The 144,179-nt window shown below is 42.0% G+C and overlaps 5 protein-coding genes and 1 pseudogene across 7 annotated transcripts in view; 3 read left to right on the forward strand and 3 right to left on the reverse strand.

Annotated features, from left to right (window-relative positions):
• Positions 1-15,074: 15,074 nt before the first annotated feature.
• On the reverse strand, positions 15,075-20,732 carry LOC139383388 (glutaminyl-tRNA amidotransferase subunit QRSL1). Its single transcript, XM_071127913.1, has 10 exons — positions 20,619-20,732; positions 20,094-20,253; positions 19,882-19,980; positions 19,693-19,789; positions 19,408-19,569; positions 19,007-19,298; positions 18,704-18,896; positions 16,432-16,549; positions 16,036-16,241; positions 15,075-15,740 (listed from the first exon to the last, which is right to left on the reverse strand). Exons 1-10 carry the CDS (start codon positions 20,640-20,642, stop codon positions 15,523-15,525), a joined length of 1,569 nt encoding a protein of 522 aa, XP_070984014.1. The 5' UTR covers positions 20,643-20,732; the 3' UTR covers positions 15,075-15,522.
• Positions 20,733-20,778: 46 nt separating this feature from the next.
• Positions 20,779-47,578, forward strand: LOC139384093 (reticulon-4-interacting protein 1 homolog, mitochondrial-like). Its single transcript, XM_071128738.1, has 9 exons — positions 20,779-21,313; positions 22,062-22,219; positions 24,868-24,936; positions 27,698-27,822; positions 28,684-28,732; positions 29,233-29,369; positions 29,877-30,060; positions 34,099-34,191; positions 47,345-47,578. Exons 1-9 carry the CDS (start codon positions 21,034-21,036, stop codon positions 47,471-47,473), a joined length of 1,224 nt encoding a protein of 407 aa, XP_070984839.1. The 5' UTR covers positions 20,779-21,033; the 3' UTR covers positions 47,474-47,578.
• Positions 46,757-100,445, reverse strand: LOC139384091 (beta/gamma crystallin domain-containing protein 1-like). Of its 3 annotated transcripts, XM_071128736.1 has the most exons (23): positions 99,821-100,445; positions 76,485-76,623; positions 72,084-73,471; positions 68,663-69,822; positions 65,808-68,398; positions 63,528-63,566; positions 62,332-62,450; positions 61,788-62,102; positions 59,243-59,369; positions 57,471-57,506; positions 56,466-56,647; positions 56,146-56,272; positions 55,853-55,998; positions 52,845-52,971; positions 52,645-52,674; positions 50,983-51,095; positions 50,668-50,800; positions 50,355-50,494; positions 49,804-49,927; positions 49,357-49,515; positions 48,935-49,100; positions 48,402-48,522; positions 47,647-48,341 (listed from the first exon to the last, which is right to left on the reverse strand). In XM_071128736.1, exons 1-22 carry the CDS (start codon positions 100,156-100,158, stop codon positions 48,434-48,436), a joined length of 7,788 nt encoding a protein of 2,595 aa, XP_070984837.1. In that variant the 5' UTR covers positions 100,159-100,445; the 3' UTR covers positions 47,647-48,341; positions 48,402-48,433. The 3 variants fall into 3 exon arrangements, with proteins under 3 accessions (XP_070984836.1, XP_070984838.1, XP_070984837.1); XM_071128735.1 differs by having other exon boundaries at positions 46,757-48,522; XM_071128737.1 differs by lacking the exons at positions 76,485-76,623; positions 99,821-100,445 and adding an exon at positions 74,284-74,671 and having other exon boundaries at positions 46,757-48,522.
• Positions 100,446-110,371: 9,926 nt separating this feature from the next.
• Positions 110,372-111,741, forward strand: LOC139383563 (C-C chemokine receptor type 6-like). The gene is made up of 3 exons (XM_071128150.1): positions 110,372-110,716; positions 110,841-111,251; positions 111,367-111,741. The coding sequence occupies exons 1-3, from the start codon at positions 110,372-110,374 to the stop codon at positions 111,739-111,741; spliced, it is 1,131 nt and encodes a 376-aa protein (XP_070984251.1).
• A 9,438-nt stretch (positions 111,742-121,179) lies between these two features.
• Positions 121,180-124,239, forward strand: LOC139383565 (C-C chemokine receptor type 6-like; annotated as a pseudogene).
• Positions 124,240-142,906: 18,667 nt separating this feature from the next.
• Positions 142,907-144,179, reverse strand: part of LOC139383680 (peroxidasin) — an 88,739-nt gene continuing 87,466 nt past the window's right edge. Inside the window, exon 23 of the mRNA XM_071128222.1 lies at positions 142,907-144,179. This exon is cut by the window's right edge and continues 1,700 nt beyond it. The gene's annotated coding sequence lies outside the window, so the exon portion shown is untranslated.

The following is a 144,179-nucleotide window of genomic DNA, read 5'->3' on the forward strand; positions in this document are numbered from 1 at the left end:
ACAGGCCCCCATTAACATCGACGGGGCTGTAGTGGTGCGGTTCGAGAGTTTCAAGTTCCTTGGTGTCCACATCACCAACGAACTATCATGGTCCAAATATACCAAGACAGTCGTAAAGAAGGCACGACAAAACCTTTTCCCCCTTAGGAGACTGAAAAGATTTGGTATGGGTCCCCAGATCCTCAAATGGTTCTACAGCTGCACCGGTTGCATCACCGCCTGGTATGGCAACTGCTCGGCATCTGACCATAAGGCGCTACATAGGGTAGTGCCGAACGACCAAGTAAATCACTGGGGCCAAGCTTTCTGCCATCCAGGACCTATTTAATAGGCGGTGTCAGAGGAAAGCCCAGAAAATGATCAGAGACACCAGTCACCTGAGTCATAGACTGTTTTCTCTGCTACCGCACGACAAGCGGTCCCAGAGCGCCAAGTATAGGACCAAAAGGCTCCTCAATCGCTTCTACCCCCGAGCCATTAGACTGATGAACAATTCATAAAAATCATCACCGGACAATTTACATTGATCCCCCTTGTACACTGCTGCTACTCCTGTTTGTTTGTTACCACTGCATAGTCACTTTGCCCACACTTACATGTACAGATTACCTCAACTATCCTGTACCCCTGCACACTGACTCGGTACAGGTGCCCCCTTTATATAGCCTCGTTATTGTTATTCTTATTGTGTTACTTTTTATTATAACTTTTTATTTTAGCCTACTTAGTAAATGTTTTCTTATTGAACTGCACTGTTAAGGGCTTGTAGGTAAGCATTTCATGGTAAAGTCTACACTTGTTGTATTCGGCACATGTGGCAAATAAAGTTTGATTTGATTTGACTTGGTGCTGCACATGCAGTCTTTAGCCTGTTCTAGAGAGAACCATAATCGAATATTGTAAGAACTTTCATTGTCTGCTTATATTCCCCCTTTATTTATCCCACGGTTCTGACTTGGTGTACTGGGAGAATACTGTAAGAACAACCCATGTTCTGAATTCTGTCGCTGCACATTTAAAAAGTGCTGAACAAATAGTTATATTGACAACTTCCGTCTTAGGTTGCTCATTAATGTCTTATTTGAAATGATGGATTGCCTCTTATCCGCTTGTCGTCCCCTTATGCCATAGTTTGTACATCTCAATTATCATTAGAAACCACATTTGTTTAAGCAAGTCAGCCATATAAAGGCAGTAAATGAGGCAGAAGCACTGTTTTGCTGCCAGGCAAGGTTCCACTGCTAGCCAGGTGTAGCAGTGGTAAGGTGTTGGGACTACTGTTCGGACTCTGCTGTTGGGACAGCTTTATGTAGGCCCTAACAGTTTTACATGCTTAACTCTCCACTGGTCATTATTAAATCAGGCAAAAAACATTTTAGAGCTTTAAACACATACTTTAGGCACAACGTCAGTGTGTTGCTGTGCACGGAGACCGCTCAGAGCCAATGTCAGCTGTTTTTCCCTTATGTTTTCCTGTTCTCATTCAATCCAGCTTCTACAAGGACAGAGGTGACATTGAGGAGAGTTTTTAACTGATCAATGAGTGTTTAGGCCAATAACATGAAGGCCAGTGACATACAATACCTGTCAAGCAAAAGGGAGAGGTCATTTGTTTCTCAAATGCGCAGAGAATAGGGGTGTGGATATTCCCTTCTTAATAATTAACATCTCAATTAATTTTACATGATAGAATAACTAAACGATACACAGTAGGCATGTATTAGTCTGAATACAATCTGTGCCTTATCTTCTCCCAGTGTTCATTGTGTGTTTACTCATTAAACAGAGAGACAGCCGAAACTGAGATCAATCCTCCTAGAGACCACTTGTTGCTGGAGAGAGAGGGATGGGGGAGGGACAGCAGAGGAGAAAGGGAGAGAGAGAGAGATCAGAGAGTTTGAGAGAGAGATCGGAGGGGAGTATTCAAGGGGAACACCAGAACAATAGAGGCTTGTTATAGCTGAGCTGAAGTGGGCATTGACTAGAGTCAGCATACCTGAGCCACCTTGTTGATATTTTGTACGTGGGACCATACAGTTGGCCTTCTCACAGAGAGAGAGGTATCTGGTTTCAAAGCTTGCTGAGAGCTCCTCATGGCAGCATCAGAGCAAAAGGAACAGGGACATTATTCAAAGAGTATCCAAAGGTGTACTTTGTACTTGTTTTAAGCAGGTGTGGAATCCACATCAGTGGTGGATCAGGAATAGGAGAGCTTGGGTGCAGTCAAGTGATTTAGGGTGTATGCATAGATGTGTGCTTTATGAATGCCATCTGTTGTTGTGTGTATACTTTTCCTTTTATGATAGTGATTAGCAAGTTTATGATGTCTCTACTTTCGTTGATCTACTGCTTTCAGAAATGAACATAAGTATGTTGGCATACAGTACATTGAGTTTGAATAACACATTGACCTAAGGTATTTTTATGGTATTAAAATAGCATGTTTGCATGCATAGGTTATGTAATTATGGTGACATCTCTCCATGCATCACTGTGGAGAGATGATGCATGGAGAGATGTCAGCTGAGAACACATGATGTTTGTCATGCATGACATAACAAAAGTGTCCCATGTGAGATTTCCTATTCTTCCTCTTGAGTATGTTTCATATGATGTACTGTATGCACAGTACTCGTTCTTAACCCAGTGGTGGTTCTGCACCACTTTCTATTTAACACTCAGGATCCAAAGCGCGCAAGGGGTCAAATCAAGTCTTCCACTTTTGATTGGGTTCCCTGCTGGTAATTTCAGGGAAATAATCCAATCGTCTGTACCTGAGCCTGTTTGTCAATGGCAACCTTCTATGAGTCACCAAGGTGATCTAATAACGTCAGACATACCAGCCCTTTCTGTAATCCATCTATCTGACACAGTGGGCCTACTGCATCTCACCCTGATACGGGAAGGCGATAGTCTCAGAATTGCCAGACTGATTACCCCTGCGCTATCATACGATATCCGTGCAGCGGACATTCATGTAAACTCACGAGATCAGGCAGCTTGCGAGGCTAGGAAGGAGATAGGATAATGTTATTGGATAATGATATGGCCATGTTACGTGTAGAATGACTATCAGGCACAGGTAAAGTTGTGTGTGTTCCAAGTCTGTCTTGAAAGAGGACAGCGCCTATAAACGAAGCTCCTCCCCACGTTGTGTGTACAATCTCAGACACAGGCAATCGGAATCCATCTCGAAATGGGAAACTAAACCACCTCTTACCATACCATAGCAAAGCAGATACACTGCCTTCAGAAAGGATTATGTCACGTTGTTTGTTGATCATTGCTAGACAGCCATTTTCAAGTCTTGACATTAGATTTAAGTCGATTTAAGTCAAAAATGTAACTAGGCCACTCATTCAACATTCAATGTAATGTTGGTGAGCAACTCAACTCCAGTGTAGATTTGGCCTTGTGTTTTTAGGTTATTGTCCTGCTGAAAGGTGAATTTGTCTCCCAGTGTCTGTTGGAAAGCAGACTGAGGCAGGTTTTTCTCTAGGATTTTGCCTGTGCTTAGCTCTAAAAAAAAAAAAAAAATCCCCAGTCCTTGCCGATGACTAGCATGACTAATGTACCCATCTACAAATAGGTGCCCTTCTTTGCGAGGCATTGGAAAACCTCTCTGGTCTTTGTGCTTGAATCTGTGTTTGAAATTCACTGCTTGACTGAGGAACCTTACAGATAATTGTATGTGTGGGGTACAGAGATGAGTTAGTCATTCCAAAAATCAAGTTAAACACTATTATTGCACAGTTACTCCATGCAACTTTTATGTGACTTATTATGTGAAACATTTTTACTCCTGAAGTTATTTAGGCTTGCCATAACAAATGGGTTGAATACTTATTGACACAAGACATTTCAGCTTTCATTTTTAATGAATGTGTAAAAAAAACAAAAAAAAACAGGCTGTAACACAACAAAATGTGGAAAAAGACAAGGCAGCGAATACTTTCTGAAGGCACGGTATACAGAAAATCCCTCGGGACAATGGAGAGATCAAATGTCTGTCCAGCTATTGGCCAATTGCTGTAAGATAACCCAGCCTGCGCCCTTGCCATTTCTTGGCAAGGCTGTGTTGCATCACCACCACTCTAATAACACACACTATGTTGGTGTGTGTGTCCGTGTTTGTTTGTATGTACAGTACCAGTCAAAAGTTTGGACACACCTACTCATTCAAGGGTTTTTCTATATTTTTCCTATTTTCTACATTGTAGAATAATAGTGAAGACATCAAAACTATAAAATAACACATATGGAATCATGTAGTAACCAAAACAGTGTTAAACAAATCAAAATATATTTGATATTCTGCAAAGTAGCCAACCTATGCCTTGATGACAGCTTTGCACACTCTTGGCATTCTCTCAACCAGCTTAACCTGGAATGCTTTTCCAACAGTCTTGAAGGAGTTCCCACATATGGTGAGCACCTGTTGGTTGCTTTTCCTTCACTCTGCGGTCCAAAGCATCCCAAACCATCTCAATTGGGTTGAGGTCGGGTGATTGTGGAGGTCAGGTCATCTGATGCAGCACTCCATCACTCTCCTTGGTCAAATAGTAAAAATAAAGAAAAACCCTTGAATGAGTAGGTGTGTCCAAACTTTTGACTGGTACTGGTACTATGATAACATGGTTAAAATTGCAACAACTAAATTAATTTGCATTTGGGGAGCATCAGATATGCTCCTTGGAGATAGGTCTAACTGTATGTTTGTATTAAGAGTAGGACAACCACATTCAGCATCCCATCACGTGGACAGTGCCCCACTGTGTCACCAATCCCCAGTTTAAACAGGACAACACACACACACACACACACACACACACACACACACACACTTCCCTGTTCTGGTAATCATCCTAACTTGTTTTCCACTTGGATGAGCAGGAAGGAGACAAGTTCATCAGTTATTTTTGCAATGTAAAGTCCCCAACTTCACCATGCAGAGAGTAAGATTTGTTATATACATATGGGACTAAGTGGTCATTGTTTTTTGTCTCTCCGTTCTCCTCGCAGTAAAAGTAGTCACCTCCCAGAACAGTCTAATGGCTATTATCTCATTTACCCATACAATCAGGAATGTAATACTGTCAATAATGTTTTGTGGACAATGTAGACTCATTTATTGTGGTGTGTGGTCAATGATTCTAACATTAACAATCAAGTATCTTGCATGTGTGAGACTGAATGGGATTAGATTGTCCATGTGGGCTTTGAATCATGAGTGTGAGTGCTGTCAATCAAAAGACCACATCTGAGAATGAAGTATGTATGTCAGAGAATGAAGTATGCGTGTCAGAAGGACCATTGTATGGTGACTGCATACACGTAATTGGAATTCTGCGTTGAGCCAATGGTCACCCATTCTAATCTTTGGACAAGTGCAGAGTGGAGACTGCTCATTCGCAGCAGTTGTTGAAGAGGGCCCCTTGCTTGCTTGTCCCTCTCCCACCAGACCAGTAATGTCTGCCTTGCACACTTCCGCCTTATTGTATCAGCTTACTGTGAGTTACGTAAGTCCATTCTTCTCTTTCCCACAAAATTGTGCCATTTCCTCTCACCTTTTGGAAATTACTTTGTTCATCAATATCTAATTTGTGAGAATTCAAGACTTGGTTTCATTGTAGGATATAAAGTGAAAGCTGTTTTCTATCTATTCAAGTACATTGTGTCATAAACTCAGCAAAATAAGAAAGGTCCTCTCACTGTCAACTGCGTTTATTGTACCGATCCTGTGCAGGTGTTGTTACACGTGGTCAGCCACTGCGAAGATGATCAGCTGTCCATCCTGTCTCCCTGTAGCGCTGACTTAGACATCTCACAGTACGGATATTGCAATTTATTGCCCTGGCCACATCTGCAGTCCTCATGCTTCCTTGCAGCATGCCTAATGCACGTTCACGCAGATGAGCAGGGACCCTGGGCATCTTTCTTTTGGTGTTTTTCAGAGTCAGTAGAAAGGCCTCTTTAGTGTCCTAAGTTTTCATAACTGTGACCTTAATTGCCTACAGTCTGTAAGCTGTTAGTGTCTTAACGACCGTTCCGCAGGTGCATGTTCATTAATTGTTTATGGTTCATTGAACAAGCATGGGAAACATTGTTTTACCCTTTACAATGAAGATCTGTGAAGTTATTTGGATTTTTACGAATTATCTTTAAAAGACAGGGTCCTGAAAAAGGGCCGTTTCTTTTTTTGCTGAGTTTATATTGTCTGTCATAGCATGCAAATCACATGGACAGGAGTGTTGGCAGGTCATTTGCACATGTAAAGTACATGATATTGAACAATCACTGTGGAAACAAGCCATAACATTGTGTCAACTGTTACGCAGAATAAATGTACCTATACAAACAGAACTTACAAACAGATATAATTAAATGATATGTCTTTGGGTTGTCCTGGTGTACAAAGATGAGGGGATGTGATGGGGGAGTAGGTGTAGCCGTCATTGTAAATAAGAATGTGTTCTTAACTGACTTGCCAAGTTAAATAAAGGTTAAATAAAAAAATATAATAATAATTATTAAAAAGGTGGATGTGTGTGTGTATTCATGTGTTTGTGCCTGTCCTGAGGTTTGGTGTGGGAGGTTTGTAGCGGTATTATTTTGTGTGTGTGTGTGTGTGTGTGTGTGTGTGTGTGTGTGTGTGAGAGAGAGAGATGGTATGTGCAGAAGAAGAGTCCTAGCTTTGTTGATATTTTGTCAGCCTGTCACTGCGGCAGAGTGCGAGTGACATTTGTGTAACGAGTAGTTATCCTCCCTAGTGGCACAACGGTCTAAGGCAATGCATCTCAGCTCTAGAGGCATCACTACAGACCCTGGTTCGATTCCAGGCTGTATCACAACCAGCCGTGATTTGGAGTCCCGTAGTGCGGCGCACAATAGGCCCAGTGTTGTTAGGGTTTGGCCGGGGAAGGCCGTCATTGTAAATAAGAATTTGTTCTTAACTGACTTGTCTAGTTAAATAAAGGTTAAATAAAAATAATAAATCCTCGTGTGTGTTATTATGTGGATGTCGATTAAGGCCGCCCTCTGCACCTCTCTGATTCAGAGGGGTTGGGTTAAATGCTGAAGACACATTTCACTTGAATGCATTCAGTTGTACAACTGACTAGGTATCCATCCCCCTTTCCCTTTTCTTTATGTGTCAGTGTGTGTGTGGGTGTCCTGTGCAAAAACATCTACACAGTGAAATGAGACTCTGCATTCATGTCACTAGTGATTTGACACTACAGCTCTGTAACTTCGAAGACATGGGGGGAAATTCCGACCTCAATTATGTAATTCCCTTTTCATGCACTTTTCTCTTCATGTGTATTCTGACTGTGAATTTGTGCATGAGAATAGCATGCTATTCACCCGTTTTCTTTTGGTTTGAAGAAATAAGGTGTGTGGTGGAGGTGTGTCTACAGATACACCGTACTCTGAATTCCCTCATAATTTCACAACCTTTACGAGCAATGAAACAATGAATAAGGTCGAGCAAGCTGTGGAACAATATCTACTTTATTTTTTCCAATATAAATAAATAACACCATTCTTTGATTTTTTTTTAACCTCTTTTTCTCCCCAATTTTGTGGTATCCAATTGGTAGTTAGTCTTGTCCCAATGCTGCAACTTCCGTACAGACTCGGGAGAAGCCACTGGCCTGCACAGAGTCCTGGCGTTAAACCCCGTCAAACACCTTTGGGATGAATTGGAACACCAAATGCGAGCCAGGCCTAACCACCCTATATTAGTGCCCAACCTCACTAATGTTCTTGTGGCTGAATGGAAGCAAGTCCCTGCAGCAGTGTTTCAACATCTAGTGGACAGCATTCCCAGAATTGGGGAGGCTAATATAGCAGCAAAGGGGGGTCAAACTCCATATTAATGCCCATGATTTTGGAATGAGATGTTCAACGAGTATGTGTCCACATACCTTTGATAATGTAGTGTATCACCTTTTCCACAGTGAAGTTTATTAAATGCAGGCCTTAGAATTTGGGATGAAATTTGGAGGCCCAAGCTACAGTATAGGCTTCTCTAGCCATACGCAAATGACAGTATAGCGCCAAACCTACAGAGTTAGGATTTATATAATGTTTTAATCATTTCCCAGTATTTTTTAAACTATTTGTATTTTGTTAAGCATGAGCCACTATCGGTATCTAGGTCAGTTAAACCCACATACATTTAAAACTGCCACTGACTTTGTTTCCTTATATTTTGCATCATTCCGTTACGTCGCAGGTTTACCTTACCTCTGTCACGTTCGTGTGGTTGTTCCTGAGGATCGCTAGCCATAGTGGATCATATTATGCTAACGTATTACAAATTGTGCAATAATTTGGGACATGTAGCCGCATGGACCATTGTTGAGTAAAACTCAATCCAAGGATCAGGGAGAGCTCATTATCCAGTTAATAATAGTTTATTCAAGAATTCCAAGGAAGATCACATTCAAGATGAATCTGAGAGCAAACAAAACATTTCAGAGTCACACACAGTCATTATAAGGAGGCAATTTTACATGAGAGAGAAGGGGTATTTGGCTGCACTTCTGTAAAAAGCATTGTACACCAGTCCTCACAGCCCACATGTCTAAGAGAGGGGAGTGGTGAGTTCTTTAAAGCCTATGCAGCTGCAAGAAGATTTCAACCTTGAGCTAGGCCTCTGGTGCCCAGAGTGATAAGGAGTCAGCAGCACATCACTCCTTTGTGCGCTATGAGAAGAGGAACACAAGACAGTAATGGACAATTACCGGTTTGATGGCACTATACAACTAAAGCATATTCATAGCATTTTAGACTGTAACAAAACATTTTTTTTCACCCACACCATACATAGCAGTTTAAACCTGTAGCCTGGCAAAGGTTTCACAACGACTGGACTGTTGTCATCACAGTTCCATGATTAGTGAGGATTATTAGGATAGATTTAGAGGACTATTGTTCAACCCCTATTGTACACTTTTCTCACCTTCCAATATTTCATGGATTGAAGAATGGAATACGCCAACTTTCAGGATGACTAAAACCAACCACTGTATTTTTTATTTACCAATATATTTTGTGCGTAAAGGCTCTCCAAACCTGTTTTTTTATGATTCATAAATACTTTCCTAACCCTAAAATAATATACAGGATCAGAGTATTTTTACATTTACCAATTGGTGCTGAAAGTGAGAGGGATATGCGTGTATTTAGACCTGTGTGGCTTTCTTTCATTGAGCCCATATATTCAGAACTGCTCTCTCCATATATTCAGAACTGCTCTCTCCATTTATTCAGAACTGCTCTCCCCCATATATTCAGAACTGCTCTCCCCATTTATTCAGAACTTCTCTCCCCATATATTCAGAACTTCTCTCCCCATATATTCAGAACTTCTCTCCCCATATATTCAGAACTTCTCTCCCCATATATTCAGAACTTCTCTCCCCATATATTCAGAACTTCTCTCTCTATATATTCAGAACTTCTCTCCCCACATATTCAGAACTGCTCTCCCCATATATTCAGAACTGCTCTCCCCATATATTCAGAACTGCTCTCCCTATATATTCAGAACTTCTCTCTATATATATATTCAGAACTGCTCTCCCCCATACATTCAGAACTGCTCTCCCCATATATTCAGAACTGCTCTCCCCCATATATTCAGAACTGCTCTCCCCCATATATTCAGAACTGCTCTCCCCCATATATTCAGAACTGCTCTCCCCCATATATTCAGAACTGCTCTCCACCATATATTCAGAACTGCTCTCCACCATATATTCAGAACTGCTCTCCACCATATATTCAGAACTGCTCTCACCCATATATTCAGAACTGCTCTCCCCGTATATTCAGAACTGCTCTCCCCCATACATTCAGAACTGCTCTCTCCATATATTCTAGTGAGTCTGTCCAGAGAAAACATATACTAAAGGGATGGCTTTCGAGAAATCTTCTGAAAACGCTATTGAATGAAAACTCCAAGAAAAACTGTTGGCCAGCAAGTGGGAGGGTTTTCAGTCGTTGAAGAACATGAATTCAGTGCGCAAGCAAGCCACGCATGCAAAGCCCATTACACACCTGCATAAGGTAAGTCTAAATACCAACTACTGAGAAGTGCGTAGGAAGGGTGTGGGTAAGAAAGGGTACATTTCTTAAGTCTGATAGAGGCCGATTCAGACTTCGGAAATCTATTTCATTTTTGCAGGTTTTGATTTAAGGACTTCTGAATAGTTGGTATTCAGATTTACAGTACGCAGGGCGGCAGGGTAGCCTAGTGGTTAGAGCGTTGGACTAGGAACCGGAAGGTTGCAAGTTCAAACCCCCAATCTGTCGTTCTGCCCCTGAACAGGCAGTTAACCCACTGTTCCTAGGCCGTCATTGAAAATAAGAATTTGTTCTTAACTGACTTGCCTAGTTAAATAAAGGTTAAATAAAAAAATAAATAAAAGGTTCGTAACGGGATTTACAGTTGTAAAAATCCATTGGTTTGAGTCATCCTGAAAGTTGTCATATTCAATTCATGAAATATTGTAAGGTGAGAAAAGTGTACAATAGGGGTTGAATTATAGCCCTTCAAATCTATGCTAATCTTCACTAATTACATAACTTGTCATGAACCATGCCCAGGCTCCAGGTGTAAACTGCTACGTATGGTCTGCTTTCCATAATGATTCAAATAGGCCACATGTTTGAAAATATTGCATAACTTGTAATACGTTAGCCTAATATGATCCACTATTGCTAGAGATCCTCAGGAACAACCACACGGATGTGACAGAAAGGTAAATCAAATCAAATTTTATTTGTCACGTACACATGGTTAGCAGATGTTAATGCGAGTGTAGCGAAATGCTTGTGCTTCTAGTTCCGACAATGCAGTAATAACCAACGAGTAATCTAACCTAACAATTCCACAACTACTACCTTATACACACAAGTGTAAAGGGATAAAGAATATGTACATAAAGATATATGAATGAGTGACGGTACAGACCAAGATGCAGTAGATGGTATCGAGTATAGTATATACATATGAGATGAGTAATGTAGGGAATGTAAACATTATATTAAGTGGCATTGTTTAAAGTGGCTAGTGATACATTTATTTACATCAATTTCCATTATTGAATTGAGCTGGAGTTGAGTCAGTCTGCACTTGACATCATCTAATTGACATCATTTGAGTCAACTGGAGGTGTACCTGTGGATGTATTTCAAACTCAGTCCCTCTTTGCTTGACATCATGGGAAAATCAAAAGAAATCAGCCAAGACATCAGAAAAAATATTGTAGACCTCCACAAGTCTGGTTCATCCTTGGGAGCAATTCCCAAATGCCTGAAGGTACCACGTTCATCTGTTCAAACAATAGTACTCAAGTATAAACACCATGGGACCACGCAGCCGTCATACTGCTCAGGAAGGAGACGCGTTCTGTCTCCTAGAGATGAACGTACTTTGGTGCGAAAAGTGCAAATCAATCCCAGAACAACAGCAAAGGACCTTGTGAAGATGCTGGAGGAAACAGGTACAAAAGTATCTATATCCACAGTAAACAAGTCCTATATCGACAAAACCTGAAAGGCCGCTCAGCAAGGAAAAAGCCACCGCTCCAAAACTGCCATAAAAAAGCCAGACTACGGTTTGCAACTGCACATGGGGACAAAGATCGTACTTTTTGTAGAAATGTCCTCTGGTCTGATGAAACAAAAATAGAACTGTTTGTCCATAATGACCTTCATCATGTTTGGAGGAAAGAAGGGGATGCTTGCAAGCCGAAGAACACCATCCCAACCGTGAAGCACAGGGGTGGCAGCATCATGTTGTGGGGGTGCTTTGCTGCAGGAGTGACTGGTGCACTTCACAAAATAGATGGGATCATGAGGTAGGAAAAGTATGTGGATATATTGAAGAAACATCTGAAGACATCAGACAGGGAGTCAAAGCTTGGTCACAAATGGGTCTTCCAAAAGGACAATGACCCCAATCATACTTCCAAAGTTGTGGCAAAATGGCTTAAGGACAACAAAGTCAAGGTATTGGAGTGGCCATCACAAAGCCCTGACCTCAATCCTATAGAAAATGTGTGGGCAGAACTGAAAAAGTGTGAGCAAGCAAGGAGGCCTACAAACCCGACTTACACCAGCTTTTGTCAGGAGGAATGGGCCAAAATTCACCCAACTTATTGTGGGAAGCTTGTGAAAGACTGCCCAAAACGTTTGACCCAAGTTAAACAATTTTACCAAATTAGAGGTCGACCAACTATGATTGTTCAACGCCGATACCGATTAATTGCCCTATTTTTGTATTTTTAATTTATGTATTTGTAATAATGACAATTACAACAATACTGAAGAAACACTTATTTTAACTTAATATAATACATCAATCAAATCAATTTAGCCTCAAATAAATAATGAAACATGTTCAATTTGGTTTAAATAATACAAAAACAAAGTGTTGGAGAAGAAAGTAAAAGTGCAATATGTGCCATGTAAAAAAGCTAACGTTTAAGTTCCTTGCTCAAAACATCAGAACTTATGAAAGCTGGCTGTTCCTTTTAACATGAGTCTTCAATATTCCCAGGTAAGAAGTTTTAGGTTGAGGTTATTATAGGAATTGTAGGACTATTTCTCTCTATACCATTTGTATTTCATATACCTTTGACTATTGGATGTTCTTATAGGCACTTTAGTATTGCCAGTGTAACAGTATAGCTTCCGTCCCTCTCCTCGCCCTTACCTGGGCTCGAACCAGGTACACATCGACAACAGCCACCCTCGAAGCATCGTTACCCATGTAGAGCAAGGGGAACAACTACTCCAAGTCTCAGAGCGAGTGACGTTTGAAACGCTATAAGCGTGCACCCCGCTAACTAGCTAGTCATTTCACATTGGTTACACCAGCCTCATCTCAGTTGATAGGCTTAAACAGTGTTTACGACTTCAGTTGAAGTCATAAACAGCTCAATGCCTGAAGCATTGCGAAGAGCTGCTGGCAAACGCATGAAATTGCTGTTTGAAGGAATACTTACGAGCCTGCTGCTGCCTACCACCGCTCAGTCAGACTTCTCTATCAAATATCAAATCATAGACTTAATTATAACATAATAACACACAGAAATATGAGCCGTAGGTCATTAATATGGTCAAATGCGGAAACTATCATTTCAAAAACAAAACGTTTATTCTTTCAGTGAAATACGGAACCGTTCCTTATTTTATCTAACGGGTGGCATCCCTAAGTCTAAATATTCCTGTTACATTGCACAACCTTCAATGTTATGTCATAATTATGTAAAATTCTGGCAAATTAGTTTGCAACGAGCCAGGCGGCCCAAACTGTTGCATATACCCTGACTCTGCCTGCAATTAACGCAAGAGAAGTGACAATTTCCCTAGTTAAATATTGCCTGCTAACATTAATTTATTTTAACTAAGTATGCAGGTTTAAAAATATATACTTCTGTGTATTGATTTTAAGAAAGGCATTGATGTTTATGGTTAGGTACATACTTGCAACGATTATGATTTTTTTTCGCAAATGCGTTTTTGTTAAATCATCCCCCGTTTGGCGAAGTTGGCTGTCTTTGTTAGGAAGAAATAGTCTTCACAGTTCGCAACGAGCCAGGCGGCCCAAACTGCTGTATACACTGACTCTGTTGCACAGAACGCAAGAGAAGTGACAATTTCCCTAGTTAAAACAAATTCATGTTAGCAGGCAATTTTAACTAAATATGCAGGTTTAAAAATATATACTTGTGTATTGATTTTAAGAAAGGCGTTGATGCTTATGGTTAGGTACACATTGGTGCAACGACAGTGCTTTTTTCGCGAATGCTCTTGTTAAATCAACCGTTTGCCGAAGTAGGCTATGATTCAACAATAAATTAACAGGAACCGCATCGATTATATGCAACGCAGGACAAGCTAGATAAACTAGTAATATCATCAACCATGTGTAGTTTTAACTAGTGATTATATTAAGATTGTTTTTATAAGATATGTTTAATGCTAGCTAGCACCTTACCTTGGCTCCTTGCTGCACTCGCATAATAGGTAGTCAGCCTGCCACGCAGTCTCCTCGTGGAGTGCAATGTAATCGGCCATGATCGGTGTCCAAAATGCTGATTGTTACGAAAACTTGAAATCGGCCCTAATTAAATCGCCCATTCCGATTAATCGGTCGACCTCTATACCAAATACTAATTAAGTGTATGTAAACTTCTGATGCACTGGGAATGTGATGAAAGAAATAAAAGCTGAAATAAATAGTTCTCTACTATTATTCTGACATTTCACATTATTAAAATAAAGTGGTGATCCTACTGACCTAAGACAGGGAATTTTTACTAGGTTTAAATTTCAGGAATTGTGAAAAACTGAGTTTAAATGTATTTGGCTAAGGTGCATGTAAACTTCCGACTTCAACTGTTCCTACTCATCAATTAGTTAATTACAGTGCATGGAGAATTGTGTTATTTAAATGTTTTTCCACTAGAACGTAAAGGTGGTGGAATTATGAGGGAATTAAGTCAAGGTCAGAATTCAGAGTATCTGTAGACACATCTCCAAACGCAAACCTTGCTGCCACTGGCTTTTCCCCAAGCGTACATTCAAGGCCAGATACACTTAAAGAAAAGTGCATAAATAGGAATACAGTTCAGGTCTGAATTCCCCCCTAAAGATCTAATAGGCAAAACCAATCCTATATCATCACTCCTACACTGAGACTTGGTGAATACGGGCATAGATGATCCTACACCCAATCCTAAACGTAACCTTTAGGGGATGAAATTAGCTATACCAGACGTTCTACTCCGTGTTTGTTGTGCCATGTGACTCACCGTGCCTCAGGGTATGGTAATCTAACCTAAGGCAAACTAGTCTCCTCACAACCCTCCCATGAGGGTTGCTTGGAACTGCACACATTAACAACCATTCTCAAAGTTATCAAAACATATTCTGATAAGGTAAACATTAGTATATAAGATTAAATTGCCTTGTAAAGTTTTATTATCTGCACTGTGTATGGAAAGTGGTTTGTGTTCTTTTGTTCCAAGTACAAATATTGACAAAAGCCTGAAAACTCTGCAGACACACAGTAGTTGCTTTTAAGTACACATTTCACAAGATAAAGTCTCATTTATAATGGCCATTATGATCAGACAGACGTGTAAACATGCTCCTAATGCAACGTGTGAAAGGGTTCTCTGTACAAATCAAATACTACTGAAACAGTTTATCTTCAAACACAAGGGAGCAACATTTGAAGGTGTTCCTTTACTAACATTACAAATTGAACTGTACTGTACATGATGCAATGGATAGATTTTCCTTCAGGCTCGTAAGCGCTTTTGAAAAACTACTGGCTGAAATTATACAAAAGTTCTGGAGCATCACTTTAAGTGGGTTAATTCGGTGGTAGTACCCTGGAAAAGTACCCAGAAAAGGCCTTTTTCTGTGTATGTCCTTTCCTTGACCATCATACATCTGAGTAGCTCTGTATCATTAGTTTAGTGTCCATGTTTCTCCTCATACAACGGAGGTCTGCTCTCTCTCACGGACCTCCTCACCCATCTCCCCCTCTCCGGCATCTCCATGGTAACGGATGGGGGGAAAGCCCACCTTCTGCTCTATCCACTGGGCTACCGTCAGCAGCTTCCTGTCCTGGAGGGCGGGGCCTATCAGCTGCAGGCCAATGGGAAGGCCTCTGTTTGATAATGCTGTTGGCACGGAAACAGCAGGGAGCCCTGGGGAAGAAATAGAGAGTTGAAGGGGTAAATGTGAGAAGGGAGAAAGGTTTGGAGGGTAAGGTTGTCTGAAGATCAGTGGCTGCGGGTATAAAAGACGGGTGAAACTTTAACTGTCCTCAAAGTGATCGGTTTCCTTTTGGAGATGAACTGTTTGAGATAGACATTAATCTGATATTGAAATCAATGGGTTGACCGAACTATGAATTCCAACCCAATTCCTTTGAAAAGGGAGAGTTAAAAGATTAACATTATTTCCCTTGAAGTGTCGGGGGAGTGTGTGTTTCCTCAGTACCTGCCATATTGACAGGCTGTGTAAAAATGTCCTCCTGGGCACTGCGTGTGCGGTTGTCTTCCTGCATGAAGTCCGTGTATCGCATGGCGTCACTCAGTGTGGTGGGCGTGAGCAGCACATCAACACCAGAGCTGAACACTCGCTTGAAGTCCTCCGCTATTAGCCGCCGCACCTGCTGGGCCTTCACAAAGTAGTGCTCGTAGTTCCTGAGGGAGGCAACCTGTGAGAGATCTTAACTTTTGTCCAAAAACTCTAATTTCTGCTTCCATCTCCAACATGATCACCGATCTTACAGTAGTAAAAATGTGAAGTATTTATTTTGAAATTAGCTATAAATAAGCTATTGAAATTAAAATGTGTTTTTTTTTGTTACTGAAAATGTGTGATGTATCTTACTGTCTGAGCAGGAAGTAGTTCCCGGAGAGGATTCTTCCTCGTACAACATCATTGAATCCCTCGTGGCGAGTGGTGCTATACATTGCCTCTGTTGAACTGTCGATCCCACTACGGTGGCCTGTGGAGAACAATTCACAAATAATATCATATCAATCTTGCTTTACAATGACAAATCCCTTGTAAATAAATATTATGTTGTTGTTTTTTGTATAGGTTTTATTGTCACATATGCCGGATAGGTGCAATGAAATGTGTTGTTTTATAGGGTCAGCCATAGTGGTACGTCCTTTCTGTGCAAATTAGGGTCAAGTGCATTGCTAAAGGGCCCATCAACCGATGTTTCACCTTGTCGTCTCAGGTATTCGATCCAGCAAGCTATTGGTTACTGCCCAAACGCTGTAACAGCTAGGCTACCTGCCTCCCTACACACACAGCAATAATGAAAATAAACAGAGGTGGCCATCATGGGCTTTGCTGGCTATAAGGCATTTACATTGGGGCAAAAAAGTATTTAGTCAGCCACCAATTGTGCAAGTTCTCCCACTTAAAAAGATGAGAGAGCCCTGTAATTTTCATCATAGGTACACTTCAACTATGACAGACAAAATGAGAAAAAAAATCCAGAAAATCACATTGTAGGATTTTTAATGAATTTATTTGCAAATGATGGTGGAAAATAAGTATTTGGTCAATAACAAAAGTTTATCTCAATACTTTGTTATATACCCTTTGTTGGCAATGACAGAGGTCAAACGTTTTCTGTAAGTCTTCACACACTGTTGCTGGTATTTTGGCCCATTCCTCCATGCAGATCTCCTCTAGAGCAGTGATGTTTTGGGGCTGTTGCTGGGTAACTTTCAACTCCCTCCAAAGATTTTCTATGGGGTTGAGATCTGGAGACTGGCTAGGCCACTCCAGGACCTTGAAATGCTTCTTACGAAGCCACTCCTTCGTTGCCTGGGCGGTGTGTTTGGGATCATTGTCATGCTGAAAGACCCAGCCACGTTTCATCTTCAATGCCCTTGCTGATGGGAGGAGGTTTTCACTCAAAATCTCACGATACATGGCCCCATTCATTTTTTCCTTTACACGGATCAGTCGTCCTGGTCCCTTTGCAGAAAAACAGCCCCAAAGCATGATGTTTCCACCCCCATGCTTCACAGTAGGTATGGTGTTATTTGGATGCAACTCAGCATTCTTTGTCCCCCAAACACGACGAGTTGAGTTTTTACCAAAAAGTTATATTTTGGTTTCATCTGACCATATGACATTCTCCCAATCTTCTTCTGGATCATCCAAATGCTCTCTAGCAGACTTCAGACGGGCCTGGACATGTACTGGCTTAAGCAGGGGGACACGTCTGGCACTGCAGGATTTGAGTCCCTGGCGGCGTAGTGTGTTACTGATGGTAGGCTTTGTTACTTTGGTCCCAGCTCTTTGCAGGTCATTCACTGTGGTTCTGGGATTTTTGCTCACCGTTCTTGTGATTATTTTGACCCCACGGGGTGAGATCTTGCGTGGAGCCCCAGATCGAGGAAGATTATCAGTGGTCTTGTATGTCTTCCATTTCCTAATAATTGCTCCCACAGTTGATTTCTTCAAACCAAGCTGCTTACCTATTGCAGATTCAGTCTTCCCAGCCGGGTGCAGGTCTACAATTTTGTTTCTGGTGTCCTTTGACAGCTCTTTGGTCTTGGCCATAGTGGAGTTTGGAGTGTAACGGTTTGAGGTTGTGGACAGGTGTCTTTTATACTGATAACAAGTTCAAACAGGTGCTATTAATACAGGTAACGAGTGGAGGACAGAGGAGCCTCTTAAAGAAGAAGTTACAGGTCTTTGAGAGCCAGAAATCTTGCTTGTTTGTAGGTGAATTCATAAAAAATCCTACAATGTGATTTTCTGGATTTTTTCCCCTCATTTTTTCTGTCATAGTTGAAGTGTACCCTATGATGAAAATTACAGGCCTCTCTCATCTTTTTAAGTAGGAGAACTTGCAGAATTGGTGGCTGACTAAATACTTTCTTGCCCCACTGTACAATAAATGTAACGTTAAGGAAAACTTCACTTTGTTGGGATTTCAAATCAAATTACCTTCGTCTTGCATTTACTGAGCTATATAAATTAACACCATAGATCATCAAACAATGGCATAGCCAGACAGACAAATAGTCAGATAGATCAAACCACTCAATTCAATACAACTTAATCCATAAGTGGCAATTAGAAAAACATTTTCAGCACAGGGCATTAAATATTGAAACCTGGTTTGTACCATATTCCAGGCCGTCAAAGCGTGCCATGTTGGATGCCACCTCAGTGTGGCATAGGACGTGGTAGCAGACGATGGAGTGCTGGGTGTGGGGGAGGGACACCTGCTCCACCCGTGCCCCCGCCTGCTCAAACATGTCCGCCACACGGTTCCACTGGGCCAGGGTTTCCTGGGACAGACCTGGGGCGTGGTACTCCTGACGATGAGGGAAAGGACACACAACACAACCAGAACAACAATCTCCACGTTAAACCACTGGGATGAGCGGAGAAGCCTCATCCTACTGGGAGAATAAGGAAAGCTCACCTTGGGAATGCCAACACAGATGTTCCTGACATCAAAGTCATCGAATAGGTGTGTCAGTGTGGAGGGGTTATGGGTTATGGTAGTAGAGTCTTTGACATCATGTCCTTGAAGAATATCCAGGACTGTAGCTGCGTCATAGACACTCCTGGTTATGATGCCTGGGACGTCCATGGAGTTGACCAGGGGGATGAGGCCATGTCTGGACACTAGGCCGTAGGTGGGCTTCAGGGCCACAACACCACACAATGCCCCTGGGTTACGGGTGGAGCCACCTGTATCCGATCCTAAAGAGCTGCAAGTACCAGAACAAGGAAACAATAAATAATTTGTGTGTTTAAATTGTCATTTCAGTTTGGAACAGTCCAAAGCTCTTGAACGCAGCCCTGGGTCTGCAGACTCACAGGAAGCTGGTGAGAGAGGCCACGGCTGCAGCACTTCCTCCAGAACTGCCTCCAGTGATGACCCAGTCAGAGTCCGGGTCAGCCCCAGTCTGCTCTCTGTAAGGGGCGGCGTAGCTCCAGGGGTTCCGGACAGGTCCAAAAGCACTGTCAGTACTGCCTGCACTGGAGAAGGATGGAGGGAGGGATGTAAATGAAGGCCAGAAGATGATAATACTCTAGTAATTCTGCAAATAAATATAGTTCTTAGTGTGTGTATAGTTCTTGAAATGTGTTTAAGAGGCTTACCCCATTGCAAACTCATCCAGGTTAGTTTTCCCCATGAGAACAGCACCCTGATCAAGGAGCTTCTGAACCACTGTAGCACTGTATGGAGGAATGTAGTCTACAAAACAGAGAGCAGGGGATTAGGATTATCAATGCACCCAACTCAAATGAGGAGCAATGAATCCCTGTTTTAGATATTAGGGGACATACCTTTCAGCATTTTGGAGGCACAAGTGGTCTTGATGTTCTCTGTGCAGAAGTTGTCCTTCACAGCAAAAGGGATCCCATCCAGTGGACCTTTGGGTGCACCTGTAGGAAAGAAAGATAATAAGGCAAGACCTGATCATAATCTGCACTGTACAAAACATGCATACAGCACACAGAAACAAACAGATACAGACAGAGAGACAGGAAACACACACCTTTGAGGAGCCTACTCTCAGCCTCCTGTGCCTGTTTCAATGCAAGCTCCTCTGTCACAGTGATGTAAGCATTGAGATAGTGAGTTTTCTTGATGCGGTCCAGGCATTTTCGACACAGTTCCGTGGGGGAGATCCTACCTTCCCGCAGAGCCAAGGACACCTGTCAAATAATGTGAAATGTGTATGATTCTATAATAATCACAATAATTTCCATTTTGTGAACATGGTTGCTGAATCAACATGACCAATTTGTACACTGCTGAAATGGTTGGAAATCTGTGCCATTCAACTTTAACCATGTCTCTGTGGGGATGTGGGCTAATACATTGATGTTTTAGATGTGATACTGTAGCTAGCCAACTAACTCCCAGAGTTTAAGGCTTTGCATCAGTTGATATGTGTAACTAGGTAGCTAACGTTAGCTAGCTACATTACAGTGCAACTAGCAGACTAATCGTTATTGCCAATAAAGTACGCCAAATACAAACTAGCTCATGTTACTGGTAACGAGTTTATTACACGTACCTCTCTTATAGACAAGCTCAGCATACTTTCTATGTCATTAGCCAAATCAACCTGGGAAATTTTCAGCAACCTTCAGCGACTGGAGGCTGCCATGTTTGTTTCGCGTCTGGAATCCCAACATCCTGCTCTGTGATTGGATGTGGGATGAGTAAGCCGCACTACCATTGGTTGAGTAGAAGCTGTCAGACGCTGGCAGCAGTAGACGAGGAAGCAGTATTAAGTGCAGAGCTAAGTGAACACTGTCTTTCCAGACTGTAAAAACTATAGTATCTGCAACTTTTCCCATTGTATTGTCTAATGAATGGAAAGATTAGATATCAGTCATTGAGCTAATTGTAGTCGCGTCCATGGCTTGATAAATAATGTGCAGAGTTTGAAGAGCAAGTGTATTGACAATTGATATCTGGAGATAATCATGCTTCCTTTGAGACAGTTTGCTTGCAGTTGGTGGTCGTGTCTCCTTAACAGTAGAGCACCATGTGTGAAAACATTGGTCCACGGAGATCAGAGGAGACTGTTCAACACCTCGAACAGCCGTATGACAATAATGCCTGCTTGGGTTATCGATAGATACGGCAGCAATGATGTCCTACGGTTCACTAAAAACGCCGGCTTCCCAATCATCAACTATCCGAATGAAGTCGTCGTTCAAGTCCATGCCGCAGGTCTAAACCCCATTGACGTCAGCATGAGAGGTTGGTGATTGATAAAGATGTTTGGTACCCGTGATAGGATACCTCTTCATTGTTCATGTCAGTGGTTTTCCTATAACCTTCAGTTCTCAGAGAACATAGACTATCAGATATTTTACATATAGTCTGTGCTTGACTTGGGCAGGAGTACCGGCACCTCAAATGTTCTACTGTTGAGCTCCTGTTCCTCTTATAGAATATAAGCTCAACCGTATTGTGGAGCTCCTGCACCTATATGAAGACAGATGCAAGACATTTTCACATTTGTGCACACACCACTAGTGAAAAGGAAATTCAACATCCCTCAGTCTAAACTGCTCTCATTCAGAGTTGACTGAGCATCTGTTTTTTTTGCCATTCAAATATGGCCTGTGTGAGAGAGAGAGCTGTGTGGGCATAATGGATCACACCAGGTAACGAGTAAAGCTCTTCTGACGCAAAGGGAAAGTAGACTGACGAAACGTGTGGTTTGGGTGTTGAATTGTGAATCATCAAACTCCTTACCCACTCCCACCTCTCAACAACTGGTAAACCACAGCTAGGCCTATATGTGCTCTTTGAGGAGGTAGGGTGCCTGGAGTTCTTCATGGTTACCTCTCGGCATATTCAGTGATGATCTTCCCAGTTAATCTGTGTACTCATCATTGTGGTCTCTGTTCGTACCTGAATCCACATGTCTCCACGTGGACTGTTTATGTGGTTATTTCTAATTTGGTTCGGCCTCATTTCTGTGTTGTTTCTGCCCTCTCAGGTGGGTATGGGGCTGCCACTATGGCCATGAAGAGAGACCCCCTGAACATCAACCAGTCGGGCAGTGAGTTCCCCCTCATTCTGGGCCGAGATATGTCCGGAGTCATCATGGAGTGTGGTCTGGATGTGGCACCAGCCTACTTTAAAGAGGGGGATGAGGTAACACAAACACAGGCCCCAGGATGGAGTAGAATAGGGTGACACTTTCTCGTGTGTGTGTGTGTGTGTGTGTGTGTGTGTGTGTGTGTGTGTGTGTATTTATACTATAAGCCTATGTGGCTCCACATTGCCTCATGAAGTCATGTCATTGTGGCATGTTATGACAATGATGGTCTGTCTGTTTTTTGGCTCTTCTGTTAGTGCTTTGTTTACTTAATCCAAGTGCAGCTGAGATGGGTAGTACCTCATTGTACAATGTTACATTTAATTGCACCACCTTGGGGCAGTAGTGTAGCCATTAATTGGTTGATGGGTGCATCAAAAAATATACATTTAACTTCCTGCAATTCTACACATTTTTATATGAGGCTGAGAGAAAATGTTACTGTTTTAAAGCTAATTTCCTTCAATTCTACAGATTTTGCCTTGGGGCAGAGAGGAACATGTGCAGTTTCATAGCTAATCTCATGCTATTCTACAAAGTTTGGCTGAGTGAAAATGATGCGTTTTTAAAGCTAATTAAAGCTAAACTATAAGTGTGTTGACTCATAAAAGCACTGGATTATGAGCTGTCTTGTTTGCTAAATTAATAAATGAAGTAGTCAGTGGCATGGTGCATATAGCCATAGAATCACAGTGACATACTGTATGCATCAATACAGTCATATTTGTGGTTTAATGGGGTTGTGGCTTACAGTTAGTTATTTTCGGCCACCCATCCTGAGAGAGTGAATGTTATTCCAGTGCACTGCACTGCTTGCTATGAATTCTATCTGATGGTGTTTGCATGTTTAGGTAAAAAGACAAATAATGTCCTGTTTGGAACACTGGGCGGATTCGATTATGCTGAGTACCGGTATATGGCCCGTGACGTGAATGAGCAAAAGCCGTGACGGAGGACTGCCCTTCTCAAATGGAACAGTAATCTGCACCGCTCGGTCATGTTGTCAACAAGGTAGCATGGTGTTTCGTTTCAAACTAGTTTTCATTGTTAAGGCAGATAAACCGTTTTTATCCAAAGCAATCACTTTTGCATGTGAAAACACAGAATGCTACTCATTACTCCTCGTGCTTGATGACGTCACTTTGGTTTTGAGCCAACTTCGCCATGGGCAATCATCTGTCACTTGGTGCAAAACATACCTACCTGGGCACCCGGGCCAGATTAATAGAATCCCCGCACTGACAAGTAGAGCATCATTTTACAATAAAATAAAAAAATCGGATTGGGTGGGCCTGGTTCCCCAGTAGGTGGGCCTGTGGCTTGCAGTGAAACACTATCCCATAAAATGGATGTAAACATAACATACACTACATGACCGAGAGTATGTGCACACCTGCTCGTTGAACATCTAATTCCAAAATCATAGGCATTGATATGGAGTTGGTCCTCCCTTTGCTGCTATAACAGCCTCCACTCTTCTGGGAAGGCTGTCCACTAGATGTTGGCACATCGCTGCGGGGAGTTGCTTCCATTCAGCCGCAAGCTTTAGTGAGGTTGGGCACTGATGTTGGGCGATTAGACCTGGCTCGCAGTCAGCTTTCCAATTAATCTCAAAGGTGTTCGATGGGGTTGAGGTCAGGGCTCTGTGCAGGTCAGTCAAGTTCTTCCACACCGATCTCAACAAACCATTTCTGTATGGACCTTGCTTTGTGCACAGGGGCATTGTCATGATGACACAGGAAAGGGCCTTCCCCAAACTGTTGCCACAAAGTTGGAAGCACAGAATCGTCTAGAATGTTATTGTATTCTGTAGCGTTAATATTTTCTTCCACTGGAACAAAGTGGCCTAGCCTGAACCATGAAAAATAGCCCCAGACCATTATTCCTCCTCCACCAAACTTTACAGTTGGCACTCTGCATTGGGGCAGGTAGCGTTCTCCTGGGCATCCGCCAGAACCAGATTAGTCCGTCGGACTGCCAGATGGTGAAGCGTGATTCAACACTCCAGAGAATGCTTTCCACTGCTTCAGAATCCAATGGTGGTGAGCATTACACCACTCCAGCCGAGGCTTGGCATTGCTTATGGTGATCTTAGGCTTGTGTGTGGCTGCTCAGCGATGGAAACCCTTTTGATTAAGCTCCCGACGAACAGTTCTTGTGCTGACGTTGCTTCCAGAGGCAGTTTGGAAATCTGTAGTGTGTGTCGCAACCGAGGACAGATGATTTTTACGCACTAAGCGCTTCAGCACTCGGTGGTCCCATTCTGTGAGCTTGTGTGGCCTACCACTTCGCGGCTGAGCTGTTATTGCTTCTAAATGTTTCCAATTCACAATAACAACACTTACAGTTGACCGGGGCAGCTCTCGCAGGGCAGAAATTTGACGAACTGACTTGTTAGAAAATTGGCATCCTATGATGGTGCCATGTTGAAAGTCACTGAGTTCTTAAGTAAGGCCATTCTACTGCCAATGTTTGTCTATGGAGATTGTTTGGCTATGTGCTCGATTTTAAACAACTGTCAGCAACGGGTGTGGCTGAAATAGGCGAAACCACTAATTTGAAGGGGTGTCCACATACGTTTGTGTATATAGTGTATATCCAAACAGAGAATAAAAAAATGTCACAATATTTGTATCTGTGCCACCCATGCAGGGTCATTCTAGTGCATGGTTGGTTAAGCCATTGTTGTTGTTTTTATTCTCAGGTGTGGGCGGCCATTCCCCCATGGAAACAAGGCAGCCTGGCTGAGTTTGTGGTGTTGAGTGCAAATGAGGTACTGTTTTGTGTCCGACCCGTTTATGTTTTATGTTGTAGTTTTGTTTGTTTTCCAAAACCACTGTTTGCTTATTTCTACATTGTGCATGCAAATATGTGCACGAGTAGTTAACATTTCAGTTGAACTACTATATGTTTTTTAAAATCTCACTTTCTTTACCACTACCAGGGATACTCTGCTTTCTCTAGCATGTTCAAGAGACAATGCACAGTAGCGTTGGGATACCTTGGTATAGGCAATACTAGGTATCTCTTGTGAGCTAAATGATGTTGCTAGGCTGGAATGGACTTTTGGGATAGACTACAATTGGTCTCAGATTTGAGAAGGAAAGCTGCAGGCAGTGTGGCTCCATGCTGCTGCTCAGTGAGGCATGGTCATTAATGGCTTCAGTGTTTACCCTTTGATTAGCGTGGGTGTGGCCAATGGAGTGGTTTTAGAGGCCCTCTTTACATTTCAAAATGATAAAGCTATTTTCCTGCAATTCTAAACATTTTTCCATGGGGCAGAGACAGCATTTCACAGTTTCAAAGATAGTTTCCTGAAATTCTATGCATTTATTTATGGGGCTGAGAGAAAATGTGCAGTTTTAAAGCTAATTTCATGCAGTTCAACACATTTTCCCCATGGCTTATTCCGTGTTCTTATGCTATCTAAGTGAGTCAAACATGACATTTTATATTCTCCCTGACTGTCTAGTTTTTACTAGGTGATTGCTAGTTCTCAACGATTCTCTTATTTAAAAAAAATATTGCTCCATTATCTTTTCTACATGCTTTGTATCTGGTTTTAGTCGTTTAAGTTTACACTGAAAACGTTTTACCATCCCCAAAAATGATATACAGTACCAGTCAAAAGTTTGGACACACCTACTCAGGGTTTTTCTTTATTTTTACTATTTTCTACATTGTAGAATAACAGTGAAGACGTCAAAACTATGGAGTCATGTAGTAACCAAAAGCGTGAAACAAATCAAAATATATTTAAGATTCTTCAAAGTAGCCACCCTTTGCCTTGATGACAGCTTTGCACACTCTTGGCATTCTCTCCACCAGCTTCATGAGGTAGTCACCTGGAATGCATTTCAATTAACAGGTGTGCCTTGTTAAAAGTTAATTTGTGTAATTTCTTTCCTTCTTAATGTTTTTGAGCCAATCAGCTGTGTAATGGTGGTTTAGAGAATAAGAAGTCCATAAGAACAGCTCAAATAAGCAAAGAGAAATGACAGTCCATCATTACTTTAAGACATGAAGGTCAGTCAATACGGAACATTTCAATCACAAAGACATTTCTATCATTTCAATCACAAAAACCATCAAGCACTATGATGAAACTGGCCCTCATGAGGACCGCCACAAGAAAGGAAGACCCAGAGTTGCGTCTACTGCAGAGGATAAGTTCATTAGACTTTCCAGCCTCAGAAATTGCAGCCCAAATAAATGCTTCACAGAGTTCAAGTAACAGACACATCTCAACATCAACTGTTCAGAGGAGAATGCATGAATTTGATTTTATTTGATCTTTATTTAACTAGCCAGTTAAGAACAAATTCTTATTTTCAATGACGGCCTAGGAACAGTGGGTTAACTGCCTTGTTCAGGGGCAGAACGGCCGATTTGTACCTTGTCAGCTCGGGGATTCAAACTTGCAACCTTTCGGTTACTAGCCCAATGCTCTAACCACTAGGCTACCCTGCCGCCCCATGGTCAAATTGCTGCAAAGCAACCACTACTAAAGGACACCAATAATAAGAAGAGACTTGCTTGGGCCAAGAAACACAAGCAATGGACATTACAGGTGGAAATCTGTCCTTTGGTCTGATGAGCCCAAATGTGAGATTATTGGTTCCAAACGCTGTGTCTTTGTGAGACACAGAGTAGGTGAACGGATGATCTCCGCATGTGTGGTTCTCACCGTGAAGCATGGAGCAGGAGGTGTGATGGTGTTGGGGTGCTTTTCTGGTGACACTGTCAGTGATTTATTTAGATTTCAAGGCACACTTAAGCAGCATGGCTACAACAAGCCATTTGTTTTTCAACAATGACCCAACACACCTCCAGACTGTGTAAGGGCTATTTGACCAAGAAGGAGATTGATGGAGTGCTCAATCAGATGACCTGGCCTCTACAATCACCCGACCTCAACCCAATTTAATGGGAACTCCTTCAAGACTGTTGGAAAAGCATTCCAGGTGAAGTTGGTTGAGAGAATGCCAAGTGTGTGTAAAGCTTTCATCAAGGCAAAGGGTGGCTGTTTGAAGAAACTCAAATATCAATATATTTTCATTTGTTTAACACTTTTTTGGTTACTACATGATTCCATATATTTTATTTCATAGTTTTGATGTCTTCACTATTATTCTACAATGTAGAAAATAGTAAAAATAAAGAAAAACCCTTGAACGAGTACTGTAGGTGTGTCCAAACTTTTGACTGCTACTGTATGTATAAATAATGTGGCGGTGTGCCCCTGCTAAATGCATTTAGGGGAAACACTGACCTTTCTATGGGAACAGGGGGAGAAATTAGGACTGCAGACTGATTAGTCAGTTCTTACGTGGCATCATAAATGCATAACTTTTAATGGATGATTACTGATCCGTTTCAGATAGTGACAGGTTTGGTGGGAGTTTTGTCAGGCTCAAGGTGGAAGTTGATCTAGGATCAGATTCCTCTTTCCCCTAATCCTTACCTCAACCTTTTGACATATGGACAGATATTTGTGACCTACTTCTGAGTGCGCCATTTTGTGTCCGAGCCAGGTGTCCAAAAAGCCCAAATGTCTGAGTCACATAGAGGCGGCGGCTGTTCCTTACGTGGCTGCCACAGCCTGGTCTGCCCTAGTCAACACAGGAGGCCTCAACAAGGACAACTGTGCCAAGAAACGGTAAGTACACACATGCACACACTCTCTCTCTCACACACACACACACACACACACACACACACGTTTCCTGCCACTTTGAGTTCAAGTTGTCTCTTTCCCCTTCTAACCTATGCTGTTGTCCATATTCACCTAAAATACTTCTCGTGTCTTTGATCTAGTTGAGTATTCAACTTGGTTATTTCATAAAAATCCTGTCTCTGTGGGCAAAGTTGGTTCTTTGGAAATGGGCTTCATCAATAGCTGGCATGGCACTGGACTCTGAAGCACCTGATTCACATGCAACATATAGATCAATTGGACACATTTTTTGTGTATTACTCCATGACAGACTGGCCAGGTGAATCCAGGAGAACGCTATGATCCATTATTGATGTCAGTTGTTAAATCGACTTTAATCAGTATAGATGAAGGGGAGGAGACAGGTTAAAGAATGATTTCTAAGCCTTGAGACATGGATTGTGTATGTGTGACATTCAGAGGGTGAATGGGTTTTGTAAGGGTGCCTAGGGCACTGGTTGGAGTGTGTCAAGAACTGCAACATTGCCATGTTTTTCACAGTCAACTTGACAAAACTGTGAAGCATGGGCCAGCATCCCTGTGGAACACTTTCGACACCTTGTAGAGTCCATGCCTCGACGAATTGAAGCTGTTCTGAGGGCAAAAGGGGATGCAACTCAATATTAGGAAGGTGCTCCTAATGTTTTGTACACTCAGTTAAGTGTGTGTGTTTTGTACACACGTTAAATGTACATCAAAGTCAAACACAAAAACCTGGTTCAGTGAAGGACATACTTACGTCTCCATTATGACTCTGTGTTTACTTCTCTGTGTTTTAATCCGGTGTTTTCCATCCTCATACAGCATTCTGATCCTGGGAGGTTCAGGAGGAGTCGGAACATTTTCCATACAGGTGATCATGCTGCTGATGATAACCATGATGCCCTCATTCTGTACATTCATGACTTAATCTTCAATGTGACTCTGTTTACTTTCAATCTTAGGTATTCAAACCACATTGCAGTGACAATAGCTGCATGGTCCTAATACAAAACAATGATGGAAAAGAAAGATCCTTAATTATAAACAAACAATTATACTTTCTAAATCCTGTCAATTCTGTTCCATGGACAGCTGTTTATAATTATGTCAGTGATGTTATACACTCGTCTTGGATTGGGTGTCCTAGTGTGCCACTTCAGCCTTTTGCTGTGACCTCAGTCTGCACATGTATCTTACATCAGGGATTCAGTGCTGGTTCATCTGATCTCTCCTGTTATAAGAGATGATATGTGTACCGGCTGCACCCTCGCTCACTTCTATTACACAAGTCTTACTGATTTTATCAACATAATTCCAGGTACCCGCAAAGAGTGTGTTGATGATGATGTAGATCCCGTTTTCTCGTCTCAGATGCTCAAGGCCTGGGGAGCCCATGTTACAGTAACCTGCTCCCAGAATGCCGAGCGGCTGGTGAGGGGTCTAGGGGTGGATCACGTGGTGGACTACACAGCTGGGCCTGTTGAGGTGCCCCTGAGGGCACTGGAAAAGTGAGCACGCCCACAAACACACACACCTTTTCCCTTGTCACACAGAAGCACATGCAGACACACAGAAGCACATGCAGACACACAGAAGCACATGCAGACACACAGAAGCACATGCAGACACACAGAAGCACATGCAGACACACAGAAGCACATGCAGACACACAGAAGCACATGCAGACACACAGAAGCACATGCAGACACACAGAAGCACATGCAGACACACAGAAGCACATGCAGACACACAGAAGCACATGCAGACACACAGAAGCACATGCAGACACACAGAAGCACATGCAGACACACTTTAAAACCTCCATGGTGGCATTTATCTGAATAGGAGGAGGAGTGTTCCCCATTGGTCAGTTTGCTGTAATCAACGCTTAGGCACATCTCTCTCATAGCCACAGTCAACTCTCATTGGTGTGTGGGAGAATGACTCTCCATGTAACAAAATAAACTCTCTCTGTCTCTCTCCATCTCTCTCTACCTCTCCTCCCCCCGTCCTAGGTTTGATCTGGTTCTGGATAATGTGGGCGGGGAAACAGAGAGCTGGGCTCTGGGCCTGCTGAAGCCATGGTGCGGCGCCAAGTACGTAACACTGGTAACACCCTTCCTCCGTAACACTGACCGGCTGGGTATCGCTGATGGAATGCTCCAGACCGGGGTCACCGTGGCATCCAAGGCCCTCAAGGTAACTGTGGCAGCATTTCTGTATTTAATTTTCCATGTCCTTTATTTATACAGGTGATCACAGAACCATACAGTACCTGTCAAAAGTTTGGACACACCTACTCATTTAAGAGTTTTTCTTAATATATATTATATTTATATTAATATTTTATACATTGTAGTATAATAGTGAATACATCAAATATGAAATAACACATATGGAATCATGTAGTAACCAAAACGTTAAAAATATAATCAAAATATATTTTTGATTATAGATTCTTCAAAGTAGCCACCCTTTGCCCTGATGACAGCTGTGCACACTCTTGGCATTCTCTCAACCAGCTTCACCTGGAATGCTTTTCCAACAGTCTTGAAGGAGTTCCCACATATGCTGAGCACTTGTTGGCTGCTTTTCCTTCACTCTGCGGTCCAACTCATCCCAAACCATCTCAATCGGGTTGAGGTTAGATTGTGGAGGCCAGGTCATCTGATGCAGCACTCCATCACTCTCCTTCTTGGACAAATAGTCCTTACACAGCTTGGAATATCGCTGCAGAATTCTGTGGTAGCAAGTGTGCCTTGTCTAATAAATAAATCGCTGACAGTGTCATCAGCAAAGCACCATCACACCACCTCCATTCTTCACGGTGGGAACCACACATGTGGAGATTATCCATTCACCTACTCAGCATCTCATGGCAGTTGGAACCATAAATCCCACATTTGGGCTCATCAGACCAAAGGACAGATTTCCACCTGTGTAATGTCCATTGCTCGTGTTTCTTGGCCCAAGCAAGTCTCTTCTTATTATTGGTGTCCTTTAGTAGTGGTTTCTTTGCAGAAATTTGACAATGAAGGCCTGATTCACGCAGTCTCCTCTGAACAGTTGATATTGAGATGTGTCTGTTACTTGAACTCTGTGGAGCATTTATTTGGGCTGCAATTTCTGAGGCTGGAAATTAATGAACTTATCCTCATCATAGCGCTTGATGGTTTTTGCGACTGCACTTGAAGAAACTTTAAAAGTTCTTGAAATTGTTCCGTATTGACTGACCTTCATGTCATAAAGTAATGATGGACTGTTGTTTGTCTTTGCTTATTTGAGCTGTTCTTGCCATAATACGGACTTGGTCTTTTACCAAATAGGGCTATCTTCTCTATACCACCATTACCTTGTCACAACACAACTGATTGGCTCAAAAACATTAAGAAGGAAAAAAATTCCACAAATGAACTTTTAACAAGGCACACCTGTTAATTGAAATGCATTCCAGGTGACTACCTCATGAAGCTGGTGGAGAGAATGCCAAGAGTGTACAAAGCTGTCATCAAGGCAAAGGGTGGCTACTTTGAAGAATCTCAAATATAAAATATATTTTGACTAGTTTATTATCACCTTTTTGGTTACTACATGATTCCATATGTGTTATGTCATAGTTGTGATGTCTTCACTGTATTCTACAATGTAGAAAATAGTACAAATAAAGAAAAACCCTTGAATGAGTGTGTCGAATCTTTTGACTGGTACTGTATAAGACCTCTGCCTTGAACATGTGCAGTAAAGCACGTACAAGACATCTGCAGTGTCCCCTTATAAAGCAAAACCTCATCTCGCTCCATTTGCTTGTCATCTCACCCCAACAGAGTGCCACTGGCATCCTGTTGGCATTTTGTGGTGTACAGACCGCAATATGTGCAGTGCATTTGAGGCTTTGTGCGTGCCAAGTTTCTTCTTCTTACTCCCACTCACCACAGCACCAAGAACTACAGATAACTGTATGTTTAAGTGAGTCTTATCAGGGAGAACCAGAACTGTGATGTGCGTATTGCATTCATTGAGTACAGCACTGCTGGAATACTGTAGAACTTCTAGGCTGAAGTAGGACTTGGAACACATTGTGTTTCCAGTGCCATAAGGTTCTCACTTTATCAGTACTGCAATAGTATCTAGTAACAGAAATGGAAAAACATTGACTGTGGGAAATAGAAACTGAAGACAAGGTGGGTGAAGACATGGTTTGGGGGAACCCCATGGAAACATGCACCGTTTTTCTCCCCCACTATAGGTAGAGTGGCATGGTGGATTTGTATTATGGGGTTTGTCCCGGGACAGTGTTGACAGTAGAACGTGTCAGACCTAGGCTAGAATATAGAAGATATGGGGGAAGTTAAATCAACAAACCTTATCAACACCCCATACTGCCTATCACTTTTTGAACACCCACTGGTCTCCCCCTCTTTCTCCCCTCTATCCCTTAATATCCCTCTCCGCTCTCTACAACATATGATCTCTCATTTCCAAGACATAGCCTACAAAGTGTTTAATGGAGCATGGCCTCTAAGGTCTGGGGCCAACGATGGGAAAATATGGCCCCCAGGCTTTGGGGAAACAAAGCTGGATGCAATGATGTGGGAGTGTTGAGCTGATTTCGCGCCCAGCACCGCATTAGTGGGCCTTGGGTAGTTTGGGTAGAGAGAAGGCCTCTGTCCCCAAAGAAGGAGCATGTCACAACGGGGTACAATTTGCTCCTCAAACTACTAGCCTAGCGTCTCCATGGAAACAGCCCTCAGACAGGACTGAAAGAGACATACTTAACAGATTTGGTTCATGTTTAAATGTTTACCTTTGGTTTGGTGGTTAGATACTTTGGAGGCATATTTTGTTTGACTATTGCTAATACAGACAGTGTATGTTCACCTGGTTTGTTAGGTGTCAAAATGAGTTCCAAAGGAACCGAGGTGATCTTATTCACACACACACACAGTGGCTCTCTCTTTCTCCATCCAACCATTGCAACTCTGTTAACTGTGTGTGTCACAGGTTTGTATGTGGCCATGGGGCAGAAGATTTGGCATCGGTAGAATAAAGCACTGAATGCAAAAACTCTAAAGTGGAAAATAATTAATGACGGATGTAGTCTGTGGGTTAAGACAGGAAATAACCCAACCTCTCAGTTCCAACCTTTCTTTCTCCGCAAACTCTTAGTGCTCATTGTGCACGCACAGTGTAATCAGAAGTAAAGTGCAGACAACCGGTTTGCCAGTCGAAGTTGTCATTTAAAAACCCTATAATCTCCATAGATGCTTTATGTTGAGGAACCTTCCCCTGGACCTTGCCCCCCCCCTGAGACACCACCCACAAACCCTAGCACTCAGCCATCTCCTTTTTCCATTTGGAATGGAGCCGGGAATCCCATCTCGATGCTGGGAATAGATAATGGATAGGGAATGCCTTCATGAAAGAGGCGCGCTCCATGCCCTGATTGCCTGACATACTTCGACAATTAGACAGTCCTCTTTGGGTTAAAATGTTACCTCATAAAAATGAAGTGCTTTGTGTGTATGGTGTCTGGGATATGAGGCAGTTGACACAGCCAGGGATGCCGTTGTCTGTGTGGGTTGGTGTCTTGCCTTGTGTGTGCCAACACTGCCTCACAATGGTATAGTGAGTGATCGACGGCAGAATAATAAAACCAATGCATTTGTAATGAAGAGCATTATAAACCACGGATATACCACATGCAAAGAAGGCAAATGTAACCAGAGATTCAGACAAAGGTGCTCATCTACATATGCATGTTTCTGTTTTACAGGCCACTAGTTAGGAGTGATTTATAAACTGGTAATAATCTCAACCTAATTATGGACTGATAATTTTGTATGTGAAGTTTGTAGTTTGTATATGTTTAAGTTTGTTATATAGTACATCTGAGACATATATCTGTACGTAAACATCTGCATTTAAGTCTGTATGGGTGGACAACAACATCAACAGTCTGTGTATGGGTGGACAACAACACCAACAGTCTGTGTATGGGTGGACAACAACACCAACAGTCTGTGTATGGGTGGACAACACCACCAACAGTCTGTGTATGGGTGGACAACACCACCAACAGTCTGTGTATGGGTGGACAACACCACCAACAGTCTGTGTATGGGTGGACAACACCACCAACAGTCTGTGTATGGGTGGACAACACCAACATCAATGTCTTATTTTATTTGAGTGTACAAAACCTTGTTCATCTCCCTTTTTCTCCTTTGTCACTCCTAGCATTTATCCAAGGGAGTGCACTATCGCTGGGGGATGTTTGCACCCAACGGACTTGCCCTGGATGACATCAGCGAGATGGTGGATGCAGGAAAGGTAATGTTCAATCTTAGCGTTTCTTTCTCAGTTGAGCCACCAGCTGTTTTCCCTTTTATAATAGTAATCAAGCTGAATAACAGGTGCTGAAAGCATCCTGACTGAATGGTTATTGGTATAATAATAAACGATGCAACCGTCCAAGAAATGTTGAGTACTTACAAAGACTAACAGAGAATGTGACGGTTCATGGTCTTTGGATTTGATGAAAACCTCTGTTCCACTTGATTTGTAACCTGACTTTTGTAATCTGAATCAAACTAAGAGAAATTGAAATGTTGAAGGAATTAACAGAATTGAACCACGTTCTTTATATGCCAGTTTTGGCCTTGGCAAAACACTTACTGCCAAATACGGTCTCTCACAACAACAAGGAAGTTGATTTGTTAGAATGCTAATGACTAAACACAATTTGAAGTCAAATTCTCAAATTTTACTGTAGAATGTACATTATTTATAGTCCATGAAATCAAAGTCCAGTAGGCTGAGTTGGCTGCCAGAAACATATATTTTGATGACGACGCCCTTCTGTGGCTGAAGCTTCAGTGTTTCCATGGAGTTGGGGCCCAGGCAGTCCAAACTCGAGCTGGTCACAATCCAGGAAGTGGACACAGCCCCAGGAGCATAGGAATGCCAGGATGGGGGTGATGGCAGGGATGGGTAAAAGGTGGAGAAGGGGATGGAGGAAGTGTTGGAAGTTGAAGCTGCCAAAAAGGAGGGTTTCCTCTCTAGACCGGGAGTGACTGAGGGAGCAGAAGAGATCCAAGCTGGAGCTTTTGAGTTTCCCCTTTTCCCCCTGTGGATCCCCCTGTCCATTTGGTCTGGTCTGATCATGTGCCCTGCCCTCTACAGACATGCTCTGTGAATGGCTGAGTTCTTTGCTGTATTTGACAACAGGTGTCATCACCAGAAACATGAGCAGCCTCTGCAATGAATCACCACTACCCACCATCAGACTCTGCAAAATGTCTCCCTGGAGTGTTTGCATGTGTCTCCATGGCAGGAAGTGATTTGTGTGTGGTGGCAGTGACCTCACATCTAAATCCACCAATGAGATGTTGGGAGCCCCTCGGGGCAGGTAGAGACTCCTGTCTTTCTCTTCATCACTTTCCTGTCATCATCCTCTGAACTGAACTCCTAGACCACAACTCTCCAGAATCTGACCCCCCTACCCCAAGGGACTTCAGGTAGGGCATACTGATTGTTTTATTTAACCTTTATTTAGCTAGGCAAGTCAGTTAAGAACAAATTATTATTTACAATGACGGCCTACCCCGGCCAAACCTGGACGACGCTGGGCCAATTGTGCGCCACCCGGAAGGGGTGGATGTGATGCAGCCTGGATTCGAACCTCTTGCACTGAGATGCAGTGCCTTAGACCGCTGCGCCACTTGGGAGCCCCCTGGTCTGGCGCACTCTATGTCCATGAAGGAGACTGGCTGCAGGGCGGAAGAACAGTGTCCTCTGTCACCAAAGAAGATGTGGCAGAACTGGCCGAGGGCTCCTATGATGACTATAGTGGCGCTATAGTCTGGTTCGGGCTTCAGCATCAACAGTGGGTCTCAGAACCACCCAGACTGATTTAAGAGCCTGGGGCCTGCGCTTGCCGCCATGCTGCTGTAACCGGGATCACTATTCCCATACAAAGGCATTCTGAATGACGGATAGGTGAAGGCTATTGACTTGGTGAGGAGTGCAGCTATGTGTAACTCCGAATGAAGCAGTTTTCTCTCAGAGGGAAGGAAATTGATCTGTAAAACTGGCCCCGCTTCAGAACACTTATTTGTGTTATCGCACAGTGCCATATCATAGCCTGGCTCTATACTATTGTATTTAAAAAACAATCTTTAAATTTAACTTTAATTTAACTAGGCAAGTCAGTTAAGAACAAATTCTTATTTACAATGACGGCCCACACCGGCCAAACCCAGATGAAGCTGGGCCAATTGTGAGCCTCCCTATGGGACTACCAATCATGGCCAGTTGTGATACAACCCGGGATCGATCCAGGGATCAAGCCAGGGTCTGTAGTGACGACTCTAGCACTGAGATGCATTGCCTTAAACTGCTGCGCTATTCGGGAGCCCTCGTAGCAACAGTTTTACTGCACTTTTAGGCTTTAAAGTATGTCAGCTATACAATGAAAGTGGGACCAGTACTCCAGGTCAAGGCATAGCATCATATTGTAGGTCTATTTCATGTGCCGCAAGAAAGCATGTGTGAATACCTTTCAAATGTTGTTGTGATATAGTGTTGTGTAATTTGAAAATGGAACAAATAGTGTTTTCTCATTGCAATTTTATTCCGCAAAAGGGAAGTACAAATCATGACAAAAGGCTCAAACAGGAATAGTCAATTCAGTAGGAGTTGCCAGTTGGGCATCTGGCCAAGACATAGGGGTTAACACCCCCTAGTCCCTACTCTTGGTGAATGTTCCATGGGATCCTCAGTGGCCATTGTCAAGACTCTGGCCAGTATCATTTACAGCATCTGAAAGAGAAAGCATCCAATAGATTTGGTTTGGAAAAATACGCCAACATTTATAGCTGTATATAAAACATTGAATATTACCAACCTGGCCTCTGGAAATTCTAAAGATTTGGTACATAAATCTGTTACCCTCTATTTAGTATGATACATTACTTTACGACCAACTCAGTGGCCTTGTGTTTAGTGTCCGCCCTGAGATTGGAAGGTTGGGAGTTCGATGCCCGGCCGAGTCATACCAAAGACAGTAAAAATGTGAACCAATCCGTCTTTGCTTGGCACTCAGCGTTAAGGATATAGATTGGGGGAAAGGCCCTATGATAGACTAGTGTCCTGTAGGGGGCTGTACTTGTACTTCAAGCTACCTCACGCTACAGAATTAAAAGATGGGCTTCTCCTACGCTGCTGCTAAATTGATTATTGATTCGATTTATTACTACCACTATGCTGCTGTTCATTGATTATTGATTGCCATCAACATTAGTATCTATCGACACTGAACAAAAAATATAAACGCAACATGTAAAGTGTTGGTCCCATGTTTCATGAGCTGAAATGAAAGATCCAAGAAATGCTTTCAAATTGTGTGCACAAATTTGTTTAAATCCCTGTTAGTGAGCATTTCTCCTTTGCCAAGATAATCCATCTACCTGACAGGTGTGGCATATCAAGAAGCTGATTAAACGGCATGATCATTACACAGGTGCAGCTTGTGCTGGGGACAATAAAAGGCTACTCTAAAATGTGCAGTTTTGTCACACAACACAATGCCACAGATGTCTCAAGTTTTGAGGGAGCGTGCAATTGGCATGCTGACTGCAGGAATGTCCACCAGAGCTGTTGCCAGAGAATTTCATGTTCATTTCTCTACCGTAAGCCGTCCAACCAGCTTCACAAGACCTGGCATTGTGTGGGCGAGCGGTTTGCTGATGTCAACGTTGTGAACAGAGTGCCCCATGGTGGTGTTGGGGTTATGGTATGGGCACACATACAGTGGGGCAAAAAAGTATTTAGTCAGCCACCAATTGTGCAAGTTCTCCCACTTAAAAAGATGAGAGGCCTGTAATTTTCATCATAGGTACACTTCAACTATGACAGACAAAATGAGAAAAAATAAAAATCCAGAAAATCACATTATAGGATTTTTTATGAATTTATTTGCAAATTATGTTGGAAAATAAGTCAAATAAATTGGTCATAAAATTTCATTTGATCTTCATCTAAGTCACAACAATAGACAAACACGGTCTGCTTAAACTAACACTCAAACAATTATACGTTTTCATGTCTTTATTGAACACACAGTGTAAACATTCAAAGTGCAGGCTGTAAAAAGTATGTGAACCCTTGGATTTAATAACTGGTTGGACCTCCTTTGGCAGCAATAACCTCAACCAAAAGTTTTCTATAGTTGCGGATCAGAACTGCACAACGGTCAGGGGGGATTTTGGACTGTTCCTCTTTACAAATTTGTTTCAGCTCAGCAATATTCTTGGGATGTCTGGTGTGAACCGCTCTCGAGGTCATGTCACAGCATCTCAATCGGGTTGAGGTCAGGACTCCAGAAGACGTATTTTCTTCTGTTGAAGTCATTCTGTTGTTGATTTACTTCTGTGTTTTGGGTTGTCCTGTTGAGCTTCAACTGGTGGAAAGATAGGGAAGTCAGTTGTACAACTGAATGCATTCAACTGAAATGTGTCTTCCGCATTTAACCCAACCCCTCTGAATCAGAGAGGTGCAGAGGGCTGCCTTAAACGACATCCACGTCTTCGGCGCCCAGGGAACAATGGGTTAAATGTCTTGATCAGGGGAAGAACGACCAATTTTTTAGAAATTTACCTTGCCAGCTTGGGGATTCGATCCAGCAACCTTTCGGCTCAATTCACCATACTTTACAGTTGGGATGAGGTTTTGACGTTGGTGTGCTGTGCCTTTTTTTCCTCCACACGTAGTGTTGGGTGTTCCTTCCAAACAACTCAAATTTAGTTTAATCTGTCCAAATAATATTTTGCCAGTAGCCATGTGGAACATCCAGGTGCTCTTCTGTGAACTTCAGACGTGCAGCAATGTTTTTTTTGGACAGCAGTGGCTTCTTCCGTGTTGTCCTCCAATTTACACCATTCTTGTTTAGTGTTTACATATCGTAGACTCATCAACAGAGATGTTAGCATGTTCCAGAGATTTCTGTAAGTCTTTAGCTGACACTCTAGGATTCTTCTTAACCTCAATGAGCATTCTGCGTTGTGCTCTTGCAATCATCTTTGCAGGATGGCCACTCCTAGGGAGAGTAGCAACAGTGCTGAAATTTCTCTGTTTATAGACAATTTCTTACCGTGGACTGATGAACATCAAGGCTTTTAGAGATACTTTTCTAACCCTTTCCAGCTTTATGCAAGTCAACAATTCTTAATATTAAGGTCTTCTGAGATCTCTTTTGTTCGAGGCATGGTTCACATCAGGCAATGCTTCTTATGAATAGCAAACTCAAATTTTGTGAGTGTTTTGTATAGGGCTGGGCAGCTCTAGCCAACATCTCCAGTCTCGTCTCATTGATTGGACTCCAGGTTAGCTTTTGGAGAAGTCATTAGCCCAGGGGTTCACATACTTTTCCCAACCTACACTGTGAATGTTTAAATTATGTATTGAATATAGACAAGAAAAATACAATAATCTGTGTGTTATTAGTTTAAGTGTTTGTCTATTTTATGACCAATTTATGCAGAAATCCAGGTCATTCCAAATGGTTCACATACTGTTTATTGCCACTGTATATATTACCATTAGTATATTACCTTAAGTATTTATGTATTCCTGCTACTAGTCACTTTTCATCCATGTTTACATGTAAATCCGCCTATCACGCCTACACTGACACTCTTGCACAATACACACACCCACCACCTATGCTGCTGCCATAAAGTTTACTCTTATTATTATGATTTCTCCTGCTACCAGTTACTTTCTCCTACACTATATATCTACATATCTACACTATATACATGTACATATACATGTACATATACATGTACATATACATGTACATATACATGTACATATCTACACTATATACAAAAGTATGCGGACACCCCTTCAAATGAGTGGATTTGGCTATTTCAGCCACACCCGTTGCTGACAGGTGTATAAAATCAAGCACACACTCATGCAATCGCCATAGACAAACATTGGCAGTAGAATGGCCTTACTGAAGAGCTCAGTGACTTTCAACGTGGCACCGTCATAGGATGCCACCTTTCCAACAAGTGAGTTTGTCAAATGTCTGCCCTGCTAGAGCTGCCCCGGTCAACTGTAAGTGCTGTTATTTTGAAGTGGAAATGTCTAGGAGCAACAACGGCTCGGTAGGCCACACAAGCTCACAGAATGTGCATATCATGTAAAAATCGTCCAAGCTGCCCCTGGAAGGAACTAGAACTGTTTGTCGGGAGCTTCATGAAATGGTTCTCCATGGCCGAGCAGCCGCACACAAGCCTAAGATCACCATGCTCAATGCCAAGTGTCAGCTGGAGTGGTGTAAAGCTCGCCGCCGTTAGACTCTGGAGCAGTGGAAATGCGTTCTCTGGAGTGATGAATCACGCTTCACCCATCTGGCAGTCCGACGGACAAATCTGGGTTTGGCGGATGTCAGGAGAACACTACCAGCCCAAATGCATAGTGCCAACTGTAAAGTTTGGTGGAGGAGGAATAATGGTCTCTGGCTATTTTTCATGGTTTAGGGCTAGGCCCCTTAGTTCCAGTGAAGGGAAATCGCAACGCCACAACAATTACTTTACTTGTCTCATCGCGCTCTAGCGTCTCCTTGTGGCGGCCCTGGCGCCTGCAGGCTGACCTTGGTCGTCAGGTGAGCAGTGTTTCCTTTTACCCATTAGTGCCGCTGGCTTCCGGGTTAAGCAGGCGGGTGTTAAGAAGCGCGGTTTGGCGTGTCATGTTTTGGAGGACGCCTGACTCAACCTTTGCCTCCCGGGCCCGTTGGGGTTTGCAACGATGAGACAAGATCGAAATTGGGGAGAAAAGGGGGATAAAATACAACAAAAAATAAATGGTTTGTCGAGATCGGTGTGGAAGAACTTGACTGGCATGAACAGATCCCTGACCTCAAATCCATCTGACACCTTTGGAAAGAATTGGAATGCCGACTGCGAGGCAGGCCTAAAACTCAACATCAGTGACCGACCTCACCAATGTTCTTGTGGCTGAATGGAAGCAAGTCCCTGTTCCAACATCTAGTGGAAAGCCTTCCCAGAAGAGTAGAGGCTGTTATAGCAGCCAAGGGGGGACAAACTCCATATTAATGCCATGATTTTGGAATGAGATGTTCATTGAGCAGGTACTTTTGGTCTTGTACTGTACCTCAAATACACCAATCCCTTTTTATTTAACCTTTATTTAACTAGGCAAGTCGGTTAAGAACAAATTCTTATTTACAATGACGGCCTACTGGGGAACAGTGGGTTTAACTGCCTTGTTCAGGGGTAGAACAACATGTTTACCTTGTTGCTGGATTGAATCCCAGAGCTGACCTTTCGGTAACTGGCCCAACGCTCTAACCAACGCTCTAACCACCTGCCGTGCCAAATTTACCCTGAGCTTCCTCTCTTATTTCTTGTGTATTTGTCAGTGGATGAAAAAGTACCCAATTGTCGTACTTGAGTAAAAGTATAGATACCTTAATAGAAAATTACTCAAGTAAAAGTGAAAGTCACCCAGTAAAATACTACTTGAGTAACAGTCTAAAAGTATTTGGTTTTAAGTATACTTAAGTATCAAAAGTACAGGTATAAATAATTTAAAATTCCTTATATTAGCAGACAACACCATTTTCTTGTTTTTAGCCAGGGTCACACTCCAACTCAGACATTATTTACAAAATATTAAGGCCAGAGGCAATAGGCATGACCACGTGTTCTCTTGATAATTGCTTGAATTTGACAATTTTCCTGTCCTGCTAAGCATTCAAACTGTAAAAACTACTTTTGGTTGTCAGGGAAAATGTATGGAGTAAAAAAATCTAGGAATATACTACAGTATAAATAGTAAAGTACAGATACCCCAAAAAACTACATAAGTAGTACTTGAAAGTAATTTTTACTTAAGTAGTTATATTTTCCTCATTAGATATACTTTTAAAAATATTAAATACGGCACTGTTGGTTACTGCTTGCAAGTTAAGTATTTCACTGTACTTGAGCATGTGACAAATAAAACGTGCCCCTGTGAGATGTTCCGGCTTGCACAAACCACGGCTCGTGCAATGCTATTTACGTTACGTTACATTACGTTATGAATGGAATAGTGGTCAATGCAATATACAATAGCATACGAATTGGATGGTGTATCTTATCATACGTCTTGGGAGGACCAATAGCAATATCGCCAAGACCAAATTGCTGGTTGGGTCTAACAACAAAGAAGAATTACGGTGAGAATGTACGTAAAACGTTAGAATGAAAACGACAAAAGTTTAGAAGAATTTAAATAAAGGTGAATTGGGTCAAGGTTAGCTAAAATGCTACACTTGTCCCGGACGCACCTCGAACACGCAACCTTTGGGTTGCTACTCGGTCGCAGTATACGCCTGCCACCCCCACCAGTCATCCACCCCGACCAACCTCCACTAAGTAATCTTCTGTTTTTAGTTTTTAGTAACGATACAAAACGTTCCATATACTTATTTGAGGAGCAATATGTATGTAAAATAGCAAACGTGAGTCCCGTCTGATATTACTGCTATGGATACAGTAATTGGAATGTATTTGAAATTCATAATGGGACGCTGCATTTCTGATTTATCAAGTCAGTTTGGGTCATTGATAAACTTACACATTCGGCCATGTACATCCCATTTTTCCAATGTTAGTACCACCAGAAGCAAGGCACAAACGAAGGTTTCTGCACCCGCCCCCACTAATGAAACATAAGTGTAGAGATGCAGATGACTCTTGTATTCCACCTGGAATTACCAGAAAAATGTCAATCTCATTATTTCCTACCGTTATAGCACATTTTTATCAATTTTTAAAAATAGTTTTTACAGTTTATAGTTTTTACATTTGACAAAAACAGTTCAACACTTTATTTTGCTTTTCAACTGTATAAGCATAGCTGAGTCGGAGGAGCTGTTTCACATATACGGCCTTTTTAAGAATGAATTTGATTTGACTTACAAGCAATGACTAAAAGAGCCACTAGCATGAAGATCATCAGGCAGTTCATGGTCTTTGATTTGATGAATATGACCCTCCGTTTAGAAGAATGCAACGAAGCTGAATTGCAAATGTATTCTCCAATCTCTGTTGTCCTTTCATGACCTAATTTTAGTGCCATCCCTATTTAGGGGTGGAGATGAGTGTGGTCCAATTGAATGAAAGAGTCTTATCTGATCAGTCAATAAACAGTAGTTGTAATATTTAACATTTCTTTCATGTTAAATATTAGCCACTGTCAGTATCGACTATCAGTAGGCCTAATAACCACATATTCAACTCTCAATTGACTGTTTGTTTCCTTCAGTTGGTATAGCCTACATTATAATTCCATTTATTTCCATTGTTTAATTTACTTTCATTTGTGCTGCCTCTGTTAACATGTCACTGCTGTGTGGTTGTAGCTGAGGAGCATTATAAAAAATAAATAAATAATAAAATACATGTAGGCTAATTTTGATCTTAATGGAGCGGAGCCCAGACCAAGTCATAACTGTTTGAACCCCATGGTTAGTGCAGGCAATAGACAAGGTTATTCTACACTATTCTGCCTATTATAATTCTATGCTCACTAACCTTCCAACATTACCACGGGTTGAAGAACTGAATGTGGACATTTTCAGGGTGACAAATATTCATATTTAGATGGCTTTCTTTTATTCCCTAATATTCTGAACCATACATGTAGCGGCGGAAAGTAGGGGTGCCCTAAAAAAATTATTTACCAGAAACCCATGAGGGGAATGTCTATTAAAATACTTACACCTCATGGAAGACTATTAAAGGCCTAGTGCATTATTTTTTTCTCTCCAAAAAATTTAATTTATTTTTATATATAATATATATACAATATATATACTGCTCAAAAGAATAAAGGGAACACTTAAACAACACAATGTAACTCCAAGTCAATCACACTTCTGTGAAATCAAACTGTCCACTTAGGAAGCAACACTGATTGACAATAAATTTCACATGCTGTTGTGCAAATGGAATAGACAACAGGTGGAAATTATAGGCAATTAGCAAGACACCCCCAATAAAGGAGTGGTTCTGCAGGTGGTGACCACAGACCACCTCTCAGTTCCTATGCTTCCTGGCTGATGTTTTGGTCACTTTTGAATGCTGGCGGTGCTTTCACTCTAGTGGTAGCATGAGACGGAGTCTACAACCCACACAAGAGGCTCAGGTAGTGCAGCTCATCCAGGATGGCACATCAATGCGAGCTGTGGCAAGAAGGTTTGCTGTGTCTGTCAGCGTAGTGTCCAGAGCATGGAGGCGCTACCCGGAGACAGGCCAGTACATCAGGAGACGTGGAGGAGGCCGTAGGAGGGCAACAACCCAGCAGCAGGACCGCTACCTCCGCCTTTGTGCAAGGAGGAGCAGGAGGAGCACTGCCAGAGCCCTGCAAAATGACCTCCAGCAGGCCACAAATGGTCAGAAACAGACTCCATGAGGGTGGTATGAGGGCCCGATGTCCACAGGTGGGGGTTGTGCTTACAGCCCATAACCGTGCAGGACGTTTGGTATTTGCCAGAGAACACCAAGATTGGCAAATTCGCCACTGGCGCCCTGTGCTCTTCACAGATTAAAGCAGGTTCACACTGAGCACATGTGACAGAGTCTGGAGACGCCGTGGAGAACGTTCTGCTGCCTGCAACATCCTCCAGCATGACCGGTTTGGGGGTGGGTCAGTCATGGTGTGGGGTGGCATTTCTTTGGGGGGGGCCGCACAGCCCTCCATGTGCTCGCCAGAGGTAGCCTGACTGCCATTAGGTACCGAGATGAGATCCTCAGACCCCTTGTGAGACCATATGCTGGTGCGGTTGGCCCTAGGTTCCTCCTAATGCAAGACAATGCTAGACCTCATGTGGCTGGAGTGTTGTCAGCAGTTCCTGCAAGAGGAAGGCATTGATGTTATGGACTGGCCCGCCCGTTCCCCAGACCTGAATCCAATTGAGCTCATCTGGGACATCATGTCTCACTCCATCCACCAACGCCACGTTGTACCACAGACTGTCCAGAAGTTGGCGGATGCTTTAGTCCAGGTCTGGGAGGAGATCCCTCAGGAGACCATCCACCACCTCATCAGGAGCATGCCCAGGTGTTGTAGGGAGGTCATACAGGCACGTGGGGGCCACACACACTACTGAGCCTCATTTTGACTTGTTTTAAGGACATTACATAAAAGTTGGATCAGCCTGTAGTGTGGTTTTCCACTTTAATTTTGAGTGTGACTCCAAATTCAGACCTCCATGGGTTGATACATTTGATTTCCATTGCTAATTTTTGTGTGATTTTTGTTGTCAGCACATTCAACTATGTAAAGAAAAAAGTAATAAGAAATTTCATTTATTCAGATCTAGGATGTGTTGAGCAGTGTGTATATATATATATATATATATATATATATATAAATAAATAAATAAATAAATAATTTTTATGTAATTTTTCGAGAGAAAAAAATTATTCTCACAAAAGTAGTGCACTAGGCCTTTAATAGTCTTCCATGAGGGGTAAGTCTTTTAATAGACATTCCCCTCATGGGTTTCTGGTTGTGCCATTAAAATGGTATAGTAACAGAAGGGAATAGATAGTCAACAACATGCCATAATAGTGAGAGACTCAATTCGCGTAAATTCGTGAGTCTGACATTTCTTTGGGTTTATATGGCTTTTGTCTAAGTGTACTTAAAAAAAAAAAAAAAATTTAAAACACAGGCTGCCTTAGAAACCTCACCCTATTACTCTTGTGACCACAGAGAATTAGACACAGGTGAACGCTCGCTCACTCACTCTCTGAGACCGACAGTAGGTAACTAAGCCATAGTCTTATCTAGCACCTATAGTGGAACAGATGGTTGTGACTTGATCATCTCTGCCTGTGTTGACATAAAAGGGTGAGTGAGATGTACAAAAGACCTGGATGGGTCTTTGCCCAAAGGGGGGATATGACACACTTCACTGACTGTATGTGTGTCTCCCATGCCAGCGGGTCAGTGGGCACCCACTTCATCACTCTATACAGAGTTTTTGTAAAGCTGAAGACAGCCATTCAATTATTTCTAGCATGCTAGCAGATACCCATAGACTTTGTCATTACGCTAATGCTAGTTAGCGTTTTGTTCACAAAATACCTCTGCCTTCCTTAATACTTTACACAGAGACATGAAAATGGTTTCTACGATTTCATCTGACTCTGGGGAAGTAGATAATCCTGAAATATCCCTTTGATATGGTTAGCAAATATCATGTTAACCTTATTGATTCAAGGGTGAAATTATATTGGTCAATAGTGGCACCATTACATCTGAGTGACACATTATATTGGTCAATAGTGGGGTTTTTATGACCCCCTTGGCCAAGTGGAGGAACTAATCGGTACGCTTCAGCCATCAATTGGCTGAAGCCACACTACACACACCTCCCCTTCTCTTTTGTCAGACAGACAGTGAGGCAGGCTGGGTTTGGTATGGTCAGACCAGATAATCACCTGCTATGTCGGGGCTGTCCTGACCGGTCAAGATGGAATGCCAGTGTAATCTTGGTGCTAGGCCCTTAATCCGGGCCCTTTGTTAGCCCCCGAGCCCACTCCCCAGCCTGGAAGCGGAACAGATTCCTGTCTCTTCATGGCCTGCCTGGGTATTATGGAAGCGTTCCACCATGACATCACGGTTCCATTCTATTCTGATGAAACGGCTACGGCTAGTTTTAGCTTGGCCTGGTCACCAGATCCTCTACAGTTGGTTGTCCTACCATGCTGTTGGTATGTTTGTCATAACAACAAACACAACAGGATGCAAAGGTGTGTGTTGACTCATTACAATGTTAGGTTATCAACAGAATATGCGGTATACTGTGTCAATTATGTAATTTTTTCATTTTTTTAATACTAATTTTCAAATATACAATACATGATGAGAGCATCTTAGGCTGAACAGGGTGCTGTTGTGTACAGTGTTGGTGTACGTCGTAGTTTTGTGAAAGATGTCAGTACATCCTCACCACTTCAATTATAGGTTATCTTCAATCCACACAGAGGTAAGGATCAGGTCATTCTGTGTAGAAGAGGAACTCTCCATTTTTCAATGTAGGCTACTGTGCCGACAGATGCACCATATGACTCAACTTTCTCTGTTATTCATTTTCTTTTTTGGAAGATCAATTTGGCCGGGATTCATTCAAAGGCCCGTTGCAGAACTGTGCACTGCACAACCAACAATGCACCTTTTAAAGGCAATTTCTCAGATGTTTGTGGAGATCAATTCATGCTTCAGTTCTGCAGAGATTTTGGCTCAAGTATACATTTTATTTTAAAGCTAAGTGCAATGCACTTGTCGATAACAAGCCTTTGAGTGAATCCCGACCTTTGCCCCTTCACACATGTCTAAAGTCAGGTTTGTTTTTGATTTTTTTAACTTCATGTGACCACACTTCCTGTTCCTGCAGATCCGTGCGGTGGTGGAGGAGGAGTTTACCTTCTCCCAGGTGCCCCAGGCCATGCTGAAGGTAGAGAAGGGACACGCTCGGGGGAAGACTGTGGTCAAGATCAGCAGCGGAGAGGACTCATCCGATTAACCAGCGAAATGATCCTTTATGATCGTCTGTGCTATGGCTGTGTGTCTGTCTGAGAAGAGGCTGCCTGTTGTAGCTATGTGATAAGTAAAACGTATTCAAGTCCTTGACCTTGTGATCTTCATTGAAAGGGTAATTGAGATTCTTCGCCATAGTAACACCAATCAAGGAAACAATTTTTTGTTGTAGATGTAACAGCATTTTGTTGACATATTTACAAGTAAGACCGTGGTTAGTATGATATTGTAGCACAGTGTTGAAGTTGATATTTAGTCATTCAACAAAATCTATACACCTGCAGAAGCTAATGTACTGTGCAGTGATGTCTGTAGAAAAATATTAAGTTGACTTCAAAAGTCTTGAAAAAACATTTCCACAAAACATTATTTGGAGAATTTAAGGAGTGTTCATCTATGACATTATGTGACCATAGAACAATAAGTGCTAAAAAAGACATACATTTACAACATTGTTGTAAGAAAACAGATCTCAGTAATTGACTGGTAAAGTACCATAGAAAAGAGATTTGTGGATAAAATCAGCATTAACACAGGGCTTAAGTCATTGTAAATGATATGAATACAGGAGAGACACATTCCCATACAGTTATTCTTTGGTATGCTCAATGAGAGGTAAGTGAACAAATGAATTGTGGTATTTGTACAGCATCAGTCAAGTCCTCAAAGTAAAATGCTGTGCTCCTTGTTCTATAGCCGTGTGTAGTTTTGTCTTCAGAGTGTAGATCACTGGTTTACGGTTGTATTTCACAAAGACAGTTTGGAATTTCTGCTCTCAAGCTCAACAAATGTTGCAGAATGTTTGGAGGCCCACTGCAGACCAGCATCACAGGGCACTAAGGCCCATGGAGAAACTTCATCAAGAAGCAAGAGTATGGGCCCCACGGTGGAGCTGCATCACAGAGCTGAGCTGCTGTGGAAGGGCAAGGGCCAGATTGACATTCCATTACAGGATCTCCAAAGACCATCTTTGGTTGTGTTTTCTTTCATCAAATGTATTGAGAATCACTTGAGTTTTGTCATAACTTTGTCCACCTGTGAAAAGAATACAATACAGTTAAAGGTGTACTCCAGGATCTTAAGCACAACAAATTTGAAACATATTATATGAATTGCAAACAAAATTGGTCAGGATGTAAAATATCATATGAAATGGATGACGTAGTACACAAAACGGGAACCACTTTTGTCTCGTGAGCACCACTTTCAAAACTACTGGCTAAAATTATATACAAGTTTGAGAGTGTATCTAGGTTTGGTGGCGGCTACCTATTCAATAGCTTGAGGACGTGGCAACATATGGATAATACAAACAACTTCCTAAACCTACCACCAGATGGAGCCAGACTATAACTATGGGGACTGAGCTGAATGCCAGAGCTATCTTTGTAGCTCTTAGTTAATGATAGTAAGGCTAGCTGAGAGAGAGCAGAAGAACTGATCTGACCTTTAACCTCTAGCACCAGGTCAGGTTTGAGGTGGCATCGGACCAGGCCGTCTGGGGTAATGCTCCACAGCTGGTTGTCTATCCCTGGCTCCGGAGGAGACACACTCAGCCTGCTGCCCGCCATGATAATGCTCCCTGATGTCTGCAGGCAACAGTCCTCCACCAGCTATAGAGACAGAGAATATGGGTTCAGGTGTGGGTGGATTCTGTATGAATACAAACTGACAAGCATGGTACAGATAAAGTTTCATTTGATTTTATATGAGAGATAATTGACAATTGTACTGGGCGGGATATGCTCAACACGTGACATGAAACTATGTTGAAAGAACGAGGAAGCCAGTTCTGCAACACTTGAAGTTGGTGGCGATGGAATGAGTGGAAATGATGATTCAGTGCAAAAGCTTGAGCCCATGAAGTACCTTGCAGCGTAGGACTCCGTCATGGTAGATCCAGATCTGGTCCACTCCCCCTGACTCCTCCAGGGCCTGGACCCGCAAAAGCTTGATTTCATCCAGAGGCCCTGACAGGGACATCACATCGCCCGTCTCTCTGCTCCGCAAACGGAAGTACACCTGCTTCTGTAGAGGTCAATAGGCAAACAACACACTTAACATTAGCTTGACTAGGCAAGATAAGAGTTCTCACCCGACAGTGGTCATTATCCAAATCCTAACTTGAGGTGGCTGCATATTATTTGCATTATGGGGTAATTCATGCAGTGATGACAAAATGAGATTAGTGCAAAAGTTGAGTTGTGTACACAGATCTCATGTCAGTCCATTGACTGTTGTTTAGTTATAGGGAAAACTGTATTGGATAGACAGCAATATGTGAATCTAAAATGGAACCATTCCACGCTTCCATACCTGCAATAGTGGTCGCAGGGATCCGATTCGCGGCCAGCTGCTGAACTTACACCAATCATTCAGTTCGCTTGGCGGTAGCAGGATCTGACGGCCCCGGTGGTTACTATCCTCATACAACACCCAACTGTAGGGCAGGAGAAATCAATCCAACACAGTCAGTTGGTCTTCTTATACAAAATCTCTGACACACCTCAAATGTAAACAATCAACCCTCCTACACCGTTTCAGTTTACAATAGCCCAGCAAAACTATGGGCTCTATTCAATCCGTATCGCGGAAGTTCAGCTTTACAGCGCGATTGAAATTTAAAGGCAATGTTACCGCGTCAGCGGAGACTGCGTTCCGGAAATGACCTTTACATTTATATTGCGCAATCTGCATCGCTTCAGGGATACAGATTAAATAGAGGACTGGTTGATGGTTTATTAGTTGCTTAGACAGTGCTTCAACCAACCAAGATGAATTGTAAATGAAACTCTCTCTTTAAAATGTCAATGTTTGTTTTTAATCGCCTAATAAAAACGGTCAAATCCTATCCAGGTGTGACTTACATTCCTCCGTGGATCACCAGGGAGCGTATGCGTCTGTCAACCCCAGCCAGCTGCAGGTTCACCGCCTCTCCCGTCAGCACCACCCTACGGCCTCTACACCCAACCTTACTGAACAGCGTTATGGACGGGAGGGAGAACTCCTGGAGAGACAAGGGGGAAGGGGAGGGTGGGTAAAAACCTGAGATTATACATTATGGTATTGTAGGTACAGGACATCTCTAAGATATGCAGTCACTTTGCACAGACATGACTTAGGTTCACAAATACTGTACGCGTGCATCCCATGCCAACACACATAATCCACTCTACTCACATGGCTGATGGTTTGTATGGAGCGGATGGTAGAGTCAGGACCCAGACAGCCCATTGACTCAGTGTTAGGGTAATCTCCCTCCTCCAGGACAAACATGTGCTCTGTGAACTGGGATCCCTCATATGCCACCCAGCTGGAACATAACATAGAGGCACACAGTCAACATAGCGCTCTCCAGTACTAAGTCCCCTTTGAGTGTTCAGAGGGCTCTTGGACAACAGAAAAGGAAAGCCTACACTTTCAGTATTTTTTTCCTATCAAAAGGCACAGTATTGATGTTTACATGCTGCATTTAAAGCAGATTTTTTTGCTCACCTCCCAGCCAGTACTCTACAGGAGCGAGGGGAGAAGTCTTCCTCCAGGGATACCACACTGTCCTCCAGTACCACCACTCTGCCCTGGAACCCAGGCTCTGAGAACAGCTGGACCTACAGTACATACACAGGAGACTGACATGAGACAGGGCCGCCATAATGTACAGTGGATTACAGTGGTGGCTGGAGAAGTGGGTATACTCTAATTTTGCCCAAAATTTCCTCGGCTGCCCAACCGGCTAAGCAAAGGTGTCCTGTGTAAAGAATTCTATGAGAAACAGTGACATACAGTCTGAATGACCTAAAATGATAAATCCATATTGGTCTTTCACAGCTCAACCCAAGCTGTACTGTGCAGTAGTCTAATAGTAGGCCTACTATTTAAACAGATAAATTATGCTGTCAACTAAGCCTGAAATTCACAGGTTTAATAGTAAAACTACAAAATTGGATGTTCTAAGACCACAACAATGCTTAAACCACATCAATCAGCACACTACTTTTGAGGTCTGGGAAAAATAGAAGATTTTGTATTTATTTATTGTGTAGTTACCCTTTAATTCAAGTGCTCGGGCACCTAGCACTGTTGTTTGGTTAGTAGTGTTTTTTTGTAGCACATGAGATGGAGTTTGCAAAACAAATGTCCACAGGATTGACGCAAATAATATAATTCTGCCAGGTAGGCATAGGCTACTATGTAGCTAGTTAACATTTAATTGAGAAGATTTTTGGGGAAAGACTTTCCCATCTACCACAGGGGTGTCAAACTCATTCCATGGATGGCCTGAGTGTCTGTGGGTTTGTTTGTTTTTTCTTTCAATTAAGACCTAGACAGCCAGGTTAGGGAAGTTCCTTACTAATTAGTGACCTTAAATCATCAATCAAGTACAAGGGTGGAACAAAAACCCGCAGGCCCTCGGCCCCTGTGGAATGAGTTTGACACCTGATCTACCAGAAGACGGTTAGGCCTATCATTAGCATTGCTATATTTTTTCCATGTTCCTTAATTTTTTAAAACCTGGACGTTTTACTTCATATTATGAGGCATGCTTCAAGATAGCCTCTAGCTAAAATCCCACCATAGAAACTTGGAGGCAATTATTTTATAAAGACTTCCTCATATGCTTTCTCCTGTTCTATTGGTTTTCTTTCAACTTTATTTGATTGTTTAGCAGCTAAAGACATTAACCTAGTCATTTTAGTGACCCATGGTAGTTGTTGCATCTTTAGATCTCCCCTCTCTACGTTTCTAACAGATATTTCCAACTCTGTCCATGAAACCGCTCACACATGTGGTATGGATTTTAGAACAGTGTTTTCCCGCAAATTGCATTCTGGAACATTTGCACCGATCTAGGTCTACAGCCGTGTGCAAATTGCTGTGCTGAAAATGTGAAGAAGGACATTTTAAGCTAAACATTCTGATCTGGTCCACCAGCCGGGGTATATCTCCACTCCACTACTTTCATACGCATCATGGGAATTTAGAAGTGAGTATACGCAATGCCCACTGAAAAAGAAGTGGGTATATGGCGTAAACCTGCTTATACCCTCCACTACACGTAGGCTACTCTTCATGCAAACTGATGGTATAATCACTCCCATACATTATTGACTATGTTAAGATAGTTAGTACTATTTGTTTATCACTATCTGACTTTACCTTGAACTTGCTTGATCCACCCTGGTTATCCTGAAAGTAATAAAGAAGGAAATGATGGATTACATTCTTTATCGTCACTGGATAAACCATTTCAAAGTATCCTCACCAACCTCACAACTTATCACTGTCATGCAAGTAAAAACTTAGTATGATACTATAAAGGTGATACTACTGTGAGTATTATTTTACAACGGTTTTACCTGGAAAACGGGCTGCAGCGAGGAGATCTTGAGGTTCTGTCCTCCCCAGTCCTCTGGGCTTCCGTAGAGGCCTTTCTCTAGAACGTAGAGCTCTCCGGAGAACATTGGGTTCTCAAAGGCAACCCACCTGTTTAGAGCACACAACAGGTTGGAACTGGCAAATGAACACTTACAGTAGGACACCCCATAAAACGGTACAATTTTACAATATAACATGTTGTAAATAGTATCATTCCCTCCCGTGCTACATAAACTTTAAACAGGTGGTCTGAATATGATCATTATAGGCCTTATCATTTGACTGTAGTCTCAAGTCCTCTAACTTCACTGACATTTTCAACCTCTCCCTGACCGAGTCTGTAATAACTACATGTTTCAAGCAGACCACCATAGTCCCTGTACCCAAGGAAGCAAAGGTAACCTAAATGATTACCGCCCTGTAGTTGATCGTGGAGTACAGGATAGGGCGGGCCGAACAGGCCCCCAATAACATTGACGGGGCTGTAGTGAAGCGGTTCGGGAGTTTCAAATTATCATGGTCTAAACACACCAAGACGGTCATGAAGAGGGCACGACAAAACCTTTTTCCCCCCAGGAGACTGAAAAGATTTGGAATGGGTCCCCAGATCATAAAAAAGTTCTACAGCTGCATCATCAAAAGCATCCTGACCGGCTACATTACCGCCTGGTATTGCAACTGCTCGGCATATGACCATAAGGCGCTACAGAGGGTAGTGTGTACGGCCCAGTGCATCACTGGGGCCAAGCTTCCTGCCATCCAGGACCTATATAATAGGCGGTGTCAGAGGAAAGCCCATAAAATTGTCAGAGACTCCAGTCACCGAAGTCATAGACTGTTTTCTCTGCTACCACACGGCAAGCGGTACCGGAGCGCCAAGTCTTGGTCCAAAAGGCTCCTTAACAGCTTCTACCCCCAAGCCATATGAGTGCTGAACAATTAATAAAATGGTCACCGGACTATTTACATTAACCCCCCTCCATTTGTTTGTACACTGCTGCTACTCTCTGTTTATTATCTATACATAGTCACTTCACCACTACCTACATGTACAAATGATCTCGACTAACCTGTACCCCCACACACTGACATGGTACTGGTACCCCCTGTATATAGCGTCGTTATTGTTATTTTATTGTGTTACTTATTATTTTTACTTTAGTTTATTTGGTAAATATTTTCTTAACTCTTCTTGAACTGCACGGTTGGTTAAGGGCTTGTAAGTAAGCATTTCACGGTAAGGTGTATTCGGCGCATTAGATGTTTATAACTTAAATCACTAGCTGTAACTCCATTATATTACTACCAAACCAACAGCCCTAGCATTAGATGTTTATAGCTTAAATCACTAGCTGTAACTCCATTATATTACTACCAAACCAACAGCCCTAGCATTAGATGTTTATAACTTAAATCACTAGCTGTAACTCCATTATATTACTACCAAACCAACAGCCCTAGCATTAGATGTTTATAACTTAAATCACTAGCTGTAACTCCATTATATTACTACCAAACCAACAGCCCTAGCATTAGATGTTTATATCTTAAATCACTAGCTGTAACTCCATTATATTACTACCAAACCAACAGCCCTAGTATTAGATGTTTATAACTTAAATCAATAGCTGTAGCTCCATACTAGCCAAACAAATTAGCCGACATGTATTTTTTTAATCATCAACTGTTACTAACGATCCTCAGCAACAACCACACATCCGTAACGGCGTTTACAGAGGAAGCAAACTTAGGTAAATACAACAATGGAATTAAATAGAATGATAATGTAGGCTATACCAACTGAAGGGAACTAACAGTAAATTGGCAGTTAAATATGGGTGGTTATTAGTCCTACTGACGGTTGATAATGAAAGTGGCTAATATTTAACATGATAGAAATAGGAGACAGAGAAAGTCGAGGTAACCTATAATTAAGACATTCGAGAGTGCCCATCCCTGCATGTTAAAAGGCCGTACACAAAACATTCTGCATAATGGCACAGCATTTCATAAACTTTACTGTGGGATATGCTTGATATACTTCAGTTCGCTGCCATATGACTGGTTTCACATTAGTCTCCAGCAATTATAAAAGGTAAAATAGATCCAAAACAAGTGTTATTTAGGCCTATATTTACAATTTCCTTATCCAAACGGATTACTAATTTACCTGGCTCTTATTAATAGCTCTTATGAAGTTGCAAATTACAGTGCATGGAGAATGGTGGTGTAAATGTGGTAGAATTATTAGAGAATTAAGTAAAGTTCAGAATACACCTCTGCCACACCTTGATTCCTTAGATCTAACTATGTGAGAATAGCATGCCTTTCTCATGCTTAAGTTCAAGGTCAGAGTACGCATAAAAAGAAAAGTGCATAAAAAGGGAATTTTGTTCCATTTAGATGCACTTAACTCGGGTCAAAATCTGGCCCTACATAACTAAATAGTTTGGAAAGATGCATTCAAATGGAAGTGAAAGTTCTAATTTCATTCTAACATAGAGACATTTGTGATAGCTTATGAACCACTGCGACAACTGAATATACCATATACAAAAAAGCACGGCATCCATCCTGCTAATAGCCAATGAAGCTGAAGGTGATTCAATTCATGTCTGGAACATGGCCACTCCCTTTTCGAAAAACGTAATAATAATATTGACTCCAGCACTGTGCCTTTACACCCTAATCTCATCTTTTAGAATATGTAACCCTAGAGTGCGCTCTCATTCTTCCACCCATTGTCTAACCTTCAGTATTACTTTACTAAGCGTGACATTCACACACCTCTTTCATGTTTGTGCCCTACGGTGCTGTGTGTGTGAGTATGTGTTCATTAAAAGCTTGCAATAAGAGGAAAGAGGATAGGAGTGACCCACCTATATATATCTCTAGCACAGCAAGCCCAAGCCTTGGTGCAGTTATGACACACCGCGTTTCAGTGGATGCAAGGCCTGCTTACATAGGACTGTCAGATAATTTGACTTACACTCCACCCTGTACATTGATGGACTGCGTCTTGGGGCCGCAGCAGGTGTCCTCCATGTTAGTGACAGGCCCCAGCAGGTCCATGTGGACCCCTCTCTCCCCAAAGTCCCTCTCACTGAACAGCTTCACATGGGGAGACAGGAAGTCCTACAACACAGGGAATGTACACACAAACACCATTCAAATGGCCCCTCTGGATTAACAAGATCAAAGTAGACCCATCTTTTCAACTACCTGACCATTCATACTTCAAAACCCATCAAAGACAGGTCTGAATAGAGTTGCAATACTTACAGAGCATACACGGCGCAGTGACAGGAGCTGGTCTCCGTAGCCTCCCCACTCCCTCCAGTCAGGGTACTCCCCTTCCTCCAGGAGATACTGGTGACCCTCAAAGTCTGGCTCATCATAGCCCACCCAGCTACAGGGACAATCAGGAGGGTGATGTTCGAGTACATACAAGCCAATACAGTACAGAATTAATAGACCATTAATCTGTGTTATGATAGGTTAATATGGGCAGAAGGGGGTCATTACATAGATAAGATACACAATTCTACAATACTATCCCTTACTGTACAGTATGTCAGCTGAGATCAACCACAAGTACGTACAGTCCTCTAAGGATCTTGAGGGATCCCACAGAACACAATGTCTTCCTTTTGACTGGATTCTCTTCTTCCTCCTCCTCCTCCTCCTCCCCATCTTCCTCATCTCCTCCCTCTCTGAAGTCGTACACATCATCGTCAATCTCCACACACTTGCCCTCAAAGCACGGCCTCTCGAACACCAGAGCCTGAGGGGGAGAGAAGGGGTTCAAGTTTAGGCTGATGTGCTGAGGTGGGCAGTGTGTTCCATGCTGTCCCCATCCCCATGCCAGGGCTGCATGCTCCTCATACCACAGATTCCAGCTCCCTAGGCCCTGTGCCATCTGGCCAAAACATACTGTATTTCACCACTGCCTGTCTGTCAGTGTAATTTAAGCCCAGATGGCTACATGGTACTTTTTCCTAACCTATAAATCAATCATATACTTGAATGGATACACAAATGTTCAGCACATACTGGGCCAGACAACTACATTATCAGCCCCTTGAAAACGCATAAACTGTGCTTGCATATTTCTACATTTTAGATTGACTACTGAAATTGACCTAAACAAACAGCTCTACTGGTAACCACAGGCCTGTCTTCTGGGTTAGACAGCGAGAGTGAGAGCATGCAGAGACGGCACACTGGTGCCATGTGTCCATAGAGCTGCCAGTGCACACATAGTTCTCTCACTAGTCACTGGCCAATTCACCTGCAACAACAGGCCTGTCTGTCTGATTCACAACGGGCAGATTTGATAAGGCAGAGGATTTAGGATGGCAGCGGAGCTATAATAATATGCCATGTCATCAGATCACAGCTTGTCTTCAGCCATGTCACAAGAATAACATTTTACAAGCCTTTGGTTATTATGAGTTTTGTGATAAGAGGCTCTTGCAGTTGTTGAAACTTCCCGCTGTCATTCACTGACTGTATGTTTATTTTTTTCATCCTTAAACACTGATGTAAATATGAATGGCCATGGAAATAGCTATAAAAACAGAAGAATTCACAGAGGGGAGACGTACCTTTACTTCATTAGAATGCTCCACCTTTATCCCACCCTGTAAGACACGGAAAACCACACAGTAGGCTTTTAACATCATAGAGATAAAACAGTGGAAGCTATATGGGGAAAGTGATTGTCAGAAAATACAGTGACTTGCGAAAGTATTCGGCCCCCTTGAACTTTGCGACCTTTTGCCACATTTCAGGCTTCAAACATAAAGATATAAAACTGTATTTTTTTGTGAAGAATCAACAACAAGTGGGACACAATCATGAAGTGGAACGACATTTATTGGATGTTTCAAACTTTTTTAACAAATCAAAAACTGAAAAATTGGGCGTGCAAAATTATTCAGCCCCTTTACTTTCAGTGCAGCAAACTCTCTCCAGAAGTTCAGTGAGGATCTCTGAATGATCCAATGTTGACCTAAATGACTAATGATGATAAATACAATCCACCTGTGTGTAATCAAGTCTCCGTATAAATGCACCTGCACTGTGATAGTCTCAGAGGTCCGTTAAAAGCGCAGAGAGCATCATGAAGAACAAGGAACACACCAGGCAGGTCCGAGATATTGTTGTGAAGAAGTTTAAAGCCGGATTTGGATACAAAAAGATTTCCCAAGCTTTAAACATCCCAAGGAGCACTGTGCAAGCGATAATATTGAAATGGAAGTAGTATCAGACCACTGTAAATCTACCAAGACCTGGCCGTCCCTCTAAACTTTCAACTCATACAAGGAGAAGACTGATCAGAGATGCAGCCAAGAGGCCCATGATCACTCTGGATGAACTGCAGAGATCTACAGCTGAGGTGGGAAACTCTGTCCATAGGACAACAATCAGTCGTATATTGCACAAATCTGGCCTTTATGGAAGAGTGGCAAGAAGAAAGCCATTTCTTAAAGATATCCATAAAAAGTGTCGTTTAAAGTTTGCCACAAGCCACCTGGGAGACACACCAAACATGTGGAAGAAAGTGCTCTGGTCAGATGAAACCAAAATTGAACTTTTTGGCAACAATGCAAAACATTATGTTTGGCGTAAAAGCAACACAGCTGAACACACCATCCCCACTGTCAAACATGGTGGTGGCAGCATCATGGTTTGGGCCTGCTTTTCTTCAGCAGGGACAGGGAAGATGGTTAAAATTGATGGGAAGATGGATGGAGCCAAATACAGGACCATTCTGGAAGAAAACCTGATGGAGTCTGCAAAAGACCTGAGACTGGGACGAAGATTTGTCTTCCAACAAGACAATGATCCAAAACATAAAGCAAAATCTACAATGGAATGGTTCAAAAATAAACATATCCAGGTGTTAGAATGGCCAAGTCAAAGTCCAGACCTGAATCCAATCGAGAATCTGTGGAAAGAACTGAAAACTGCTGTTCACAAATGCTCTCCATCCAACCTCACTGAGCTCGAGCTGTTTTGCAAGGAGGAATGGGAAAAAATGTCAGTCTCTCGATGTGCAAAACTGATAGAGACATACCCCAAGCGACTTACAGCTGTAATCGCAGCAAAAGGTGGCGCTACAAAGTATTAACTTAAGGGGGCTGAATAATTTTGCACGCCCAATTTTTCAGTTTTTGATTTGTTAAAAAAGTTTGAAATATCCAATAAATGTCGTTCCACTTCATGATTGTGTCCCACTTGTTGTTGATTCTTCACAAAAAAATACAGTTTTATATCTTTATGTTTGAAGCCTGAAATGTGGCGAAAGGTCGCAAAGTTCAAGGGGGCCGAATACTTTCGCAAGGCACTGTAAGTAAGAATGCCATAATGATACCATTTTGAGGGGTTTCAGAGATCCGATGAACGGCTGAGGGAATCCCCAGGCCTCCGGACAGGGATACTCTCCCACCTCCAACACCGCTAGCAGACCCCCAAACCCTGGGTCACTATACACCAGCCAGCTACAGGACAGGGAAAAGGCCCACACACACACACACACCGCATACAAAGATTAGACACTAAGTGATGTACATCACACCTTTGTTTTTCAGCTCCCATGTAAATATTAATAATAAAGAAAATCCCAATACAATCTCAGGGTGTTAGCCCCGTGATTCTCCTTCACAAGACAGACATGAGTAGATATCCTAAACTATATCTAAAATGACGATATATGTGACTCGTTTCAGGAAACTAGACGTATATTGCACGTCAGTACTTCACAGGAGAGCCATTTGAACGTATATATATATTTTTTTATCAAAATGCGAACTTCATGTGTCTTAATAACAAACATGTATGTCATCTGTAAATATGAAGATTTAAAAAAAAAATTACGAGCCTAGTTGGTTTAACAACAGAAAAAGAAAGCAATGATTTGTTGAGATAGTGAGTTAGCTGGATATGCCAAGAGATTCGGATTGGTCTGCCATGTAGCACACTTCTGTCTATTTGAGCTGGTCAGTAACGTTATGTGTAGGTAATTCTGTCTAATACGGCTTTAAAATATATATATATATATATATTGCATAGTAGAAATGCATAAGTGTTGCGCTCCACTTTCTGGAGGACCGAGTTTTGAAATCAATGGAATTAGAGTATGATAACTAATGGAGAAAACACCTGTCTCCGGATTACATCTTCAAACTAAGGGCAACCATGGCATCCGTGAGAGAGGGAGAAGCGTCCATCCATACGGGTAAGATAGTCTAGCTAGCTCCATTTTCAGATATTACACATTTCACATTTTTGTCACAAAGTTGTTTTCAATTTCAAGTTAGTGTACTGTTAGCTAGCTAGCTAACGTTAGCTGACTGGCTCGCTAGCTGACGTGTTACGTGTATGATCTGTGTAGTAATATTATTCGTATCTCAGAGCCATTTGTTTTGCTAGTTATAGCCTAATGTTAGCACGCTAACATTGAACCTGGTTGGTTAGCTATCTGCAGAATCATGCAGGGTAGTAATGTTCATGAGTTGGGATTATGGTTCATTGTTTAGTTTGTTAGCTACATGTCTTAACAAAAGACTCCACTATGCAAGTATCCATTTCAAGTAAAATGGTCAGGGTGAGCTGTTCTCTCATTTGTGTCTGGAAGTAGCTAGCAAGCTAGCCAACATTAGTCAGTTACTTTGGGTGCCTGATTTCTGTTGTTAGGTCAGCTAACGTTACATGTATGATCTGTGTAGTAATATTATTTGTTTCTCAGAGCCATTTGCATTGCTAGTTATAGCCTAATGCTAGCTAACATTGAACCTGATTGGTTAGCTACCTGCAGATTCATGCAGGTTAGTAACGTAATAACTTGGGATTATGGTTCATTGTTTAGCTAGCTAGCTACATTTCTTAACAAAAGACTCCACTATGCAAGTAACAATTTCAATAGAATGGCAATGATGTCATTACAACAACTGTTGATAGATGTAGCTGGTAAATTCGCTCTGGCCAGAGTGTGCCAGAGCTCAGAATAACTGACAAATTTACAAACGCTCAACACTATGCTCTGGATAACATCAGCCTAACCAGCTCTGCTAGGATGAGTAAAATGGTCAGAGTAAGCTGTTCTCACACTTGTGTCTGGTAGTAGCTAGCAAGCTAACCAACGTTAGCCAGTTAGCTCGGGTGCTTGACTGCTGTTTTTAAGACAGAACTCTTGGATCAACTCTTAAAGAGATGGGTTGGGATAAAGCTTAAGAGGGTGTGAACTATGCTGAATGGGTGTAGACAAAGAGGTCTCCAGTAGGTGTACCAAAACATTCAAAGGCCATTTTCTCAAAAGTGAGGATACAAGTTTTTCAACTTTCAAAGCAGAATTACTTTCCCATTGTTCCTCAACTGTAGTGTATGAAATACCATTTTCTAGCTCGGAGTCTCTACTTTTTTCCAATGTAAAAAGCACCATTTTAAATTTTGCTACATAAGACCGAATCGAGCCGGTCGGTCACATATATAAAATCACCAAGGTAACTACTGTATATAGAAAACAACAACAGTTTGTGTGACTGAGTGAAAACATCTAACGGCAGGTTTAAGTCACTCCAACAAACAAACAGGCCAGCCTGCATTCCACTGAGGAAAGAGAAGATGCCAGACCAACACACTCTCAGGTCTTATTCTGTATTTCATATGACACGGTATATCTAATGCGAAGTAAGCTCTGTCTATGAGAAGAATTGCCAACAATAATGCATACGCAAAATCATGAATGAACATGCAAAATTATAGTTTGCAAACTGTTTCATCCATTTCAACACGCTTTTGAGCAATAGCAAGCCTGCTGGGGCGATGTAGTCCAGTATACTGGATTCAATTGAATATTATAGCAATATCTGGACTATGATTTGGACCTTCAACCGTGTTGGTATGAGGGTAGAACTTACACTCCAGAGTGGACCTTGATGGAGCCGGTGTTCTGTATGTTCCCATAGGAACAGATCTCAATGGAGTCGTCACAGAATGATGACATCCTCCCCAGACCATTCACCTCAGTGTACAGGTCAATCTGAGGTAAACTGTAGTCCCTCACTGCCAGGCGGATGGATCCGATGATCATGGGTGAAGTTGGGACAGGCTGATCCATCTGGTCCAGTGCCCCTGATGTCACCTCCTCTGCCCACACGTTGACCAGCTCCATGGGGCCCTCCTCCAAGGCGATGGTCCGCCCCTGGAACCCTGGCTTCTCATATAGCAGCCAGCTACACAGACAGGAAGTGATGACACACAGAGGCATGTTCATAACAGTGACAATATGTTTAGAGTTGCTGTCATGCCTCGTTAATATGAGACATTCATCAATTCATAAAGGATTGTGTCAAGTTAATAAGATTTTTATGTGTGTGAGATTTTTATTAATCTAAGCATTTATTGATGGAATAAAGAGTAAGGGAACGAGGGAAGAATGTTGTCCCCAACAAACGGTCTTACCATCCCCTGATGACCCTGACTGAGATGACAGGAGACAGCTTCATCATGGAGGCATCCTCCACGTCACCAAACACCTCGTAGGCCTCTCCTTCAAACTGAGCCTGCTCATGGAGCACTATCTACAACAGGAAGTAGAGATGGACAGTAAGTATATTTCATGGTCATTACATGTGACACTTGGTGGTTGTATCATGGCCACTTGTAACTTCTTAAACACACTTAGAAAAAAGGGTTCCTCAAGGGTTCTTTGGGAAGGGTGATTGTTCTATGTGGAACCATAATAACTCAAAGAACCCTTTGAGCCCTTCAATGTTTTTTTGCAGTTCAGAAAAGGTTTATTTCCTGTTTAAGTGATAATTAAAGTGTAGGGGCGGTGGCTCATTAGAATATTTTGGGGTGTGGTTTGCACCCATATCTTTTCGTGCAACCGTGAGTGAGTGTCATTCCAGTTGATCTAATCTGTTACATATTAAATATGACTATGGCCAGTGTTGGTGCCTTGTGAAAAACCCACGTATGGCCTTGAGTCTATTGAGAACTGTTGTCTAAATTAGTGGTTCTGAATTCTCTCCTCAGGGACACCCAGCCATTCCAGAGCTAGCACCTGATTCATCTTGTCATTAACACAATAAGGACACCTATGGGTTTTTTACAATATAATATGGCTAACCAGAATAAAAAAATCCTGATGGTTCTTCATTCAAAAGGTTTTGTAGATCATAACGATTCTATATAGCACCAAAAAGAGTTAATGATGATAGCGGAACCCTTTTTGGTGCTATATAGAACCTTTAGTTATTGGTTCTTTATAGAACCTTAGGAAATGGTTCTTTAAATCACCATAAAGGTTCCATTTAGAACATTATGAACATGGTTCCTTATAGAACCTTCAAAAAACGGTTCTATGTAACACCAAAATAGGATCCACTATCGTTACGAACCAAATAGCCCTTATTTGGCACTATATAGAACCATTTGTTTTTAGTGTGTAAAATATAATTGAATACTGCAGATGTTGTTTTATTAAATATCTATCAGGATTATCACCATGAAATATGAATAATTATATGAGAGTAAATCATTTAGAACTCTCCAAAACACCACGAGGTGTATACCTTGCATCATATTATAATATCAGTGTGTTACTGTAAAACACTGGATATTGGATAGTTAGTTTAATGTAAAGTCAACTGTACCTTCCCAGGCCGTTTATGAAACCCTCTCGCTTCTGGAATCTGCAAAGGAAAAGAGAGCATGCTGTCTTTCATTTTCTTCTGAGGGACTGGGGGGTGGAAAAGCAGAAGTATCCTGTGTATTTCCTGTACTCCCGACAAAACTATGGACCGCCTCCAGATAAAAATAACTCAAAAGACTAGCAGTTAAAAATTTGCCAGCTATAGTTAGTCATCTACATGGTATTTGGTGTGTAAGAAAAAAACGTTGTTGGTCTACACCCACTGCTTGCTGGGAAGGAAGTAAGATGGCAATCGTGGCATCTGGCTCATATAAACAGAACAGCACGAGAGAAGTCGGGCTATTCGCATGTTGATAAAAACTGGTGCACAAAATGAGGTCGTTCTGGACGTATATGAAACATTTATTGTGAAGAATGCCTTTTCTTCTCGTCTTTCCTTGTAAACAATGTATGGCTTGTTTCTAAGAGACATAAATTGTAAAGATCTACAACTTGTGAATGGATTTCAACATTCCAAAAGAAAAAGATGGACCTGAGGTGATTTAGTGATGTGTGGCCCTGGGGATAGATAATACTGTCACTGCCAGGACTTTGTTCAAGGTGAACCGTTTCTGAAGGACCTGCCCAGTCCATAAAATAATGCCTTGCAGGTCAAAACTCAACTCAGTTGTTAAAGTGATTTATCAGCTTGAAGCAGTAAAGCAGTGATGGTACTGAGCGAATATAATAGAAGCAGGTGGAGACAACCATAGCTATACTAAACGGTCAAAAGTTTTAGAACATCTACTCATTTTTCTTTATTTTTACTATTTTCTACATTGTAGAATAATAGTGAAAACATCAAAACTATGAAACAACACATATGGAATCATGTAGTAACCAAAATATATTTCATATTTGAGATTCTTCAAATAGCCACCCCTTGCCTTGATGACAGCTTTGCACACGCTTGGCATTCTCTCAACAAGCTTCACGAGGTAGTCCCCTGGAACGCATTTAAATTAACAGGTGTGCCTTGTTAAAAGTTAATTTTGTGGAAATTCTTCCCTTCTTAATCATTTGAGCCAATCAGTTGTGCTGTGACAAGGTAGGGGTGGTATACAGAAGATAACCCTATTTGGTAAAAGACCAAGTCCATATCATGGTAAGAACAGCTCAAATAAGCAAAGAGAAAGACGTCAGTCGTTTCGGAACATTTCAAGAACTTTGAAAGTTTCTTCAAGTGCAGTCGCAAAAACCATTAAGCGCTATGATGAAAATGGCTTTCATGAGGACCGCCACAGGAATGGAAGACCCAGAGTTACCTCTGCTGCAGAGGACAAGTTCATTAGAGTTACCAGCCTTTTTTGGTCCCAACCGCCGTGTCTTTGTGAGAAGCAGAGTGGGTGAAGGGATGAACTCCGCATGTGTATTTCCCGCCGTAAAGCATAGGTGTGGTGTTATGGTGTGGGGGTGCTTTGCTGGTGACACTGTCTGATTTATTTAGAATTCAAGGCACACTTAACCAGCATGGCTATCACAGCATTCTGCAGCAATACGCCATTCCATCTGGTTTGAGCTTAGTGGGACTATCATTTGTTTTTCAACAGGACAATGACTCAACACACCTCCAGGCTGTGTAAGGGCTATTTTACCAAGAAGGAGAGTGATGGAGTGCTGCATCAGATGACCTGGCTTCCACAATACCCTGACCTCAACCCAATTGAGATGGTTCGGGATGAGTCGGACCGCAGAGTGAAGGAAAAGCAGCCAACAATATTCCTAACAAAATTCAGCATTTTATGCCGTGAGAATAACATTTTGAGTACATTTGCGTGTGTATGCGCCCAACCACCCACTAAATAAGATGGCCCAACCACCCGCTAATTAAGATGGCCCAACCACCCGCGAAATAAGATGGCCTAACCACCCGCTAATTAAGATGGCCCAACCACCCGCTAATTAAGATGGCCCAACCACCCGCTAATTAAGATGCTAGTTACCACATGGCTTGACCTAGGAACTCCGAAATAAGAACTTTTCAACAAACATAACTGTTGGATACAGGATACGTGGATCTTTTTTAAATATTTATTTTTACCTATGAAGAAGAACACAAATTCCCGTCACTTCAATGTTTTGTCATCCTGTTATAAATTGACCAACCTGTGAGACAACCAACCCCGGTCTGCCCTACCTGGCTAAAGAGATTTTAGACAGATAAATAAAATAAGGTAGACACAGCAACAATGCAAAACCCCAAACTGTCAGTTGGTTTCATGCAGTCATCTGAGACTCTTACCTTTGTGTTGGCTGTAAGAAGACCATTCAGAGGGGCCTGTGGGAGATGGTTATCGGTTGAAAGATGTCGTAACGTTAGTCCCTTTACGCTCATATTTAGAGGAGGAAGTCCAGCACCCTGACCTAGGTCCATTACAGTACTAACCAAAGCACTCTGTGTAACATTACTCTGTGAAGCTCTTTTGTCTTCCCTGAGACATTTCTCCAGGTGATCTGGTAGCTTTAGCTCAGTGAATGAGGGCAAAGAAGGAGATGAAGAGGGACTGATTATTGACTCACAAGCTGCACCCACACCCACAAGCAGGCCTGGATCCATACCGCTCCCGCCCGCCCTTCCTGGCACTGTGCCCTGGGTTGTAAGAGAAGGAGGAGCTCCAATAGAGACTGAGGAGGAAGGATCCCCTTTGCCCTTTCCGGAAGTCTTGGGGGAACTCAACAATTTGGACAGTATGGACATCCTTCCAAGCCGCGACGAGAGCTGCCCGGTTTCTTCTCCTTTCCCTTGCTCCTCTTCCTTCTCTACCTCCCTCTTCACTTCTACCTTCACTTCCACCTCTCCATCTTTCCTGTCTGTTTGATACCCTGGTTTTCTCAGGGCTCTAGATGGAGACTGGAGAGCTTTGTAGAGAAGGCTACCCTCTGCTCTATTCTGTCTTGTCCGTGTCTTGTCCTCCCTGTGAGGCTGTTTCTTTATCAACATGGCCGGGGTTACTTTATCCTTCGTCCTCTTCTTCAGGCCAAACTGAAAGCCCTCAGCATCAAAGGGGTTCTCGAAGCGGTCCTCCTTGATGGCGGGCAGAGCAAAGGGGGGTGAGGGGGTCTTGGGATGACTGTGGTGCCTCTTGGAGGGCAGGGAAAAGGGGGTGCCCAGTTCCTTTATGTTCCTTATGAAGTCCTCCACATCGTCAGACTCAGCCAGACTCTCATCCTCGCTGGCTGAACAGTCCAGCCTCCTCTTGGTCTCCTTCTTCTGCTCCCGCTTGGATCTGTGCTCCACATCTAACCAGCTGGAGGGAGAGGCCTGTTTCAAAGGGAGAGGTTTAAAGGGAGAGGGGTGCTTCAGAGAAGTTGGCGGCTGAAGAGGTAGTTCAGTATTGGGGGTTGCTTTTTGAGTTTTAGGGGGTTCTTTGAGGACCAATACCTTCTCATCCTGAGATTTTGTGCTTATGGTTTTTGATTCCTGTTTTGTGTCTAATATCTTAAAGACTGTGTTTTTAGTCACTCCTTCACTTGGTCTATCTTCTTGTTTTGTCACCTTCTTCTTTTCCTTAGCCTTTGTGGTTATGGTCTTTGATTCCTGTTTTGCGTCCATCTTAGTTACGGTACTCTTATTGGCTGCCTCATGGGGTTTGTCCTCTTGTTTCTTTCCTTTGTGTGGCTGCCTATGTGCATTTGCCAAATTATGTGTCAGTGAAGGAACCTCTTTGTTCAGTTGGACCTCTCCATTTTCAACTGTTTTCTGAACAATCCCACCCTTTGTTAGAATGTCTGAGACCTTCACTGGCTCTCCCTCCTTCTGTACTTCACTCTCTTTCCTAAAAACTATGGATATATCAGAATCTATGACATTACCAATAGGTACTATATCTGGGGTTTGAACATTAGCTAGTGCCTTTGATTTTTCCTCCAAGCCAATCAGATTTGTCTGTGTTGCCATATTGAGACTATCTCCACTTTCAACCACAGTGGAGGCATTTTTATTGTCATTGCTCTCATTACTCTTCTGATTGGTTCGGGTGTCAGTGTCAGTATGAATGCGGTCAGTCAATGCAGGCTTGGTAGATGCATATATTACTTCCTCATGGGTAGGTGTGCCTGAGGCAGACACAATGGGGCTTGGTTCAGATGGGCGTTTCTCCACAACGACACCTGGCTCTACATTACCTGTCAGCAGCTGTGGTGTATCTGTTAAGGCTTCCACATAGTCGCGGTCAATCTCTGATGAGAGATCTGGGGGTGGTTTGGTTTGATGTTTCTGTGTAATAGAGGTAGTTCTGACTGACAGGGATTTTTCTTGTGCAATTTCCGATTTTGCATCCAGTTTTGTTTCAGGTGTACTACTACTGCTGTCCTTCAGTGATTCCTTCGTTCCAGTGATTGCTGGTTTATCTGTTTGATATTTTACAAGCTCAGTGCTACAGTCTGCTACTAGTGAGGAGCCTGTTGCTGGTTTGGTTTGTTGATCTTCTATCTGAGAGTTATCTGTGATCAGCGACACATGATATTGTACTGGTGTAGATTGTGTTTCAGATAGTGTTTCAGAGTTCACAGTTTGCTCAAATTTCTTAAGGGGTTTGCTGCGTTTTCCTTTAGGGGGGGTTTTCTGACGGAACATCGGAAGCTTGCTAGCCACAGTTACAGAATCACTTGGATCTTTCACTGGACTTTTCAAACTCCCAGCATCCTCAGCAGTCTTGTTCATGATGGGAGATGTGATGTTACTCTGCTTCTTCAGTCTAAGGAAGGCAGGTTTCTCTGACTTGGTTGGTACCAGTGCGGGAGAGGTGGGTGTGTCACCATCGTCATGTGGAGTGCTCTTATTGGAGAGCTGTTGGGGCAAGTTTGTTGGCAAAGGGCAAGGCAGCTTGCTTCCTGTTGGTGATACATTAGTTAGTCAGACAATTCTTATAACGGTGTGTTGGTTCGTTTTTAATCATACAATGCAAAATGAGAGCTATCCCTCTATAAAATATGTGAAATGTACAATACCTCAAGTCCATCAAAGCAATTAAACAATTCTGAAACATTACCACTACTAAACACACAGCTAAAGTGTGTTAGCTAGACAGATGCCATAAGCAAGCAGAGAATCTTATTAATACTGCATGTTTAAAATGCACGACACATTTGTCTTACCCTTCTCAGGTTCAGGGATCAGGGTCTCATCTGTGGGCCTTTCCTCTGGGCTGGGAAGCTCCTGCTGCTTTGGACTGGTTGGTGTGGAAGGCCTACTATTGACACCTGATGCTCTCTCAGTGGTTTTGGTCTTTTTACTGCCTGTGTCGATGGTTTGGGGTTTACCATTTTTCGCCTTTCTGACCGAAGAGTTGTCAGGGGCTTTGGGTAACCGACTCTTTGGTATCATGCTGCTGTTGTTGCTGTCTGGGTGTGTGGGAGTCTGTTTTTTCACATCTTTGGGTTCACTTGTTTTGGCAGTGGTAGTGTTGTCCTCTGGGTCTTTCTCCAGTCCATTGACCAGGTTAACCTTATCTGAAATATCTTTGCTCTTATCTTTGCTGAACTTCACAGGTGACATGAGTGGTACTTTAGTAGGTGAAACCTCTTCTGACTTAACAGGCCCAGAAGTTTGTTTTTCTTCTGAACCCACTCCCTTCATCTCCTCAACAATAGGCTTTGTGCCTGTTTTCATCATTAAATGTTTAGGTTCAGGAGTTTTCTGTTGTTTGGAACCAGCCACAGGCACAACCTCTGAAACATCAACCACTGAGGTTGTGTCTGGTGATACTGGGGGTTTCAATGCAGATTCTGATAATGACTTTTTGGGGATTCTCGACTTGGGGCTGTCGGTGATCTCTGTTTTTTCTGCAGTGAGTTGACCCTTTGATGTAGACGGCATAACCTCTGTTTTCTCCCCGCCATCTTTAGTTGTCCTTTGCGATGGAGCCCCACTAGAAACCCCAGACTTTCCACCATCTGTGAGACCCTTTCCCTTAGCCATGCCCAGGCCAGCTTTGGACTTGGGTCCAACAGAAGGAGATGGGCTCTTTAACCGACTGGCTACATGTCCTACTTTATCCCCTGGTTTAGACGGGGTGACCTGGGGCATCCCCTGACCTCTAACCCCTGAACCCCCAGTGTTAGGCTGTGTTTTGCGTCCTGGCATGGTTGTGGTTGGAGAGGCTTCATCCAGATCTGGGGTTGGGGAACTGTCTACAGCTTTGGGCTCATGGTGGCTTAGGTCAAAGTCTGTACCCTCAATTATCTCTCCCACAGAGATGATACAGTCATTGTTTGGTTCCTTGAGATTTACATTCACCTTTTTGAGGCTTGGCAGCCTGGAGAGAAAAGATGGAAAAATAGTGAGTAGCCCTTTCCTGCAGACAGTGACCAAAAGCTCCCTCTTTCGCCTCATGGGTAGAATGGTATTTATATTTTTCTTTAATTAATAAAGATTATAAAAATGTATAAAACATTTCTACGTCAAACAGTTTGGTTATATTTTAGTCTTCTGTGATGTATATAAAGTGTAATATTGGGATGCAAACTCAAAATGGAACACATTTCACCTCTATATCTGACATGGTACAAGTGTCTTCTATTTTTACGCCCATAACCATGTGTGTGAGGTGTACACTTTTGTTTTAAAGTAGATTTGTTTAAGACTACCAATAATCACTCTGCGTGATCCTGATTTAGCCCACTGCAGTAAAAGGTTCACTTTGAGGGGAGGAGGGGAAAACAATTTAGTGTGCAGAATAAACTTGTCACCACAAACAGGTGTGCTTGTTAAACTCAGGTAACATGACATTGATGCTACCTGATTTATACATTCAACTTTAAAATATATAAACACATTCTTCAGATAAAGAAAAAAACAGCCTTTAGCAATACCCATAAGTGCAAAGTGAAACTGAAATAAATCTTTCTGCTATGTGTAACTTGACAAAACAGATTTTTCTAAACTGCTCTTAATTACAACTTTCAGAAATGCAGAACATCCCCTCAGGTATCAGTAGAACAGTATACATTTGATTCCATTGAGGTACAGTATAACAATAGTTTTAATCTAAAAACAGGTATATTCCACCTGAATATGATACAACTAAATACATATTCCTTGTGACAATAGTACATCTGATAGATGGATATCAGAATGGCATGCCTTACTTTTATCAGCATTGTATTGTTTCTATTCAGCAAACCTTTTAGTCAAACAAAGTGAGTGACTTGTGGTCACCTTCAGAGTAACTTTCGTCATGAGTCACCATTCAGGATGGAAATAACGCCTGAAGTAAACACAGCCCAGTGGTCACAGATGTGTATTCCACATTGGTTTAAAGTAATTTCACTGAAATGACGTGGAAACAATGTTGAATGAACCAATGAGTGCCCAGTTTGAGATGCCCTCCATTTTGATTGAAATATAACAACAGCTCATTTGAACAAACATTTTTTTTTTCTTTCAGTGATTATAATTAGCAGGTTACATCTCATGCAATATATATTATATTTTACACGTCCTATCTTTATCTACAATGAATGTTCTGTTTACAAACTTCTGCTTACTCCAGTAAAGTGGCCTCCAAAATAACTAGTGTGAAATGTTACAGTAAATTGGAAAAACAGTTGTTTTAAAGACAATCTTGGTTGGGCTGATCATCTATGATATTTTCTCTTCAGAATCCCCTGTGCCAGAGGACACAGTTAACAGACTTAACCATATTGTTAAGATAATAAGCATTGCATCAGTGGTACAGATGTAGGATCTTAACCTGATCACTCTTTTGTTGCTGAGAATGTTCCTGCACGGCAGGAAATGCAAACCTGTAGTGTATTTTAGGTATAAAAATACTTCTAAAGTTTGGAATTTCCACTTTAAAATGTCAGAGTTGATTTGCCCTACCAAAAATGTCAATTCATTATAACCCACATAATAATTACAATTTCCTGTTGCTGCAGGATTATTTTCCTGCTGCAGCAAACTGGCTCAAATTAAGATCCTACATCTGAAGCTGTCATGGTCGCTGCTAGCATAATTTAACACAATTATTATTAGCTTGGTAAAAGGAACAGTTGCTCATGAGTTTACTTGTTGCATTATTCAAATAACTGCTGCATCATTATTGATTTGCCACTGAATTACAGTATACTACAATATTGAAATGGTTCCCCTGTATTTTTTTTTCTTGCTCAACAGCAGACCCGTAACAATTTAGGGTAGCCTATTGACTCGGTTGTAAAGACTGACTGACTGTGCACAGTATTTTGTGACGAATACATAAGACGATATTGTTGTACTGTATAGTCAATGGCCTTCCATACATGCAGTAGTCTTGTCAGTATCATTCAGTCAAAGTAAAGTATTAGTACTGTAGGTGAACATTTGAATGACGCAGGAGTTTTTCAGCTATGTAACGAACTGTTCTTATTGTTCTCCTTTGGCACAAATAGACATGGGAATACACAGGTTAGGTTTGCACACCTCTCTCTCTCTCTCTCTCTCTCTCTCTCTCTCTCTCTCTGTCTCGCTCTCCCTCTCAAGGATCAAAGTGCTCATTAAAAAGACTCCCAAAAAAAGTTAAATAAAAACACTTACAGTTTCACCTCAGGCTTCTGAGGAATCTTTGAAGCCAAGTCTACGATGTCATTCTTTTCCAGCTCTCTCTCTGTCTGCTCATCCCCATCAAAACTGGGCTCAGGGCTCACATACACCTTCTTAGTGAAAAGCTTCTCACTGTGGGACAGTTTCACACTCCTGCGCTTTTCCTCTTTGCTCAGGGCCGTCTCATCCTCTAGAGGGGGGTTGCACTCGGAGTCTGTGGCTGGACTGGTCGCCTCTAGCCGGGCTTTGTTTGTTTCGGAGTCCTTGGAGACTGGTGCTGTGGATACAGCCAGCTCTGGCTCTCTGCCACCGGATACCGCTGAAAGGGTTACAGTGGCCAGGACAACGGCAGTATCAGTGTACACCACAGGGGCCACAGACACAGGTATGGGCTCTTCTCCCAGGTGTGTTTCCACCCACACAGGTTTATGTAGCTTCGCAGGTGAGTCCCGCCTCGTCCCCTCTCCCCCAGGTAACGTCATCTGGCTGGGGGGAGCAGTTTCAGCCGAGCTGACGCTGGTGGGTTTCAGAGCCCTTCTCCTGTTCTTCTTCCCCATGGCTGGGCTGTTCTCTCCCTCCTCACCCTCTGGCTGTGGGTCTGAGGAGGACGGGGTGTGAGACTGAGAGCCTAGAGTCACTCCCAGCAGGGAACTCCCCTTCCCTCCAACAGATGTTTTCAGAGAGGTCTTTTTAGACTCGATGCCGAGAGAGGTGACATCAGTCTTTAGGTGAGATTGAGAGAGCTCAAACGACCTGAGGGTGGTTTGGACCACTGGGCTGCCCCACTCCGACCCCTCTCCGTCTTTCACAGTGGTTTGTTCCTTCAGATATACCTGCAGCCTCCTGTTCACCTCCTCCACCACGTCCTTAGTGAGGCCGAGCTCTGGGGCTTGCTCTGCTCCGGAGGGGAACACGTTCGTGGGAGTCAGATTCCCAGAATTCCTGTCTGCCTCTCCGTCTGACTCTGCTTCTGCCCGGCTGACCCTGCACACCTGCACCTCCCTCACGCTGCCCCGGCCGCTGCTATCACTGTCTGCAAACGGCAGGTCCTCTGTGTCCGCCACCAACAGAGAGGCTAGGCTGGATGTAATAGGGCTGGAGCTGCTACTGAACACTGACCCCTTCGCTTGGAGCTCCGACAGACTCTCCAGCACTGGCCCAGCTCCCGCTTCCACTACCTCCCCCTCTTTCTGGGTAGTGGTGGTCCTCAGCCCGTCCTTCTGGTGGGGGGAGAGAGGAGAACCAGGTGACAGGGGAGAGATGGGAGAGCCAGGACCCAGCCAGGATCCATCCTCTGAGCCTACTGAGAGTGAACCACTCCGGCTCTTCTTCTTCTTGGTGGAAAATAAACTGCTGATGCGGTTAAGCATTCCGTCCGAGCTCTGGGAGGAGACAGAGAGACAAAAAAAAGACAAAGAAAAATAAATACCCAAATGGAGAACAGACACACCTGTTGTTTTTGGCACAGCTATACAAAGAGCCAGAGGTTGGGTCTCATCTCACTTCTTTCAGTCCTTGATATAATTTAGTACATTTACCTTAATATCCTTAACTATAACCTCCGAAGATTAGGTACAGATTCTTGTCAAAATCAAACACCAGCCAAGCTGAATAGTGAATGTGTCTTTCTACTAACAGCCAGGTTGAACATGATCAGGCTGCTACAGCACCTGGGTAATGACAACATTGGACAGAGAACATTACAGGAACATTTCTGTGATGCCCACAAGTCAGTAACCACAAGTATTCAAACCCACTGCGGGATAGGAGGAATGAGAACCAACGAGGCAAACTAGGAATGGGGGGGTCATCAAATAAGACTAGTTTGTAATACGATCTATGCAGTATCATTGGAGTAAATATCATATCTCAAGCAAATACAATATATTTCTGTCTCATTCAACCTATACTTAGCCAGGTAAGTCAATAACGACATGGTCTGCTTGTTTCCTTTAGCCAGGATAGTATATTCAGTAACACTTGCCACTGTTTTCCAGGGAGACCTGGGTTCCATCGAATCAATAAAAAATACACATCACATAAAGGTTGACTAGATAAAAACACAGTAGACACAGTAGCATATATACAAAATCACAGGACACTCTGTCTGTTTCCTAGTACAGGCTGGAACAGGCTACAAATCATAACCAAAGATAATACACACTAACACAAGAAAAATGAGACCGCTGCATACCATTTTAGTGACACTTCCTGGAATTTAACCGGTAGATTTCCTTTCTTTAGAATCCCAACATACTGACCATATACTGCACCACTCCAGCCCAGTTGACCACTCGCATATCAGCTGCAAAAAGCTAATGTTGATCAGCTTTTTACTTCCTGCTAAGCTGGGATAAGAGTCACAACGCCGCCAAATCCAACAATGTGGGGGAAAAAAATGACCTTCACAGAGAGACAGACAGTCTGTGTGTGATGTATGTGTGTATCTGTATATGTCTAGCCTTGAGTAGACTATCAAACAAACTACAGTACATCGCTTCAGGGCATAAATCAATTTGTACTGCCAAGTACAGTGCAGCATATAGGCTATTGTGAAAGAGCTTTGACATAGCAAACAACTCACAGGAATGAATGATCCAATGAGAATATATGGACACGGATATCTGCCTAACAACCCCACCCTTCCTTCCTCATTCAAACTGGAGCAAGTGAGTAGTCTGAAAACCTCTTTATCAATATAATAATACCATGGACAGGAGAGATACTTTCAGTTGGACTGAGACAAAGAAAGAACACATCTCTTGTGGTTGTACGTAACACAGTATGGACATTTGCATACTTGCAAATCGCAGCATGTTTCGGTTGTGTAGAGTATAAATGTTTTGACCAACTCTAACACATGCAAGGACACACATTTTGACCCTTTCCCTTTAAATTGACACAAGTTGAATGATTTGCTGGTATTGTTTCATATGGACCTGTGCACGTCCTTCATTCAGAAGTAGAAATGGTTTTAATAGAGAAGAGTCTGGATCTCAACAGGACTTTTACCTAATACAAAATCCTGTTGAAACAGAGCTCATTGTTCCTTTGTTTCCAAATGGCCTCAGACAGGTCAGGAAACACATGAAAGGAGAAACCACAGACTTTGTGCTTGCAGTACTGTATTCCAGGTGTATGTGTAGGTATGTTCCAAATTGTGAGCCTAGCATAGAAATAAAAGTCTACCCCAGTAACCAGGTTTTTTCTTCTTGAATGGCTGAAATGTGCTCAATTCTGCACTTGTGAATGTTGGATGAATATTAATAGAACACAGAGTGAATCCTACCCCATTAATTACTCCAGGATGGAGAACAGGTTGGACAAGTCTGTGTCAATGGAGAATAACACAGTAAGGAAATTCAATTCTAAAGAATCATTTCTAGCATGCCATTTCACCGAGGATATCTATGGCATCTTGTAATTTGACCCTTCGCCCTTAATGATTTCTATACAATTTGACAGGATGCTGATAAAGAACTTACAGTCTTACATTGATCTTAAAACCTCTAGGCATGGAATAAATGCTCATATCGATTGTTACTCCAAACCCAAATATTGCGTAATGCAAAGCTTTAGTATAAACGGAGTCATAAACTTATATTGAGGGGTCTGTCTGAAGAATTTCAGTTGCTGCATAAAATGTTTATGGGCAGTTAGAATCAATAACACTACAGGTGGGTTCCAGATACACACATTACGCACAGGCCTGTGCAAATGACACAATCAAAATGGATTTCCGTGGGCATTGTAAAGATATTCTGCGGAGGATTTGTGTATCTGGAAGGTATCCTATAACCACACTACCTCTCCTGCAGCTGATACCCTGCAAAGTGAGTCAATACTGCCCTCCTATGCACCCTTTTTATATGACCTATCAGCCAGGCTCAGTGCAAGCAGTAACAATCAGTTGTATGGGGTAAATGTCTCTAAGAGACAGATTCTGTCACTCTCAAATGATTTGAAAAAAGTTTCACATAAAAAAATAAAAATCTTTATCAAGTGTTATCAAGTCAGTTGGATATTATTCTAACCATTCTGAAAGTCCTCTATGTTTGACATATACTTTGGACAATTGTAGAACTATGGTAAACATGTATGGTACAGTATGATTAGCCACTATGTATACTATAGTCACATTTCATCATTCATCTCAACATCATTCTTAGATGAGTCTGTCCTAAGGCTAGCTGGCGCCATTGGCGTCGGCTAAAGGGGATCCTAATAAATTAAATCAAAAAATCCTAAAGGAGTACAGATTGTCCGCACAGAAGGTAAAGAGGGGGTGGTTTGAAAGTACAGTAATTCAGATATAGTAAATAATGGATATTTCCTGATTAGTTCTCCACAACACAAAAGTGGACTCCTATTGTACACTACTATATTGTGACATACCTTATTTCTGGACTTGGTGGGGCTGAGGCTGTTGAAGGCTGACATGTCGAAGCTGAACATGGAGGTAGCATCCCTGTCTCTCTCCGTCCTGGTGCTGTTGACGCTGTACTCTGTCGACACACTCAGCTGATCAAAACTCCTGTCACAGAGAGAGAAAGATAGGTACTGTTAGGCTTAGAGCAGGCAGATCTTCTCACCCATTACCACTGATAAACATGTAACTATGTTTCTATCCTGCGCCTACTCGCTCAGCCTCTCTTTTTCTTTCATATCCTTAGCCTTTGACCCACATTCTGTCACACACATTCACAGACCCATGGCATGGCTGATAGTCCCACCCACATGTTGTTGTTATCCCATTAATGTTATATGACCTTGTCAAAATGAAAGGTACAAAAGTCCAGTCACCTCCCATGACTGCTTGACGCTCTGAAAATAACATCACCTGTAAAACAGAAAAGTATAGTTTTCTTAAACGTCAACTTATCCAAGAACAAAACGACAACCCTTGTGTTTCCTGCTTCAACTATGGCATCTGTTGTTCTCTTCACACACTGTGTACATACATGTACTGCAGTACAGGAACAAACACAACCAAAAACATTTCCTCCCTCCAAATGGGGTGAGTTCATTAGAGCATTCATTGTAAGTGTTGACACCTTGATCATGCTCGGCAGACGACAACAATTATAGCAGAGACAAATGGGACACTGGTCAGACGACATTCACTCCACACGGCTTAGTCACACCAATGCGTGTGTGCAGCAGTTAAGACTACACCGCATGGATTCTGGGACATGTGTGTGAAGAGGCACTGGTCTGTTTTCAGGAGGTTTTGGCTGTCACCACTATACCCAAAGGCTTTTAAGTAGACTGTGTTGTCAACAGAAGCAGTTAGGCTAGCTCACCCACTGTGGCACCCCATTATAGTGAGCTACGGTCATCACTCCCCGAATGCAGACTGGTCAACAGCATTCCATTGTAGATACGTGTGCAACATCCGGGGTGTTTTAAGAGGAGTGAAATGTTTTGAAATAATTCAGCAATGTTGAAGATTAATCCAGTACCTAGAGAAACACTTTTCACATCAATCAATACGATAACCGTCTACACTATTCACTTACATTTGTATCTTCTACGTTCGGGAAGTTTCAACCACCTAAACCCCTGCCAAGTCAAAATGGCTGGTCATGTGAATTTTTCACCACAAGAGGTCGCTATGTTTGTTCCAAGATAACTGGTATCACTGACCAGCATCTTCTAGCTTTATTATACCATCTCTGCCCACAAGAGGGTGTATCAGATTACATTTTCCTGACTGGTGTTGACTGATGAATCATACAGAATAACAAAACATACTGCCATTCTACAGAATCTATTGTTTCCCCGTGGCATATGTTTAGTTACCCTGGTCATGCCAACTTTGCCAACACTTTGAAGCCAGTCTCTTTAGTTAATGATTTACTGATACAGTGACGTTGGGTAAACTGTGCAGAAAGGTGTGCTACAACATTCAGTCTATGAGCCATGAATTGGGAAGGAACCGGGGATGTTTTTAATTCATGGGACATCGTGCATGAATGGTGTTGATTATGAATTTGTTTTCTGCAAAACGATGCTCAGTTTGCAAGACTTCCACAGAGGAAGCATCCAGCGCAGATGCATTCTCTTCGTGAAGACGTCTGGCAGAACATGACATCTCACATACCGCGGCTCGATATGAAAAGATCTGAAAGGATGACAATGCATATGAATGCTAATTGCTTCCATTAGTTAAATCATGGATATTCACTATTACATAGGCCTATCCAATGCAACAACTATGCACTATAAGTTCATTTAAAGACCACAGAAACCATTAACAATTTTGCAGTTTGCAGACTCTTGACACAAAGCCAAGGGCCAAACCAACCAGTTCCAACCTGCCTGGAGTCTTTCTCTGTTACATTTACATTTGAGTCATTTAGCAGATGCTCTTATCCAGAGTGACTTACAGTTAGTGCATTCATCTCAAGATAGCTAGATAGGACAACCACATATCACAGGCATAGAAAGTACATTGTTCTTCAATAACGTAGCTGTCAGCAGAATCGGAGCTAAGAGGGGGGGGGGAGGGGGGTCAAGTGCAAGTGCTGGTTAAGTGTTCTTTTTTTTCTTTAAAAAAATTGGGGGGGGGGGGGTCAAGGCGAGGAAGAAGATTATTTAAGATAGTGCTTGAGGAGGTAGTTTTTCAGATGTTTTCGGGAAGATGGGCAGGGACTCTGCTGTCCTAGCTTCAGGGGGAAGCTGATTCCACCATTGGGGTGCCAGGACAGAGAAGGGCTGAGCGGCAGCTGTCCTCCCATAGGGGTGGGAGGGCCAAGAGACCTGAGGTGGCAGAACGGAGTGCTCGTTTTGGAATGTTGGGTTTGAGCATAGCCTGAAGGTAGGGAGGGGCAGTTCCTCTTGTTATGCCATGCCAACTGATGTCACCCACACAGTACAGGGCTGTGGAGATAGCACGTCTTCAGATCAGGCACAACTTTGCATAACAAGAGGAACCGGGTAGACTCTTAGATAAAAAGGTGCTTTCTAAAACCGGCTGTCCCATAGGCGAACCCTTTGAAAAACCCTTGTTGGTTCCACAGAGGGTTCTACATGGAACCCAAAATTGTTCTACCTGGAACCAAAAAGGGTTATCCTATGGGGACAGCAGAAGAAGCTGTTTGGAACATTGTTTTCTAAGAGAGTAACATTAACAGTTTCAATAAGCTTTCCTGTAACACTAGCATTAATGTAACTGTTGTACAGTGTTTTAGACATATATGAAGTTCAATGAACTGTTGTGCAATACCTATGGTCACTCCCACTAGTTTCCTGGGCATGTTCACACGATACACTTACAATGGCAACACAGCATAGCTGTTTTGTCAAAAAGGCAGTGTATCATGCATGCACACACACACACACACACTGGACAGCTTGGCACAGCTTGCAGCTTGGCACAGTGCGATGCCACGACAATGCCAACTTGCCTAGGTTTTTCAAAACAGTCACATGAATCGCATCACTCATCACACAGAAACAAACACACAAACATGTTTTAATAAACATACGCATGGAGAAAACATGTGGACCCTGTGGGACTTCATAAAGTCAAACAAGGGATGGAGGGAAGTCAAGGCCTGACTCAAACCCTATTCTACAAGTTATGAGTGTTGCTGGCTGGGTGACTCACCAGTGGCTGTTGATGAAAGACATGTTTGTTTTTGCCAGGCCCAATCTAATGCAAACTCTAAAACACACTTAAACGGCTCTGGTTTGGACAGCAGCTTACAATGGTAGCTGAATGACGCATGTGCTTAAGTTTAATAGACAGAGAATATGAACATTAAACATTATATATCACTCTGTGCACATACTGTACATTACGCAACTATGCATAGTTTAGCAGAAAGCTGAAAGACAGAGCTTTTGTCCAGAATAGCAATGTAAGTTATGAGTTTCAGGGCTCCAGACTAGCATTTTCAGTTGGTTGCACAAGCCCATGATTTGGTGACACCAATAATTTTTTTGCTATGCTATGCTTAAGTGAGGTTTAATAGACTTCTGAAGTGGCATTCAATGTCATGATTCAAGATATTTTTAGGTGCAACCTAAAATCCAGGGAATTTTCCTGGGAGGTTTTAATAACGTTCTGACAATGGAAATTGCAGATTATTTGAAGGTAATTAAATAATATTCTGAGAACATGTTTCAATAAAACTTTTAACAACACTAGTTTGAGTTAACTGTTTTGAACTCAAAGCACAGATAGGACACATACAAATGTATTTGCTTGGGCATTAATCATGCAAAAACATTTATTTTTTATTGTGGCATGTGAGATTCAAACCTATGATCGTCTTCTGTTCTCTATCCATGGAATAAGTCCACTACACCACCAGGATGGGGCTACCATGCCATGTTTTTATAACTCATACAAAGCTGTTTATTTTAGTCTATTCAAACAGACCCTATTTCAAAGGAAACAAGCGATCATTAAGACCAGGTGTGGCCAATGTGTGGGCGCGGCAAACACAGCTGAACACACTTAACAACATTGAGGATAGAGAGAGTTTTGTTGATGCTGAGAACAGTGAACAGTATATGTTTTTAAATGTAAAAAAAATTAGAACTCTGAACATTACGGAAGTTTTCTTTTTTTTTTTTAATGGAAAGTTTTCTTAAGTAGCTAAAACAAGAAGCTCCCGCGCTCAGGTCTGTTCAACGCTGGTCCGACCAATCTCATTCCACGCTCCAAGACTGCTTCCATCACGTGGACTGGGATATGTTCCACACTGCGTCCAACAACAACATTGACGAATATGCTGATTCGGCGAGCGAGTTCATTAGAAAGTGCATTGAAGATGTCGTTCCCATAGCAATGATTAAAACATTCCCAAACCAGAAACCGTGGATTGATGGCAGCATTCGCGTGAAACTGAAAGCGCAAACCACTGCTTTTAACCAGGGCAAGGTGACCGGAAATATGACTGAATACAAACAGTGTAGCTATTCCCTCGGCAAGGCAATCAAACAAGCTAAGCGTCAGTATAGAGACAAAGTAGAGTCGCAATTCAACGGCTCAGACACAAGAGGTATGTGGCAGGGTCTACAGTCAATCACGGATTACAAAAAGAAAACCAGCCCCGTCACGGACCAGGATGTCCTGCTCCCAGGCAGACTAAATAACTTTTTTTGCCCGCTTTGAGGACAATACAGTGCCACTGACACGGCCCGCAACCAAAACATGCAGACTCTCCTTCACTGCAGCCGATGTGAGTAAAACATTTAAACGTGTTAAACCTCGCAAGGCTGCAGGCCCAGACGGCATCCCCAGCCGCGTCCTCAGAGCATGCGCAGACCAGCTGGCTGGTGTGTTTATGGACATATTCAATCAATCCTTATCCCAGTCTGCTGTTCCCACACGCTTCAAGAGGGCCACCATTGTCCTTGTTCCCCAAGAAAGCTAAGGTAACTGAGCTAAACGACTACCGCCCCGTAGCACTCACTTCCGTCATCATGAAATGCTTTGAGAGACTAGTCAAGGACCATATCACCTCCACCCTACCTGACACCCTAGACCCACTCCAATTTGCTTACCGCCCAAATAGGTCCACAGACGATGCAATCTCAACCACACTGCACACTGCCCTAACCCATCTGGACGAGAGGAATAACCTATGTGAGAATGCTGTTCATCAACTACAGCTCAGCATTTAACACCATAGTACCCTCCGAACTCGTCATCAAGCTCGAGACCCTGGGTCTCGACCCCGCCCTGTGCAAATGGGTAGTGGACTTCCTGACGGGCCGCCCCCAGGTGGTGAGGGTAGGTAACAACATCTCCACCCCGCTGATCCTCAACACTGGGGCCCCACAAGGGGGCGTTCTGAGCCTTCACCTGTACTCCCTGTTCACCCACGATTGCGTGGCCATGCATGCCTCCAACTCAATCATCAAGTTTGCGGACGACACTACAGTGGTAGGCTTGATTACCAACAACGACGAGACGACCTACAGGGAGGAGGTGAGGGCCCTCGGAGTTTGGTGTCAGGAAAATAACCTCACACTCAATGTCAACAAAACTAAGGAGATGATTGTGGACTTCAGGAAACAGCAGAGGGAGCACCCCCCTATCCACATCGATGGGACAGTAGTCGAGAGGGTAGTATGTTTTAAGTTCCTCGGCGTACACATCACAGACAAACTGAATTGGTCCACCCACACAGACAGCATCGTGAAGAAGGCGCAGCAGCGCCTCTTCAACCTCAGGAGGCTGAAGAAATTCGGCTTGTCACCAAAAGCACCCACAAACTTCTACAGATGCACAATCGAGAGCATCCTGTCGGGCTGTATCACCGCCTGGTACGGCAACTGCTTCTCCCACAGCCGTAAGGCTCTCCAGAGGGTAGTGAGGTCTGCACAACGCATCACCGGGGGCAAACTACCTGCCCTCCAGGACACCTACACCACCCGATGTCACAGGAAGGCCATAAAGATCATCAAGGACAACAACCACCCGAGCCATTGCCTGTTCACCCCGCTATCACCCAGAAGGCGAGGTCAGTACAGGTGCATCAAAGCAGGGACCGAGAGACTGAAAAACAGCTTCTATCTCAAGGCCATCAGACTGTTAAACAGCCACCAATAACATTGAGTGGCTGCTGCCAACACACTGACTCAACTCCAGCCACTTTAATAATGGGAATTGATGGAAATGTATGTAAAATATATCACTAGCCACTTTAAACAATGCTACTAATATAATGTTTACATACCCTACATTACTCATCTCATATGTATATGTATATACTGTAACCTATATCATCTACTGCATCTTTATGTAATACATGTATTACTAGCCACTTTAAACTATGCCACTTTGTTTACAAACCCTACATTACTCATCTCATATGTATATACTGTACTCGATACCATCTACTGCATCTTGCCTATGCCGTTCTGTACCATCACTCATTCATATATCTTTATGTACATATTCTTTATCCCTTTACACTTGTGTGTATAAGGTAGTAGTTTTGGAATTGTTAGATTAGATTACTCGTTGGTTATTACTGCATTGTCGGAACTAGAAGCACAAGCATTTCGCTACACTCGCATTAACATCTGCTAACCATGTGTATGTGACAAATACATTTCATTTGATTTGATTTTGATTTAATGTTCTCAGAACAATTTGAGAACATTACTTTAAATAGAACCATCAAGAAACCTGTAGGAAACGTACCCACAGAAGAACGTTGTTTCTTAATTAACATTCTTCGAACAATTTGAGAACATTACTTTAGATAGAACTAAGAGGGAACCTGTAGGGAAACGTTATGCTGAAATATTGAAATTCTCATAGAAGAACATTGTTTCTTTACGTTCTCTGAAATATTTGAGAACATTCCCACTGTCAAAGAAGTTGGAGAACGTTCTTAGAACATTACCAACATTTTAGACAATGTAACCATGTTTGAACGTTTAGGAAACGTTCTGTTAAAGTAATGAAATAACAAGAAAATGACATTATTTTCTCAAGTTCCTTCAATGTGCTGAGAATGTTCCAAAGTCAAGCAACTATCCTGCAAAATAACCATAGGATAACCACACTCTCACCAAGTTATAAGAAACATATGGTTCTCAGAACATTATGTGCTAGCTTGGTAGCTAGATAATTAACTCTAAACATAATACCCACTGCTGGTAGCCATGTAATAATCTAACAGTAAATGTAATATCCTAAAAATACTTCTCAAAGCCATATCAAATATCTTAGTTGTAAAATAATTGCTATAGAGCTCAATATTAAATTATACCTACAGAAAGATGAGAATATTCTCTCTTCAACAATGACAACATCAGTTGCCTCCAAAGCTGTGTTTTACCCGCAGTTGGATTTTGAAATGTTATAGCCTACAATCAGAACAATTTTTGATCATCACAGAAGTAAGCTCCAGTGAAACAGGTACAGGGGCAGCGGAGCGACTTTCATTACAGTAAAGAATGAGGATAATGCACATTACTGTTTGACCAAATCATAGCCAAAAATATAGGACATTTGGAGTGAGGTGAGCATGTAGAATGTGCAGCTCAGTCCGATACGACTAATAAAAAATGTAACTGTCACGGCTCTTGCCGTAATGAGGATCGGACAAAAGCGCAGCGTGGTAAGTGTTCATGATTTTATTTGATCACAAAACACTCGAACAAAATAAACAAGAGGGAAAACCGAAACAGTTATGTAAGGTGCAAAAACAATACAGAAAACAACTACCCACAAAACACAGATGGGAAAAAAGGCTGCCTAAGTATGATTCCCAATCAGAGACAACGATAGACAGCTGTCCCTGATTGAGAACCATACCCGGCCAAAACATAGAAATAAAGAAACTAGAATGCCCACCCTAGTCACACCCTGGCCTAACCAAAATAGAAAATAAAAGCCTCTCTATGGCCAGGGAGTGACAGTAACTCGCACAGTTAGGACTTAATTGTCACAGTCGAGTGATTTCTGACAAAATTGAAGCAATACAACAGTTCTTGGGATAACTGTTGGCAGCAGAGAAATTAGACTGGTTGTTAGTAAAACCAAGGGGGAAGGGCTAGGAAAAACATCTCGTTCAAACAGGCAGGTCTGTATGTTGCAATATTCCTGTATTCACTGGAGGACAACAAAGAGAGCTTTATTTCCCCAGAAGATGACTGGTGTCAGCGTGATCCCTAGGTCTTTATTGAATACCACTCTGTGGGTCTGTGTGTATACAGTACGTACGGTATGTGATTTTGTCTTTGTATATACAGTGTTCAGGGGGATGAGGTTCAAAGCAGGGTTATGTTTGCATTATAGTCCTCTAGAAAGACTGTGTTTGCCCAAAAGAAGCTAGAATACTTATTGACTTCTAACCAGTCCCCTCAAACAACAGAAACACTCCCTCCCTCCACACACGCCATCACACATTACATGAATATCCTGCTACTGTGCATGGTTTGCAGAATGATAGGAACTGTATTGACAGGGTCAATAGTCTTTCGAAGGTCACACGCGCACACACACACACACACACACACACACACACACACACACACACACACACACACAGACACACACACACACACATGCACAAATAACAGGATGTGCAGCACACACCTATAATACGCTGGCCCAGATCGCATTGCATTGGCTTTGTATGTAAAAATAACAAGAGCTACACCTTTAATGTTAAGTGCTATTTTCCAAAGTCAGATCATTGTCACATGCCACCAGCTAATCTGGCATTTTAACTAGCTAAAGCTGAATCTGGGTCAGTTGTAACAGTTTGTATGTCTAGTCTCAGACTGTACCAGCCATATTCCATTGACTGGACTGAAAACAGACCAATAGACTGTCACAGGTTATCTAAACTTAAACTTTGCAGGTGACAGTCACTTATTCTCGTCTAGTTGAACCTGGAGCACCAAATTGCTGCCTACAAACTGTAGAGACAGACTGCATTCACACCCCCTCGCCTTGTTTATAACAGGCACAAACATGCGTCCTCTGTCTTAATGTTGTTCACATTCTGATTGTGCCCACGTTTTCAGAAAAGCGTCTACACATGGTATTAAGATGTGTCTCTTATCTGTCCACTGCATCCGCGTTGTGACCAGATTTCGTAGTCTCCCTAAATGCAAAATATTTGACGGATATTTTTTCAAAATTATATTTCTTTATTTTAAGACTTGGTGTCATAAGTCAGTAGTGCGCCGCCACCTGTCAAGGATTTTAGACGATGGGATAATGATGAATGGTTAAATGGTTTCACTGCCCTAATCTGTCTACACCTGTAAAATATCCAGACACAATGTGTGCCCGACTACTTCCTGGGGAGGCCAGGAAGATCTGATCACAATCAGATCACAATGTGTCTTTTAAACGTCTACAGCTGTCTAAAAATGTGGGGACAATCAGTATGTGGACAAGATCAGGGCAAAGGATACATGTTAGAATCAGGTATAAATGGGGCTCCTGATGTTATCTAGAATGGAAACAATGAAGCCAGGTGAGATGGAGGATCTTCAGCCTCAGAAGGCCTTCTTTAATTATCATACCGATCAAAGTCCTCCGAACTTGACAGAAAGGCCTGTCTCAAAGTGGATAAAACACTACCTGTCAATAACACCCAGTCAAGTATTCACATAAGCCCACGCACACACAAGAGTCACCTGAGTCACAGCAAAGCTGGATACTTTCCATGTTTTACAATCCCTTATCTAGGCATCAGGAGCAGCAACATTTTTGAGGGCTGGGCTGGGGAAATGTAACCACTCTGAATGAACACACACACACACACATTTGTTTTACTATCCTTGCGGGGACCAAACAATTGATTGAAAATCCTATTTTCCCTAACCCCTAAACCTTAACCCTAACCAGAACCCTAACTCCTTACCCTAAACCTTAACCCTAACCAGAACCCTAACTCCTTACCCTAAACCTTAACCCTAACCAGAACCCTAACTCCTTACCTAAAACCTTAACCCTAACTCCTTACCCTAAACCTTAACTCTAACCAGAACCCTAACTCCTTACCCTAAACCTTAACCCTAACCAGAACCCTAATTCCTTACCCTAAACCTAAACCTAATTGTAACCCTAAACCTAAAATAACATTTTGCGAAATGTCCCCCCTTCTCAGAATTGTCCATGTTATACTATCCATGTAAAGGACGTCTGGTCACCACAAGGATAGTAAAACCAAAATCACACACACAATTTGCCACGATGTTCCCAATCCCCTGCGTATGCCAACACCTTGCATAGTATTTTAGAGTGACAGCTAGGTCCAGCTGCCTTTGTGTCAAAACGAAAGTTTAACTTACAAATGTGTGTGTAATGGCATGGTGATGTACACTTCCAATGAAGTAGTCTCATAGGCCTATGCTTATTATCTTGTGAATATAAGTCACGGATTGCACGGAGAAGGATTGCGCGTCCCTGTCTTGCTCAAGGGCTGCCCCCAAACCCCTGTCATGGAACTTGCATAGCCACGGTGCAGGGAGGCAGTTTAAATCCCCATCTAAGAAAGCAATCTTATGGACCTTTATCATAACCTAACAGGTCTAGCCACTAGTTTGTATGAGGTGAACAAGCGGTAGCCTAAGTTAGTGGTATAGCTGAGCCTAATGCATAGCCTACAGCATAACGGACACTATGCCCCTGTTTTGGGATAACATCCTTGAACATCCTTGAAAACATCCTTGAAAACATCACTGATAGATGGATACGTGTAAGGAGATTTTACGCTAGGCTACCAACCAAGTTATTTCAGATAAGTGAATATTTCTTTATTGATCATTGATCTAATAGATCAATATTTAGATCAATGATTATTTCAAGAAAGGGAGAATCCATCCAGTCTGAAGTTGCCAGGGGAAACTTGGTGTGTGTGCATGTGCAGCAACGCCTGTTTAAACAAGTGTGTTAGATCATTAGATTGATGACCATTTGTTTGTTTTGCCTCTATGTTTTACCCCCCCCATACACACAGCTGCATACACACACAACCCATCTCTACCTATGTAACTACACATACTCAAAATACCTCATCCAAGTCCGTGTGGTTCCTCCTTCTGAAAAGACCAGGGTTGGGGAGTAATGGATTACAAAAAAACGGTACCTGTAATCCGTTATGTTACCAGCAAAAATATGGTCATCAGATTACAGATACTTTTGAAAAACTATATGATTACTTTGAGGATTACTTTAAATTTCAGAAAGGATGTTTGCAAAAAAAAAACTTTGACACTTAAGTTTGTGACACCTGAGCGAGTCTGACCACAAGTCAGAGACCACTATGACGACACACCAAATGTGTTTGATGGGTCGCGGGAAAAGAGCAGGAATAGGCTTTTGTAGGCTACAGTCCAAGCTATGTCTTCCAATGGTGTGACTGCTGTCGGCATCCAAAGATTATCCAACTTGAACAAACGCTTGGAGGTTAGGATGACAGCAGTGTAGTCTACGGCGATACGGATAACACTTATTATTTATATCATAGCGCATTGATGTGAATCCCACTGCTGATCTCTCATTTAGCTATTTGAGCTTTACATATTGTGGTTGTTGTGGATGGCTGTTGACAAATCTGAATGTGTATTTGAACCCAATAATGGTTGAATTCAAGAAGTTTAAGATGCCTATCAATCACTGCTTTTGAAACTAGTAGACAGCCGGTGGGTGAAAAATGTGCTTGTGCAACAGCTGCATGGTGCGGATCCAAGCCTATGGAATAAAAGTTGGGCTTTAATTGCTCAATCTAATTCATGCTGATACAAGAAAAAAATCCATAGGCGTAATGGACACATGGTCAAACTTGCACACTTTTGATAAACTTAAAGGGGCAATCAGTAGCTGCTACACCCATTTTTGGATTTATAAATGGTATAATGTATATGCATTGATTCTTGAAGAATAAAACGTATAAATGCCTCATGAGTTTAGCTCAACTGTCGCACTTCATGAGAATCTAAAATATAGGCTTGTTTTAATCCAATGTTTGCAAACATTGTAAATGTAACAAACACGGTATCATTGTTATATCATTGTTATATCATGGATATCATTGTTGTTATCATGGATAACAGTCCTTGCATCCATAGCTCTGTCTATTAATCTGAGAATGGTTATATTTTTACAGGCCCATTCCTCAGCTTTTTTCCCAAAACAGAGGCGGGGCGACCATTTTTTAAATTGTTTTATCTGTGGATTTGCCCTTTAAAACAGCTGTATATTATCAAGATATCAAAGTGTCACCGACAAAAAAGTAAACAACAGGCCTACAGCAAATGCAGCATATGGCATTCATTTATCACATGTAAATAGCACTTTTCAGTAGTTCTCAAAGCATGCCATTCCATGAGCGCAGCATTTATTTTTCAACTCGAATCAGTCCTCCATGACAACAAAATCAGAAACAACAGAGCAGGGCTGGCTAATAAGGCCTTAGTTTTGGGGTCATGCTCAGGTAAAACAATTTGGCTAATCTATACTTCCATATTTCCAAGTCCTAGTCTTGAAGATCAAGGAGTATAACATTTATTGGAATGACTGGAATTCTGATAGACTTTGGTTTTTAATGTAAAGATATAATAATATGATTATGATGTAGTAGAAAGCGATGTGTTAGAAGAAACCTACATAACCAACCCATAAAGTAAAATGTAACATCCATATGACCAGCTATGTAAACTTTAACATTGATTTATCCTACAATAGATGTCATTCAATTGGTAACATACATTTTTGTCTTCTTCTAATGCCCCTTAAGGGGGAAAAGTAACAGAATGTAATCAGATTACGTTACTGAGTTCTGGTAATCCAAAGTTACGCTACTGATTACATAAATCAAATGTCTCTTCACTTGGCCCTAATACGCTTCCGTACATGAAAAATATAAAGTAATACAACCTTTTACTTTGGATGACGATTGATGGGGTAAAACACGTGTACTAAGCTGAATTTAGTTGACCATTGAAAAGCAAAGCCTTGACTCATTGTCTCAAAATCAAGAGTTGGCCTTGACGAGATACAACAACACAACCTACAAAACACCCATCAGTGTTAGTAAAAAACTGTAGGCTTCGTCCGGCCTTGTCGGCACTGTGATTGTGTCAGTCATTATGTGTTGGGGATGGAGTGAGGCCTAAAGCATCCATTTTACCTGGAGGTGTAGAGAGACATCTGTCAACATAGAGAAGTGTAGGGAGGGACCAACATACTGTCACTCAGAGGGATAGTTGTGATATGGTAACTGACCTTGCCATGACGACTCAGTCATTGGGTTTAAATGGCTGTTAACTTTTTAGTTTCTGTATGTATTTTTAAGTAAAGCATAAAGGAACTAGGCAAACAACACATTTAATTCAGGTGAGCAAATTCGATAGGATCTCGCAACCTTGGTTCCGGTTCATGCCATGCACATTCTATTTCATTGCAGACAAGTTTTTAAGGTTTCTAGTTTTCTAGACTCCAGAACCAGTCAGCCATGACAGTTAAATTCCAAACACATCTCCCAACCCTTTGGAAAGCTTTGGGCAATATGCTTTACACATCTTGAGCTCATGGAGACTGTCCCACTGTCCCACTTTCTCATTCCCACTCCTCGCAACTCCTCGTAACTCCTCCTTCTCACTCACTCACTCCCTCCCACCCATCCCTCACTCCAACCTCACCCCTTCCTCATTCCATCCCTCTTTTTGCTCCCTCTCTCCGACCTCACCCTCTACTCTGTCTCTACCTGCAGGGCCTGATACTCTCTCTTAATCCACTCAAACTCACACAAGCGCTCAATATGAGAATGGTCAATACCTAGGATAGCACAGATAAGACTCCCCTCAACCTTTGCCATGACCGATCAGAGTTTATAATTGTACTTTTTTATGCTTTTGACAACAGTCCTTCATGCTCTCCACTGACAGGCCTTGTGCTATATGTAAGAGTTTTACAGAACCTCCCCCTGGGAGTGAAGAAGGGCCAACACCGGTTTAGGAATCCAGACAGCAATACTGTCTGTCAGTAGGGGATGATGTCAAAAGGGCTGATATGGACAGAATGGTGAATCCATGTCTTATCTAATGGTCCTAAAGTAGGGAACTATTTGTAAAAGCTTTGCTTGCTAAGTGCATTCCACTGGAGTGACTCTGATGATCTAGAGAACACGGAACAGGTAGTGAAATCAATTATGTCACATCGGAGAAGATTTATACAGATTTATCTGGTAAAGAACAGTAATATGAATCATCGAGCAAGGAATGTTTAAATAAGAGAAAAATGGATCGGACCTAGAGCAATCGAGTATGTCTATACAGAGAGGACGATAAATGCATTTCGCTACACTACAAGCATTTCGCTACACTCGCATTAACATCTGCTAACCATGTGTATGTGACAAATAAATGAGACATTTGATTTGATTTGGTTCATCTACATATTCTGTTCTATGATTGAAACGTGTCAGCTGATGAGCTTCGTGACTGTGTCTGCGTGGTGCGTCTCGCCACAATATTACCAGTCAATCATTATGGCATCTTTCCTTTCGCTTTTACGAGAAGTTTCATACACACACTCTCCCGGGCGAGCTGGGATCAAAGGGAAAGCAGGGAGCCGGTTACAGACCACGAATAGACTGACTCTGCAGCATTTGGCAGTAAGGCTACATCTGTTTATTGTTCTGAGTTCCCATGGCAAACTCCATCAACAGGAATGCAAATAACCCTTTACTACAGATACTGTATGTGTCCGCTTCTACAGGAGACAACTGATTTCATACACTCTGTACCTGAAACTGCCACATTCCCACAAAACCAAGAAACAATAACATCAAAACAGCCAAACTCATAATGAATGAATATATGAATCATATTATCACAGTCTTAACAATGGAAATCTCCTACAGGTAGAATAACACAATAACATTAACTTCAGGGAACTAAACTGGAATGTATCTCCTAGGAAATCTCCAGCAAATACGCAAAACAAAGGTAGTTGAAACCTTGGCAAACATAAACCGGTAGGCCAATTGTACTATGGCCAATGGCCATGTATGTTGTCCAGGGGCACAGCTTACTCTTTGCTTAAAACAACTACCCTTTCAGTAGTAGATAATGAAGACACCAGGCAAAGACGACCGGTATACACACACACATAGAAGATCATTTGGGGATTTGAGAGCAGACTACTTTAACCATCCGTAGGAAACAACGATATTAGTGTCACAAAGAGGACCATCCTTCCAGTTGTTACAGTACAAACCCATTGTAAATGAGTCATAACCCATACCATAACCTTGCGCGTGTTAATCAGGAGCACAGGTAGGCCTATAAGCTACAGCGTAGGAGTGTAGGAGCAATCCTACAGTGTGATGGGAAACCACAGGTGTTGTGTTAGAATCCACTTCTCATTTATCATACAACCTGCTTGGCCCTGTCTACACCCTCCCCCAGGCACTCACCACAACCTGGCTGTTACGCATCATACTGGAGATCCTGTCAGTACAGAGCCTAGTAAGATTATAGAGCAGTAGGACGCTCAACGATACTGATAGAGACTTGTCTGTGAGGCTCACAGCCAAGGTTCCCTCGAAGCTGAGCAGATGCGTGGGAGCACAGCTCCCCAGGGACTGCTGTGCAGAAGAAAGATCAGCCCCGGCAGATAAGCACCAGATTGAACTTTCTAGAGTTTTCCCCCTTAGCTAACACCATTAAGGTTTTCTCTTTACTGTGGGAATTGTGATCGAATCAACGCAATATTAGCCACTTTCAACGCAACATCCCGCTGCGAGAGATGTGGTTGCAGGCAGAACACATCGGAGTAGGATTCTATTACATTCACAGGCAGGACTCAGTCCTGTTCTCTACACAGACCGTTGCGCCATAACAGCAGTAGGCCTATGCAAATAGACCATTGCCATAATGTATCTGTGCCATTCACTTTGAAATGGGCTGTGTTTACAGCATGAGCGGTCGTTTTAAGTAAATGCGCTTGTATTGAGACCAAAGCGAGAGCTGCATGTAGCCACGTGTGCACATTTGCTCATATCCTTTGCTAGTTAAGAGAGTTTTTAGCCCAGTTATAGATCATTTGTAGTCAGCAATGGTGGAGGGAATGCTTCCTACAGGAGCACAAAACATGTGCATTTCTAGCCATTTTTTGAAAAACAAGTCAGGTAAAGAGCTTTTTTTTGTCTTAAAGGGGCAGTGTTGTATTTTGAGATAGGCTTGAATAAACTAAATAGCCAACAGCCAGAGGGTAGCATCATTTGTCTGATTCTCTGTTATAATGGTATGGGAATAATAATCCGTTCTATTTTGTAAAGTGGTTTCTTGCATCAAACACAACAACATTTCCAGTCACCTCCTTGTCTAAAGGACAAGTGGATAAACAGGTTCATGTCAAGTCCTGCATGTTTTTTTTCTTCAAAAGTCTCATGGAATGTAGGCCTACATTTAACACCACACATTGGCTGCTACTGTAGGCTGAATGATAGAACAGCTCTTTCCATGTTATGGGATGCATTTTCTCCATTGTTTTTGATGGTACTTTAGGCCACTCTGGTAGGCCTACATTATAATCATCCACAGTAGCCTACTTGACCACTGTCTGAAACTGTAACTTAAAGTGGGTACAGCATCAGTGTTCACACTAAACGCACGCTGGAAGTTGCATAGAATATTCACAACTTTCGAGTTTGCGCTCAGAAGACCTGAAATTTGCTCAGTGCCAAAACAACTTGAGGGAACATCGCTCATAACCAGAAGCTTTGATATAATGCCACTGTGTCAGTGAAGCAAGCATGCTGGGGGAGCATGTTACGTCTGTCCAGAACTTCAACTGGGATACACAGTGCAGTACTGGTCCAATTCCAATTAGCCGCAGGCTTGGAAATTTAAAAGACAGGGACATAAACAAGATGCCGTAACTCAAAACTCACAAAGCACAGAAAGAAAGCAACTGCACCACAATCAGAGTGTCCCCTTTCTGTCACAAGACACCATTTACAGTACATTACTGAAAGCAATCCATCAGTTCTATAGTATGATAAGCAGATCACTTATCTAAGCTGTAAGGCTGTGAATGTTTGGTCAAACTGTGCAAACGGACTATATGGGTCATATGTAAAACGGATACATCCCTTCCCACTATTCAACATTATGAGTGTGTGGCACTCTGTTTTGGATTGGTGTTCGGTCGTATAATTCCAGTAAGGGTGGGCAGAAAAATGAAAGGGTGCTTGGTTTTGTTGAAGAAATGATAGTGGAACCACTGAAGGGCATGGATTATTAAGTTAATGATGCTAACATTTGGGTGGATGCATGAGGGCCTGTGGCACAGTGCACTTGTATAGTATGTGATATGTCTTTGGTAATCCAAAACCATACATTCAAGCATGCTGGAGCCACAAGCTATACCTTTCTGGCTTTCGGTCTGGCAACTGTGCTACAATCCAAAATCATTACATATCCCGTTCCTATAACTGCCTTGTATAGAATTTCAGCTGAGGACCATTCGAAACCTTGCATTGACAACTGTTTTGAGCCCAAGTGCCATTCAAAGTGGAGAAAAACAATAGTGACACTTATACCTGATGATTGAGAATACAGAACAGTACTAGGGTGCTATAAATAGGTTTGTTTGTATAGGGGTGTTGTTGACAGAGTACGGTAGAAGGTTTAGGATTTTTAAAGCATATCTCTGAAAACATATCTGAACAAAGCTATGTTACTGTACGTAAACTGAATGGTCTGTGTTTCTTTGACCTACGATGAACAAACAAACACAGGACAAAACGTAAGTCCACCTGACAGTCTGTGATGACAGTCACAAACTGGTGATGTCACTGCGGCATTGCGATGAAAAGTTACAGCAGCTCTCCTCTAACCTCAAGAACAGATAGGATCTGTTAGTGTACATTTACAGGGACTCTGAAAACGTCTTCTGTCTCAAATGTAATTTGCTGAACGAGTGCGTGCGTGCCTGCGTTTGTGCGCGTGAGTCATATTCCTCCCTGTCTGGCCTGCAGGGATCACACATCACTGAGCTCAGGTTGATAGGATTGCACTGCATGGTCCTACGGGTGCAACAGGTTTCTGATCCACTATTCAAATATGATGTAAGGCTGGCCAGGCCACCTCCTCAGCCAAGTACATGATCCACACTACATCATCATCATCACACCGGATTAGGTACTAGTGTCAAAGTTCAATGCTAAAACATCAATGCTAAAACATCAATGCTAAAACATCAAACAACACTTTCTCTGAATTAACGCATGCACACTTGCCAGGCCAATTACACTGGATAGCACCACGTTCGTGAGAGTCCCACCATAAGGGTTTCTAATGTATCTGTCTGACAGTGGAACCCAGTTAGGTTATGGTTGACTGTCATCATCTAGTAGGGAGAGTTGTTGGGGTGTGTTATGGAGTTTGGTTTATAATGGAAAACATGTGCAGTACACTTGCATAGCCATGAGGAGAGTCTATAGCTTTTTGAAAGTAATAGTATTTACACCACATAGTAACACAGACATCCAGGTTGCATAGATGCAAGTGAGACAGTGACTACCTGCTGTTCGTGTTCAATGGTCATTTCAATGATATACGGTACCCATTGATTTTTGAATATTATAAACTGGGTGGTTCGAGCCCTGAATGCTGATTCCATGAAAGCTGTGGTATATCAGACCGTATACCACGGGTATGACAAAACATGTATTTGTACTGCTCTAATTACGTTTGTAACAAGTTAATAATAGCAAAAAAGGCTCCTCTGGGTTTGTGATATATGGCCGATATACCACGGCTAAAGGCTGTGTCCAGGCACTCCACGTTGTGTCGGTCGACTTTACCCGAAAACATTACCGCCGCCTTAAGGATGGCATAATCATGAAATAACCGTCATGAACAATTAGCAGATGTCATGGCTGTTTATGTCACGTGATAAACCATGTATGGCTTCAAAACACGTTGAGACACATTTCCTCAACCCCATCCAGGCTGCTAAAAATGACAGACTGGACACTTAAATCCACCCAAACCATTTAAGAGCAAACAAACAATAAAACACAGTTTAACACAGGGCTATCCAACCCTGTTCCTTGAGAGCTACTGTCTTCTAGGTTTTTCACTCCAACCCTAATCTAGCAGGATGGAGTGAATCTAACTGATTCTCATTAGCTGAAATAGCCAAACCTACAGGAGGATGGCTCTCCAGGAAGATGGTTGGATAACCCTGGATTAACATAAGCTTCCCATTTAAATGTTCACCTAATTTACCCCGTTACCCTTCTCACACCTTGTTATTGCCTTTCCCATTGTTATACTGCTGCTTGCTGGTAAATTCCCCATTAAGTTGCACAGATGGAAGGATGTCGATCACGACCCAAACACCAGATCAAACTTGTCTCCCTTCGACAGTGACCAAAACCTGAGCAAGACCAGACTAGGTGAGCAGGAACTCGACACCTCACTAGTTTACCTATGCAAACTGCCACAAGGGAAAATATACACTCTGCTTTGCGTTTAGAACGACATGAATACATCAAAAACGCATTCAGTCGACAAACACCTCAAGTGCAGTAATACATGTGAGACCATAATTGGAGGAATAGGTTTAACTTGAGAAACATGTCTGGTCTAGTGGTGGTTTGTCACAGTATTAGCTATAGTGTTACCTGGAATACCATAGAGTTGTTATGTATTGTAGGCCTGACTGAAATACAGGATTAACTGGGACTGTAATCTATTATACTATAATATGCACATACAGTAAGTATTTGAGGAGCTCACTTTATCTTTATGAGAGTACAAATGGGAGAGTGCAGGTGGAGAATTAAACCCTAACTGCATATTACCTGGCCTGATCCCAGATATGCTTGTGCTATCTTGCCAACTCCTCATGACTCATTGTTTTGTGTGAAAATTAAGCAGTATATCAGATAGGCCCATTTCTGTTGAAATCCAGTAGCCAATCCCAACAACATTGCTAACCAACGCAACACACACACACACACACACAAACACACACACACACACACACACACACACACACACACACACACACACACACACACAAACACAAACACACACACAATAGCTGTTGTAACATTGCAGATTATGATACATTTATACATTAAAGTAGCCAGTTCTTATAATAATTGCACCCCATACAAGACAGTCAGTCAATAGAGGATCTGTGACAACTATACAGGGATTTAAAACATATTGTAAACTGGGTGGTTCGAGCCCTGATTGTTGATTGACTGACAGCTGTGGTATATCAGACCGTATACCAAAGGTATGATTAAACATTTATTTTTAATTACGTTGTTAACCAGTTTATAATAGCAATACGGCACCTCAGGGGTTTGTGGAATATGGCCATTATACCACGGCTAGGGGCTGTATCCAGGCACTCTACGTTGCGTCATGCTTGTGTCGTGCTTACAGTTTTTTTTCGATTGCTAAACGACAGTGGACACAACTGGAGTCACATGTGCAAAACTCTAACTACAGTCTGCACAGCAGCAGTTCATGTGGACCAAACTCTAGTTCGTTTTTCATTGCTTGAACACAGTTTTCAAAACTCTACACACTTATCCCATGACTTTAACCACAACCTGCACAACACTGTGGATTTACAGCACTTTGTTCAAATGCTAACACACTGCTGTCAAAACTGTGAACCACACATTCAAAACGGAATAGATTTCAGCCTTGTGCCTTTCAAACACTGCTGATTGCAATTTCAGCTGAAAGGCTAAGCAGGTGTCTTGTTTTAGACTTGTTAGTGAACACACACACATATTACAGTATATATACTGTAGGTAGAGCTCAGAAAGACTCATTTTGGAAATGGAACAAGGAAGATGGGTTCGTGGAGGGAGAAGGGTGGCAGGGAGAGGGCGGATGCGTGGAGGAAGACAAAGAAGACAAAGAGCTGTTATTTCAGATGAAATAAGGGCTACACTTATAGACCATGTCGTGAACCATGGTCTCTCATTGAGAGAGGCAGGGTTGAGGGTGCAACCCAATCTGCAAAGATCCACAGTGGCATCTGTAATGCGAATTTTCCATCATGCAAACAGGTGAGAGTTACATCCTTACAGTAAATTAATACATTACAGGAATCTATTTTGTATTGCAATTATAGAATATTTACACAGATATATATTACAGTAAGTTTGACTGTAAAATATATTTTTACAACAGGACCCAAAGGCTGCCCCCAACAGGGGGAAGTGGAAAAATATTTTCAGATGCGCAGGAAAATGCTATTGTTGACATGGTTGTTATCAACAATGCAATAAAACTGCGGGAGATTCAAGATAGAGTGCTGGCTGATAATGATATATTTGAAAATGTTCATTCTGTCAGCACAACAACTATTGCTCGAGTCCTAAAGAAACACCAAGTTACAATGAAACAGTTATACACTGTACCGTTCGAGAGAAACAGTGAACGGGTAAAAGAGCAAAGATACCAATATGTCCAGGTAAGACGTCTGAGGTTACGTACACAGCTATACAAAATATTTACAGTAAAAAAAACACTACCATTTCTACAGTAAAACTGTGCACTTACTGTTTTTCAGAGAGTAATGGAGGTGGAAGCACTGGAAAGACCACATTCATTTGTATTTATCGATGAAGCTGGATTTAACCTTGCCAAAACACGGCGCAGAGGAAGGAATGTTATAGGTCAAGGGGCCACTGTGGAGGTTCCAGGCCAAAGGGGGGGAAATATCACCATGTGTGCTGCAATGGCCAATGATGGCTTGCTTCTCAACACACCACTCATTGGCCCATACAACACAGAAAGGCTTATAGCTTTCCTAGAACAGCTCTATGCTCAGCTAGTGCCAGCAGAACAGGGGGAGCCAGTAAGAAACCCCCAAGTTTTTGTCATAGTTTGTGATAACGTTGCTTTTCACCACTCTGCAGCTGTCACAGATTGGTTTGCAGCACATCACAGATTTATGGTTTTGTACCTGCCTGCATATTCACCCTTCCTCAACCCAATAGAGGAGTTTTTCTCTGCCTGGAGGTGGAAAGTGTTTGGTCACCACCCACATGACCAAATGTCTCTTTTGGAAGCCATGAGTGCCGGATGTGAGGACACGAGTCCAGAGGACTGCCAGGGATGGATAAGGCACTCCAGAAGGTTCTTCCCCAGGTGCATGGCAAGAGAAAACATTAGATGTGATGTTGAAGAAAACCTGTGGCCTGATGCTAGAGAGAGGCAGGATTAGCCCCTCAATTATTTGTTCGAATTACAGTATGTACTTTTAGTTTCTACCTTTTTTTTCTCATTACTGTAATTCCGTAAATTACTACAGACTATTGAAGCAAACTGCTAATTTTCATTTACCTTAAAGAATTGTTATGTTCTAAAAATTGTAATAAATCATGTGAAAGAATGTCACTCTTTTCTTTGAAGAAAATATTACTTTGTATGAAGTCACTGAAATTGTTCAAACTGTAAAGATGAAAAGTTTGTATTTTCTGTATTGGTGTTTGATGCTAGTGTTTTTACTCTCAGTGTGTTCTGAGTGACAGTGTGTGTTATCTCAGTGAGGGTTGTGCATAGTGTTTGGCTGCACTGAGCGTGTTTTGAGCCATGTGTTAAGAGTTGTGTTGCTTGGAATGAGTTTTGCAGGTGATGTGAACTGTTTAGCTCAGGTGACTGTTGGTAGTGCAGACTGTAGTTAGAGTTTTGCACATGTGACTCCAGTTGTGCCCACTGTCGTTTAGCAATCGAAAAAAACTGTAAGAACAGCCCTTAGCCTTGGTATATTGGCCATATACTACACAATCTCAGGCCTTATTGATTAAATATATTCTTAATCACATCTCTTATTGCAAATAGCCTGTTTTTCAATAAAATCCCCTATTATTGAATATGGAGGTGAGCTTTAAGGCAAATAACCATACTGTTAAAATCTGTCAATTTGATTTGTTGCCAGAAGTATAACTCTGCCTGAGGTAGGCCTACCTGTATCATAGCCTAAATTGTGGCCTACATTTGAGCACCAAGCTGGCACTGACAGGTATCAATGCAGGTAGCACCGCAGGGTAAGATATGTCATCCATTCTGTCATAATGGCATGAAACATTGGGGTAAATTAGGATAGGTTTGCCTATCTATTGTATGTCTTGCCTTTAAGTGCGAGAGCTAGGCTACCTACATAAACAGTGTAGCCTGTTCAACAAATCAAGGTGATAATAGGCCTACCCCAGTCTCCACAAATTTTCATAAAGATTATAATTTACATGTTACTGCTGAAGCTGTCGAGCTCGTCGGCACCGGTACAGAACAATGGGTCGTCGATGCTCCCTGAGTCCTTGGAGCGTTTCTTCTTGAGTTTAAAGGACAGGAACCGTTTCTTCTTCTTTTTCTCCTCGCTCGGCGGGCTTGTAGGTAGAATATCACCGGGAAACGTCCCATCTTTGGGGCTGACAAGTCCGCGACTCGACCGTAAAGGGCTTGAAGGCTCTCCATCTACATTTGAAGTTGCATCTATAAATGTATTATTTCCTCCGTCCACTTTATCCAGTGACTTTGTTTTATGAAACAAATTATTTATTTTAAATGTTCCAGATTTACTCATGGTTGCCCGAAATTATGCTTTTCAATGAAATCGATAATACATTGAATTGAAAATATTATACAGAAATCGAAATAAGAAACACAAAAAGTTGATTGAACCGATCCACGCAGACTATTTGCAAGCTATAGCAAGATTTTTTTTTAAACGCATGCCAAGTGGCCAAGAGAGCATTTGCAAATGCGCAGGGAGCGCAGGTGATTAAAGTCTGTCTCAGTGGAACTCCTAAATCTCTTAACTCCTTTACTGCGGAGTGTCATCTTCCGGTTTCGAAAAGGGTTCCAGCACACAGGTAGCCTTTCTTTTGTTCACTTTCAGAGCCACCCGCAGCTACAGGTAAAGGGTGCTCATATTTGTCACAGTGATAACCAATGATACGTCATTGTATACAAAACCAAAAATAATTCTGAGGATTCATTTTCGTACATGAATCACACATTGCTCAAGCAGAGCTGTATCCACATATCTGACAATATTGCAAATAGTAGGCAAAACTTTTTTTGTCCAAAGCCTTTTGTCCTTTACTTGTAGGCCTATGCCAATACAATACCAACATATTTCAGTTATAAAGGGTGTTTGATTTGGACAAGAAAAAAATGGTATACTTTGTCACATAAAAATGTAGGCTATGCTACATACTAAAATACACTCATTGCCCCTTTCCTTCCATATAATCAGTTAGCAGTTTAAAGCATACTTCACAACATTCATTTTACAACTAAAATCTACTGCACTTATCATAGCATCAATAAACTGGGCATAAACCTGCAGATGTAAGTCAAGTAGGCTAGGCTATCCAAACTGTGTCAAGAGGGCATTTTGTGGCATAATAGCCAAATTACTGGGCAAAACCTTTCTCAATAGTTGCATTTTATGCATGTTGGCCCTCCCTGCTGGCCATATTTGGAATGTTCAAGATCAAATTGATATATTTATTCACATGGCAGAATACAATTGAGATCTGGAAGAACCAGAGGGAGGACCAGTTTCTCATCCACACGAACTACAATGGCATGAAACAATCCAAATCGACCTCTACCCCCAACCCTATTCACTTTAGGGGAGGATTTAAAATGCCATCTCCCTGCCTCGGCTCTGTCGCTCAGAGGCGGAGGAAATCAATTATTTATCTGGATAGGCCAGAAAATGTGACACATCCAGTGGCGATTTTAGCATGTAAATCTTGGTGGGGCAAAGTTCCCATATTTGTTTTAGATGCATGCCAGCAAAGACACAACACAACACTAAACAATACATTAATTGCACTATAACGGCGACAAGCGGTGCCCACAAACTGTTAGGGCCTACATAAAACTGTCCCCAACAGCAGAGCTTTCCTTCCAGCACAATGGAGTGAATCCTTACCACTGCTACACCTGGCTATCAGCGGAACCTTGTCTGGCACCAAAACAATTAATTCAGCCTTGTTTATTGCCTTTTTTTTAAACAAAGCTGACATGGCTGACTTGCATAAACAAATGTGGTTTCTACTGACAATTGAGATGTACAAACTATGGCATAAGGGAACGATGAGCAGATAAGATAAATTCCGTAATTTAGATTAAGACATTAATGAGCGATCTACAGCACTTTTGAAATGTACAGGGACAGAATGCAGAACAGTTTTTTCCCTGTACACCAAGTCAGAACCGTAGGATAAATATAGGGGGCATATAAGCAGACAGCTTTGTGGGTTGGCGCCCCCCCTTGGGTTGTGCCGTGGCGGAGAACTTTGTGGGCTATACTCGGCCTTGTCTCCGGATGGTAAGTTGGTGGTTGAAGATATCCCTCCAGTGGTGTGGGGGCTGTGCTTTGGCAAAGTGGGTGGGGTTATATCTTTCCTGTTTGGCCCTGTCCGGGGGAGTCCTCGGATGGAGCCACAGTGTCTCCTGACCCCTCCTGTCTCAGCCTCCAGTATTTATGCTGCAGTAGTTTATGTGCCGGGGGGCTAGGGTCAGTTTGTTATATCTGGAGTACTTCTCATGTCCTATCCGGTGTCCTGTGTGAATTTAAGTATGCTCTCTCTAATTCTCTCTTTCTCTCTTTCTTTCTCTCTCTCTGAGGACCTGAGCCCTAGGACCATGCCTCAGGACTACCTGACTACCCATGCTCCTGCTCCAGTTTCAACTGTTCTGCCTGTGATTATTATTATTTGACCATGCTGGTCATTTATGAACATTTGAACATCTTGGCCATGTTCTGTTACAATCTCCACCCGGCACAGCCAGAAGAGGACTGGCCACCCCACATAGCCTGGTTCCTCTCTAGGTTTCTTCCTAGGTTTTGGCCTTTCTAGGGAGTTTTTCTTAGCCACCGTGCTTCTACACCTGCATTTCTTGCTGTTTGGGTTTTTAGGCTGGGTTTCTGTACAGCACTTTGAGATATCAGCTGATGTACGAAGGGCTATATAAATACATTTGATTTGATTTGATTTGAATAAAACTTCTTACAATATTAGATGATGACATTTCTCAAAAACAGGTTATAGACTACAGTACATGTGCAGCACCACAGAGTCAGAACAGTAACGTTAGGTGAAATTAGGAGGTGAAAATTGACCAAATTATTTGGGTGAGGCACATGTGCTACAAACAGCTTACTACACAACATACACTTAGTACAGTATACATATCTCCCTTGCATATCACATAATTTATGCAGCAGCATACAATACATTTTTGGACTCACCTTGGCTTGTGATATGCTCACTTAAACATGAAGGTGGCGCAGTGGTCCTTTGTGCGCAAATTTTGGCATCAAACTTTATCATCAAAGTCTAGCATTTGTCATGGAAAATTGCAAGATTATGTTTTCATGCTTCATGCTTCATACATTATAATAGTTTTTACATTCAACAGAATATAGTATTGTGTGTGTGTGTTCCACTGAGGATGGGCCTCTCTGAGATAGCACTGACAGAGGAGATTTAGGATGTCTTTGGGTGATAAAACCTAAAGAGCATTCCAGATAACATGCGGTAATGGTTCTGTGCTATGAAGTACCAGGAACGAGATTAGAACCTCATTTTAGAGACCAAACTGAGCAATAATTTATAGTGAATGCTATCTGGCTAAGGGATACTTCTTTCTCAAGTAAACGTCCCTTTTTGAAGAGTTCCGAAGATCTGTGGTTCGCCATATAAGTTGAGAGGGGTGTATCTTGGCTATAAAATATATTTTGTATTTTTCTGTAGTCACTTTTCAATGGTTCATAAGAGATAGCGCATCATTGAAAGTAAAAAAAAGGCTATTGCAAAACTCTTATTATTATTAAAGATGTAATTTAAGTATATCTCTGACTGGTGTGTAGTTTGTAACTCTCCTCATTTGGTAAAGCAGAAAAATGCCACCACACATTCCCTAGATTTATGGTGGGAACTCCGAAGAAAAAAAACACAGCCACTCCATTGAATAGCATGCTACTGGTTGCTTTGCAATGCTTGCAGTTAGTCACTGACTCCTTCCAAACGACTCATTGTTGAATTTGCGATTTCCAACTTGTTGTGTAATCTTTATGTCCAATGGCCGATGAGCACCGATACGTTTTATCTATAATTCCTCTTCATTATTTCTCTTCATATGACAAGGATTAAAAAGGATTTCCCAGGAGATTGTCAACTTGATTCATGATGATGACTGCAAGCTAAGACTTTGAAAGTAAGATGTTGACATGATCAGTCCAATCAATCAAATCAGTCCAATATAACTTGATTTTACGCCATTTTATCTGTGGTCAATGACCTTGAGCCTTCTTGGAAGGGCACTTGTAATATTACTCTATGGCAGGATCCAAAGGGCGGAAATTGTGGATGCCTACCTTTACTAAGGATGTAAACTTGGTGGCATCTTAGTGTTCCCATGAGTGACAGAACATTGAGCCAATCAAGGCGCAATGCTCCTATTTTTTGCTGGCTCGTCCCACCAGCATTGAAAGCACTGAGTTGGGCTGAAACACCTGCATTTTGGAGCTGGCTTACTCAATAAAACAAAAAAGAGACCATGTTTGTATGCGGCTTTATTAACTCAATGATATATATATATTTTTTTACATTGTCTGCAAACTGATATGTGACACGTAATAATGCCAAAATAACATGCAAAACAGGGAAGCCCCAAAAAATAAATATATTTATATTTATATATTTATATATATATTTATTTATTGCTAAAAATGTGGGGCTCAAGACAAGTGGGGCTCTGCCCCACCTGCCCTGAATTACGGGTCGCCACTGGACACATCGGCTCCCTATGGCTGTGAAACCTGACACTTCAAGTCTGCTCTGCAGACAGAGTGGTAGCGGAGTGCAGACAGATGAGTTCTTCTGGCACTATTAGGCGGTGGTTCTCAAACCTTTACTCAACGACCCCCAGATATTTAATGTATTTGATTTATTCCACAGATAGCACATAATTCAATTTGTCAAGCCCTTGACTATGTGAATCAGTTGAGCTACTTCAGGGCTACAACAACATTGTGAAACATCTGGGGTTCCCTGAGAAGAGGTTCGAGAACCACTGCTGTAAGGCACTGGACCCTATGAAGTTCACAGAGTGCATTGCACACCGAAATATCAGTCAGAACCGGTCCAGAACCACTCAAAATCTCCCAAATAGACGACTTAACATCTAAGAGGATAGTACTATTAGTACAAGCAAGGTGGTAAAAACTCTATTGAGCCTGTCAGAGGGCAAGGTGGAGCTATTGTCACAGTGCCTATTCCCATCATATCCTTTCAGACCTTATGCCTAGAATGTTGGGCCTAAGGGTTAATGTATGTCAATTCAAATGTCAATTCATTTTCCTGTGCAACTGAAAATGCTCAAACTACCAATTGAAAGTTTGATTTGAATATGAAGATGTCAGTGGGTGTGTGTAGGCATTACATAAAGCCGATGTGTCTTTGAACACAGGCGAGATGTGGATATGCAGGCATGAGATCAAAAAAGAGAGAACAGATAAGCAGAGATAAGATCATCTGTGCAGAAGCTAGTAGCTGTGACACCGTGAGGTTTCCACCTCCCAGGAGAGACACAGCCAACCACACTGAACCTCTCGATCCTGACCCCCACACACAGTAACTTCTGTCTGCAGAGATCATAAGGTAGCCAAACTAGTCTCTGTACACATACCGTTGCATCAGGTAATATACCAACGCTAGCATACATTGCTCCAATGTCTGGGATATCCGAGACAATAGCCTAACAGGAGTACTCTCAAATCAAGTTAATATATCTGGGCATCCTAGCTTACAAGATTGACCAGGCTTTGCCTGATTTGATTTAGAAGGCTAAATTTTGGGCTTAACCTGACCAGAACATTTTGCATCAACTGTTTTGTATCCCAGCAACCTGTCCTCTCAAGGGCTTGTCTACAGGTATGTACTGATATCTTACGAAGAGTATTTGAAATAAACTGGTTCTTAGTTACATCGGAAATAATGTCTAGTAATGAATGAGGCTTGTAAAACCTTTGACGAACCAAAATAGTGTTATTTCTCACACACACATGCACAACACCTGTTCGCTGACTCATACACTGACACACTACAGGCGTTCCCTTCCTTGAGCCTGCAACCTGGTCTCAGAGCATTTCATATTATTCTGTACGTAAATCCGAGACACCCCATTTAGCATTATATGTTGCGTTTTGTATGGTATATATTAATTTGTGGACTTACATTACCCATTTTGTATGATATGTTACAAATTACAATTCGTATTATATGTTCCCAAAATTTGCAAAACGTGCAATATGTTACAAATTTGCTAAATGTATGATATGTCATGAATTCTAGCTTAGTGGCTAACGTTAGCTGACTTTCCATTACTTAGACTGACCAGGGGAATCCAGGTGAAAGCTACTGTATGATCCACTTCAGTCTGTGTAGATGAAGGGGAGGAGACAGGTTAAAGAAGGATTTTTAAGCTTTGAGGCAGACAATTGAGACATGGATTGTGTATGTGTGCCAGAGGGTGGTGAACTATCAAGACAAAAGATTTACATACATATCCCAGAAGAAAGAAATGATCTCACTCCAATACATTTTAATAGAAAGTTAGCAAAAATATATAAGATATTGCTACCATGGAAAGGAAAATACCTGTCTGTGGAAAAATCAACCTGATTAACTTTTTAGTCACAGTTAACCTATTTGATTAAGGGTTTGCCTACACCTAGTGACCTGCTTTTTAAATTATATGAACAAAAAATATTCAATTTTATTTGAAATGGCAAGCCAGACAAAATTCAAATGGCCTACTTATATAACGAACATGAATTCAGATAGCAGAAAATATTAAATATTAAAGCATTCGACCTCTCAGTAAAGGCATCAGTCATACAAAAGTTATACTTGCATCCAAAATGGTTCTCTAGTAAATTAGTAAGAATGTCCAAGAATGGCCTTTTACCCTTTATTCAGATTACAACGGCTCACTTTCCATTATTATATATGTTTTTAAACAAGCCTTAGAAAGTTGGTTGCAATTTCAGTTTAATACACCTGAAAAGACATAACAAATAAAACAACAAATATACTTATTCAGAAAACATTTTTTTTCGATCATTTAAAAAAAAAAGTATAATTTCTGTAAATGATATCATAAATAGGACTGGTGGAGTTATGTCAGCTAACAGAGACATATCGAAATGTTTGCTCTACCCAAAATTGCAACCGACTAATTGCAGCACTACCAAGTGGAAGGGGAAAAAGTAAGGAACTTGTCTGTCGGCCCTGCATTAAAGACCAAAAATGGTTAATGAAAATGGTGATAAATAACAATATATACCAGTTTCATTTAAGGACCAAAAAATTGACAGCTGTGCCATATAAATGGCTAAATAGTTGGGAAGAGATTTTCGACGTACCGATTCCATGGCACATGGTTTATGAATTGACACGCAAAACAACGCTGGATTCAAAATGTTTTAATTAAAATTATTATACAAAATTCTTGCAACCAATATAATGTTATATATATGGGGGATACAATCTTCCCAGCTCTGCAGATTTTGCTGCGAGGAGGTACAGTCATTAGATCATTTATTTTGGTACTGTCCATACGTAGCTCGTTTTTTGGTCACAGCTCCAGGAATGACTGAAGAATTGCAACATTTACCTAGAACTAACGCTGCAGATAGCAATACTGGGTGATTTGAAAAGTCATAGTCAATCGATCAATAATATAATAATTACTTTAGCAAAAAAAATGATCTTTAATTTACAATCTGTAGAAGCTATGAGAATAGAAAAGTTCAGTACTTTTGTGAAGCATCACAGCACAGTCGAAAAATATATTGAAAATAGAAATCCAAAATGGATGGCGTTGAGAGAAAGATGGGAGGGGTTGAATGGAGCTGAAGGGTGGGACTAATAACAAGATAACCAATGTAAAACATACGGGGTCTGTAAAATGTATATAGGTTCAGAAATGTTGTGAAATAGCACAGTTACAAATATAAATCAAACTGGATGGACATCAGAAATAGAGGACGGACTAAAAACAAACAAAATATATACATTGTAAAATAGATTGTGTCTGTAAAATGTGTATAGTATGTATAAACTGAAGGTAGAAGCCTAAGTGTTATTGTTTACTAGTTTACACCAATTGGGGGAGGGGTGGTAGGGTTTGCGAGGAATAATAAAGGTGGATTCTTAAAAAAGTGTGTATGTGTATGTATGTATATATATGTGTATGAATGTTTATATTTGTACATATGGGTATGTATGTATGTATATTGATATATTTACCCCAAAAATATATTGGGGATTGGAAATGATGCAGACAATTACATTGATGGAACTATCCGCAATGTTAATGCTGAGCCACCCCCTGTTCAAAAAAATATAATAAATAAAAAGAGAAAAGATTTAAGTGCCTTTGAACTGGGTCTGGTAGTAGATGCCTGGCGCACCAGTTTGAGTGTGTCAAGAACTGCAATGCTGCTGGGTTTTTCACGCTCAACAGTTCCCCGTGTGTATCAAGAATGGTCCACCACCCAATGGACATCCAGCCAACCTGACACAACTGTTGGATGCATTGGAAACAACATTGGCCAGCATCCCTGTGGAACGCTTTTGACAGCTTGTACTGTAGAGTCCATGCCCTGACAAATTGAGGCTGTTCTAAGAGGAAAAGGGGGTGCAACTAAATATTAGGATGGTGTTCGTAATGTTTTGAACACTCAGTGTGTGTAGGCTACCTGTTTGAGCTTCTGTTAGACAGAAGCTGTGCGGTCTCAAGGGGAGGCTGTGCGGTCTTGCCCTCTACCTGTGTCTGTTCAGATAGGACAGGATAAGCCTGACACAGAGGTTATTTATTTTGGGCTATTGCCCGTGTATATCCGTGAATTTTTGCTAAATCTACTTGCATATTTTGTATAATATGACACTTTCCCCATTGGATCACTGTCACGCCCTGACCTTAGTTCCTTTTTGTGTCTCTATTTTGGTTTGGTCAGGGCGTGAGTGGGGGTGGGCATTCTATGTTGTTTTTCTATGTTCTCTATGTGTTTGGCCTGGTATGGTTCCCAATCAGAGGCAGCTGTCTTTTGTTGTCTCTGATTGAGAACCATACTTAGGTAGCCTGTTCCCCCCTGGTGTTTGTGGGTAGTTGTTTTCTGTTTTGTGTCTGCATCAGACGCAACTGTTTCAGTTTAGTTCGTTCTTGTTGTTGTTTTGTTAATCAGTGTTCAGTTCCATTAATAAGAGTATGAACACGTACCACGCTGCACTTTGGTCCTCTCCAACAGCCGTGACAATCCCCAAGACCTGGAAATAAATCTACACTCTGAGCACTTCAACCTGCCATGCCTTCTGCTGATTACAGGCCCTTACCACTGCTACAAGGTCTATATTTTACAATTACATAATCCAAAGGTGTTGTAGACAAAATCATGAAAAGGGCTGTCTGGTAGCCTCAATAAATAGACAAAGATTTGTAGTTGAACAAATAATTGCACAAACATGTATTTAAAAAAACAATTGAGACTGGACTTGAAAAAATTTGCACGACTTGGACCTGTTCTACTTTGGACTTGACTTGAGACTTGGACCTTGTGATTTGCTTGTGACTCGAATAATAGTGACTTGGTCCCACCTCTGGTTTAGAGCTCAGATTATTGTTTTGTTTCTATGGTTGTAAAGCAATTTTGGGTCCTTGAAAAGCTCTATGCTGTATAAGGCCCATGTATTATTTGAAGAGGATCCGCAATGAATCACATCACATTCCAAGGCACGAGCAAATCCTCGAGCACTATGAGCACATTCATTTGTAACCGTTCTTAGATGATTGAGAGATGAATGTCTTCACACTGTGGATCAGCACTATTGTGACACTGAGCACAGATAATCTTGCAATTAATTGCGTTTAAATGGCTGTCGGTGAGATACAGAGTGTGGTTGGGAAGCTAAATAGGAACAGGAACATGAACAGGAACATGTATTGTGAAAGACGGAAGTGTCTTTTAACTTAGCACGTGTGTAACATGTGAGTGGTAGCATGACAATATCTCACCGTAGTAAGATTGTTCCTCATACAGTATGTCACTGTACATTTCTACAGCTATTTGACTATTATCCATTATAAATGGCTACAGTACTTGGGTAATATAGTGTAGTTACCAAATGCTTTACACAATTTGTCTTTTCGGTCATGTTTATCATTCTTATCAAACAGAAGTCATGACAGTCATGATAATACCGTGTGGGAGCTGATTCTCGATGTGCTTGCAAGCAGGATTCACTGGCTTCATGTTGACCTGTTTTAGGCACATCAGTGTTGATGTGGGCACAGATGTGAGATGCTGTGTACAATGTGTCTTAGTATCTCTAGCCTTGGGTCTGATAAGGATTTGATCAGTGCTTTAGATCAGACAAATGCAGTTGTTAAACACCTACACGTGCCTTGATGTACTCTCGGTTACAACAGAAAATGGGGTCATTCACAACCAACGGATGTTCTCAAGCTCTCAGACATGTTTGTTTCTCAGTAAATAGGGTTTGCACTCCGCAGTTGAACACTTTCACTGCTGTATGTGTAAAATAGGACATGTCACATTGAAGCTACAGACAATAATTCACAGTTACTGTGATGTTTATATCTTCTCTTTTTGTCATGGACTTGACTGTACATCATGACATTCAATAACTAAATCATGATAGAAGGCCTACTATTTTCTGCAGAAATATATTTTTTCTCCACAGGTGATAAACATGGAGATGCGTAATGCGATGCAAACAGATGAATATGATTATGACCCAAAAGACTACACTGAAGGTTATCCTGATGAAAGCGGAACAGAATATATCTGTAACCTGAATCTCAACCGTGATATGGAGATAGTCATACAGACCTACGTCCATTCCTTCATCTGTGCATTCGGTCTCTGTGGCAATGCGTTGGTGATTGTCACATATGCCTTCTACAAGAAAGCCAAGACCATGACGGACGTGTACCTCCTGAACGTGGCTGTGGCAGATCTTCTGTTCATCGTGACCCTGCCACTCATCATCTACAATGAGAAGCATGACTGGAGCATGGGCTCAGTGGTCTGCAAGGTACGGGTTTGGTGCAGTTCCTAATAAAGCTCCTGATGTTTCAATGTCGTTCATGTTACAGTGAAGTCAGAGGCAGATGTCAACATTGCATGGAATTATAAGAATATGTTCTTCATTCTCTAAGGCCCTACGAGGAGCCTACAGCATCAACCTGTACAGTGGCATGCTCCTGCTGGCCTGCATCAGTGGAGACCGCTACATCTCCATCGTCCAGGCCAGGCGCTCCTTCGGCCTCCGCTCCCGGACCCTGATCTACAGCCGCCTCATCTGCACTGCAATCTGGGCTCTGGCCATAGCCCTGTCTATCCCCACAGTCATCTACAACGAGCGGGTTGAGGAGACCAACAGGTTGGGAGAGACTATAGCCGTGTGCCAGGCTCAGTTTGAAAGTAACAAGACCGCCCGGCTGATAAAGGTGCTGGTACCCAGTCTGCAGATGACCATGGGGTTCTTCCTGCCCATCCTGGTCATGGTCCTCTGTTATGCCAGCATCATCTGGACCCTCCTGAGGGCCCACAGCACCCAGAGGCACAAGGTTCCAGTATCCACCAAAGTTCCAGTCATAGAATTAGAATGTTTAATTATAAGAATACAGTCAATGTTTCTTATAGGGTCAATTAAGTTTCTTGTTGTTTCTTCTCTCACTTAAGGCAGTGCGTGTGGTCCTAGCTGTGGTTGTGGTCTTTATTGTGTGCCACTTGCCCTACAACATGGCCCTGCTCTACCACACAGTGGCTCTGTTCCAGCAGAGGGAGTGTGAGGGGGAGAAGGTCATCCTTACCACCCTCACCACCACCAGGAGCGTGGCCTACCTCCACTGCTGCCTCAACCCCATCCTGTACGCCTTCGTCGGGGTCAAGTTCAGGAACCACTTCAGGAAGATCCTGGTGGATCTGTGGTGCCTGGGCAGGAAGTACATCTACCCCTCGGGTCGCTCCTCACGCATGACCTCTGACCTCTATATCCCAGCTCGCAAGTCCACTGACGGATCCAACAATGAGAATGGCTCCTCGTTCACCATGTGAAGATGGGAGTAGGTTGAGATTGCCTCCAACTACAGGAAGTCCAGTAATGACTGTTATTATGAGAATTTGATTGATGCTGTAACTACAGTACATGGTATTTGTATCATGGATGCTGATAATTATGTATTGAAATTGCTCTAATAACCAATATTCCTCTTTGCTTATCAATGCCAATTTGTTTCACAGCATGATACTGCTTTTTGTCAAAATAAAGCCAAGAATTGCTAAAACATAAAAACAATAGAATAAAAATGTACTGGATGCAATCTAATAGAATGCAATGACACTGTGTATTTAAAGTAAATGTATTTGTCTAGAAAATATCTCATCTCTCTTAAAAATAACTCTAAAATACAAATAAGCATTCACTAGTTCCAGTTTGCATGTTTTGCATAAACCAGTCTTTCAGTAAAAGTAATTTGGTGCCAAAGGGGAGCTTTCCAAATGAAAGTGTATGTGGGCTATGGAGAGATTCAAATGGTGCAGTTTGAGGCAATATGGTGGAGAGTGATGCTGGAGATGGCAGTGTGATGTTGCCGTTTGTATGTGTACGTTTTATTTTGTATTGTTATTGTTAAAAAATATGTGTACAATACCAGTCAAAGGTTTGGACACAACTACTCATTCAAGGGTTTTTCTTTATTTGTACTATTTCTACATTGTAGAATAAAAGTGAAGAATCCCAATTATGAAATAGCACATATGGAATCATGTAGTAACCAAAAAAGTGTTAAACTAACATATATTTTATATTTGAGATTCTTCAAAGTAGCCACCCTTTGCCTTGATGAAAGCTTTGCACAAATCTTTAACTGTACTGGTTACATGAATTCAGGTTATTTCCAGGGATACACAACATCCTGAAATATATGTAGATATCTTTGTTATAAATAATACTATATTTCCCTTGACGGAGTGTTGCTGAATTTAATAAATGCTTCAACTTACCCCACTCTCCCCTGAACCTTGGAATACAGTATACTGTGTAGTATACTGAGCATAGTACTCTCCCTTCTCTGTGAACATAATCCCTACGAGACGCATTAAGACCTTCCACTTTATTTTCTTAACATCCTGTTTTTTGTTATATTTATAAGCTTTTCAGGTAAGACACTTTTCAACAACAAAGAGAGTTTTGGTTTGAGCAAAATTAGAGGGTAAGAGAAAATAAAACAACTTCAGACTAGGTTTCCACATGAAAGCTTTCGAGGATGAGCAGAGTCAATAGGCATAGATAGAGTGGAGGAAGGGAAGCTAAAAGTGGAGATGACAACGCAGCTGTACAGCTGTGGTATAATTGGAATGAATTCATAATAGGAGAAGGTCTACAGTATTTGTGTCACAGACTGTAATGCTCTTAAACATCTAATAAACCCTAATGATGACACACTTCAACAAAATCTAATCATATAGACAGTCACAGCATCCTTAGGCTGGTTGAGATACGTACTCATTGTGAATAGGGTATTTTTGGCTGATTTCAGGTTTTCATGACAATCAGTGAAATCATATGGTGTATTATATGAGGTACAGATTCTATCACAGTGTATTATATATATATATATATATATATATATATGTATTATATATGGAAGCTAGCCAGAAGCTAGCCAGAAGCTAGCCAGTTTACTGGCTAACGTTAGTATTCAGCTAACCATGATTGGTGGTCATCAGCTATCCTTTAGCTCAAAAATCTATCGGCAGTTTTGTACAACGCGACTCAGAACAGAGCATACCTATTTGCTCTCCATATCCCCGGATTTCTACCGCAAGCTCTGGACATTTACACCTGGATCTTGCAGCTACTCGCTCTGCAACCCAGAATTTGTAAGGTACTGGTTGAATGAAACAGACAGAGGCCCAGCTAAAATAGTCAAAATGTTTATTCACGAGAGGGCTGGTTCGTTGTACAAAACCATTCATTTTATACTAGCTCCTTACGCACATACTTTCGCACTTAAACAGACTCCTTACGCACATACTTTCACACACAAACAGACTCCTTGCGCACATACTTTCACACACAAACAGAAGGTATCCTACGCACATACTGTCCCACTACCCAGCCGACAAAGATTAGGGGAGGCCGTGAGAATCACTCCCCGTCCTCCATCAAGATAGGGAGACCGTGGGAAGTACTTCCTATCCTTTCCCCAATCTCTCAGAGGCCCCTAGCCAGGTCGGCAACGAATTCTGTTAAGACAGCCTGTGTTTAAGATACTATAAAGACATATTGTACAGATCTATTGCTTTACCCTAATTCTGACTAAAACTACACATTTATTATAATTTCACTGACCAACATTTATTATAATTTCACTGACTAAAACTACACACATCATTAATAATAATTGTATGATTCTAATCAATTTCATACAAATATATGATTTCAGGGTGGAATATTCTAATCATTCATTTAAACATTTAAATTCCATCAACAATATCTCTCTCATCATCACTCAATGCCTAGGTTTACCTCCTCTGTATTCACATCTTACCATACCTTTGTCTGTACATTATACCTTGAAGCTATTTTATCGCCCCCAGAAACATTCTTTTACTCTCTGTTCTGGACGTCCTAGACGACCAATTCTCATAGCTTTTAGCCGTACCCTTATCCTACTCCTCTTCTGTCCCTCTGGTGATGTAGAGGTGAATCCAGGCCCTGCAGTGCCTAGCTCCATTTCTATTCCCCAGGCGCTCTCTTTTGATGACTTCTGTAACCGTAATAGCCTTGGTTGCATGCATGTTAACATTAGAAGCCTCCACCCTAAGTTTGTTTTATTCATTGCTTTAGCACACTCTGCCAACCCGGATGTCCTAGCCGTGTCTGAATCCTGGCTTAGGAAGACCACCAAAAACTCTGAAATCTCCATCCCTAACTACAACATTTTCAGACAAGATAGAACGGCCAAAGGGGGCATTGTTGCAATCTACTGCAAAGATAGCCTGCAGAGTTCTGTCCTACTATCCAAGTCTGTACCCAAACAATTTGAACTTCTACTTTTAAAAATCAACCTCTCTAAAAACAAGTCTCTCACCGTTGCCGCCTGCTATAGACCACCCTCTGCCACCAGCTGTGCTCTGGACACCATATGTGAACTGATTGCCCCCCATCTATCTTCAGAGCTCGTGCTGCTAGGTGACCTAAACTGGAACATGCTTAACACCCCAGCCATCCTACAATCTAAGCTTGATGCCCTCAATCTCACACAAATTATCAATGAACCTACCAGGTACCACCACAAAGCCGTAAACACGGGCACCCTCATAGATATCATCCTAACCAACTTGCCCTCTAAATACACCTCTGCTGTTTTCATCCAAGATCTCAGCGATCACTGCCTCATTGCCTGCATCCGTAATGGGTCAGCGGTCAAGCAACCTCCACTCATCACTGTCAAACGCTCCCTGAAACACTTCAGCGAGCAGGCCTTTCTAATCGACCTGGCCCGGGTATCCTGGAAGATTATTGACCTCATCCCGTCAGTAGAGGATGCCTGTTTTTTTATTATTTTTAAATGCCTTCCTCACCATCTTAAATAAGCATGCCCCATTCAAGAAATTTAGAACCAGGAACAGATATAGCCCTTGGTTCTCTCCAGACCTGACTGCCCTTAACCAACACAAAAACATCCTATGGCGTTCTGCATTAGCATCGAACAGCCCCCGTGATATGCAACTTTTCAGGGAAATTAGAAACCAATATACACAGGCAGTTAGAAAAGCCAAGGCTAGCTTTTTCAAGTAGAAATTTGCTTCCTGCAACACAAACTCAAAAAAGTTCTGGGACACCGTAAAGTCCATGGAGAATAAGAACACTTCCTCCCAGCTGCCCACTGCACTGAGGATAGGAAACTGTCACCACCGATAAATCCACAATAATTGCGAATTTCAACAAGCATTTTTCTATGGCTGGCCATGCTTTCCACCTGGCTACCCCTACCTCGGTCAACAGCACTGTACCCCCCACAGCAACTCGCCCAAGCCTTCCCCATTTGTCCTTCTCCCAAATAAAGTCAGCTGATGTTCTGAAAGAGCTGAAAAATCTGGACCCCTTCAAATCAGCCGGGCTAGACAATCTGGACCCATTCTTTCTAAAATTATCTGCCGAAATTGTTGCAACCCCTATTACTAGCCTGTTCAACCTCTCTTTCGTGTCGTCTGAGATTCCAAAAGATTGGAAAGCAGCTGCGGTCATCCCCCTCTTCAAAGGGGAGGACACTTGAAACAAACTGCTACAGACCTATATCTATCCTACTCTGCCTTTCTAAGGTCTTCGAAAGCCAAGTCAACAATCAGATTACTGACCATTTCGAATCCCACCGCACCTTCTCCGCTATGCAATCTGGTTTCAGAGCAGGTCATGGGTGCACCTCAGCCACGCTCAAGGTCCTAAACGATATCTTAACCGCCATCATTAAGAAACAATACTGTGTAGCCGTATTCATTGACCTGGCCAAGGCTTTCGACTCTGTCAATCACCACATCCTCATCGGCAGACTCGATAGCCTTGGTTTCTCAAATGATTGCCTACCTGGTTCACCAACTACTTCTCTGATAGAGTTCAGTGTGTCAAATCGGAGGGCCTGTTGTCCGAGCCTCTGGCAGTCTCTATGGGGGTGCCACAGGGTTCAATTCTTGGGCCGACTCTCTTCTCTGTATACATCAATGATGTTGCTCTTGCTGCTAGTGAGTCTCTGATCCACCTCTATGCAGACAACACCATTCTGTATACTTCTGGCCCTTCTTTGGACACTGTGTTAACAACCCTCCAGACGAGCTTCAATGCCATACAACTCTCCTTCCGTGGCCTCCAACTGCTCTTAAATACAAGTAAAACCAAATGCATGCTCTTCAACGATCGCTGCCTGCACCTGCCCACCCGTCCAGCATTTCTACTCTGGACGGTTCTGAATTAGAATATGTGGACAACTACAAATACCTAGGTGTCTGGTTAGACTGTAAACTCTCCTTCAGGACTCACATCAAACATCTCTAATCCAAAGTTAAATCTAGAATTGGCATCCTATTTCGCAACAAAGCATCCTTCACTCATGCTGCCAAACACACCCTGCCGATCCTACCGATCCTCGACTTTCTCATTTACAAAATAGCCTCCAATACCCAACTCAATAAATTGGATGCAGTCCAAAACCTGATGGAGTCTGCAAAAGACCTGAGACTGGGACGGAGATTTGTCTTCCAACAAGACAATGAGCCAAAACATAAAGCAAAATCTACAATGGAATGGTTCAAAAATAAACATATCCAGGTGTTAGAATGGCCAAGTCAAAGTCCAAACCTGAATCCAATCGAGAATCTGTGGAAAGAACTGAAAACTGCTGTTCACAAATGCTCTCCATCCAACCTCACTGAGCTCGAGCTTTTTTGCAAGGAGGAATGGGAAAAAATGTCAGTCTCTCGATGTGCAAAACTGATAGAGACATACCCCAAGCGACTTACAGCTGTAATCGCAGCAAAAGGTGGCGCTACAAAGTATTAACTTAAGGGGGCTGAATAATTTTGCACGGCCAATTTTTCAGTTTTTGATTTGTTAAAAAAGTTTGAAATATCCAATAAATGTCGTTCCACTTCATGATTGTGTCCCACTTGTTGTTGATTCTTCACAAAAAAATACAGTTTTATATCTTTATGTTTGAAGCCTGAAATGTGGCAAAAGGTCGCAAAGTTCAAGGGGGCCGAATACTTTCGCAAGGCACTGTATTCCTTGCTCTTTTGTTTGGGTTTCAACCCTGTGTTTTGTATAGTGTTTGTTTGGTCTTTGTCCCTGTGCCTTTACACAGCACACCGTAATTTGGGTGAAATAAAAAATCCTATTACGCATTCCTGTGCCTGTCTCCCAAATCATTCATACTGACGTGACAGAATAATCGACCAATAAGGGCGACAACGGGAATGGCCCGTCCGACGATGCTGAGACTGGTCTGTCCGGCGCCGCCACAACTTCAGCAGCTACAACTGGTCCGTCCGACACCGCCACAACCGGTCCGTCCGACGCCACTGCTACTGGTCCGTCTGACGCCGCCGCAACTTTGGCAGCGGCAACTGGCCCGTCCAATGTCGATGCAACTTCGGCAGCTATATCGGGTCCTGTTCAACCCGCACTGCGGTCCTGTGATCATCCTCGAGGACGGTGTCGTTGCGCTGCACAGGCGAGGGTACTGTCACGGATCCCTGGTCTTCATTCCCGTGCCTTTACATGGCACGCTGTAATTTGGGGTAATAAAAACCCCTATTATGCATTCCTGCACCTGTCCCTCAACTTTTCATACCAACGTGACAGATGTAGAGTTGAAATGTATTCAATTTTGAAAGTTTTCATCCCAATATTACACGTTATATACAGTACATCACAGAAGACTGAAACACAAGATTTACATGAGTTATTTTTTTATTTTATTAATTGTAAAAACTATTAATAATCCCCCTTTGGGGCCAAAAGGGGTGCTTTTGGTCAGTGACTGCAAGAAAGAGACACTGTTACAGTTGCCCCCCTTTTCTGACCTACATAAGACTGGATTTGAGTTCACAAAGATCAAAATCAAAACACCACATGCAAGAATCTTGATCGAGTGTAAAAACCATTGTATGCAACATGTGTTGTTAGGGCCCCCTTGAACACAAAGGTACATTTTTCACATAACTCCCTATGATGATTAACAAGAATTAGAGGGTCTTCACACTAACTAGACTTTTCGCAAAAATAACCTTGACAACACATTTTACTGCAATGTAAACTTGCAAACTAGTCACAACTCAAACGCTACATCCGGAGGAAGCACAGGAGAATAACCTGACCGTTGCCCCCCTCTAAGCAGGGCAGTGAAAACAGTTGTTTCGTTGAGCCAACAGTCTTACATGTAAACATGTAATAGCTGAGCCATGTTTTTGAAACAGCTGAAATGTACAGACATTTTCCTTCTTTTTGAGACTTGCTTTATTGAGTTTTAACCTGATGAAATTGAAGTAAAAGCCTGTTACATTCTGAAATTGTCATCATATCTTTAAATCTCAACGGTGTAGTTTCTGCTTGACTGCACTGAGCCACCGATGTCCAGGAAAGAAGCAACTCACATGCTTCGTAAAGAACAGGTGTAGACTAACAGTGAAATTATTACTTATGCAGAGAGACATTTTTTAAATAATAGAAAAACAATAACAAAGGAATAAATACACAATGAGTAATGATAGCCTGACTATATACACGAGGTACTAGTGCCAATTCTATGTGCAGGGGTACAATGTAATTGAGGTATGTACAGTTGATGTCGGAAGTTTACATACACTTAGTCATTAAAACTTGTTTTTCAACCACTCCACACATTTCTTGTTAACAAACTATAGTTTGGGCAAGTTGGTTAGGACATCTACTTTGTGCATGACACAAGTAATTTTTCCAACAATTGTTTACAGACAGATTATTTCACTTATAATTCACTGTATCACAATTCCAGTGGGTCAGAAGTTTACAAAGACTAAGTTGACTGTGCCTTTAAACAGCATGAAAAATTCCAGACAATTATGTCATGGATTTAGAAGTTTCTGATAGGCTAATTAACATAATTTGAGTCAATTGGAGGTGTACCTGTGGATGTATTTCAAGGCCTACCTTCAAACTCAGTGCCTCAATGCTTGACATCATGGGAAAATTTAAAGAAATCAGCCCAAAAAATTGTAGACCTCCACAAATCTGGTTCATCCTTGGGAGCAATTTCCAAACACCTGAAGGCACCATGTTCATCTGTACAAACAATAGTATGCACATATAAACACCATGGGACCACGCAGCCGTCATACCACTCAGGAAGGAGACGCGTTCTGTCTCCTGGAGATGAACATACTTTTGTGAGAAAAGTGCAAATCATTCCCAGAACAACAGCAAATTACCTTGTGAAGATATCTTGTGAAGTATCTATATCCACAGTAAAACGAGTCCTATATCGACATAAAATGAAAGATCGCTTAGCAAGGAAGAAGCCACTGCTCCAAAATTGCCATAAAAAAGCCAGACTACGGTTTGCAACTGCACATGGGGACAAAGATCGTACTTTTTGGAGAAATGTCCTCTGGTCTGATTAAACAAAAATAGAACTGTTTGGCCATAATGACCATCGTTATGTTTGGAGGAAAAAGGGGGAGGCTTGCGAGCCGAAGAACACCATCCCAACTGAAAAGCACGGGGGTGGCAGCATCATGTTGTGGGTTGCTTTGCTGCAGGAGGGATTGGTGCACTTCACAAAATAGATGGACAATGATCCCAAGCATACTTCCAAAGTTGTTGAAAAATGGCTTAAGGACAACAAAGTCAAAGGTATTGGAGTGGCCATCACAAAGCCCTGACCTCAAACCCATAGAAAATTTGTGGGCAGAACTGAAAAAACGTGTGCGAGCAAGGAGGCCTGCAAACCTGACTCAGTTACACCAGCTCTGTCAGGAGGAATGGGCCAAAATTCACCCAAGTTATTATGGGAAGCTTGTGGAAGGCTACCCGAAACTTAAAAGGCAATGCTACCAAAGACTAATTGAGGATATGTAAACTTCTGAACCACTGGGAATCTTTGAAGACGTAGGGTTTCAGACGTTAGAAATGTTATGATGCCAAAGCATTCGAACAGAAAGGCCTGACAGGTGCTTACTATGAAGCATGGTCAAATCAAGTCAAACTTTATTTGTCACATGCGCCAAATACAACAAGTGTAGACCGTGAAATGCTTACTTACAAGCCCTTAACCAACAGTGCAGTTCAAGAAGAGTTAAGAAAATATTAACTAAATAAAACTAAAGTAAAGAATAAAAAAACGTTACACAATAAAATAACAATAACATGGTGATAGGAGGGAATATTACAGAATCCCCTGAGCTACAGCCGTGGCTAACAGTACACTACATTTACTAAAGCAAACATAGTACTCCATTCACTACCCCATGTCCATTATCATCACCACAAGACACATTAAGACCTTCCTCTGTGTTATCAGTGTTGATGTGGGAACAGATCTGAGATGCTGTGTACAATGTGTCTTAGTATCTCTAGCCTTGGGTCTGATAAGGATTTGATCAGTGCTTTAGATCAGACAAATGCAGTTGTTAAACACCTACACGTGCCTTGATGTACTCTTGGTTACAACAGAAAATGGGGTCATTCACAACCAACGGATGTTCTCAAGCTCTCAGACATGTTTGTTTCTCAGTAAATAGGGTTTGCACTCTGCAGTTGAACACTTTCACTGCTGTATGTGTAAAATAGGACATGTCACATTGAAGCTACAGACAATAGTTCACAGTTACTGTGATGTTTATATCTTCTCTTTTTGTCATGGACTTGACTGTACATCATGACATTCAATAACTAAATCATGATAGAAGGCCTACTATTTTCTGCAGAAATATATTTTTTCTCCACAGGTGATAAACATGGAGGTGCGTAATGCGATGCAAACAGATGAATATGATTATGACCCAAAAGACTACACTGAAGGTTATCCTGATGAAAGCGGAACAGCATATATCTGTAACCTGAATCTCAACCGTGATATGGAGATAGTCATACAGACCTACGTCCATTCCTTCATCTGTGCATTCGGTCTCTGTGGCAATGCGTTGGTGATTGTCACATATGCCTTCTACAAGAAAGCCAAGACCATGACGGACGTGTACCTCCTGAACGTGGCTGTGGCAGATCTTCTGTTCATCGTGACCCTGCCACTCATCATCTACAATGAGAAGCATGACTGGAGCATGGGCTGAGTGGTCTGCAAGGTACGGGTTTGGTGCAGTTCCTAATAAAGCTCCTGATGTTTCAATGTCGTTCATGTTACAGTGAAGTCAGAGGCAGATTTGTTGTGACGTGTCGTGACGTGACTATCATTAATGTGGTCACGATAATTTTATCAAATCAGTTAACTATGTTTAATTATTACATGATTAAATTAATCATGTAACAATTAACTCATTAGCAATCTTGGGGCACCAAGGAAAAGGTTTGTTTAATGAGTTACCGTTTCCCGAATTAACTCAAGAATATATCAGAATATATCGTTATCATATTAGTCATCCATTAATTATTATTCCCTCATATCAGTCTCATTCTGAACGTCGTTGACTTCAAATCTGCATGAACTCTAGTCTATTTGATGATTCAGTGATACACAATTTGGCTTAATCATTTATTTACTGATGAACTAAATAATCACACAGAATTACAGAAACACACACACACAGGATAGATTATACGTTGATTACTAACATAATGTAATGAAAAGTCCCTAGTGGACTAACCCGATATGACGGCTTGTTACACAATGAAAGGGGTGGAGAAAGAAAGAGTGGGAGAGACAGAGAGGGGACCCATTGTACATACATGTGGAAAATACGCTAAACGATAAAATGGAAATTTAGCACCCTAACCACCGCTCATTCAGATTTAGACATGCAACACATATTTACGCATGTGTGTCTTTGTCGTCTCTCTTTTGAAATCGGCAGGTCCGTCTATGGGGAGTCAGTTAGACAGAAGTCTCTGGTTGTGTAAGTCTCTGGTTGTCCACCAGAAGTCACAATGTCCTCAGTTGTAGTAGTAGGCTCTCTTTGTTCATGAGTGTTCGTTAGACTGGACACATCAGATGTACCGCACGGTGTTGAGTGGGAAATGTTCTTCTTTTCTCGTCTTCGGTCGAGTTTCCTAGACTACATTACATGCAGAGCTGCAGGCGGTCCATGTCTTAGTCTAGTCTTCTTCTTCTCTGTTGAGTTTCCGAGGGTCTTACCATTTCGTAATGCTCAGCTCACGCTGTCGGTCATGCTGGTCTGTATTTAAATTGCAACCATTTCAACGTGTAGCCACCGCTCCATGCTTTCTGGTCTTGTATTTTTAAACCATTTGTCAGCCGTGTAGCCACCGCTCCATGCTGTCTGGCCTCAATGGTTGATTATTCAGGTTACAGCTACAACCACTTTACACACCGGCAGCAACCCGGCATGTTTTGGTCTAATATGTTAATTCTTTAGGAGTCCTTTATAAGCACTCTGGCAAAAGGGGCATTCCATCCTTTTGGCATAATGTCTGTGCTCACGTGGGCGTGGTTACTGGCTGGGTAAAACTTTATATGAAAAACAATTATCTCATTTAGAAGACTAAAATCACATTTCATCTTCTAACAAATTCTTTCATATTTAATCATATACGTTTTACAACATTTAGATATATATATACATTGTGAATGCTCTTAAAGTTACAATGTTTCTGTTATAACATCTTTAATGATGTCACAAAACAATACATTACTTGACATCATTGTTTTTTAAGGCCCTCCCGACCATTTCCCACATTCTTTGTGTTAGATATTTTGTTTCATCTTCCATTTTTGGATGTTGGAGTTTTAGCGGGAAGTATCTCTTTGTAACAAAGGGTTCTTTCCCCTCAATGCTGCATGGCAAGGGAGAGAAAATTCCTGTAAGGTATTTTATGACCGTCATAAAACTGGCCAACCTGCAGGTGCCCATGGGGTTCTTCCTGCCCCTCCTGGTCATGGTCTTCTGTTATGCCAGCATCATCTGGACCCTGCCCAGGGCCCACAGCACCCATAGGCACAAAGTTCCAGTATCCACCAAAGTTCCAGTCATAGAATTAGAATGTTTAATTATAAGAATACAGTCAATGTTTCTTATAGGGTCAATTAAGTGTATCTTGTTGTATCTTCTCTCACTTAAGGCAGTGCGTGTGGTCCTAGCTGTGATGGTGGTCTTCATGTGTTACCTGCCATACAATGTGGCCCTGCTCTACCACACAGTGGCATTGTTCCAACAGAGGGAGTGTGAGGTGGGGAAGGTCATCCTCACCACCCTCACCACCACCAGGAGCGTGGCCTACTTCCACTGCTGCCTCAACCCCATCCTGTACGCCTTCATTGGGGTCAAGATCAGGAACCACTTCAGGAAGATCCTGGAGGACCTGTGATGCCTGGGCAGGAAGTACATCTACCCTTTGGTCACTCCAATGATGGATCCAGAATGGCTCCTTGTTCACCATGTGAAGATGGGAATAGGTAGAGATTGCCTCAAACTACTGTGGGTGATGATAACATGGTTAGTCAGGGAGTCCAATAGTGACTGTTACATTCAGCATTGAAAATATGTTTTCGAGATTGCTCTGAATTCCAATGTGTTTTTACAAGTCTATGGAAATATTATTTTCATATTATGCTCCTCTGTGCATATCATTGGCAATTTGTTTTTACCTCCTTTTTCTCCCCAATTTCATGATATCCAATTACGATCTTGTCTCATCGCTGCAACTCCCCAATGTGTTCAGGAAAGGTGAAGGTCGAGTCATGCGTCCTCCAAAACATGACCCGCCAAACTGAGCTTCTGAACACCCGCCCGCACCAATGTGTTGGAGGAAACACTGTTCAACTGGCGACTGCAGTCAGCTTGCAGGCGCCCAGCCTGCCACTAGGAGTCGCTAGAGCGCGATGAGCCAAGTAAGGCCCCCTCGGCCAAACCCTCCCCTAACCCGGACAATGCTGGGTCAATTGTGCGCTATCTGTCTTTAAATTAAATGTATTTCTTTAGGACAGATCTCATCTCTCTTAAAAATCTCTAAAATACAAATAAGCATTCACTTGTTCCATTGAATGATTTGCACTAACCAGTCTTTTCAGTAAAAAGTATTTGGTGCGAAAGGGGAGCTATCCAACAGAAAGACCAAGCAGGTGCTTACTACAAAGCAGGGTGTGATTATATTGGGTGATATAGTGAATATTGCTGAATCTCAAATTGACCCCTGACCCACAAGTCAGTACAGCCTTGGACCCGACACTACAGTGCACTGTACCCACTGGGCACACCAGGTAATTTCCAAGTGGAAATGTGGATAATATTTGTTTGAGACATTGATTAAGAGATTTCAAACTTTATTCACCCGCTTAAAAAGACAGCCAGATGTTTGTTGAATTCCCAATGTGTTATCACTATGCTTTCAACCATTTATACTGAACAAAAATATAAACAACATGTGAAGTATTGGTCCCATGTTTCATGAGCTGAAATAAAAGATCCCATAAATGTTCCATAGGCACAAAAAGCTTATTTCTAACAAATGTTGTGCACAAATTTGTTTACAACCCTGTTAGTGAACATTTCTCCTTTGCCAAGATAATCTACCCACCTGACAGGTGTGTCATATCAAGAAGCTGATTAAACAGCATGATCGTTACACAGGTGCACCTTGTATTTTTGTTCAGTATATTTTTGGTCAGTATTAAAGCACAACCAAATTCCAATGGAAAAACAATGTCCGATTTCTGGTTGTTATCATCTAAATCAAATTTATTTATAAAGCCCTTCTTACATCAGCTGATATCTCAAAGTGCTGTACAGAAACCCAGCCTAAAACCCCAAACAGCAAGCAATGCAGGTGTAGAAGCACGGTGGCTAGGAAAAACTCCCTAGAAAGACCAGAACCTAGGAAGAAACCTAGAGAGGAACCAGGCTATGAGGGGTGGCCAAACCTCTTCTGGCTGTGTCGGGTCGAGATTATAACAGAACATGGCCAAGATGTTCAAATGTTCATAGATGACCAGCAGGGTCAAATAATAATAATCACAGTGGTTGTCGAGGGTGCAACAGGTCAGCACCTCAGGAGTAAATGTCAGTTGGCTTTTCATAGCCGATCATTCATAGTATCTCTACCGCTCCTACTGTTGAAAACAGCAATACACCCAGACAGGGCCAAACAGGCAGGATATAACCCCACCCACTTTGCAAAAGCACAGCCCCCACACCACTAGAGGGCGTGACTCAGCCCCTGTAATAGGGTTAGAGGCAGAGAATCCCAGTGGAGAGAGGGGAACCTGCCAGGCAGAGACCGCAAGGGCTGTTTGTTGCTCCAGAGCCTTTCCGTTCATCTTCACATTCCTGGGCCAGACTACACTCAATCATATGACCCACTGGAGAGATGAGTCTTCAATAAAGACTTATAGGTTGAGACCGAGTCTACGTCTCTCACATTGGTAGGCAGACCATTCCATAAAAATGGAGCTCTATAGGAGAAAGCCCTGCCTCCAGCTGTTTGCTTAGAAATTCTAGGGACAGTTAGGAGGCCTGCGTCTTGTGACCGTAGCGTACGTGTAGGTATGTACGACAGGACCATGTGTTATCACTGTGTTATCACTGTGCTTTTAACCATTTAAAAACACAACACAGTTCAAATGGGAGTTTACTGTATTGCAAAAGTGATATTGAATTGTGTTTGGTTGTCAAATTCCAGTTTGTCTACAAATGAATGTATAGTTTTTAAATAGTTGTGTAATGTTGGTTGGGCATATTCATCTGTTTTAATGATACTCCTGAATCCCTATGATCAATAAAAAGGTTCTACTTCCACTTGCTTTCACACTATTGCTTACACCTTTCAAAGTTGTTTCAAATCTACACAAGTGCGTAGGGAGGAGGGGTTAGGGTTTCTTCTGGACGGGGCCTAACTACACAATGTTGGTTGCATCCCTGGCCCAATAAGCACATCGCTTAGAAATAGACCTCATTTGGACATTGATGCTGGTGGCCTGTGTTCAAAACCTGCAAGGGGAGTCTCCCTACTCCCTCACATTCTTGCCTTTTTGAATTGCATTTATCAGAAATGTTGATTGTCTGAATGTACATTTCATTAGAACACTCTAAATATTATCTATGCGTCTTTGTAAATTTCCATAATGTGTATAGATTTCTCTTTCACGCATTTCTGGATCTTTCGCTACCAGCTTTGTGCATTTGTGGACGACCACCAGATGCTTTTTCAGGTTTGATGTGGTGTTTCTGGACGAAGAGATCAATGCTGCCTTTGCAGAGATTGCATTTGACTAAAATGTTTTTCTCTTCTCCTCGGTTAACAAAAAATAATGGGAGCATTTCCACTAGGAAAAGGTTAAGCAGGGTAAGAACATAGTTACCATCTTTTTTAGATTTTCAGCTTTAAGTTAGCCTACAGCATGAATAACACTAGCATGAGACAAGGCTTTAAAAATATATATAAATATATATATAACAAGCCGGTAGAGATGTGCGCCTGAAAGTACTATATTGGTTACTTGAAAAAGTAACTGTAATAATATTACAACATTTGAGACAGTAATTCATTCATTATTCCATTACTCATAAGGTAATATATGGTGTAAAGTACCTGTTAAACTCTGAGTGGTTGTCTTGGGCCCAGTACAGGGCCTGAGTTTGGGGGGTTGAAAATCCGTTCAGCCATTGTGGCACGGTGACTCACTACCCAAACCAGATGCATCTGATTTCAAGTGGCCAAGAGAAGTCATGTGATCTCCATCTAGTGGACGAACTGGGAATCAGACAGACGATAGGTAGAGACTTTCTCCTCATGTGTATATAATTCCTGTAAGACAAAACACAAAACACAGTGTTGGTTGCATCCCTGAGGAACCCCACATCCTCGATGGGCACCACTTCCATAAGGAGGTTGTTCTTACAGCAAGAGGCCAGGTATCACTCTGTCACCCCACTGCACAAGATGCAGCCATTAGACCCTTCCGTCTCCAAGGGTCTGAAGGCCTTTTCCAACAGGTGAGCAGATCAGTGGATGACGACCCATCCTGGGAAATAGATAGGTATATACCAAATGGTTGGCCTCTTCACAAAGGCCTATAACAAGGTGGCCAGTGTGAAGAGAGGAGTGGAGGCCAGTGGGCGGACTTCGTGGCCGTTATAGGGGTGCCTGAGCCCATAAGAAAAAGTAATTTCAATTTAAAAAAGTTGCAGAAGCAGCATGTACTTGGTAGAACGTGTTTATTGTACTAACACCAATGTATTGTTTTTGTTGTTTATTTTCAGTGCAAAGAATCCATTCAACCACAGTGCTCTACCGCCGCCCCTGCCAACTCTGCCGATACGGCCACCAGCTCTACCGCCGCCATCACTACCTCTACCTCCACCACATCTACCTCCGCCACAACCTCCACCCTGCAGCCTACACTTGCTCCAAATGTTGGTACGATTTTTATGTACAAATTAGAATTGCGCAATAGTAGAGCATAATAGTTGCAACATCAATGTTACACTGAACAACAAAGAAGAACAAAGAAAATGTATGTACAGGTGCGATAAAAAAGAGGGACTTTACATCAAGTCTCCTCATAGTGCGGATACTAATAGTGACATGTGCAACACCATTACCCCCATATAATTAAACAAGACTTAGCAACTACACTTAGCTTTTAAATATTACATACTAAATCATTTCTAAATAAAACTGATTAAATTGATTTTAACACACTTCTAGGAAACCGTATTCCATAATCTTCTACCGGGGAAAATGCCCCCCCCCCCCGCGTACTTAATTATTATAATTTTTTTCTAAAAACAACTTTTCATGAAATAGCTAAAAAAGTGTAAACTGCAGCCATTTATTTCCCTTTATAGTGTATTCGCCTAAGCGTGACCTTCCTCCACATACCATTTACCCCCCAAACATTGCTTTTTTTGTGTCAGCAATTAGATATTGTTCTTAGGGGGGGCTAGTTACCCCCTAGTAAATCAAATCAATAACATTGCTGAATACAACAGGTGTAGTAGACCTAGTAGACAATGAAGTTTTAAGAAAATAGTGTTGGGAAAATATTTACAAAATAAACTGAAGTAAAAAGTCTGTGTGGTCATTTTATGAATTTGCTTTGGCATTTATCTGGGGGACTGCACACTGAAAGAGGTTACAGAAGACGGAAATGCAAAAAGTGTCCCACTTCTTCCGAATTAACGGGCAAAGAAAAAGCGAATGGGCAAATTAATGAGGACATGGGCTCTGTTTTGAAATACATCCTTTTTTGTTAGGCCTTGGCCTATATGAGAGCAGTTCCACACTTTTGAAACTCAAATTGTGTGTGGTTGTGTATTTTATTCTGTTATTCTGTTATATTCCATTACTCAACTCCAGCCACTTTAATAATGGGAATTGATGGGAAATTATGTCAAATATATCACTAGCCACTTTAAACAATGCTACCTAATATAATGTTTACATACCCTACATTATTCATCTCATATGTATATGTATATACTGTACTCTATATCATCTACTGCATCTTTATGTAATACATGTATCACTAGCCACTTTAACTATGCCACTTTGTTTACATACTCATCTCATATGTATATACAGTGCCTTGCGAAAGTATTCGGCCCCCTTGAACTTTGCGACCTTTTGCCACATTTCAGGCTTCAAACATAAAGATATAAAACTGTATTTTTTTGTGAAGAATCAACAACAAGTGGGACACAATCATGAAGTGGAACGACATTTATTGGATATTTCAAACCTTTTTAACAAATCAAAAACTGAAAAATTGGGCGTGCAAAATTATTCAGCCCCCTTAAGTTAATACTTTGTAGCGCCACCTTTTGCTGCGATTACAGCTGTAAGTCGCTTGGGGTATGTCTCTATCAGTTTTGCACATCGAGAGACTGAAATTTTTTCCCATTCCTCCTTGCAAAAAAGCTCGAGCTCAGTGAGGTTGGATGGAGAGCATTTGTGAACAGCAGTTTTCAGTTCTTTCCACAGATTCTCGATTGGATTCAGGTCTGGACTTTGACTTGGCCATTCTAACACCTGGATATGTTTATTTTTGAACCATTCCATTGTAGATTTTGCTTTATGTTTTGGATTATTGTCTTGTTGGAAGACAAATCTCCGTCCCAGTCTCAGGTCTTTTGCAGACTCCATCAGGTTCTTTCAGAATGGTCCTGTATTTGGCTCCATCCATCTTCCCATCATTTTTAACCATCTTCCCTGTCCCTGCTGAAGAAAAGCAGGCCCAAACCATGATGCTGCCACCACCATGTTTGACAGTGGGGATGGTGTGTTCAGCTGTGTTGCTTTTACGCCAAACATAACGTTTTGTATTGTTGCCAAAAAGTTCAATTTTGGTTTCATCTGACCAGAGCACTTTCTTCCACATGTTTGGTGTGTCTCCCAGGTGGCTTGTGGCAAACTTTAAACAACACTTTTTATGGATATCTTTAAGAAATGGCTTTCTTCTTGCCACTCTTCCATAAAGGCCAGATTTGTGCAATATACGACTGATTGTTGTCCTATGGACAGAGTCTCCCACCTCAGCTGTAGATCTCTGCAGTTCATCCAGAGTGATCATGGGCCTCTTGGCTGCATCTCTGATCAGTCTTCTCCTTGTATGAGCTGAAAGTTTAGAGGGACGGCCAGGTCTTGGTAGATTTGCAGTGGTCTGATACTCCTTCCATTTCAATATTATTGCTTGCACAGTGCTCCTTGGGATGTTTAAAGCTTGGGAAATCTTTTTGTATCCAAATCCAGCTTTAAACTTCTTCACAACAGTATCTCGGACCTGCCTGGTGTGTTCCTTGTTCTTCATGATGCTCTCTGCGCTTTTAACGGACCTCTGAGACTATCACAGTGCAGATGCATTTATACGGAGACTTGATTACACACAGGTGGATTGTATTTATCATCATTAGTCATTTAGGTCAACATTGGATCATTCAGAGATCCTCACTGAACTTCTGGAGAGAGTTTGCTGAACTGAAAGTAAAGGGGCTGAATAATTTTGCACGCCCAATTTTTCAGTTTTTGATTTGTTAAAAAAGTCTGAAATATCCAATAAATGTCGTTCCACTTCATGATTGTGTCCCACTTGTTGTTGATTCTTCACAAAAAAATACAGTTTTATATCTTTATGTTTGAAGCCTGAAATGTGGTAAAAGGTCGCAAAGTTCAAGGGGGCCGAATACTTTCGCAAGGCACTGTACAGCACTCAATGCCATCTACTGTATCTTGCCTATGCCGCTCTGTACCATCACTCATTCATATATCTTTATGTACATATTCTTTATCCCCTTACACTTGTGTAGTGAGACTGACCCTTTGTCGGCTGAGAGAGGGAGAGACCACCACTCAATATGCCCAGTAACAATTAGCCCCAACCAAAGAAGCGGTTCAACGCTTCAACTTGTTTAAACTACATACCTCCATCTGCATGTCTGATGTCAGGATATGCCATCCATTCACTGATACCTCAGAATGCTATCTGGAAAAGGAGACCCTGCTCTTTCTCTTTCTCTTTCGCGGTGCCCCTTGGCACGGCTAGGTCAAATCCACACAAATCCACACCCCCTTATCAGCTGTGGTATTCCATGATCCTAATAGCCCCTAACCAGTCAACGGGCTGTAACTCGTCTGTCATACTGATTTTAGCCTTTGTGCAAAGAACAGCATATACTGTGTGTGTGTGTGTGTGTGTGTGTGTGTGTGTGTGTGTGTGTGTGTGTGTGTGTGTGTGTGTGTGTGTGTGTGTGTGTGTGTGTTCCTGCTGTCACTTTCCACCTGGCTTCCTGGCTTTAGGTCTGAAATGCGATATATGACCCGCCACTTATATTCACCTAAATGACACACTGTAAGAGGCTATTCTCCTGGATGATTCAGGGACCCTCTCCCCTCCAGCTAGATTCTTCATAGCACTCTCACTCTTATGGTATGGGCTGGCTAAAATTGTGTAGTATTAGGTGCCACTGTGGCTACAGCCTCTTCTGTAGCAAAGTACTCAACCCTGATCCTGTTTTATAAAACTGTCAAGCCAATAGCTGTTCAAAGGATGACCGAAGGTGACCAGCGATCTAGATAAACAGAAAAGCAGACATATGACTTTCCTCACATTTCTAGGATGTGCCATAACAACACGTGGGCTGGAAAGTGGGGAAAACAGACATGTTTGGGGATGTTTACTAACAGTAGAACACTGTATACAGTTAGTCACTGCCTTATCAGGGGGCTACTCCTCTCTTTACCACTCTCTACTTTAAGACACACATCTGGCATTTCATGACATAATCATTCCTCTGACTCCACAGCTCCGGCGCCCCAGATTCAAGCCTGTACAGTCACTCATCTATATTCCCCAGGATGCCTCAGTGACAGACTGCACTGGTGGGACTGTGGGTTGTTACTGCTACAGCAACCCCCAGTGTTCACCGCTGCTCTCAAACCCCCTTTGTGTGACTGCTAAGGCATACCCATGAGGAGGGGCCCACCAGTGTGTGTGAGAAAGAGAGAGAGGGTGTGTGTGCATGTGTTTATCTACTGTATGTGCTATACAGATGTGATTGAGTATGTGTGCGTTTGTGAGTTTGTGAAGCATGTGTCTGACCGACGGAGGAAGGGTAGGGGGGTCTTCCTCAGACACACAACCAGCCCACCAGACCAGATGGTCAGGAACTGCATGGCCTAATTGTTAGACTTGACTCGGGTCCCAGACCAATCCTGCAGAGGAGAACGTGTTCTCATTCCAAGCCAACATGACATTTGCACACCCTGCCCGCTTGTTTTTATAGTAATAATTTGGCAGGTGTTTATACTTGTCCTGTTACACACAATTGTGTAATGAAAATGCATATTTTTGCATATCCCAACTATCTCTTGAGACAACTGCAGGGAGTGGGGTCACCATGGTGCAATTAGAGTTAAGAACCTTGCTCAAGGGCACAGCAACAGATATATATATATTTTTTTTTTTATCAGCAGTGGTATGTGAACCAGCAACCTTTTGGTTACTGGCCTAACGCTCTAACCTCTAGGCTACCTGCCGTCTCTGTGGAAAGGGGACAGTGCAGAGCCGAGGCAATGCACACGTCCCAGGTTCCCATCCTGGCAGTAGTGTGTGTTTGTTTGGATGTGGTGTATGGGTGAGATGTGCCAAACATGACACGGTGCTCCTTCGTTTCTCCATGAGCTATGGGACGCCTGAGGGCTTGTCTTTTCCTGTGTTTCTGTGTAGATGGAAGATAGGGGTGTGTGTGTCTATCAGGCTAGCAGACTGGCAGGCAGGCAGATGTTTCCACAGAAAGATGGGCTGTACAAACAGACGCCACCAGGCTTGCAAAAATAGCCCTTCTGAGCCTTCTCACTCTCCGGCATGAAACAGATCTCTGCTCCCCTGGACTGTCGACAAGACAATCAACCACAGTCAGCTTCAGTAAACACACTGATGTTCCAGGACCACGGTAAGGACCACCAGATGTTGGGGGAGGTGTGTGTGCATGTGTTGGGTGGGGGGGGGGTCTTTCTGTCATAATACACAAATGCAAATGTGGAAAAGCAGCCATGCCTCACTGACACCAGCTCCGAACTAGTGTGGTCCAAGAGGTAAGAGTTTGGGCTGAGCTGAATTAGTGTTTTATGTAGCCTAGCACTTAACGCTTTAATTGGGAATGAGGGTGAAGACCAATGACCTGAGAAACCTGGATCAGTGTTTAAATGGACGACGGTGTGTGTGTGTTTGTGTGTGTGTGCTACCTTTCCTTTTCTAGGCACCATCAGCCAACCATAAATCAGCCTGCCTGACCCTCGGAGTGATGTCATCTCCTGAAGGAGTGTTTTTCCAGTCTGCAGAATCCATCCCTTGGAGCCATCTTAAAACGAGGCACACACACACACACACACACACACACACACACACACACACACACACACACACACACACACACACACACACACACACACACACACACACACACACACACACACACACACACACACACACACACACACACATCTCTCCCTGACACATACACGTGCTAATCTCCTGAACTGATCTTCACCTGCTGTTATCAGTATCAGAGCAAACTGGAAAAGCCAACAGGAGAGCTGCAATAGAAAAACACATGGGAGAAGATTGGATCCAATGTTTCTTGACTCTAGTGATATTGCAGAGTTTGGCAGCCAGGGGTTGGTGATACAGGATCCAGTTTCAGTATTAGTTTACTGGCACGATCTAACCCAAATAATACACTCTGTGTCTGATAACTGATCATCTGACAACACAAGCCTCCTGGCAGGGGATCACGCTTGGACAGGGGACGTGTGTTTGCACATCAACTGAATTCCTTTTATAAAAGCTTCACACTAGTTTGAATAACTGAGACACATCCAAACCATTTTGGTAATCTCATCCTTTCTTCAATTCTCACACCTCAAAACACAAGATTTCCCACAAAGAGCAACATCTCCTTTATACATCCAGTATCTCACATTCCTTCAGATTGGAGATGAGAGGTTATGTACTGTACTGTAGACGGACGTCTCCCCATTGGGGCTGCAGAAGGGAGAGGTTCTATGTCTGTGTTTTATGTAGCCTCCCCTTCCTCCCCTTGCTGAGCATATTAGGCCATTTTAGGCATAGGAAAGGAGAGCTTTATTAGGAGCTCTACCTGGAAGGCAGGAGATTATTACTGGTGCAGACTGAGCCCTGTTGGAGTCTGCAGAGGAATGCAGGGCAAGTCAGTCACAGTCACGCCTCAGACAAGATTAGGTTTGTTTTCAACGGCGACAATTACTTCAGGGGATTAGGTGCCCTCCCCCTTTCCTACCTCCCACCACCGCTACATCTTTCCCTCTTCATCACCTCTATCGCTCAGTGAATGATCTTATCTAATGTCGGAACTCTCCCCCTCGTTGAAAACGGACCCATTTTTGCAGTTCGGTTTACAGGATACATTCTGTTTAGGCAATTAGGGCTAATAGACGAGGGAAAGATAGTTGGCATTTTCATATGGCTGAAAATCCTGAGGGAGGCAGGGGGAAGGAATCAGATGTAGCCCTCCTCTGGGTTCCAGTTTCAGACGTAAATCTAATTACTATAACTTTAACATTAGGAGTGACAAAGCTGGAAATGTAATCAAGGCCTGAGGTGGAAAAAAAGTAATGTACATTGTATAATGCTAACAAGTGCTCCTCTCCCCCGAGTCTCATCTCGTCCACTTACTGTGCAAAAGCAGACCCACTGACATAAACCGACATAGTTACTGTATACCTATACTCAGTGGTGTGAAAATTGTTTTTTGGGGTTTAAAAAAATTGAAAACTTTTACTTCACTACATTCCTAAAGAAAATAATGTACTTTTTACTCCATACATTTTCCCTGACACCCAAAAATACTTGGTACATTTTGAATGCTGAGCAGGGCAGGAAAATGGTTAATGCAGTGCCTTCAGAATGCAGTGCCTTCAGAATGCAGTGCCTTCAGAATGCAGTGCCTTCAGAATGCAGTGCCTTCAGAAAGTATTCATACCCCTTGACCTACTCCACATTTTGTTGTGTTACAACCTGAATTAAAAAATAATTAAATAAATGTTTTTTTCTCACCTATCTACACACAATACCCAATAATGACAAAGTGAAAACATGTTATTAGAAATTTGGGGAAATTTTGTGAAACTGAAATAGCGAAATATCTCATTTACATAAGTATTCACACCCCTAAATCAATACTTTGTAGAAACACCCTGACCAGCGATTACAGCTATGAGTGTTTTTGGGAAAGTATCTAAGAGCTTTCAACACCTGGATTGTGCAACATTCGCCCAAAAATGTTTTTCCAATTCTTCAAGCTCTGTCAAATTGGTTGTTGGTCATTACTAGACAACCATTTTCAGGTCTTGCCATAGAATTTCAAGCAGATTTAAGTCAAAACTGTAAATCGGCAACCCAGCAACATTCACTGTCTTCTTGGTATGCAACTCCAGTGTAGATTTGGCCTTGTGTTTTAGGTTATTGTCCTGCTGAACGGTGAATTAATCTCCTGGTGTCTAGTGGAAAGCAAACTGAACCAGGTTTTCCTCTAGGATTTTGCCTGTGATTAGCTCCATTCCATTTATTTTTTTTATCCTGAAAAACTCCCCAGTCTTTAACGATTACAAGCATAACCATAACACGATGCAGCCACTACTACAGTAATGTGTTGTATTAGATTTGTCCTAAACATAACACGTTGTATTCAGGACAAAAAGTTAATTGCTTTGCCATATTGTTGCAGTATTACTTTAGTGCCTTGTTGCAAACAGGATGTATATGTTTTCAAGTATTTTTAATTAGGTTAGTATTGTGGAGTAACTACAATGTAGTTGATCCATCCTCAGTGTTCTCCTGTCACAGCCATTAAACTCCCTTAGTGGTTTCCTTCCTCTATGTCAACTGAGTAAGGGAAGGACAGCTGATACTTTGCTGTGACCGAGTGTATTGATACACCATCAAAAGTGTAATTAATAACTTCACCATACCCAAAGGAATATTCAATGTCTGCTTTGGACATTAGACCAGTGGAAATCTGTTCTTTGGTCTGATGAGTCCAAATTTGAGATTTTTGGTTCCAACCGCCTTGTCTTTGTTAGGAGCAGAGTAGGTGAAGAGTAGGTGAACGGATGATCTCAGCATGTGTGGTTCTCACCGTGAAGCATGGAGGAGCTGTGATGGTGTGGGGGTGCTTTGCCCTTGACACTGTCAGTGATTTATTCAGAATTCAAGGCACACTTCACCAGCATGGCTACCACAGCATTCTGCAGTAATATGCCATCCCATCTGGTTTGGACTTAGTGGGATATTCATTTGTTTTTCAACAGGACAATGACCCAACACACCTCCAGACTGTAAGGGCTATTTGACCAAGAAGGAGAGTGATGGAGTGCTGCACCAGATGACCTGGCCTCCACAATCACCTGACCTTAACCCAATTGAGATGGTTTGGGATGAGTTGGACCACAGAGTGAAGGAAAAGCTGCCAACAAATGCTCAGCATATGTGGGAACTCCTTCAACACTGTTGGAAAAGCATTCCTCATGAAGCTGGTTGAGAGAATGCCAAGAGTGTGCAAAGCTGTCATCAAGGCATAGATTGGCTATGTTGAAGAATCTCAAATATAAAATATATTTTGATTTAACTTTTTTGCTTACTACATGAGTCGATATGTGTGATTTCATAGTTTTGATGTCTTCAGTATTATTCTACAATGTAGAAGACAGTAAAAATAAAGAAAAACTCTTGAATGAGTAGGTGTGTCCAAACTTTGACTGGTACTGTATATATTTTTTGTTGCCTGTTTTGCATGTTTTTTTGGCATTGATATGCAGTTTGCAAACAATTAAAAAATATTTTATAATTGAGTTAATAAAGCTGCACACAAACATGGTCTCTTTTTTTGCTTTTTTGAGTAAGGCAGTTCCAAAATGCAGGTGTTTCAGCCTAGTTCAGTACTTTCTGTGGTGGTGGGGCAGACAGCAGAAAATACGGAGCGTAGTGGTTGGTAATGTTCTCTAGTTGCGCCGTGATTGGCTCAGTGTTCTGTCACTTACGGGGAAACTATGTCGCCACAAAATCTACAGGTAGAGCTCGAAGATTCAAGCCCCTTGGGTGCTGCCATAGACTTACATTAGAAGTGCCCATACAAAAATGCTCAAGGTCATTGGCTACAGATAAAATGATGTCAAATCACATTATATTTACCGAAGCTTTGATTGGATTGATCATGTCAACACCATACCTTCAGAATCTTAGCTAGCATTATAAATCCAGAGAATGCCAGAATTTGATGACAAAGTTTGATGACAAAATTTGACCACAAGAAGGGCAGCCACACCACCGTCCTGTTCAAGTGAGCACAGCACAACAGTCCAAAAATGATGTAATAGGCCAAAGAGATATGTATACTGTAGCTAAGAAAGTAATACGTGTATGTGGTGTAGTAAGCTATTAGTAGCTTGTGCCTCACCCTAATAATTTGGTCCCTTTCCCCTCATAACTTAGCCTACTGTTCTGACTTGGTGGTGCACATGTAGCCTATAGCCTGTTTTAGAGAAATGTCATCATCAAATATTGTAAGAGGTTTCATTGTCTGCTTATACGCCCACTTTATTTATCCTACGGTTCTGACTTGGTGTACAGGGAGAACACTGTAAGAATGGCCCATATTATGAATTCTGTCACTGGACTTTTCAAAAGTGCTGAACAAATAGTGATATTGACTACATTCGTCTTAGCTGGCTCAATAAATGTCTTAATCGAAATTACAGATTGCCTCTTATCCGCTCATCGTTCCCTTATGCCATAGTTTGAACACCTCAATTGTCAGTAGAAACCAAATTTGTTTAAGCAAGTCAGCCATATCAGCTATGTTTTTTAAAAGGGAGTAAATGAGGCTGAATGAACTGTTTCGCTGCCAGACAAGGCTCCGCTGATAGCCAGGTGTAGCGGTGGTAAGCATTCACTGTAACGGTTCTCCTCCTCTTCTGACGAGGAGTATGAAATATCGGACCAATACGCAGCGTGGTAAGTGTCCATAATACATTTATTAAACTGAACACCACAATATAAAGTAAACTAAAAGAACAACCGAAACAGTTCCGCCTGGTAACTAATACAAAGACAGAAAACAACTACCCACAAATCATAGTGGGAAAACAGGCTGCCTAAGTGTGGTTCTCAATCAGAGACAACGATAAACAGCTGCCTCTGATTGGGAAACATACCAGGCCAAACACAGAAATACAAACATAGAATGCCCACTCCAACTCACGCCCTGACCAAACTCAAACAGAGACATAAAAAAGGAACTAAGGTCAGGACGTGACATTCACTCCATGGTGCTGAAAGTAAAGCTCTGCTGTTTGGGACAGCTTTCTGTAGGCCCTAACAGTTTGTGGGCACCATTTTTCACCGTTATAGTGCAATTAATATATTGTTCAGTGGTGTGTAGTGGCTTTGTGGCATGCATCTAAAAACAAATTGGGGGTTTGCCCCACCAAGATTTGCATGCTAAAATTGTCAATCGACTCAAAACATTTCAGCGTTTCATTTTTAATACATTTCTACATATTTAAAAAAATAAAATCCACTTTGATATTATGGGTTATTGTGTGTCAGCCAGAATAAAATATCAATATTTCATACATTTTAAATTCAGGCTGTAAAAAAACATCATTTGGAAAAAGGTAAAGGGGTATGAATACTTTCTGAAAGCATGATATCAAGAGAACATGCCTGGTTATCTGGTTGACTCACTAAACACAAATGCTCCGTGATGTCTGAGTGTTGGGAGTGTGCCCCTGGCTATCCGTAAATAAAATGGTGCCGTCTGGTAGGTTAATATAAGGAATTTGATATGATTCATACTTTAGCTTTTTTAAAGTATATTTGAGCAATTACACGTACTTTTGATATTTAAGTACAGTGCATTTGGAAAGTATAATAGCTGTGCAGCGACACTCTCCATCCAACCTGACTGAGCTTGAGAGGATCTGCAGAGAATGGGAGAAACTCCCCAAATTCAGATGTGCCAAGCTTGTGACGTCATACCCACGAAAACTCCAGGTTGTAATTGCTGCCAAAGGTGCTTCAACAAAGTACTGAGTAAAGGGTGTGAATACTTATTTAAATGTTATATTAAAGTTTTTTATTTTTTACTACATTTGCAAAAAGAAAAAACTGTTTTTGCTTTGTCATTATGGGGTATTGTGTGTAGATTGATGAGGGAAAAAATAATTTCATCCATTTTAGAATAAGGCTGTAAAGTAACAAAATGCGGAAAAAGTCAAGGGGTCTGAATGCTTTTCGAATGTACTGTATATTTAAAACCAAATACTTTTAGACTTTTACTGAAGTAGTATTTACTGGGTGACTTTATCTTTACTTTCACTCAAGTATGACAATTGGGTACTTTTTGCACCACTGCCTATACTGTACCTACATGTACCTACTTCAGAAGGGTTGCGTGCAATTTTGAAAAAGGCTTTCACTGGATGACAACCAATCATATATCCCACTTCTTTGAAGCTTACAGCAGGACCCAGAGTTCTCCCTTTCATCTTGTCAGAAAATGTAATTGACGTTCCAGGGGAGAGGGAGGGAGGGGGGAAACTCCCCACCTTGGCCAGAGAGAATGCAACACAGAAACAGAGTCTTCCAAATGAAATTCCAGGTCTTGACTAAGAAAGTAGAGTAGAGATGGTGGAGACCAGGGTCTGTGCAGCTGAATGCTGGGGAGGGTCTGTAGGTCTGTCTGTCTGCTTCACACCGTCTGCCTATGTCTGGACTGGAGCAGGACCTGGAACACCTACAGCACTTCTCTTACATAATCACACCCCGTCCACCCTCTTGCTTCCCTCCAAAATCAACACTGAGCTTTCGCTCAACGCTGAGTGGCCAGGAGAGAGGCTTCAGTGCAAGCAAGGAGTAGGGGAGATACATGAAAGACTAGACTATGGAGGGAAATGGGAGAGAAAGACTACACCCCCATCCTCCCTCCAACATGCCCTCTAGGGTTCTCCCTATCTGATGACTACCTCTGAGGACGTCACCCCAGGCTGGCCGTGGAGTGGTGATTCCATGTTGTTATGGTGATAATAGCTTTTCCTGACTGGGAAGAGGAGGCCTTTTATCCGGCCCGCCACTGGAAACCTCATTTCCACCTCCAATTTCCTTCCTTACATTCCTCCCTCCAGTCTCCATGGCTGCGTGAGTAGCTTCCACCAGAGGTAGGACAAGGATGAGACCCTCTGACAAGCAGCCAGGAATAGAGAGAAAGAAGGAGAAAAAAAAGAGATGGACAATTGGAGAGGAGAGAGAGAAAGAGGGTTCACCCGGTTCAGACAAGCCTCAGCGAATAGGCCAGAAGTGGACACCAAGCAGACTGCTGCATGTCAAGACAGGAGCTTGTTTGATTAATACTCCGTCATGGTTCAGCATCATGGAGAACTTTTCATTCATTCACTACTTTCTCATTATGAATAAATTGTAATCCCAATGTACACTACTGTTCAAACGTTTGGGGTCACTTAGAAATGTCCTTTAAAATAACATAACATTTATCAGAAATAATGTACGGTGTAGACATTGTTAATGTTGTATATGACTATTGTAGCTGGAAACAGAAGGTTTTTAATGGGATATCTACATAGGCATACAGAGGCCCATTATCAGCAACCATCACTCCTGTGTTCCAATGGCACGTTGTGTTAGCTATTATCATTTTAAAAGGCTAATTAATCATTAGAAAATCATTTTTCCAATTATATTAGCACAGCTGAAACTTGCTGTGCCGATTAAAGAAGCAATAAATCTGGCCTTCTTTAGACTAGTTGAGTATCTGGAGCATCAGCATTTTTGGGTTCGATTACAGGCTCAAAATGGCCAGAAACAAATAACTTTCTTCTGAAAGGCATCAGTCTATTCTTGTTCTGAGAAATGAAGGCTATTCCATCTGAGAAATTGCCAAGAAACTGAAGATCTCGTACAATGCTGTGTACTACTCCCTTCACAGAACAGCGCAAACTGGCCCTAACCAGAATAGAAAGAGGAGTGGGAGGCGCCTGTGCACAACTGAGCAAGAGGACAAGTACATTAGAGAGTCTAGTTTGAGAAACAGACGCCTGTCCTCAACTGGCAGCTTCATTAAATAGTACCTGCAAAACACCAGTCTCAACGTTAACAGTGAAGAGGCGACTTCGGGATGCTGGCCTTCTAGGCAGAGTTGCAAAGAAAAAGCCATATCTCAGACTGGCCAATAAAAAGAAAAGATTAAGATGGGCAAAAGAACATACACCGGACAGAGGAAGATTGGCAAAAAGTGCTATGGACAGACAAATCTAAGTTTGAGGTGTTCGGATCACAAAGAAGAACATTCGTGAGACGCAGAAAAAAGGAAAATATGCTGGAGGAGTGCTTGGCGCCATCTGTCAAGCATGGTGAAGGCAATGTGATGGTCTGGGGGTGCTTTGGTGGTGGTAAAGTGGGAGATTTGTACAGGGTAAAATGGATCTTGAAGAAGGAAGGCTGTCACTCCATTTTGCAACGCCATGCCATACCCTGTGGGCGGCGCTTAATTGGAGCCAATTTCCTCCTACAACAGGACAACGACCCAAAGCACTACTCCAAACTATGCAATAACTATTTAGGGAAGAAGCAGTCAGCTGGTATTCTGTCTATAATGGAGTGGCCAGCACAGTCACCGGATCTCAACTCTATTGAGCTTGACGGTACGTAAGAAGTGCCTATCAAGCCAATCCAACTTGTGGGAGATACTTCAGGAAACATGGGGTGAAATATCTTCAGATAACCTCAACATATTGACAACTAGAATGCCAAAAGTCTGAAATTGCTGCAAATGGAGGATTCTTTGACGAATGCAAAGTTTGAAGGACACAATTATTATTTAAATTAAAAATCATTATTTATAACCTTGTCAATGTCTTGACTACATTTCCTATTCATTTTGCAACTCATTTTGTGTATGTTTTCATGGAAAACAAGGACATTTCTAAGTGACCCCAAGACTATTTATTCCAGGGTTTCAGAACCAAATTAGGTTAAATGTTGAAGGTAATCCAGGGACAAACTGCTGAAGACATAATCCTGAGACAATATTTGGGATAACTTTGTAAGAGCTACAATAAACCATTGCATCAGACATCCTACTTGAAAATAAAAGTCCTTTCAAGTGAAAGATCCCGTTCTTTTTTCTTTTTTTTACCCGAGGTACATCTGAGACAGACTTTTCCACACAAAAACATTCAAAAAGCACCCATGGCATGATGATGATGCATAACATTACTAATGTTTGATGATCAATGGAAGGAGACATTCAGTAAACACCAGCCGTCTCCTGTTTGGTTAACAAAGCTTTCTGATGCTTGTTGGTCTGTTTACAACACTCATTTCACATCCTGAAAACAACACATCTGTGCACCACACAAAGGGGTTTACAATGAGGATGTGACTAAATCTATAATTACATCAGGTATCAAAAGACATTGTTCGTTCCCAGACAAGAGTAAAGCTGGTCAGGGAAAACAACTGTCCCTATAGATGAGGTAACCAAAGACGTTGGTAGGTCCCAAAAGAGAACAATTCTATCATTCTACAGACCAATCTAGAGAGAAATTAAATGAAGCACAGCCATTCTCCAACTAGTAAACACACAGAACATCTGGGTATGTTTAACTCCACAATGCCACAACACAGTTCCCACAGACATATTTCCCTTAGTCACACAGGGGATATGGTTTCCATGACAATAAGTATTCATTAAACATGACTTACTTTTGTTCTCCATTCAAGTCTAAAATCCATATCACAACAGACCAGTAGAACAGTACAGGATTGCTAGCATTGGGGAAAAACTGGGTTAGGTCACATCTGTTTTGAGACATACAACTCGATTATCAATCTTCTTTACATGAGGCAGTATTGTACATGTTTACCCATACGGAGATGGTTTGGAAACATATCTAAAGGGAGAAGCAGCATCCACTCGGGAAATAACAGGCCAGAAACAAACATTGTGGTTGTGTATTTCAAATGTGGCCTATTTTTTTATTATTATTGTAGAGAGGCATACATTACAGTGCAAACAATTCTTTGGCAAACTTACAATACAATTGTCAGATAGGTATCCACTTTGACCACTGACGTTGGGACAGTGTAGGCAAAGCATGTTCAGTCTTGCAGAGCAGTGCATTCTGGGGACAGTGGTGGGTTTGGGGAACAAAAGAGAGACCACTAAGATGAGGGGTTAAAATGAAAATAAAAAAGGTGGGAGCCAAACCCTGGGAGTCCATGCATACACATACACACACATTCACACACACACACACACACATTCACACACACACATTCACACACACACATACACACACACACACATTCACACACACACACACACACATTCACACACACACACACACACATTCACACACACACACACACACACACACACACATATTCACACACACACATTCACACACTCACACACACACATTCACACACATACATTCACACACACACACACATTCATTCACACACACACACACACATTCATTCACACACACACACACACACACACACATTCATTCACACACACACACACACACACACACACACACACACACACACACACACACACACACACACACACACACACACACACACACACACACACACACACACACACACACACACACACACAGGAGCAGGAGTAAAAACAAAGGTACCCAGAGGAAATGACAGGGAGGAGAAAAGAAAAGGTTAAAACACTGAAGGAGATGAAACTGTATAGGTCTACAACACAAAAGCAGGAAATATCCATGTGGTTTGATACCAATGTGCCAACATTGCTATGAGGCTCCACCACCATCACATGATTGCTTTGACATTCTTGGAGAAACCCCAAACACCTCCAGCATACTGTATCTGATTTCTGGGACATTCTGAGCACATCACCATGACAACACAAAGATAATGCAGAAGATAACTATAAATCACTGTTTGAGCAGAGTGGACCAGCACAAGGGGCTGAGTGACTGGTATATGGGCCTGTATGTGTGTGTGTCTGTCAACGGGACACACTCTGTTGGCTGATTACTAACAATAGACAGCCTCCAGAAATAAAGCAGCGCCAGATATTTGATTGGCATCCTCTCCCGTTCCCCCTCCCCTCCCATCTGGCTTCCATTAGATCGGAGTGTGGGTCAGAGAGGTCAAAGTCTGCTCCTCGCACACCCGGCCAAATGACGTCACCTCCATCTCCATCGTCTCCCAGGAACCTAAGAGATGAGA

Source organism: Oncorhynchus clarkii, chromosome 25 (assembly GCF_045791955.1).
Source record: "Oncorhynchus clarkii lewisi isolate Uvic-CL-2024 chromosome 25, UVic_Ocla_1.0, whole genome shotgun sequence".
Lineage (NCBI taxonomy): Eukaryota > Metazoa > Chordata > Actinopteri > Salmoniformes > Salmonidae > Oncorhynchus > Oncorhynchus clarkii.

What these genes read in the sequence shown, in the direction of transcription:
- LOC139383388 (XM_071127913.1), bottom strand. Translation starts at nt 20,642, where the DNA reads ATGCTGAGCTTGTCTATAAGAGAG. An exon ending in CTGGATGAGTTTGCAATGGG is followed by an intron (nt 19,570 to 19,692) that starts GTAAGCCTCTTA and finishes ATCCTTCTCCAG; the next exon opens with TGCAGGCAGTACTGACAGTG. An exon ending in AACTACTTCCTGCTCAGACA is followed by an intron (nt 16,242 to 16,431) that starts GTAAGATACATC and finishes TGCCTCCCTCAG; the next exon opens with GAACTACGAGCACTACTTTG.
- LOC139384093 (XM_071128738.1), top strand. Translation starts at nt 21,034, where the DNA reads ATGCTTCCTTTGAGACAGTTTGCTTGCAGTTGGTGGTCGTGTCTCCTT. An exon ending in CCCCTGAGGGCACTGGAAAA is followed by an intron (nt 29,370 to 29,876) that starts GTGAGCACGCCC and finishes CCCCCGTCCTAG; the next exon opens with GTTTGATCTGGTTCTGGATA. An exon ending in AGATGGTGGATGCAGGAAAG is followed by an intron (nt 34,192 to 47,344) that starts GTAATGTTCAAT and finishes CTGTTCCTGCAG; the next exon opens with ATCCGTGCGGTGGTGGAGGA.
- LOC139384091 (XM_071128735.1), bottom strand. Translation starts at nt 100,158, where the DNA reads ATGAGTAAATCTGGAACATTTAAAATAAATAATTTGTTTCATAAAACA. An exon ending in CTCTGAAACCCCTCAAAATG is followed by an intron (nt 57,507 to 59,242) that starts GTATCATTATGG and finishes CGTGTCTTACAG; the next exon opens with GGTGGGATAAAGGTGGAGCA. An exon ending in ATCAATGTACAGGGTGGAGT is followed by an intron (nt 52,972 to 55,852) that starts GTAAGTCAAATT and finishes TGCTCTAAACAG; the next exon opens with GTGGGTTGCCTTTGAGAACC.
- LOC139383563 (XM_071128150.1), top strand. Translation starts at nt 110,372, where the DNA reads ATGGAGATGCGTAATGCGATGCAAACAGATGAATATGATTATGACCCA. An exon ending in TGGGCTCAGTGGTCTGCAAG is followed by an intron (nt 110,717 to 110,840) that starts GTACGGGTTTGG and finishes TCATTCTCTAAG; the next exon opens with GCCCTACGAGGAGCCTACAG. An exon ending in ACAGCACCCAGAGGCACAAG is followed by an intron (nt 111,252 to 111,366) that starts GTTCCAGTATCC and finishes CTCTCACTTAAG; the next exon opens with GCAGTGCGTGTGGTCCTAGC.